A 123,138-nucleotide genomic window follows, 5' to 3' on the forward strand; every position below is an offset into this window, starting at 1 on the left:
TCTAGCTACAAGAAGGCGGAGGGGCCTTCCTCCATTATGGCAAACAAGTGCATTTGCTTTAAGGCCAGTGGAGATTTCTAACCTTTGCTTGACACACTGCAAAAGGTCAAGCCCATCTACAGCTTCCCTCCGGAGTTGAGCCGGACCATTTCCCCCCAGCACCTTTGGGCCTCTATAAAATCCTCGGATGAAGGTATCCCAGTCAGGGAGAACGCAGGACACTCCGGCAATGTCCACACAAATATGATGCTTTTTGGCTTGTCACACTTAAAGGCCTACTGAAACCCACTACTACCGACCACGCAGTCTGATAGTTTATATATCAATGATGAAATCTTAACATTGCAACACATGCCAATACGGCCGGGTTAACTTCCATCCATCCATTTTCTACCGCTTATTCCCTTCGGGGTCGCGGGGGGCGCTGGAGCCTATCTCAGCTACAATCGGGCGGAAGGCGGGGTACACCCTGGACAAGTCGCCACCTCATCACAGGGCCAACACAGATAGACAGACAACATTCACACTCACATTCACAAACTAGGGCCAATTTTGTGTTGCCAATCAACCTATCCCCAGGTGCATGTCTTTGGAGGTGGGAGGAAGCCGGAGTACCCGGAGGGAACCCACGCAGTCACGGGGAGAACATGCAAACTCCACACAGAAAGATCTCGAGCCCGGGATTGAACCCAAGACTACTCAGACCTTCGTCTTGTGAGGCAGACGCACTAACCCCTCTGCCACCGTGATGCCCCCGGGTTAACTTATAAAGTGCAATTTTAAATTTCCCGGGAAACTTCCGGTTGAAAACGTCTAGGTATGATGACATTTGCGCGTGACGTCAATGGTTGAAGCGGAAGTATTCGGACACATTGTATCCCAATACAAACAGCTCTGTTTTCTTCACAAAATTCCACAGTATTCTGGACATCTATGTTGGTGAATCTTTTGCAATTTGTTTAATGAACAATGGAGACTGCAAAAAAAAAAGCTGTAGGTGGGATCGGTGTATTAGCGGCTGGCTGCAGCAACACAACCAGGAGGACTTTGAGTTGGATAGCAGACGCGCTATCCGACGCTAGCCGCCGACCGCATCGATGATCGGGTGAAGTCCTTTGTCGCGCCGTCGATCGCTGGAACGCAGGTGAGCACGGGTGTTGATGAGCAGATGAGGGCTGGCGTAGGTGGATAGCTAATGTTTTTAGCATAGGTCTGTCGAGGTCCTGTAGCTAAGTTACCTTCAATGGCGTCGTTAGCAACAGCATTGCTAGGCTTCGTCCGGCGGTACAGCATTAATCGTGTGGTTACAGGTCCAGGGTTTGGTAGTATTGTTGATCTTCTGTCTATCCTTCCAGTCAGGGGCTTATTTCTTTTGTTTCTATCTGCATTTAAGCACGATGCTATCACGTTAGCTCCGTAGCTAACAAGCTTCACCGATGTATTGTCGTGGAGATAAAAGTCACTGTGAATGTCCATTTCGCGTTCTCGACTCTCATTTTCAAGAGGATATAGTATCCGAGGTGGTTTAAAACACAAATCCGTGATCCACAATAGAAAAAGGAGAAAGTGTGGAATCCAATGAGCCCTTGTACCTAAGTTACAGTCAGAGCGAAAAAAGATACGTCCTGCACTGCACTCTAGTCCTTCACTCTCACGTTCCTCATTCACAAATCTTTCATCCTCGCTCAAATTAATGGGGTAATCGTCGCTTTCTCGGTCTAAATCGCTCTCGCTGCTGGTGTAAACAATGGGAAAATGTGAGGAGCCGTTCAACCTGTGACATCACGCTACTTCCGGTACAGGCAAGGCTTTTTTTATCAGCGACCAAAAGTTGCGAACTTTATCATCGATGTTCTCTACTAAATCCTTTCAGCAAAAATATGGCAATATCGCGAAATGATCAAGTATGACACATAGAATGGATCTGCTATCCCCGTTTAAATAAAAACATTTCATTTTAGTAGGCCTTTAATTTACTGTCGATCACCAAAAATAACAATGAACAATACAAATACTGTCTCTTTTAAGGCTACTATTATATTTTGGTACAATATTTTAAGTGCAGCTCAGTATTTCCCATGTATTAATTTACTCGTGGCGGGTCACCACAAGTAAAAAAAAAAATTAAGATGGAAAAAAAAACATATACTGTATATGTATATATATAATATATATTAACGCAATAACGTGATTTCCTTCCATTGCGACGTGACCGGCTGACCGTGTCGCCTTGGAAAAGCTCGAGACGAAAGTAGCGCACTTTCCTTTGCAGAACGCAGACTTTCTTACTAGTGCCAATGAGGTTACGTTGTTGCCAGGGTTTGTTTGTTTGTTTTTTAGCAACATAACTCAGTTATGGAATAAATTTCGATTTTTCAGGAAATGTCCAAAAAAACTATTCCTCTCATCTGCTACGAACACACTTGACTTCCTGCTTACAGTGTTCTACGCCCCCCACCTTGTCAGCCTCACGCTGCGCAGAGAATTCAGACCAGGGGCCGTACTTATCAAGCTTCTTAGAGTGCCATTTTACACTTAAGTCCTGAGAATTTGCGAAATTTAGTCCTACTCTCAAACTTAAGAATAAAAGCTTTTTATCAACGTTCTTAAGTCTAAGAATCACTCCTACTCTCCACGATATTTAAGAGACCTTCAGAGGTGTCTTAAGTGGTTAGGAGTTGCCAGCAGGGGATGGCACTGAGGCGAGAGAGACGTGCGCGAACATTCAGGGAGCGGAACGATGTTCTGGATTTGTTTGATGACGAGCAGCTGATCAAACGGTATCGTTTAGACAGAGCGGGTATTATTTTTGTCACAGATTTAATACTTTTCGATTCCATGTTGATTTCTGCATGTGTCTGCAGTGGGCTAGTATATATAGAGCCACCCACACCAGTTTCAAATTAGTTGCCTAATTAATGAATTGGAAAGAAAATGTTATGACAGTAGCGTATGTGTGTGGCCGTGAGGTGAGTGACGTCAGTGAGTGTGTGGGCGACAGAAGAGAGGGAGCGGTAGCGTGAGTGCCGGCGGGGACTAGTTTGTTTTGTATTATTTTGTTGTTTATTGTCAAAATATACACTCCCATTGTCCACTTAAATATTTCCAAGATATTTCTTTATTCTTAGACAACGGATTCCCTTTCGTGATTGGTCATTTCTATGGACACAGAAATGACGTCACCTAAAATTCCATTTACGGCACATAGTAATGTCGTAATTCAGCTCTGAGTGTGACACTTAAGATTCAGTCCTACACTTCGCTGAAAGTGTGAGTAAGACGCTTGATAACTAACTTTTAAGTGCAGCTTTCAGCGAAGAATTTATTTACTCTTAAGTCAACTCTTAGCAGACTTCTTAGGAGTAATTCTGAGAAGCTTGATAAGTACGGCCCCAGATCAACAGTAAAGCGGCCCAAAAAAAATTCACAGCAAATTTTCTTTGATACCGTCACGCGTCACGGCATTATTGTTAATACTTTGAAACCGTAATACCGCTGTATGTATAAAACCTTTACACCCTTAGTAAAGTGTCTTGCACAAGAACACAGGTTGGTGACTAAGATGGCGGAAGCAGGAATCAAACCTGGAACCCTCAAATTGCTGGCACGGCCGCTCTACCCACTGAGCCACACCGCCCAATTGAAATTCATTTGTGCCATTTCTGTCATATTTAGACATCATTGTGTGTGACCCCAAGATGCAGAGAACGTGGTAATGTGCAACAACGAGTCTTTATTGTGGAACACACAAATGTAAGTACTCACAAAATAGGAGTGAGATCAAAGGTAAATAAAAGGTGACAGTTCTAAAAAGGTAACAACTAAAAAATCAAACAAGTAATAATTACAAAAGGAGATACAGCGTGTACTGTTTGTTGTTTTTTCCAAAAACAACTCTTAACCATAATTCTCTGATATTCCTGTATGTGATACTGTATTTTTGACTACACCTGCACTTGAGAAAGCAATAAAAACTGTAGACATCAAATGTCCTCAAATATCAGATAACTGCACACTCAGATGTTGCAATGGTCTTAATAGAGTTGAAAATAGTGTCTCAGTTCTCGGTAATAACACTGCAATGAGCCTGTGAGGCTTTTACTCCATTTGATGGACGTTTCCCTCCTTATCAGACTTTCTTATCTCCCTTCATTATTTCCAAAGCAGTGTTTAAATTGGAAAAGCCCATAAGAACGTGTAAATACATGGCAGAGGCAATAAAACAGTGAGAAAAGACCCCTCCTCAAAACACACACACATTGTCCATGGTTGGAGGTAGATACATTGTGGAGATAGTTAGAAATATTTCTGCTCCCTTAGTGAGCAGCACAGATAAAGATACAGCGAAGTGAATAAATCTCAAAGGATGGAGAAAAACCCTTCACGTGCACTTATAGTGTGGGTGGTATTGTTTATTAGCCAGCTAGCACACCCCTTTCAAGTGTGCACAAACACATTGTTTGGGCTAAAAGCAACCATTTCTCAACAGGCTTGAAGAGTCGTGGCAGTGTCTGCTAGGGCATTTTTTACTCAGAGGCCTTAATTGGTCTAAGATGACTTCTTGTTTGATGTTTCATTTGACGTTTTATCATCCAATCCAGATTGTCCCCTGACTTGGACTACAGGATAACATTTAAGAACTACTCAGTGTATCTCGCCATCTCACCTTTCACTGTGTCTGTGGTTGCATAAGAGTGTGGTGAAAGTTCCGGAGCAGAACGGCGGGGACAAAGGTCCGTTGATGTGCCATTAGGTTTTTCAGGACAGCTGCTCAGCCATGCATTAAGCGTAGAGGAGAGCAGCCATGTAACCTGATAAATGCACTTAAAACAGTGAAGATGGACAATGAGAGGGCGAAATCTCACACGGCCTGCAGTCGCTGTGCCTGCGAGGCACTTTGACAGCCTATCGATCTACCAAAGAGAGTCGTGCAGGGCGGGGCTAGAGGTGTGGGGTCATGTGGACCGTCTGTGGAACAGGTACGAGGGAACAATACATGAAAACAAATGCTTAAAACTTCTCTAGCAAAGCATGAGTTTCTCCAAGTTCTTTTGTCGCATGTGCAAATGGGCCTTTTGATCAGGTAGTGACAGTTAATGGCAGCACGGTGGCAGAGGGGTTAGTGCGTCTGCCTCACAATACGAAGGTCCTGAGTAGTCGTGAGTTCAATCCCGGCCTCGGGATCTTTCTGTGTGGAGTTTGCATGTTCTCCCCGTGACTGCGTGGGTTCCCTCCGGGTACTCCGGCTTCCTCCCACCTCCAAAAACATGCACCTGGGGATAGGTTGATTGGCAACACTAAATTGGCCCTAATGTGTGAATGTGAGTGTGAATGTTGTCTGTCTATCTGTGTTGGCCCTGCGATGAAGTGGCGACTTGTCCAGGGTGTACCCCGCCTTCCGCCCGATTGTAGCTGAGATAGGCTCCAGCGCCCCCCGCGACCCTGAAGGGAATAAGCGGTAGAAAATGGATGGATCTAATCTAAGTTAATCTAAGTTAATCTGAGGCTGAGTTGCCTTGAAACTGTTTAATGTTGCACTTTTTCTATGTAGAAGAAAAGTTTTGTCATTTTATTTAATCTGAGCAACAACTTGAGTAGAGCTGCAATTAACAACTAATTTGATAATCGATTAATCTGTTGTTTATTACTTCGATTAATCGATTAATAATCAGATAAAAGAGACAAACTACATTTCTATCCTTTCCAGTATTTTATTGAAAAAAAAACAGCATACTGGCACCATACTTATTGTGATTATTGTTTATCAGCTGTTTGTAAATGTTGCAGTTTATAAATAAAGGTTTATAAAAAAAATAAAGAATAAAATAAAAAAAGTAGCCTCTGCGCATGCGCATAGCATAGATCCAACGAATCGATGACTAAATTAGTCGCCAACTATTTTTATAATCTATTTTAATCGATTTAATCGATTAGTTGTTGCAGCCCTAAACTTGAGGCAGTTTAATGTTGATTAACGTGGACCCTGACTTAAACAAGTTGAAACACTTATTGGGGTGTTACCATTTAGTGGTCAATTGTACGGAATATGTACTGTACTGTGCAATCTACTAATACAAGTCTCAATCAATCAATCAAAAAAAGCACTTTATATATAGAAAGGTTTTGTTAAGAAACCATTCTGAGCCTTATCTTATTTAGTTTTTATTTTATATATGTTGACCACATTAACCCTGGCAATGGACCCTGTGTGTGTATATGTATGTTATGCCATTGTTTACAAATTTGGTAAATAAATAACCAAAACATTTATATTTTGTTGTTTTCTTACTGTACTGAAAATGAACCGAACCGTGACCTCTAAACCGAGGTACGTACCGAACCGAAATTTTTGTGTACCATTACACCCCTACTGCTTACATCAAGCGACTCAAAATGGCGGTCACAACAAACCCCCACCTTTGGGAAAATTTCCTGACGGTCACTTAAAGGGGCCGCTCCGAATTACTCACTCTTAACTGCATATATGAATGCTAAACAAGAACAACATTGTTATGTGCACAATCAAACAATGACAGTGAATAATGATGACAAAGTCAAGTAAACAGGTGTGGTGAATTATGTCCCTAAAGCAACTGCTACAATTTCGATCTATTCAGCCTATATATAAAGCCCTCTAAAAAAAAACCTCTATCAAGGTTTTATATACATACTGTAAGTATATATGTAATGTAGTAACAGGCACATTCATGATAACAGGGCTGTACGCTTAGCTTTTACACTAGTACCACCAGGTGCTACTAAATGAAGAAAATAAGTAGCACAGAACATTTTTTGTAGCATCAAAAACATTTTGTATCAATATGAAATGCCTCAAATATTACAATATCATTATTAACACTCAACATACACATTTACACTCATACTAATAAACACAATGCCATCATACGGCGTACTGTACCGCTCAATTAAACACAGACACGATCCCTAAACTGTGCTAGCACTGTCGCTAACACAAGTGTAGGGCTGGGCGATATGGATTAAAACTCATATCCCATACAGTTTGGCCCATAAACTAACCCATAAATGGAAATATCCGTTGACGCTAAATATTTGTACCATGCCTTGATTTAAATTTTCAAGACTGATTAGGATCCCAAATACACAAAAACTGGTACCAACAAGTAAGAAAAGTAGGTTTTGCATAGAAGTGCTTGAGATTTAAAAAAAAAAAAAGAGAGCCTTGGAAATAATCCATGTCAAATATAATCCCCAATCTTCTTTAAAAAACAACATTTAGCTCTTCTCAATTCTTCAGCTAACAAAAACACAAACTAACAAAATGTGAAATAAAGTTCCCTGGTTTAAGAATATATGTTTAAACGTCAGCAGCAATATGAATAGAATTGACCTTTAACAATGTTGTTTTTATAGGTAAACATTATTATAGGACATACACACAAAGATTTTAGCCAGGAACACCAACCTGCCAACTGCTTCATGATGCTGTGTGACAGGCTGTGTTCTGAAAATTACTTTTAAAAAAGTCATTAATTATAGTTACTCCTTACTTTACCAAAAAATAAACTGAATTACTAACGAAATTACTCTTTAATAAATGTAATTAATTACTTAAGAAAAGTAATTATTGCGTAAAATTCTAATGTCTTGCATAATGCAGTAAAGAGAAGTTTCAGTGTGTGTGTGTGCATCGGATTTAGCGATCGGGAGTGACAGATTGTTTGGTAAACAGATAGCATGTTCTATATGTTATAGTTATTTGAATGACTCTTGCCATGATGTGTTGCGTTAACATACCAGGCATCTTCCTCGTGATGTCTTCAGGGTACAAGTTGAATTTCAAAGTTGACCAACTTTTCAGTTTATGGACACAACCTTCTACTATACAGGTGCAAGGCATCATTTATAATGTAGCACAAACTTTTACCAACTGAGAGGCGATGCAGCAGCTCAGTAAGTCAAGAGCTGCAGTAGTTACCTGCATGATCAAGGCACCGTGTTACTAAAATAGTTCCTCTGAGTTAGCTCTTGTAATAACAATGTTGCTAATACTTGGTTAAGATGCCAATCAAGTCTTGTTGTCGTCTCTTGGATGTTTTCTTAAATGGCTTTATAGGCGGAATAGGTTAGTCCCATTAACTACATTATTAGCCACCTCTTGCCAGCGTTTTTTTCAGATTAAAAATACACAAAAAAGAGAAAGACATGTGTTCTTATCTAGCTTTTGTACCAGCCAAACACATTAAAATTATGTTTAAAGGCCTTCTGAAATGAAATTTTCTTATTTAAACGGGGATAGCAGATCCATTCTATGTGTCATACTTGATCATTTCGCGATATTGCCATATTTTTGCTGGAAGGATTTAGTAGAGAACATCGACGATAAAGTTCGCAACTTTTGGTCGCTGATAAAAAAAGCCTTGCCTGTACCGGAAGTAGCGTGACGTCGCAGGTTGAAGGGCTCCTCACATTTCCGCATTGTTTACACCAGCAGCGAGAGCGATTTGGACCGAGAAAGCGACGATTACCCCATTAATTTGAGCGAGGATGAAAGATTCGTGGATGAGGAACGTGAGAGTGAAGGACTAGAGTGCAGTGCAGGACGTATCTTTTTTCGCTCTGACCGTAACTTAGGTACAAGGGCTCATTGGATTCCACACTTTCTCCTTTTTCTATTGTGGATCACGGATTTGTATTTTAAACCACCTCGGATACTATATCCTCTTGAAAATGAGAGTCGAGAACGCAAAATGGACATTCACAGTGACTTTAGCTACGGAGCTAACGTGATAGCATCGTGCTTAAATGCAGATAGAAACAAAAGAAATACGCCCCTGACTGGAAGGATGGACAGAAGATCAACAATACTACAAACACTGGACATGTAAATACACAGTTAATGCTGTCCAACCTGGCAAAGCCTAGCAATGCTGTTGCTAACGACGCCATTGAAGCTAACTTAGCTAAGGGACCTCGACAGAGCTATGCTAAAAACATTAGCTCTCCACCTACGCCAGCCCTCATCTGCTCATCAACACCCGTGCTCACCTGCGTTCTAGCGATCGACGGTGCGACGAAGGACTTCACCCGATCATTGATGCGGTCGGCGGCTAGCGTCGGATAGCGCGTCTGCTATCCAACTCAAAGTCCTCCTGGTTGTGTTGCTGTAGCCAGCCGCTAATACACCGATCCCACCTACAGCTTTCTTCTTTGCAGTCTCCATTGTTCATTAAACAAATTGCAAAAGATTCACCAACACAGATGTCCAGAATACTGTGGAATTTTGAGATAAAAACAGAGCTGTTTGTATTGTGATACAATGTGTCGGAACGTGACGTCAACCATTGACGTCACGTGCATACGTCATCATATATAGACGTTTTCAACCGGAAGTTTCCCGGGAAATTTAAAATTGCACTTTAAAGTTAACCCGGCCGTATTGGCATGTGTTGCAATGTTAAGATTTCATCATTGATATATAAACTATCAGACTGCGTGGTCGGTAGTAGTGGGTTTCAGTAGGCCTTTAAATAGGGGACATTTGGTCATGGAAATATAGAGAAGCTGCTGATGGTGTGTTTGACAAAGAAGCAGCTCGAAGGAAATACCGTAGAAGTCCACTCTCCTAAGTATGACCGGCCCGCATTCAGAACAGCACTTCTCGTGCGAGCTCCCGCACCATGAAATAGCAGTGTGGGCACAGTGAGGGTGAACTGCTGCCATAACCACGAAAGCAAATATCCAACAACCAACGTGAAACCAACTTCAACACTGTTGCTCTCTGTTACGTCTCATCTCGATTACTGTAACGTATTATTTTCGGGTCTCCCTATGCCTAGCATTAAAAGATTACAAATGGTACAAAATGCGGCTGCTAGACTTTTGACAAGAACAAGAAAGTTTGATCATATATCACATATGTATGCCTATATACTGGCTCACCTGCACTGGCTTCGTGTGCACTTAAGATGTGACTTTAAGGTTTTACTACTTACATATAAAATACTACACGGTCTAGCTCCATCCTATCTTGCTGATTGTATTGTACCATATGTCCCTGCAAGAAATCTGCGTTCAAAGAAGTCCGGCTTATTAGTGATTCCCAGAGCCCAAAAAAAGTCTGCGGGCTATAGATCGTTTTCTATTTGGGATCCAGTACTCTGGAATGCCCTCCCGGTAACAGTTAGAGATGCTACCTCAGTAGAAGCATTTAAGTCCTATCTTAAAACTCATTTGTATACTCTAGCCTTTAAATAGACCCCCTTTTTAGACCAGTTGATCTGCCGTTTCTTTTCTGCTCTGCCCCCCTCTACCTCGTGGAGGGGGGAGAGGGGGGGGCACAGGTTAGGTGGCCACGGATGAAGCGCTGGCTGTCCAAAGTCGGGACCCGGGGTGGACCGCTCGCCTGTGCATCGGTTAGGGACGTCTCTGCGCTGCTGACCCGTCTCCGCTCGGGATGGTCTCCTGCTGGGCCCACTATGGACTGGACTCTCACTATTATGTTATGTCCACTATGGACTGGACTCTCACTATTATGTTATGTCCACTATGGACTGGACTCTCACAATATTATGCTAGATCCACTCGACGTCCGCAGGATTTCCCTAACATTAAATTGATTGCGCCGTGGCGCCACGGAAAAATAAAAGTTGACACACGGTAAAAATGAAGGTATTTCACGTGAAAATAAATTGAAGTAATATATTTTATGAATTAATAGATATAGCCTATTATTTAAGTACTATTGATTAGTGATGCATCAAACATTTGGCCAACGAAGTACTTTGACCACCGATACAGCACTGCCGAAACAGGATGTTGTGTGACATTGGCAAGACACACGCCATTGTCTGGAGTGGAGGCAGCATGTCTGGGACGTGGACGTACTTGAATATATCTCAGATAAATTAGGGCAGCGATCTACAAAATGTGCAATGTGCAAATATGAAAAGGACAGTGGCGTTCATCTTGCTCTGGGGCCTGGTGTCGGTGGTAAGACCGAGGCACTGGTGTTTTATCGATTTCGGCAACCCATCAATTTGGCCAACCCACCGCTCCTGAGCATGCGTGTGCATGTGCCCAAACGCAAATATTTCAACTATTTTCCTTAAACAAAATACCCATCAAAAACAGCAGCTCTCTCGCGTGGACTCTTCATGTAGACATACTCCACAACAGTGGCGTGCAGTCACTAGGGCAGGGGTCGGCAACCCGCGGCTCCGGAGCCGCATGCGGCTCTTTGATCACTCTGATGCGGCTCAGCTTGTCACGGCCAGGGCGCATTGGAATACGGCCAGGGCGCATTCCTCATCTTTGCGCTCTGCTAGTCAAACCTCGGGACACGCCCACGGCCGCGCACATCCAGGGACGCGCCGCCGTGTCTCAGTCCTGCAGCAGCCGCCAGCTGCAATCATTCACCGGCAATCAGCGCACCTGCCTGTAATGAGGGAGCTGCCTTCATAAGCCTGCTCAACCTGCCATCACGCGCGGGGAAATAGTCTTCTGTACCGTAAGCCGACACAAGCTTTATGCTCTCTCTCTCTACGTGTCCACCTGATCTTGAGATGGAACTGGCTGACAACCGACAAAGACATGTGGGTGTCCAAGTTAACAGCGGACCTTGAAGATGTTTCACGCCAGAAGGCTGTTCTTGCTCAGAATCACAAATGGTGTGATATTGAAAACCTCCCCAAACCAGACAAACTTGTGTTCGAAACATGGAACGCTATCCCCCACTTTTATGTGAACATGAACAAGTATGCACTTGGAGTCCTGTCGATCTTTGCACCCACATATGTATGTGAGCAGGTGTTCTCCAACATTAACTTTATTAAAAACAAACATCGCATACGCCTCACAGATGAGAGTTTACAATCCGGTGTGAAGATAAAGGTGACGTCATACAGCCCTGATGTGGAGACAATGTGCGCTGCGGTTCAGGAGCAGAAATCACTGTATAATAAATCTTTTTATTTCCTATAATTTTGCATATATTCACATTTTTTAATGGTTCAGTGAAATAGACATTTTGTTATTCAGGTTGGCAGCTGACTGCACGGCGCCAGTAAAAGGAGGACGGCACAGAGAGAGAGGACGGCATTTTTGGTCCTCTGCTAGTGGATAATTTAAGTTTGGCGTTTTGTTTTTTCATTACTACAAGGAGGACTTAAATTGACATTAAGTATTTTACTTAACCTTCAACCCACCGTCTTTTTCGGAGTTAAAAACGTTTTGTTTCATGCAGAAATTTTATTATATATTATATATCTCTCATTGATTTCATAAATGTAACCCATAATAGTTTGTTTATACATAGCACAAAGCAAAAAAAAAACGTTATATGCAGTGTTATTTCATTTTAAATTTCAAAAGAGTTTTGTGGCTCCCATTGTTTTCTTTAATTTGTGAAACGGGTCAAAATGGCTCTTTGAGTGGTAAAGGTTGCCGACCCCTCCACTAGGGGCAGGGGAGGCGGGGCCTCACCTGCCATCATGGAAAGAAAAAAAATGTAAAAAGAAAAAAATTATAATTAAATTGTTATATGTATCCAGTGATTATACTAAAGTTATTTTTCATTTAACTTCACCAGTTTTAGATTATTTTTATTTTTATTTTCACATTTGCCGTTCAAATACTGAGAAGAGACGGTGCGGTGATCAGCAGCCACTGATTTGTGCCTCAACATGGATTGTGCACAATGACTCAGCTAACTGCTGGCCTGCTGTGCAGTGAGACTGTATTGCTATATGAATTATATCAGCTAACTAAACTATGGCATAGTTTAGTTAGCTGAGGTATATAATGTACAGTGTATTTTGTCAAAAACTGTATGTGTGTAACGTATTTCTTGTGCTGAGCATTCATAAATCTGCTGCAAAAAACGTACTGGTTGAGGCTCGCAGCAATCCGGCCTCCTGGTGGTAGAGGGCGGTAGTGATCCCAGAGATCATTCCTCGGCCGCAGAAGAAAAAAAAAAAAAAAAAAAAGTTTGCAAGTCAATTAGTGCAGCGATTGTTTATTTCCTCTCGCCTGGACTTTTATTAAAAACATGGAGGATTACATATGTAAATTAAAACAGTTTTCTAAACTGGACTTTCAATCGAAGCAGGAGGTAATAATTAAAGGTAGACCAATGCCGGAGCTAAAAGGTTTGCTTCAGACTTCGGGACAGAAGACCCGTTCTTTTCAAACGGCGTGATACACACGCAAAGGCTGGCTGTGTGGATGTCCAGCAAGAAAGGTAAGACCATAATAATGTTTTTTTATTAAATGTGCTTTTTTGTGTGCTACAGTTGTGTAAAGAATGCTGGTATGAGCTTTTAAACATAACCCGTTAACTGCTGCCAATCAAATGGTGAATAAGATACTATTTAGGGTTCATATGTTTGTAAATCTGACTGTGATGATGCAGTGCCTCACCAGACATTAACCTCACCGCACGCCACTGCTCCACAAGTAAGTAGTCATTTTAAATTACAAAACCCAAAACCAGTGAAGTTGGCACGTTGTGTAATTCGTAGATAAAAACAAAATACAATGATTTGCAAATCCTTTTCAAGTTATATTCAATTAAATAGACTGCAAAGACAAGATATTTAATGTTTGTACTGAGACACTTAATTTTTTATTTTTTAATAATCATTAACTTAGAATTTAATGGCAGCAACACTTTGCAAAAAAGTTGGCACAGGGGCATTTTTACCACTGTGTTACATGGCCTTTCCTTTTAACAACACTCAGTAAACGTTTGGGAACTGAGGAGACACATTTTTGAAGCTTCTCAGGTGGAATTCTTTCCCATTCTTGCTTGATGTACAGCTTAAGTTGTTCAACAGTCCGGGGGTCTCCGTTGTGGAATTTTACGCTTCATAACACACCACACATTTTCAATGGGAGACAGGTCTGGACTACAGGCAGGCCAGACTCGTACCTGCACTCTTTTACTATGAAGCCACGTTGATGTAACACGTGACTTGGCATTGTCTTGCTGAAATAAGCAGGGGCGTCCATGGTAACGTTGCTTGGATGGCAACATATGTTGCTCCAAAACCTGTATGGACCTTTCAGCATTAATGGTGCCTTCACAGATGTGTAAGTTGCCCATGTCTTGGGCACTAATACACCACCATACCATCACAGATGCTGGCTTTTGAACTTTGCGCCTAGAACAATCCGTAAGGTTTTTTCCTCTTTGGTCCGGAGGACACAACGTCCACAGTTTCCAAAATAATTTGAATTGTGGACTCGTCAGACAACAGAACACTTTTTGGCTTTGCATCAATCCATCTTACATGAGCTTGGGGCCAGTGTTTCTGGGTGTTGTTGATAAATGGCTTTCACTTTGCATAGTAGAGTTTTAACTTGCACTTACTGATGTAGCGACCAACTGTAGTTACTGACAGTGGTTTTCTGAATTGTTCCTGAGCCCATGTGGTGATATCATTTACACACTGATTTACACCGCTTTTTGATGCTGTACCGCCTGAGGGATCGAAGGTCCGTAATATCATCACTTACGTGAAGAGATTTCTCCAGATTCTCTGAACCTTTTGATGATATTACGCACCGTAGATGGTGAAATCCCTAAATTCCTTGCAATTGCTGGTTGAGAAATGTTATTCTTAAACTGTTGGACAATTTGCTCACGCATTTGTAGACAAAGTGGTGACCCTCGCCCCATCCTTGTTTGTGAATGACTGAGCATTTCATGAAAGCTGCTTTTATACCCAATCATGGCACCCACCTGTGGGATGTTCCAAATAAGTGTGTGATGAGCATTCCTTAACTTTCTCAGTCTTTTTTGCCACTTGTGCCAGCTTTTTTGAAACATGTTACAGGCATGAAATTCTAAATGAGCTAATATTTGCAAAAAATAACAAAGTTTACCAGTTCGAACGCTAAGTATCTTGTCTTCACAGTCTATTCAATTGTATAAACTGTAGGTTGAAAAGGATTTGCAAATCATTGTATTCTGTTTTTATTTACGATCTACACAACGTGCTAACTTCACTGGTTTTGGGTTTTGTATATTGCATCTATTGTATCTTCTACATGTACATGTTTGTTTTAATCGCCATTTTAAACAGGAATATTGATATTGTAGACAATTACAGTGTGAGGTACTTCACATTGTATACTCATGGACACTAAGCATTTCGACAAAGCGTGAGGAAGTTCACATTTGACACAAACAATGGTAGATTTTTAATCACCATTTAAACACGAATATTAATTTTGTAAATAATTACAGCGTGAGGTATTTCACATTGTATATTAACAGAAAATAAGCAGGGACACAAATAGAGTGAGGAAGTTCACAAATCGACGTTTTGAAACTTATTTATGTTGCTAACTAACTGGCAAACAAGTAAACCTGGCGAAAACATAAGCTCATTGAAGAAGGTAATAATTGCACTTATAGAGTGGGAGTGTTATTTGTATACAAATCGGCATTTCGAAAGTTAAAGTAGCATTTTCTTTATGTGGCTGCATAATTCAATGGACACCACTATTGAGTTACACAACTGCTTGGTTTTTTTTCGAGAAAGCGGCTAAATTCGACAGAACACCGCTCGTGTGGCCACATCACCCGCACCGTGGCTTCGGCTGCTGGTGGGGGCAGGCAGCGGCTCCTCCAACCGTAGCACACACCTATCCCCGCTTTGCCCACCCAGCCCGACTGACCCAGTCCTTAGAGGCAATCCTTGTCCCAAAGTTAGGGATCCGACTTGCCGACTTCCCTTACCCGCCTTGTTTTGACAAACCAGAGGCTGTTAACTTACGAGCCTTGCTGGGGACAGTAGTGATTGCTCTAAGACTGCAAGAGAAGCTCAGCTTCCCTTAAACTATAAAAAGTGGTCAACTATGTATTCTCTATTGTGTTTGTCTATTACATTAACTAAATATGCGCAAGAATGCATTGAACTTTTGTTCAGAATCAGCTACTATGGCGACAGACTTTCTTCTAATTCATTGTGGTACAGTAAAAGTGCATTGACTCCAACTGTTTCACTGCAGCCAAACTAGACAATCATTGGATAAATGCTCGGCTTTGTCCTGCAGACGGACGCTGAGCGTCTCTGGACGTGAATGAGAAGTGGGCTCGGCCTCGGCTGGCCATGATGCCGCTTGATAATTGGAAGATGTGTCTAGGCTGAATCTCTTTTTGATTGACGGCAAAATGAGAGAAACAGCCATTTTGAAATATAAAACAATGCCAGAGCATTTCTCAACTTTTATTTTGTGTTGGTATGGAGAATTTTACAATGCTTTGTGTGAAGTTGTATTTGTAAAATCTAGTATCTGTATATATTTAATCTGTTATTGGAGACTATGTTCAGGTTTAGAGAGTAGCTGAAAATGAGTTTCTCCTACTTGAAAGACCAGCAGCCGCCACTGTTATACTGCCTGTGTTACATTAGACAATATTCCATCCATTTTCTACTGCTTATCCCTTCAGGGTGTACCCCGCCTTCCGCCCGAATGCAGCTGGGATAGCCTCCAGCACCCTCCGCGACATTGGACAATATTAACAAATGAAAAAAATAAAGTAAAACGATTTAAGAAATCGAAATAACAGATTTGTTTTTATATGTATGTATATTTTTAAAACCTTTTTTAAAGAAAATATCAACGATTCTGCAAATTATATATTGGCTCCGCTCTCACCGCCACCAGTATATTGGCAAGCAAGGAGAAACACTGTACTGTATGAGTAATTCCTCTGGCATCTTGTAAAAATGGCAGAATGTACTGTATTTATTATTTAATCAGCATAAGGTGTCCGTGATCCCAAAAGTTTAGGAATGCCTGATTTCTAAAGGACAAAATGCAACCAAAACATCAACTACACAATATGAAATTCCCTGCAGTCTTCTGTAGGTGACGTCAGCAGGCTGATGCAGGCCCACCCACACTTTGGAGTTCTAAACTTCTTAGAAAATAAACCTAACATACCTGATGTGTCTAATTTTTGGGGAGGTGGGGTAATTGTACCTATAGATATCATTTTTGGCCTAGAACTATGAAATGTGTGCCAACATTTTCAGCACTAAAGGGGCCCTCTAAAAGAGTTACATTATGATTTTTTTTTCTACATTTAAAACAATTCCTTGTGGTCTACATAAATTGTAATGGTGGTCAAGATTATAGGTTATGTTTTACACACCATCTTCAAACCGCTTACTGACCATCTCTTCAGGTGGGCAGCCTTACAGTATTTACGTGCCTCCACTTTGACTGCGTCTTCTCCCCGTCAACCATGTTGTATAGAGAGATATAAGTTATAGACTTAGACTTCCTTTTATTGTCATTTAAATTTGAACTCCACAGTACAAATAAGAACAACATTTTGTTGCATTAGCTCTTTGTAGTGCAAGATAAAAGAACAATAAGGTGCAGATATAAATAAATAGATTACTGTACAGATAAATATATTGCACTTTTGCATATGCATCCACGTTTATGGATGTATGTTATATTGTCTTTATATTCCAGCGAGTTAATCCGTTTTTGGGGTGAATTGAGGGGATTATTATGATGCGTTCAAGAATTATAACTATAAGCTACTTTGTATTAGAAATGGCAAAAGCGGAGGATGCATGTGCTTGTTGGAGCCAGTCTTCCCCTACAAGAGGATAGAGAAAAAGAAATAACTTATTGACTACAACGTCGGACAACAATGGCAGACTGTCACAAAGCTCTTCAGGTAAATCTCTAATATATATTGACAAACACGCTGATGTCACCAATTGGAAAAACATCACAAATTGGGCAAATTCCCAACGGCTCGTTTGGAGGAAGTACAAAGGAAGGCAAGATTGTTTTATACATATCTACGCAATATCTCTCCAGGGTTTGATTTGACATTTTCAGGACTTATGCAGATCCCCAAAACACAAAAACAAGCACCAATGGGAAAACAAAGTTGGTTTTGCATTAAAAATCCCCTTTGAGCAGGTTATAAAAATGGGACCCATCCCCTCACCTCCCAGGGGGTGAACAAGGGGATGGGTCAAATGCAGAGGACAAATTTCACCACACCTAGTGTGTGTGTGACAATCATTGGTACTTTAACTTAACTTTAACTTCTACTGTAGAAAGAAGGGTCTGTGCCTTAAAAACAAGGAGAACGAAACAATAAGGGGTCAAAAAATTCCGACAAAGAAAGGATGAGAAGTGTGAGATGGAGGAAAGGAAAGAGAGAGAGTGGGGGTGTCCCACTCTTGGTTTCTGTGCCAGCGGCTCTCCTGGGCCTCAGCGTGCTCCCTTTTCAAGCCAAGTGTAATTTGAGCGTGGTCTTGATACAAAGTGTGTGCAGCAGCTCTGTTCAAAGCCAATCAGTCAGCCTGACGTGTAATCCTTTCCTCACCATCATCATCTGTGTTGCTTTGGGAATAATGAAAGGCACGGGCCAAAGCTATAGCTCGCTAACAAGAAGCGGTTTGATTTGCCAATGCAGGTGAATGATGGACTCATGTCAGGATGATAGAAGTGGAACACATATTTGTTCCTTTTCCCCCTCAAACTATCCCCAATGTTTCCATGTTGAGGATTATAACAATTAATTGGCTAGCCAGACATTATTTCAAAAAGGGAAATTGGCTCATGTAATTAAATAGAGAAGGGAATACTTGAACTCCCTGGAAAACCATCTTCCTGCAACATTACAGCCCCTCCATGGCAGCTAACGTGTGTGTTCCCTGTGACAGATCCATTTTCAACGCTCTTGCTGCAATGATGACGGTCATCGTGTGGCGGGAATGAAAAAGACTTACTGCCATCACGTCTGCTTTTTTTTCTCTCTTCCTTTGCTTGATTAGAACACAAAGAGTGGAAACCCAGGATGAGCTCAGGGTCCTATGGTCACTCTTCTGGTTTGTGGTGAAAGTGCATAAAATGTAGCAGATATTAAATGACAGTCAATGGTATCAACTTTAAGTCAATAAAAGAACTGGCTTAACCTAATTTTGCATTTAAATCCGTCGTCATTGGCAAAATTGGCAAAAGTCGCACACAACCATTTACAAACATGGCGTAGCAATGATTAAAGGCCTACTGAAAGCCACTACTACCGACCACGCAGTCTGATAGTTTATATATCAATGATGAAATCTTAACATTGCAACACATGCCAATACGGCCGGGTTAGATTAGTAAAGTGCAATTTTAAATTTCCCGTGAAATATCCTGCTGAAAACGTCTCGGTATGATGACGTTTGCGCGTGACGTCACGGATTGTAGCGGACATTTTGGGACACCATTGTGGCCAGCTATTATGTCGTCTGTTTTCATTGCAAAATTCCACAGTATTCTGGACATCTGTGTTGGTGAATCTTTTGCAATTTGTTTAATGAACAATAAAGACAGCAAAGAAGAAAGCTGTAGGTGGGATCGGTGTATTAGCGGCCGGCTGCAGCAACACAACCAGGAGGACTTTGAGTTGGATACGCGCTACCGTAAGTACGCAGCTGCGGCTTCCAAACATTTGATCGCTTGTCCGTACGTGCCGCTATGTGCATGTCACGTACGTAACTTTGGGGAAATATATGTGCTGTATGAACTTTGCGGAGGTGAACGGTACTTTGGGCTGTGGGATTGAGTGTGTTGTGCGGGTGTTTGAGTTGTATTGGCGGGTTATATGGACGGGAGGGGGGAGGTGTTTGTTATGCGAATTACTTTGTGGCATATTAAATACAAGCCTGGTTGTGTTGTGGCTAATAGAGTATATATATGTCTTGTGTTTATTTACTGTTTTAGTCATTCCCAGCTGAATATCAGGTCCCACCCGCCTCTCACAGCATCTTCCCTATCTGAATCGCTTCCACTGCCCTCTAATCCTTCACTCTCACTTTCCTCATCCACAAATCTTTCATCCTCGCTCAAATTAATGGGGTAATCGTCGCTTTCTCGGTCCGAATCACTCTCGCTGCTGCTGGCCATGATTGTAAACAATGTGCAGATGTGAGGAGCTCCACAACCTGTGACGTCACGCTACTTCCGGTACAGGCAAGGCTTTTTTATCCACGACCAAAAGTTGCGAACTTTATCGTCGATGTTCTCTACTAAATCCTTTCAGCAAAAATATGGCAATATCGCGAAATGATCAAGTATGACACATAGAATGGACCTGCTATCCCCGTTTAAATAAGAAAATCTCATTTCAGTAGGCCTTTAAGGGGCAATGTATCCTCACGAAAAGGCTGTTTTGACAAAAGTTAAAGTTAATTTCAATTATAACATGATATATATAAATACAAGTAAATAGATAAATTACCTCCTTTAAGATCAATGCTGTCCAAAAGCGTTGCGTTTTCCCTTAACGTAGCAGTTAATGACTAAAAGGAAACCAGTATATGTTAGGTTTGGCTGTCCTACTCCACTCCTGTAGGGAGCAGTAATGTGCATTACAAAACCATTTACAACCGCCAAATAACATGAACTATGGTTCAACATGAAACGAGTTAAACGTTAATTCTGTTTTGATCATTCTAAATATTACAACAATAATTTGCTATTTGGGCAGTACAAATTGGAATTTTACAAGAAAAAAGTCAAAAATTTGAGCTTTATTTAAGACCACTTACAAGTAAAGATAGTCATTTTGTAATTTGTGATATAATGACAAAATGGATACTATATGATAACTTTATATGATAACTTTTTTTTTTCTTAATTTCCCCTCTGGGATTATTAAAGTATTTCTGATTCTGATTACTAGAAAATAATATATATATCCATCCATTCATCCATTTTCTACCGCTTTTCCCTTTTGGGGTCGCAGGCTGTGCTGGAGCCTATCTCAGCTGCATTCGGGCGGAAGGCGGGGTACACCCTGGACAAGTCACCTCCTCATCGCAGGGCCAACACAGATAGACAGACAACATTCACACTCACATTCACACACTAGGGCCAATTTAGTGTTGCCAATCAACCTATCCCCAGGTGCATGTCTTTGGAGGTGGGAGGAAGCCGGAGTACCCGGAGGGAACCCACGCAGTCACGGGGAGAACATGCAAACTCCACACAGAAAGATCCCGAGCCCGGGATTGAACTCACGGACCTTCGTATTGTGAGGCAGACGCACTAACCCCTCTGCCACCGTGCTGCCCTGGTATATATATATATATATATATATATATATATATATATATATATATATATATATATATATATATATATATATATATATATATATATATATATATATGAAAAAAGTTATAATTTTAATAGAAAATGACCAAAAAGCCATATTTTTGCCACATTAACAATGCAACAAGATAATACTAAAATATAAAGAATAAAGCATTAGTATCATGATAAGTGTGTGTTAATATGAAGACTTTTGATATTTTGGTGTATTATTAATGTTGTTACTATTTTCCCAAAAATACAAAACATATTAGCTTCTGAGTTGTATTCTTGTAATAGTACATATTTTATAAAATATATATATCACCTTGTGCTCAATATATATTCTCCATAAATTAAATACTAAGTTTTTAACTGACTTATGAACACATGCATAATCATAACCTTCTTACTGCAAAATATTTGCCAAGATTTTAAATTCTATTTCTAGAAATGTTCCTAGTTTTAAGAGCCATTTACTCTTTTTAGTCATTGACTTTACATTATAATCTTAATTTTCGCATGAATGATTATATTTTTTCTAGTCTAGTTTAAAAATGTTGAACTTCAGAAAGTAACTATTCAAATTATATATTTTGGTTTCCCCCACATAGATAATCTAGTTTATAGATTCTGCAACATCTCTAGGATAGTTAATTTAAGAATTGCAAGTTTAATGATGCTTGTTGTCAGAATAAAATAGTTATTTCTAAGTGTTGCTAATTTTTTGATGTACAAATCTTAATTTAGGATGTTTTATCAAGTAAAATTAACGAGCTGCATTGACAAATAATTTCAATAGTTGTTTGTATTTTTTTTCCTAAAATGTAGTCTTTTTATCTTCTATTTTGTCAGATCTTTTTTGCAGTATTGCTCGTGGCTACCTGCATTACGGTACTTATTACCTTTTGTACAACATGTGGCTGTCAAAGTGTACCCATTTATGCGAAACATTATGTCTTAATTATTGCATGTTTGTCTTGGAGTAAATTAAAGTTATAGTGCAAAAGAAAGACAGATTTCAGGGAATATTTAATTCATCCCTTCTCGTATTGAAAATCCAAATGGACACAGATAGTGGCAATTCAATGAGCAGAGATGACAAATGTACACCATTGCAAATTATATATTTCACACCATAAATAGTCAAAAACACAGAAGCAGGGAGTCCCTGTCTGTAGTCCTTCATTGAGAGAGCAATTGTGACACAGTGTTGAAAAGAACGAGGAAGAAAAGAAACACACATACCCGCCGAGTAACCAACATGGGAAAGGTGGCGGGGTCACACCCGGTGATGTCGGAGTGATCAAGGTGAAGCATGCGTTACCTTTACAAACAGATCAGTGAACAATGAAAGGGAGGGTCGTTACAGTTCCGGGAGCATGGGGGAGTAAGAACATGGACGGCTCAGGTTGGGTCACAGACTTGTAAAGAGGCTTGAATCAGAAAAATATTGACAATATGATCATGAGGTAGTAGTCAGCAGGGCGCTGCATACTTTATTTTCAATGGCAACCTACTGGCCTGACTGAGGCTGATTGATTATTTACACACTTTAGCCTGCATTGTAAGACATGTTCAATTCCACAGCGAAAATAAAAGACAAACTCTTCTTTTGTCCACTACAAAAAAGTACTTTTTTGTTAAAAACATTTCCTTTATAATGCAGTTGCATTTTAACAAGCACAACATTTTTTTTCTCTTGAGCAAAGTAATCTTAATCTGTTATACAGGTTACATGTGATTGGTTAGAGGAATTGAGTTATTGATGAGCATTAGAAATCCTTCCGTCAAAGCATGCTTTTAGCATGGTTTCAGTCACAAGTGGTCCCTGTAGCGAGTGGACAGTTCAAGTCGGGAGGTTTATTTGCGGGCGTTCTTCCCTCATAACGCTGTAAAACAGTATTGCAGCAACTGGATAAGTGCTAGCCATTGATACCGCGAGCATGGCGGCCGCTATAGCTTTGCTGTTTTCTACACCTTTGATCGCAGTAACATATTTTTGGTGACAGCGCCACCGTTTATCACATCACATAAAAATCCATCAAGAGTGCAAGTGTGCTGCACTGGACAAGAGCGTAATGCACACGGAGCTAAAGGGAGCTTAAGATCTCCGTCTCCCAGCAGAGATGACACCTTGTAGTGACACATTGTTGGCCCGCTGTTACCCTTTGGAGCAGGCTGACACTTTGTTTCTTGCATAGCTGTTCGCATGTGCACGCTCTCCCCGCGGAGCTCCGCCGCTGGGCGCTGGTGTTATTCAGTCAGCGGCGGCCACTGTGTCAACACGAGGGTCAAGAGGCGGGCCACGTGCACAACAACCTCCTCCAGGGTTAAAAATAAACCCGGTGTGAAGTGCTGCCGCCGCCACTCCTGCTCTGCACCTGCCGTTTACCTCGGTTCGGTCCGGGCTCTGAAAAAATGCCGACACAAGCTATTTAAAGATGGGAGGTGTCTAAGATGGCGAGAGCAGATGCTGGGCACCTCGCTCGCAGTGTGCGAGGACCCTGCCACGGGCTTAAAGGGTTCCAAAATAGAGCGCTTGACATATGCGCCTCTGATTGTTTGAACATGAAATCTTCTGGCCTGGTGCCAGTCTGCGTAAAGCCGATCATTTTCCACCTAAAGTCTCAATCGGGCGTGCCAAGAGCATTAAACGGGACAGATTTGGGCCTTGATGGGTGAGGTGTGTGCACGTGTGACGCAGTTAAGCAAGCAGGCACGGCCTTCTGGCAACAGCAGCGACATAGCACATGAAAGATAGACGTTCCCACATCGTCATTTATTGCTGAGTCACTACAGAAGAAGGCTACCGACTACTGCCTAAGCTAGTTGGGTTAAACAAGCCTTCCGTTCTGAGATGGATCCACACTGCTCTTGAGAGGTACTGTAAATATCCCAGGATGGTTCACATTTAAGTCGGTTTCCCGCCCGCTCCCCTAACTGCGAGAGCAAAGAGCGACCGCCATCAACAGACTTTAAACTGTACACTCAGTCTGGCGGTAATAAATATATACATGTCCCGGTTCAGTCCAGACAGAAATACACCACCTGCGCTGTCTTCAGAAGCAAGTGAGAGAAAGAAATAGTTTCTCTTCTTACTGATGCTGAGCGACAGAAGGGAGCATGGCCACCAACATTGAACAAAAAAAAACAAAATTATTACTGTACATAGTATTTCATATATATTTTAAATTAATCTTCATCATTCTTATATTTATACTAATAACCCAGTTTTTTCTTCTTTTTTTTTGGACGCTGTCCTGATGGAGGAGTGAGGTCAGTCCGTGTGCTGAGGGTCTCTCCCTCCTTAAAAAGTCTCACTCTGCAGCAATCAGACCTTGGCCTCCAGCATCTCCAGGAAGAGTTTGTGCATGGGCACTTTGCCCTGCACCTTGATGCTGTAAAAGTGCTGCACAGCCTTGGTGGCCGTCTGCCTCAGCAAGGGCAGGGTCATGAGCAGCTTCCCCGCCCGCCGCGGGTCCTCCTGGTGCTGGCTGCTCTCGTAGTCCTGCAGGGCCTCGTGCAGAGCGTCCTGCAGCTTCTGGACCCCCTCCATGTCCTCTATGTGCATGGAGTCTGTCAGGGCCAGAAGATACATTTTAAGGATTGTAGTTTTCATTTTAAGACAATGGTGATACATACAGTCGTGGTCAAAAGTTTACATACACATGTAAAGAACATAATGTCATGGCTGTCATGAGGTTCCAATAATTTCTACAACTCTTATTTTTTTGTGATCGAGTGATTGGAGCACATACTTGTTGGTCACAAAAAACATTCATGAAGTTTGGTTCTTTTATGAATTGATTATGGGTCTACTGAAAATGTGACCAAATCTGCTGGGTCAAAAGTATACATACAGCAATGTTAATATTTGGTTACATGTCCCTTGGCAAGTGTCACTGCAATAAGGCGCTTTTGGTAGCCATCCACAAGCTTCTGGTAAGCTGGTAGAATTTTTGACCACTCCTCTTGACAAAATTGGTGCAATTCAGCTAAATGTGTTGGTTTTCTGACATGGACTTGTTTCTTCATCATTGTCCACACGTTTAAGTCAGGACTTTGGGAAGGCCAGTCTAAAACCTTAATTTTAGCCTGATTTAGCCATTCCTTTACCACTTTTGACGTGTGTTTGGGGTCATTGTCCTGTTGGAACACCCAACTGCGCCCAAGACCCAACCTCCGGGCTGATGACTTTAGGTTGTCCTGAAGAATTTGGAGATAATCCTCCTTTTTCACTGTCCCATTTACTCTCTGTAAAGCACCAGTTCCATTGGCAGCAAAACAGGCCCAGAGCATAATACTACCACCACCATGCTTGACGGTAGGCTTGGTGTTCCTGGGATTAAAGGCCTCACCTTTTCTCCTCCAAACATATTGCTGGGTATTGTGGCCAAACAGCTCAATTGTTGTTTCATCTGACATCACATGGACAAAGATAAGACCTTCTGGAGGAAAGTTCTGTGGTCAGATGAAACAAAAATTGAGCCGTTTGGCCACAATACCCAGCAATATGTTTGGAGGAGAAAAGGTGAGGCCTTTAATCAAGAACCAAACTTCATGAATGTTTCTTGTGACCAACAAGTATGTGCTCCACTCACTCTATCACAAAAAAATAAGAGTTGTAGAAATTATTGGAAACTCAAGACAGCCATGACATTATGTTCTTTACAAGTGTATGTCAACTTTTGACCACGACTGTATATATTTTTATGATTTACTGCAGTCAGTGCAGTGGGCAAGCAAACACATATTCAGTATATCTCACACACTGACAGGACAAGAATAGATCATAAAATCAACAAAAGTGTATTTTTTTCTGTTTATGGTAAATAGTAAATGGGTTGCACTTGTATAGCGCTTTTCTACCTTTCTAAAGAACTCAAAGCGCTTTGACACTAATTTTCCACATTCACCCATTCACACACACACATTCACACACTGATGGCGGGAGCTGCCATGCACGGCGCTAACCAGGACCCATCAGTAGCAAGGGTGAAGTGTCTTGCTCAAGGACACAACGGACGTGACTAGGATGGGAGAAGGTGGGGATTGAACCAGTAACCTTCAGATTGCTGGCACGGCCACTCTCCCAACTTCGCCACGCCCCCCTCCGTCTTTATTTCCTTACTAACTCTGTGTAGCCTAAACAAATGACCTTTGACCTGCCAGACTAACACTCAGTGTTATCCCTGCTAACAATGACATGAAGGTGTGCTGATAGTGCACATTGAACAGTCTCAGCACTCAGTGATAAGTAGGAGTGGGTTTCTGAAACTGGTGCTGACGAAAACGGTAATAACCAGTTCGAGAAAAAGAAGAAGCAATCGATGCCTCATTTTGGTGCTAAATCACACCTGTAACAAGTGCTTGCTGCTGTGCAACTAACGTCTTGTAAGTAATGCAGCGTCCTGACTGAAGCACACGGTGCATTAACAAACCTTAATTGCTGTGGATATTCATTTGATATTATTGAATTCTGGGCTGCAAATATTGATTATTTTAGTAATCAATTAGTTTGTTCGAATACTCGCGTAATTGGATTAAACACACTTTATACGTATCAATGCGTATTTTAGGGAAAATGGATGAAATAAACTAAGATTTTTCTGATTGCCAAAACCCTTATTCTTTTTTATAATGAATGCACATCATTGACATCTAAATTGCACATTAAATGTGTTCATTATTTATAAAAAAAACAAAACGTTGTTTGCCGCCACCTACATCACGGCACCCACACACTTGCGCTCTCATGCGCGCTCTAATGCAGCGGAACAGAAACGATGTCCGCATATTTGAGTTCCGGGAACTCCATGTGGTCTGGATTTAATAAAGTTTTATTGTTCCCGGGCGCGGCCACCGCTGCTGCTCACTGCTCCCCTCACCTCCCCTCCCAGGGGTGGTCAAGGGTGATGGGTCTAAAGCAGAGAATAATTTCGCCACACCTAGTGTGTGTGTGACAATCATTGGTACTTTAACTTTTTTTTTTAAAACAATTAATCGAAGCAACATAACATAAATTAAAGCTTTTTTCTAATCATATTAATCGATTAATAGTTGCAGCCCTATTTTTTTCACACTTTGTTGCATGTCATGCTCGACTTTTCCTCATCTTGCAGCCCGCCCCTATCAGTGAGATTCCAGGATGGCGGTCATCTAACTACTAACCGCCGTCTAACACTCTGGAGTTGGTGAGTCAATGACCGCCTCACCCGTCGTCTCACTTTATCCGACCACATGGGGCAATTAAAAGACAAAACTGATTTTGGACCTGGGCCCGAATTCATTGACTTGAACAAGTGTATTCCCTAAACCTTGAGACATTTTTCACCCTGACAGGTTTTAAGCCCGTGGCAGTGACTATAGAATAAGTGGTTAGGAAAAGTGGAAAGAAAGGGGAGGGACATAGAGAAGAATATGTTATACAACAGAGCACGAGTGAGTGTATTTGATTCATATCATTTGGGCCACGGGTAAGCGGGAGTCCATCTAACTTGAAGCGGGGTACACCCTGGAATGGTGGCCAGCCAATTGCAGAGCAGAGTAATAATTAGGGTTTTCAAAAATAATGAGTTAACTCATGTGATTAATCACAAAAAAATATTGCAATAATCATGTACAGTTGCAGAAGAATCACACAATTGTTTTGAGTGCACATGCTCCTTTGTCTCAACCAAGATGGTCCCCTGAAAGGCAGTGTGTGTTGTTGTACGGTCCATGATCAAGTCAATGCATATGTCAATGCAAGATGAGATGAGTGAGGAAACTCCAACTTGTGTGCTCTGTGACAAATTCCGCTTCAAAATACCCCCTGGGACTTTTAGATATTTCTGTTACCAGGTTTAGAGCAAATAAATTACATTTATATAATTAAATTATTATAATTATATGAATATTTGTTATATTATTTATAAATTATTAAAACAGATTTTGTAAAACATTTTTTTAAAAAAATGACATTTTGACAAAACAATTGCATGTGTGTCTAAATATTGGGGTATTTTTTGTTAATTTATTTTTTTTCGTACATTTTCTTTTAGTTTAAATTATGCATGCCAGTAATTCACTGTTAACGATCATGATGAATCACAATTCAAAAGTGTCATTAATTTGATTAAAAAATATATATATATTTGACAGTATGAGTTAAGAACAGACCACTAATGAGCATTTTATTTGTATCATTAGGGCCAAGAGGTTAGCAGAAGTCTATCCCAGCTAACTTGGGGCGAGAGGCGGGGTACACCCTGAACTGGTTGCCAGCCAATCACAAGCCTGAGTATTTGTAATAATCAACATTGAAAATGTATGTATACTTTATTCATTCTGTTCAAATTGGCGTTCTAAAACATAACATAATGGATGGCAGGGATATCTATCATAAACAAACACAAATGGAAAAAACAGAAAAGGAAGAAAATAAGGTGTTGTGTAGTCCTTAGAGGAGGGGTGGGCTTAAAAAAACAAATTTGAAGAAACAATTTCCTTGCAATCCATCAGTGAGCCAACATCGATCTTATTGATAAACTGCTAATTACAAAATCAATGGCTATGAATTTTCACATCTGTCAGACAGGGACGGGGTTCCCTGGGGAAAGATTTCCCAGAGACCTTGTTCTAGCATTGCGGACACCCTCCTCTTCCTCTTTACCCCCCCTCACTCACCTCCTGACCAACGCTCGGCTGTCTAAAGTCAAAGCGCTTGCATCAGCATTTTCATTTTTCAGCCTGGACTGAACAATGGGTGGAGGGGGGGCGGCCCGGTGACCCGAGCATGCATTGATCAGAGGGCGGGGGACAGCTCCTGCCTTCTCAAAAGGAGGCTGTCAATAGCAGCGTGGAGTCTTCGTATTGGAACAAACGAGCTCTATCACGGCCTGATACTCGTTCCATTCCACTTAACACATTTTATTGACAGCCCCTCTGCGCCTAATGAAATGCTAAATTTATCTCCAGCGGCTGCTGTGCCCTGCAGCTACTGTTATGGAGATAGCGAAAGGAGAAATACCACAACACGGAAGGTGTTCAATTAAAAAGCTCTCTCTTCCATCCCTCTTTCTCGCGCACTGCCCTTATCTTCTCCCCATCTGTGCGGCTCACGCTCCAAACTAAAGGTTATGCGCTAAAACTCCTGGAAAAGTGAGAAATGTCATGTGGGAAACTGTTGGCCAATACTTCAACTTTATGGATGTTTCATTGTGTGGCCGGCATACTTATTGACCAAGTCAGAAAGTATTAAACTCTAGTTCTTTTAATGATGCAACTTTTCCATTTACATTAAAGTAAATATATTGTGATGCAGGAAAAAAGCTAACACCTTTGTGATGAGTTATGTGATCATTTAAAATCGAATAATTGGATTTGAAAAAAGCCTACATTTGTATTTTGCTGCTTCGATGATTTGTTTAATTATTATAATATGCGAACATTGTTTCCGCAAGACAGCTCCAATAGTGCACGCATGAGAGCGGTGCACCTATTGGTGATGTGGTGAGCAGAGTTCCAATAAAGAGACATGGATCAAAGAAAAACAACAAAAATTTGGAAAGAGAGCAAAGGGCCCAAAGAAGACAAGAGTGAAGTGAATTATAGTTATAGAGTGCTTTTCTCTAGTGACTCAAAGTGCTTTAAATAGTGAAACCCATTATCTAAGTTACATTTAAACCAGTGAGGGTGGCACTAAGAGCAGGTGGGTAAAGTGTGACTAGGATGGCGGAAGCGGGGATCAAACTTGAAACCCTCAAGTTGCTGGCACAGCTGCTCTACCAATCAGGCCACACCGCTCACAGTTGTTGCGATCATTTGAAAGTGAAAAATACAGACATTGTAGTAAAGCGTTTGCACTGGGGCGGTATAGCTCGGTTGGTAGAGTGGCCGGGCCAGCAACTTGAGGGTTCCAGGTTCGATCCCCGCTTCCGCCATCCTAGTCACTGCCGTTGTGTCCTTGGGCAAGACACTTTACCCACCTGCTCCCAGTGCCACCCACACTGGTTTAAATGTAACCTAGATATTTGGTTTCACTATGTAAAGCACTTTGAGTCACTAAAGAAAAAGCGCTATATAAATATAATTCACTTCACTTCACTTCACAGCTGACATTTCACAATAACACTAAATCAATGATGAATGAACGTTACCAGAAAGCATTTTGCATATTTAAGAGCAGCAAACAAGCAGAAACAAGGGGAACGTCTATTTTGGTAGCTAACGCAGTCTTATATGTTTTGACTTGCATATTTTTTCAAACATATGCGAGCATGTTTGTATGTTAATGTTGTTTGCCCAAAAATCAGACACCACTCCTCCAATTATCATATTTTTCAGACCATGAGTGGGTCTATTCAGGTGTATTTTCATACAAAAGGCGAACCGGATTATAAGGCGCATTAAAGGTGTCATATTATAATTATTTTCCTACATTTAAAACCCTTCCTTGGGGTCTACATAAAATGTACCGTATTTTTCGAATTATAAGTCGAAGTTTTTTTCATAGTTTGGCCGTGGGTGCGACATATACTCCGAAGCGACTTATGTGTGAAATTATTAACACATTACCATAAAATATCAAATAATATTATTTATCTCATTCACTTAAGAGACGAAGCAAATGGCAGCAATCGTCACACACACGTCAGCAATCGTCACTCACACATCAACCAATAAGAATTTGGCGGGGGAGGGTCATGGCAGAAGTGCATTGTGGGTCATGGTATGCTAACTGCTATATGTTATACGCTACTGTCATAGCTATTAAAATGGATCACATCAACATTGGTGGTAACTTATAAAAACTGAGAAGGGCTGAACTAAAATGGCACCGAAAAGGAAATCATATACTGCAGATTACAAGCTGGACGTAGTGAAATATGCAGCAGAGAACGACGATCGAGCAGAAGAAAGAAAGGACATACCAGAGGCGACACCGGGGAGGAAGATTTAATCGGATTTAGCGATTGGGAGTGACAGATTGTTTGGTAAACGTATAGCATGTTCTATATGTTGTAGTTATTTGAATGACTCTTGCCATAATGTGTTGCGTTAACTTACCAGGCCCGTTCTCAGTTGGTTATTTATGCGTCATATGGCGTACACTTATTCAGCCTGTTGTTCACTATTCTTTATTTATTTTAAATTGCCTTTCAAATGTCTATTCTTGGTGTTGGATTTTATCAAATACATTTCCCCCAAAAATGCGATTTATACTCCAGAGCGACGTATATACAGTATGTTTTTTTCCTTCTTTATTGTGCATTTTTGGCTGGTGCGACTTATAGTCCGAAAAATACGGTAATGGTGTTTTTTTAGTGACGATGTTGCATAAATGATGTTTTACAGACCATCTCCAAGTAGGTTTCTGACCGTATCTTGAGGATTAAGGTCGTTTTCTGAGCGGCCTTATTTCCGTGGCTTCACTTCGACCGCGTCTTCTCCCCGTCATCTTTGTTATACCGGCAGTTTTTAGCGCTTCTTCTGAAAGATGTAACTTAGAACACTATGCTACTTTATATCATAAATGGCAATAGCAAAGGATGAATGCCCCACAACAAGAAGATAGAGAGAAAAAAGGGGCTTATTGACCACAGCGCTGACTACAATGGTGGTCGTGCGCACATTCTTATGCAGATACCAAATACACCTCAGCAGGTACCAATAGGTAAAAAAAAGTTGATTTTGCATAATAGGTCGAAACAAAACGGCAGATAGTGTCTCCTAATGTCTCCTAATGACTACAGTAGCCGTAATGCGCCGAAAATCCGTTAAGCGGTGAGGCTTCGTAGCTTATCAAAGTCGTACTAAAACATTTTGACAGATTTTTGAGCGCCGTGTGTAATGTTCTATATTTTCAATGAAACATCAAAGTTTTGGGCTTGCTTGCTTACTACGGGTACTTGCTTACGTCATTTATTGAACAGGCCTCAACCTGCAGTCCACAAGTATCTCTTATGTGTGACTGCCATCTACTGGTCACACTTATCATTATACCATGTACCAAATAAAATTGCTTTGAGGTCGGTAAGCACAACCAAAATTAATACGTACATTATGCGCACCGGGTTGTAAAGCCCACTGTCAATTTTTGAGAAAATCAAAGGATTTTAAGTGCGCCTTATAGTCCGAAAAATACGGTAATACCTTTTCAAATGTGTATGTGTTAATTATAATGTCATTCTATGTATCATACTTTATCAGAATACTGTTATATTGTTAGGTTCTTTATTTTATATTACCTGTGTTTTGGCTACACAGGGTTTTTTTTTTACTATTCAACTTTCTTTCTTTTTTTAATATTGTAATATAAGGTGATTAAAGTGCAAGTTCAATGTTTTGTGCATAAAAAATAAAGGTCACCAGAATAATATTTGTTTATTTCAACTATTTTCTCTAATAGACACGTTGAGGCTAGAAAGTTTGTTTTATTCAATTACTCGAACAAATTAATCGATAGATTACGCGATTACTAAAATAATCAATAGCTGCAGCCCCTATATGCAAGTAAATCTAAAATAATTTATGAGATTATTACTGGTGATTTCAAATTAAAAATGCATCTGTTTGGACACCTCCATTAGCTGACAAATGTATACAATACCTTTTAAACAGAATAAGGAGTATTGTCAAATTAAAAAACAACCACCTCCAGACAACCAGCTCTGTGTGTGTCTTGACAATAGCCCACCTGAGTTGGCGAGGGCGATGGCCTTGAGTGTGACAAACTCCTCCTTCTCCACTTTGAGCTTCTTGTATTTGCGGACCAGCTGCAGGATGGAGACGTAGAGGTCGAGCAGCCCAGTCAGCCGTGAGTGCTCCTCGTCCATGATGTAGTCCTCGGCATACACCAGCTCGTCCTCGTAGGGCAGCGAACGGAACACGATACTGAGGATGAGGATTTCCATCCAGGCGCTCTGCAGCAGACTCATCTGGTCTCCTAAAGATAAAGTTGAAAATCCTGGTAGGACAGAAGAGGAAAAACCCTTCAGATTGACAGCAAATGTTACACCTTAATGTAAGAACACATACAATTAGCAATAATAAAAACAAATTCCCGATTCAGCCTTCATCAAAATAATGAGGTTTGCCTTGTCCTTTGTGATTATTGTTTTCCTCTAATAGATTATAAAACTTGCAAAAAGGAAAGTAAAGACCTGAATCTGCATCAACTTACAAATATATAATGCATTACAAATTGAGGATTGTATCAAACAATGTTACATTGACATACAGTTGTACTCAAATTATTCAAACCTATTTGTTTTCAAATTTGAAAAACTTGCAATAAATCAGCAAAACAAAAGCAATTCAACACATCTAACGTTACAAAGTATTACTTAATTTTAAATAATCATATGTAGAAAGTTGGTTTTAGGCCTGGGCTGATAAGTTTTGCTGGACGAGTTATTGTCCCGCAAATTATTGTTGATTAATTATATTATTGTCTGCATTATTTTGAGACAAAATAAACACTAATGTAATCCTAATATATGATCATAGTGATAATTAAAATGTTCCTTTTAAGTGCAATAAACTATAACGAAGCATCATTGTTTTTCTACTATTGTAATTGGAAGGACAATAACTTGTAATTATCCAAGAAAAGTAAACTAACAATAAAAATACTTGTCATGTCTTTTATTTTTAAAAAAATCAATAAATAGATATAGAGCATCTTAAAGTGCAGTTTTTCCCAAGTTGGACGAGCGGTAGAAAAATGGATGGATGGACTAACACATTCAGAAGGCCGGAACCCCATAATTTGGAACTAAAAAACAAACAAACTAATATACCTCCATAGAAAGCTATGTTTTCCAAACGGTATGCCAACATATTGTTAATAAGCCAATATCCCAGTCTTTTATGCTAACCCAGTTATCTAACAAATCCAGTAAAGAAAACAAGCAAACAGAGCCACTCATTAGAACACATTGCCTAAATTTAAATGCACACAGGAAGCCCCTCTTTGAAGCAGGTGTCAGGGTGCTTGAGTGGGCTTTACTGCGGGCAAGGACAGTAAATCGGTGCAAAGGTCTGAGATGCACAAAGCCAGGTGGTTACCCCATGTATCCTGTCATACTTGTGCTGCTGAGCGGGGGGGATTAGCGCTGGGACGAGTTCTCATTGGAGGGGTTGAGGACGTGACATTCACATGAGAAGAAGGTGACGAGGGGGCACATGCAAGCAACATTCACAAAGTTACACAAACCAGGAAAGGAGACGCATGCAAGTAACAAAAACACACCTACAGGAAGTACATAGGGTCACATGGTGGAAGCCCAGACTCAAGACTAATCACAGCAGCTGGATGGGCTCAGATGGGCTGAGGTGCATCAAAAGAGTCAGTTATTTCCTCTTCAACACCTCAGAATAGAACTTTATCTATAGAACACAAAGTTAAGCTGTGACAAATTCTTTCATATAAAAAAAAGAGAAAGCTCTTTTGGTCTATTTCCCCTGAAACCAGGCAGCAATAAACTGTCAAAGTACCTCACACACACACACACACACACACACACACACACACACACACACACACACACACACACACACACACACACACACACACACACACACACACACACACACACACACACACACACACACACACACACACACACACAATGTCCAACCCTCCACTCCGCCCCGCCATCGCCTCTTGTGCCTGCGGGCGGCCCATTCTGACAGCATATTAGGCTCTCCAGCTCCACCCATGATTAACATGATTGCTTTTACAAGTTGCTGTTGCCATGCCACCTGCCACTGCGTGATTAAGAGGCGATAGATTACAGTATTGACTGGGGCCGCTCAACACATCTACGCCCCGCGTTTTCTCTGAAATATAAATGATCGCACTTGGGGGCCGCCACCAGCCCCTGTGTTTATCTCCTCCTGCCGGGACAGCGAGGAACGCACACACACACACACGCACACACACACACACACACACACACACACACACACACACACACACACACACACACACACACACACACACACACACACACACACACACACACACACACCGAAATAAAAGCCATGATGGGCAAGCAGCAGAAAAAGAACCACAACTCGGCAGAGTGGTACCTGTGTTCAATTCCCCTTATCGTGGTGATGACCACTGCAGGGGGAGAGCTGCCGGATACATTAATTAAGAGATTGTGATCAGAAAGTGCGGGCCATCACAATTTGAAGGGGAATCAATAGTCAGTAGAATAGAGTGCTAACAGTCCAGCTGGACTGGTCGCAGGGCTGGAAAATGTCTGGTCCAATTTGGACCAGCAAGACAACTGCTGATAGCACTCAAAACACGTCACTATTATCAGTGGAGGCAATAAGCCATACGCCAATAAATGCATGTTGAAATGCTTTGTTGTGTTATTTCCTTGTCTGCATGCGTGTCCATTAAGGTAGACAGAATGTGGACCGGCCAGAGGGAAACTGTCATCCACACAGGCGCCTTCTTGATTGCCGCATCAGGTTGGCATCGCAATCACAGGCAAAGCACCGTCGAGCCTTTTAATGCCAAAGAGGGCTGAAGCGGAACTAAAGCGGCGCTCCCAATGTGACAGCCCGTGTGAAGGCTTGGTGCGGGTCTTGTTGAGGAGAGTTGCTCTGATACCGCACACACACCCCTCAGCCATATGCACACAGCCCAGCAGCCTACAATTACCTTTGACGCTAAAAGTCCTTAAATTTAATCTGCTGTTGTGAGATGGAGAGGTGGTGTTTTCCTGCTGGTCTGTCCGTTCTCTTCACGGCCTAAATTATCGCTCCAAATGGGATCTTGTGTCGTTGCCTCGCCTTTTTCCACTCAATTTAATCGAGTAATGAAGTGACTTCCCGACTCCGCAGGTCACAAAGCGCTCCGGCCGCCGCACTCTGAAGGTGGCCCGGTTAAGTGCCGCCAGAGTGGGTGATTTCCTCTAATGAAATATCAATATTTACATCTTCATTTCCAGCCCAGTGCCTATTGTGGGGTTCCACTAAACATGACACAATATTGACCAAATCAGAGAAGCCTGTCTGCACACTTGAAGGGGCTTTCCACTCCACTGCTGAGTGCACTGGCACATTTCACACACAGCGATTAGGGTTGCGCGATATAGACAATATACGCTCTAAAAGATATAAATTTAGATATAGTAACTTTTAATACTATTGTTATATCGTGACGATGCATGTTAATGACACATTGTAGCTGTGTCCTGCAAATTTGCCGCCAAAAAAACCCCCCAAACGGATCCTTAATTCACTGTAGCGTTCTCGCTAGTGGGCTAATGTCCCTCATAGGGTTGTATGGTATACCGGTATTAGTATAGTACCGCGATACTAATTAATCATTTTCGGTATTACACCGCCTCTGAAGCGTACCGGTCCCGCACCCCACCGCGCCCGTGTGGAAGTCATGTCGTGACATTGCTGGTTTACGAGCCGACGAGCATGTTCGGTAGCACACAATCACGCAGTACTTACAAACAGACACAGTGTGTAGACAGAAAACATTTTGGCTTAAAAACTAACGATAAAGATGACGTTATAACACTGAAACACCCTCAGGAAGAGATGCTTTAAGACATGGCTAGCTAGCTGGCGTCTAACGTCCATCCGCCGTCGACAGTGTTTTAGCGACCTCTAAATCACTAATCCTGGTCTCCATGGTGACACATAAAGTGAGTTTCTTACAAGTATCATCCCTGCAGGACGAGGAAAACATGCTTCACTACACACCATAGCTCACCGGCATCAAAATGTAAACAAATGCCGTTGGTGGATCTACACCTAACATCCACTGTAATGATATCAAGTACAGGCACGTATCGAGTCGATACTACTATGATATGACTACGATAGTTTTTGGCATCACAACATCTTCCTTTGTTTTTTTAAATGTATATTATGTTTATAAACTCAGGAAATATGTCCCTGGACACATGAGGACTTTGAATATGACCAATATCTGATCCTGTAACTACTTGGTATCGAATTGATACCCAAATTTGTGGTATCATCCAAAACTAATGTAAAGTATCAAACAACAGAAGAATAAGTGATTATTACATTTTAACAGAAGTGTAGATAGAACATGTTAAAAGAGAAAGTAAGCAGATATTAACAGTAAATGAACAAGTAGATTAATAATTCCTTTTCTATCACTTGTCCTTAATAATGTTGCCAAAATAATAGAATGATAAATGACACAATATGTTACTGCATACGTCAGCAGACAAATTAGGAGCCTTTGTTTACTTACTACTAAAAGACAAGTTGTCTAGTATGTTCACTATTTTATTTAAGGACTTAACTGCAATAAGAAACGTATGTTTAATGTACCCTAAGATTTTTTGTTAAAATAAAGCGAATAATGCAATTTTTTTGTGGTCCCCTTTATTTAGAAAAGTACTGAAAAGTAATGAAATCATTTTAGTACTGGTACCAAAATATTGGTATCATTACAACACTAGTCCCTCAACAGTGCAGATTAGGCAATCCTGGCCTTAATGGCAGTAAATTAACTATGTTTCTTACATGCATCATTATCACTGGAGAACGAAGAATAGCTAAACATGATAGGTTGATTGGCAACACTAAATTGGCCCTAGTGTGTGAATGTGAGTGTGAATGTTGTCTGTCTATCTGTGTTGGGCCTGCGATGAGGTGGCGACTTGTCCAGGGTGTACCCCGCCTTCCGCCCAAATGCAGCTGAGAAAGGCTCCAGCAACCCCGAATGGGACAAGCGGTTGAAAATGGATGGATGGATGGATACACAACACACCGTAGGAGGATATGCTAGCCACTAAGCGCAAGCAAGAGTTCTTGAATATATGTGGGTAGATTAATACAAATTTCACCAGTAACAATACCAAGTGGAATATCATTATATGGTCAATACTACAGGATATTTTTTTACTATCCAACAAATATTTTGTTCTTTTTGTTATTGTTTACAAACTCAACAAATATGTCCCTGACCAAAACAGGGCTTTAAAAGTAAAAAAAACAAAAAAAAACTGAAACATTTAAATCAGACCCAGAAGCAGGAAATCATTTTTATATTTAATTGATACTGTTACATCGCCATCCTGTGTCATTTATTGATCTTGAAAATTTGAAGTGTCCGTATCAGTATTAGCATTGGTATGACCAATACTGCCCATGTAACTACTTGGTATTGGATCAATACCCACAATAGCCCAAAAACTAATGTAAAGTATCCAAACAACGGAAGAATAACAGTGAATTAGCAAGTAGCTTTGGAGAAAATAATACAACCAGAAATTATGCAATACATTAGTGCATAAACCAGCAGCCAAATTAGGAGCCTTTGTAACCTGTTTTTATGTAGTTCCATTAACATGTATATAACAAATAATATATTGTGATGTATATCGCTGCAATGTAGATCACAAAATAGATTTTGGGCCATATCGCCCATCACAACAGCCATAATTATAATGATAATAGATAGATAGATAGATAGATAGTACTTTATTGATTCCTTCAGGAGAGTTCCCTCAGGAAAAATACAATTCCAGCAGCAGTGTACAGAATTGAAATAGAATTTAAAAAGTAAAAAGTAAATAATGGGGGTATAAATGGAAATAAAATAGAAAATATTACAAGAAGAATAAAAATAAAAAGCAACAATAAGAATAAAAATATAACAGTAAAAATAAGAATATAACAAGAGAAACTAGGCAGTAGTGACCATGTTATGAAAATGTATTGCACTGTTAATTGCACTGTTTTTTTGTTGCAGTTTATTTTAGTATAGTTATTGTTTTGCATCCCCTGTCATCCTAGTATCCCCTTGCGCCTCAGAGAGGAGTTGTACAGTCTGATGGCGTGTGGGACAAAGGAGTTTTTTAGTCTATTAGTCCTGCACTTGGGATGAAGATAACAAAGCATGCATTTATTTTTGAAAGGGATCAACATTTAAAACATGTTTATGACTGCCACTGACATTCACTTGCATCAGGGTTCAAAAATCATTACAGCTGACATAATTCAACTGCATCGTTGCTCAAAAGGTATAACAGAAGCCAAAAAAAACATCATCTCTGCCTTTATCTTTCCATAGGGCTTCAACAGGAGGGGGCAGCCCAAACCCACAGACGGCCGCCTCCCACCTCCAATAGAGATTAATCAGAGCCAGAGCATGGTACAGTCCAAAATGAAATGCTGGAGATTTTCTGTTGAGCTGGAGTTCATATTCTATTAATTTATTATTGTTTCTCTCTCCCCGAGGGCCATTAGCGCGGGTAATAAAAAGAGATGTAATTACGAGGCACGGTGGCCCCCTCCAGCTGCAGCCCCCTCGTAACTCACCCTCAATCAGACAACAGAGCGGACCGGGTGAACGGGAGGGAGGGAAGGTAAAAAAAAAAAGGTAGCAGCTGAGAGAGGAAGGAAGAAAACTGGAGGATAAAAGAGAGGAGAAGATAGGTGGCGGAGAGGAAGCAGATAAGGACGAGGGAAAAGGAGCAGGAGCAAGAAGTGAAAAGGAAGCAGGAGATAGAGAGAGGATAGACTGTCATTCTGGCTGGACAGAAGACTGATCTATCATGGCCAGCTATCAGAAGGACAAGCAGACCCTGAAGACTTGTGCCCAGCGGCAATCTCACCTCAGCCAAGTCAAATGCTCTCTGGGCTCCAGTTGGAGTCAAACTGCCTCTAACTGGACCCCAGAGGCCCCCACTACTCCTCATCCTAAAACCGAGCAAAGGGCTCATGCTGCAAAACGCATTGTCTGCATCAAAGCTTTGCATTTCAGATAACACTTAGAATAAAATGAATGCATTTTATATGTATAGAACCCTCTAATCATACCAGGTGATACATTATGCTGGAATATGTATGACCAATATGAATCCTCCTGAATTAACATGTTCACATCAGGATAATAAATTGCAGCATAGTCGACAAACATGCACATGCAACACGGACACAACAAGCTTTCCCTGGACAGTAGACCCTAATGCTGTTATCATAATGAACATTTGTTGAAATAGTGGAAGAATTAATAAAATAATCTTGTTTTTTTCAGCATCACTGCACTCTTTTTAGGAGACTCAGCTTCTCTCAAGGTGATAACCACCCCATTAGCCCGGGATAAGTATTTGAAGAATGGGTGATTTGACCAGTAGCCTGTGAACATTATGGGGTGGAAGGACGTTAAATACAGTAATCCCCTTGTTTTAATCTGCACCCCATGACCTTTCTACCCCGGTATAGAAGTCTTTAGCCCTCCCCAGGGCTGGACTGCCCAATCCTGGCGTTAGATATCTGTGAAGCTCTCAAAAAATAGCCTTTAATCATTGCCATAATTATACATAATTTATCTCTGCGGCCATGAAGGAGCACAGCTTAATGAGGGATGAAGATGTGTTGACGATCCCTAAAAGGCATACCGCCATCATCAATTTGACATGCTTCAGGTTTAAACATTTTAAAGGGACAATAAAAAACTAAATTTTTAATAATGAATAACTATGGATGGATAATTTCAGATTTATGCTATTAAGTAATATTACTGAACGGAAGATAAGTAAACATGTACTTTCTCTTCATTTCTTGGGAGAATATTTAATACTTGTATTTCAAACTTTGCTACTCACAGAACACTGGGAAGGGGGGTTTATTAAAAGGCATTTTTCAAGGGGTCAGTGGCTTTATTTGTTCCAATAAAATTTCATAATGATATTAAATAACGTAGTGAATGCTTTAAAGTAATTGTACCTAAATAAAATGTTACAATATTATGTGTAATATATATAACATTAATAATATGTACTTTATTCTATTATGACCTACATTAGGTAACAAAAACGTACAATACTGTATGTCTTAGTCCCTTTCTTTCTTGTCATATTTCTGGACACTTATTGGCTGCGTTAGTCCAAGAAACAATTAATCCAATTTAAAAACGTTCTGTCCCGGCCCAAGCCTCCATGGGGCCCTAAGCAAAATTTGATTTTGGGGCCCTCTATTTCTGCCAATAATATTGATTGTTGATCATTCACACACCTACTATAAACTCATTGCGGCTCTGGCAGTGTTGTTTACATTATCCTATTGTCAGCCTGGCATGTCTTTACAAATGACATGTCATTTATAAAGATATAGGGGTGGCCCAGTTAAGAACATAAATAATACCAACGAATGAACGAATGATGTCCAGAGTGCCACATATGGTTCCTAATCTTAAAATGTAGAAAACATTCAGCTACAAGAGTGGCCTGGGGTTGAACAGTCCAAGTGATAAAGCTTTGTATTTACAGTAAAAGTGTCATCTTGTCTCATCAGTCTTGTACATATTAGTCTTTAATTACTAGTTTATATTTTTAGTTAATTGTTCATATTTAATGTTTATTTTGTACAAAGAGAGCGCAGTCTACTGAAGTTAAATTCCATGTGTGTTAAACATAACTGGACAATAAAGCTGATTCTGATTCACTTTATTATTTTTGGTAACAAAAACCTGAAACAGCAATGAGCAAAAATAATTCGTAGTGCAAGAAAAACAATAAAGTGCAACAATAAAATCACTTAAATATATATAAAAAGGAACAAATTCAATTGTACAAAAAACAACATAATTAAATTAAATATCAAGCAAATACTTAAATAATATTAATGAACAGAGTTACCAGAAACAAAGTAACATAACGGTTTATAAAATAAATATAAAGTTACTACATATTAAAACTATGTAAATGTACATAACGATGTGCACATTTTTTTGGGGGAAAAAATCAAAATAAACTACCTTAAATTAAGGTCCTTAATTCACACATTTGACCATCACATCACAGTTTTGTTCCTCTGTTCTTCACCACCCACACCACTCCACCCACTCCTTAAAACCTGTGCTTCCTGGCTTTTCTGGAGGCAAAGTCATTTATGACATCACTGTAAGAAATCTGATGGCCGACTTTGTTATTAATACTAATCACTGCCAGTCCACTCAGTCTTTCTTGAGCCATGGAAGATCTCAAGTAGTTTTTTATTAATTTGAGCTTGGAAAAGCTCCGCTCTGCAGATGCAACAGTCACAGGAAGAGTGCAGGCTATCCGCAGAGCTACCCAAAGATTTGGGTACAACTCACAGATCTCATTTTGAGAGAGGTAAGTGAGCAATTCAAAGGGGGTCATCTGTGCTCTAGGAAGTTCTGGAAGGTTCTCCATCTCTGTGGCCAGTGCACTCCCATCAATGCCAAACTGTTCTCCAAAGGTGAGTTTGTCTCTGAGAACTTTACACTGGTCCTTCCTTGCCTGTGCATCAAGTTGGCTAAAGTTGAAAAGCACTCCAAAAATGCTTCTAACCTTCCCTACGGACTGAAAGCGGTCCTCCAAAGACTGGATGGTACAGTCTACCACAACATTAAAAAAGGTTACTTCCAGTCTCTTCAAGGCATCAGATTGTGGCTCATCAGTCATCTCATAGGCAAAGTGCCTTTTTGTGGTTCGCAACCTCTTCTGTTTCAGCACTAATTCAGTGTTCATTTGTTCACATGTCTCTTTTAATAAATAATAATTTTTTGTTAATTGCTTTTGGGGGCCCCCTGGTGGCCGCGGGGCCCTAAGCAAGCGCTTAGTACGCTTATGCCTTGGGCCGGCTCTGCCCACAAGATATCTTTATTTCTCCCAGTCACTCTCGTCATGTCAGCAGAAGGGCTGCAAGAATTCGCCAATGTTGTCGACAAAAATCAATAATACAATTTGGCCGCTTCTCCCTATATACTAGTGATGGGTCCGGCAACACAGATGCATCGGCGCATGCGTCGAGCTCATAGAGTGATACCCTGTGTCGGTGCGTGTACCGCTTTTAGAAAGTCAATCGTGACCGATACGCGAACTGTATCGTACTGACGCCTCCTCTGTGCCCTGTGAGCAACGTTCCCTCTAAGGTGCGCGCCTGCGCAATTGCGCACTGCTCAAGCGTCCTCTGCGCACACTGTGCGCCGCACAGCAAATATATGCCGCGCACCAAATCAAACCCATCTGAATTCTGAACAAAATAAACACATTTATTCTGTGTAATTTTGAAATGCAACTTTGAGTGACCGTGACAACAAGCGGCCCTAACGGTGTTCGTCAACAACACGCATACCACTAAGCCACTGGTGCGTTTATGGCCACACAAAAAGTCGGACAACTCAAACCCCACACAAAGTTACACTATGACTCCTCAGTCATACGTGTGCTTATTTTTCTGTCATTTATTATTAATGTTAATTTATTGATATTAATCATGGAATCCTGTTACTAGAGAAAGTTACAGGAATGACGCCGTGGCGAAGTTGGTAGAGTGGCCGTGCCAGCATCGGAGGATTGCTGGTTACTGGGGTTCAATCCCCACCTTCTACCGTCCTAGTCACGATACATGTTCATATTATTTATTGACTGTATCTAAAAAAGATGCAAATATATTTTTATTTAAATTAAGATATGAAATAATCCTAAATGAAATACAATGACTTGGTTTATATTATTGTATATACTAGGTCATAAAATCAGTGTCAGTTGAGTCGGTCCATAGGTTGCCTGTAGGGATTTTTAATGTCAGTATTTAGTGACACAGTATCGACACAGTATCAATACAGTTTTGCAATGTGTCGAAACGCTTCATGACGCTTCATCAACCCATCACTACTATATACACTGATCAGGCGCTCTGCGTAGGGCCCCGTGGTCATGAAGAAGCATATTTAAAATTTAAATGAATGAATGATGGAGTGCTTCATGTGAAAATTTACCGAAAATATATTTCTAGCCACTTCCACATTGACGATAAGAATATCAGTGATGAAGCTGATATTAGCCTTAGCCTTACAAGACTAATACTAGTCAGGGTTTGATCACAGATCGGAGCTCCCAGGAAGGTTTGCATATTGGAACCTCGATTTACGAATACCTCTATTTGCGACCTTTTCGGTCTACAAACTTTTAGATCGAGTCAAATATACCTCTGTGTGCAAACCATGTCTTGGCGTACCAAGGCTTAATTTATTTATTTCTAGGAGGTCACATATAATGTCACATCTGTTTTTCTTCTTTGCGGATTAATTCTCAGGATGGTCAAGCAGCTTGAGCGTAGCATTAAAACAAGTGAGAGTGAGTGTAGTTTGAGCAGAAAAAGCTGTATTGCTGTTCTGTTCTTGGGTGTTCCAATTGTTCAAATAGGAAATAGCTTTCATAGAATCCTGAAAGAAGTGGCTCATAAAGGTAATAAAGTCAGGAAAAAACAAAAGTGCGCTTAAGGAAATGACTCTTAAATATATAATTTTCATCATCTTGTGGAATACAAACGGACTGCTTGTGTCTGCAGTGATCACTTTGTAAAATGTCTGTTTGAACATTTGATTTGTTTGAAAAACTTTCTATGATGCAATCGAGTTTATTCTCTACTATATTAATAGTGTTTGATAGAACTACATTTAAAGAAAGGACAATAGATCACATTAGTTTATGTTCTTGTGTGGTTGCAATGCCTAAATATAACTACGAAACCTGGTTGTGCAAATAAACTAACGTCATGTTAAGTCCTAGTAATAAATATTGTGATTGTTGGTCCAATCCACCGTATTTTTTTCATAACAGTTGTTGTTGAGCAAGAAAGCCAAGTGCTTTATTCGACACAGACAACCACATTATAGCGTCTTTGGTGATATTTGTTGGCATCAAGAAAATATCCCTAATAGTATTAATAAACTAGATTAATTAATCTCTCGTAGGCTCAACAGCATATACTAAATCTTGATATTGCTAGCAAAGATTCATGTTAAACAACAGGGACATTTAAAGCTAAATAATAAGACAAAATAATGCAGCAACCTCTTGGTGATGATCCATTATTTAAATCTTTAAAAAATATTTTTTCTTAAGAGTTAAATGGCCACCCCCATTTAAAATATTTTTTTTGTGATCACTTTTATATTTGCCTGTAAACCTTTCAAAATAATCCTAAATCTGCACAGATTCAGGTAAATTAACAATAGCCTAATGGGGCTTAGACTATCGCCTGCCTCTAGGTCACGGAATGCAACCCACTTATTCATGTGTGCTGCTGGAAGCCCTATGGGGGCTGCCATGTTGATGACATCACTTCCTGTAAACGCGGTCACGGCCAATACGTCACATCCTTTTTACATATTTGTAAATAAAATTGGTATGGTATGGTATGGTATTTGCGAGGGGTACATAGCGGCGGCGTCGCCAATGTTACACGGATTGGCTCAAAATATAAAAGAAACAAGTAAACAGTTGCAACATTACAAAAAAGGACGGTTTTATGGTTGCTGACTTTGCCAAAGGGGTAAAACATATTCGCAAGGACAGAAAAAAAGTGCAAGACCAAGTCGAAAAGCTGTTGCTCATGTGAATAAACGAAAAACAGCTAGCAGTAATAGTTTTTCCGAGACTATCATTTGTTCGCAATTTATATGGTTACTTGATGTCCAAAAGCATGGAAGAACAATTTAAGGTGAGCCGTGGGTGGTTGGAAAAGTTCAAAAAGAGGAGCCGACATTCACGGCGTGCTGAGGCTTCTGGCTCCAACAAAGTTGCCGCGGAGAGTTGATCAAAGTCTTTGAGGATTTTATCGGCAAAGGGGGTTTCTACCGCAGTAAGTTTTTAACTGTCATGAGACCGGCCTTTTTTTGGAGAAAAATATCCCTTAGTAGAAGGCACAACCAGGACACAAGCAGATGAAAATGCCACCAATATTCATTGACACGAGGACACAAGGTAAGAAGGATTTTCCTTTGTTTATATTTTATTCTAGTAACATAGTAACGTTTTGGAGAGCACCAATGGGAAGAGGGACGTTCGCGTGTCTGCATGCATTGATCGTTACGCTAGCAGTTGTTGTGTTGTTTGAATAAAAAAGAGATCATTGAACTATTAGCCCCTTGTTATGTTGGTTTGATATATATATATAAGGTATATATACATTATTATGTCTTCAAAGTGTGCATTTTATTTTATAAAACAGGGACTTTTGTCAAGGCTAGAACCAATTTTGAATGTGTACATTGCTTCTTATGGAGACATTTTTCTTCACTATAAAAACTTTTCGGTTTGCCAAACCATGTTTAAGAACCAATTAAGTTTGTAAATCGAGGTTCCACTGTAAAATGTACTATTTTGTACTAAAACAAGTAATTGTTAACACATTTCTGGGAACCCAAATAACAATTTACGAAGCGTACTTTGCTTTTCACGGCAGTACGCCTGTAACCTAATAGTATTAAAAGCGGAGGAAGATGCAGTCTCTGACTCTCCTCCGTAAGATAGTTAGCTTGTTACCTAGCTAGCTAACAACAGAGAGACAGATATGTGTAAAGATTAGCTTTAACTATCAGTTCAGCCAAAGTCAGCTAAGCTTTGTCTATGTACATGTGTGTAGCTTTCAAAAATACATTATCACAAACGTTATTTTCTTTTTGAGGAAGCCAAATAGATTTGTTGTTTTGTTGTTTATTTTTATTGCTGCTGTCCTCTGTTTGAATAAAAGAGGATTCTTTTTTTCCAGTACTTTGCCTGCCCTTGCTTTTAAATGGACTAGGCGTGTAACGAAATACAATAATAATAATAACCGCAGTAAAACTCCTGAAGGTTAGTACTACCGTTTTAAATTAAAATGATCAAAAAGGTGTAATTGTAACTGCGCTTTGATAAACTCACGGACTGACTGGCACCAGCTTGCTAGCTGAAATCCCAAAATGAAAACAAAAGAGACGTCAACTACTTTCCCCATTAAGAAACGGCCAATCTAAACTTAAATAAACACATTGCTGTCTGAGCAACTAAGATATTAAATTGTGCACGTTGAAACTACAAGCTCTACTCTCTTAGCACAGACTGATTGTTTTTTACTCTGAGGGTTACACAACGGGGAGGTGTTTTTACTGCACAATCAAGGACTGCTTAGCAGGGTAAGACATCAAAAATCTCTGTCAGAAATAATATGACTAATAATAATAAATACAGTACAGTACAATCCAATATTCAAAACAAAAAAATTATTAGCCATTAAAACAGATAAAATACTAAGACTATAACACTATCAGTGAAGCATAAGAATGCAAAAAACATGCTACATAGTGGGTTTTCTAACAGTGTGTCTATTTATTTTAGTTATTTAAAAAAAAAAACTTGGTAAAAAGATTTCAGTGCGTTTATAAGTACTTTTTGAGCACATTCAATAATACCCGATAATAATAATAACCGTGATAATTTTGGTCACAATAACCGGGATATGAAATGCTCATAAAATGGACACACGTTTGGAATAGATTTATTATTATTGTTGTAACAGCCGAATGAGCAGCCCAGTTACAGTTAGGGATGTATCATTAAAATGTTATCGATACAATACCCTTATCAATATTCCTCATCGATACTGGTATTTGTCGGTACTGTTATCGGTACTATATGTAATTTATGGAAATAAACATGTGAAAAAATGCATTTTAATTAGCTCAACAGGTTTAACACCTCCAAAATGATGTACAGTATCATCTGGATTGTGGGCATGCTACGCCCCCAGGTAAAACTGATCGAACAACATCCAGATCATTGCTGGGGGTTGTGAATCTTCGGATGATTATACATCTGGCTGGTGATGTTGAGACACATCCTGGACCTATTTTAAGCACTGTGCTACAGCAGCTACCTGGGCTAACATCTCTGCTTCCTGGGCCTCCACAGCAGCTACCTAGGCTAGCATCTCAGCTCTCTGGGCTACAGCAGCAGCAGGTACCTGGGTTACAAACTCCAAATAACGCTACACTGAAGCAGAGGCAGTTCCGATTTTTCCAAATGGTAAATCATGCTCAGGTTATCTGGAACCCCGAAACAAAACCGGAGAGAGTTGCTGGGTTGGCATGTTAATATATCAGGAGATTGTTACCCAAACTGGATCAAATACAGAATCTACTAATTGACTCAAGCCTGGATTTTTTATGTATCTCTGAAAGTTGGCTGCATTTCAACATACTTGATATAAATACCAGGATACAATTGCTACAGGAGAGACAGGAAACAAGGGGGGTGTCCTAATATACCTAATATACATTAGAGAGCAGTTCAAATGTGAAGTGGGTAATATTAATGTGAACTTGGAATGTCTTGGTCTGCAAATTCTTCTGTCTCTTAAAGGCCTACTGAAACCCACTACTACCGACCACGCAGTCTGATAGTTTATATATCAATGATGAAATCTTAACATTGCAACACATGCCAATACTGCCGGGTTAACTTATGAAGTGCAATTTTGAAAACGTCAATGTATGATGACGTATGCGCGTGACGTCACAGAGTGAACGGAAGTATTGGCACACCATTGTGTCCCAATACAAACAGCTCTGTTTTCATCGAAAAATTCCACAGTATTCTAGACATCTGTGTTGGTGAATCTTTTGCAATTTGTTTAATGAACAATGAAGACTGCAAAGAAGAAAGCTGTAGCTGGGATCGGTGTATTAGCGGCGGACTACAGCAACACAACCAGGAGGACTTTGAGATGGATAGCAGACGCGCTACCGTGAGTACAGTTTTTGGCTTCCAAACATTTGATCGCTTGCCCGTACGTGCGTGGCGCTATGTGCATGTCACGTACGTAACTTTGGGGAAATATATGTTTCTTGCCGACTCTGATGGCGGCCGGGGTGTCGTCGAAAGCTACAACGCCCGCCGCCGCACCGCTGTCCTCAAGTTGACTTCCTCCGTCTCCGGGCCGCCGACCGCATCGGTGATCGGGTGAAGTCCTTCGTCGCGCCGTCGATCGCTGGAACGCAGGTGAGCACGGGTCGTGATGAGCAGATGAGAGCTGGCGTAGGTGCAGAGCTAATGTTTTTAGCATAGCTCTGTCGAGGTCCCGTAGCTAAGTTAGCTTCAATGGCGTCGTTAGCAACAGCATTGTTAAGCTTTGCCAGGCTGGAAAGCATTAACCTTGTAGTTACATGTCCGTTGTTTAATAGTATTGTTGATTTTCTGTCTATCCTTCCAGTCACGGGTTTATTTCTTTTGTTTCTATCTGCATTTAAGCACGATGCTATCACGTTAGCTCCGTAGCTGAAGAGCTTCGCCGATGTATTGTCGTGGAGATAAAAGTCACTGTGAATGTCCATTTCGCATTCTCGACTCTCATTTTCAAGAGGATATAGTATCCGAGGTGGTTTAAAATACAAATCCGTGATCCACAATAGAAAAAGGAGAAAGTGTGGAATCCAATGAACCCTTGTACCTAAGTTACGGTCGGAGCGAAAAAAGATACGTCCTGCACTGCACTCTAATCCTTCACTCTAACGTTTGTTATCCACAAATCTTTCATCCTCGCTCAAATTAATGGGGTAATCGTCGCTTTCTCGGTCGGAATCGCTCTCGCTGCATTGTAAACAATGGGGAAATGTGAGGAGCCCTTCTGCCTGTGACGTCACGCTACTTCCGGTACAGGCGATCAGCGATCAAAAGTTGCGAACTTTATCGTTGATGGTCTCTACTAAATCCTTCCAGCAAAAATATGGCAATATCGCGAAATGATCAAGTATGACACATAGAATGGATCTGCTATCCCCGTTTAAATAAAAAAATGTCATTTCAGTAGGCCTTTAATATGACATTTAATAGTAATTTTTTATACAACCCACCTACATATGGTACATTTTTTTATGATGAATTTAAAAAATGTCTCTCAAATATTTATGATTGCACTGAATATATTATTATGGGAGATTTTAAAATAAACAAAAGTAAACTTCAATCCATTGTGAAAAATTTTGAATAACAACAACTAATAGAAAAACCCACTAGAATTTCAAGGAGTAGTGAAACTCTAATCGATCTGATTTTTACAACTATCCATCCATCCATCTTCAACCGCTTATCCGGAATCGGGTCGCGGGGACAAAGCTCCAGCAGAGACCCCCAGACTTCCCTCTCCAGAGCAACATTAGCAACTTATTCCTGGGGAATCCCGAAGAGTTCCCAGGCCAGAGAGGAGATGTAATCCCGCCATCTGGTCCTTGGCCTGCCGCGGGGTTTCCTCCCAGTGGGACGTGCAACGAGGACCTCCCTAGAGAGACGCTTGTGAGGCATCCGCACAAGATGCCTGAACCACCTAAGCTGGCTCCTTTCCAAGCGAAGAAGCAGCGGCTCTACTCCGAGTCTCTCTCGGGTGACTGAAATTCTCACCCTATCTCTAAGGGAGATGCCAGCCACCCTTCTGAGGAAACTCATTTCGGCCGCTTGTATCCGCGATCTTATTCTTTCGGTCATGACCCACACTTAATGACCATAGGTGAGAGAAGGAATGTAGATAACTCGGTAGATCGAGAGCTTTGCCTTCTGGCTCAGGTCTCGTTTCGTCACAACAGTGCGGCAGAGAGACTGCAATACTGCCCCAGCTGCTCCGATTCTACGGCTGATTTCCTTCTCCATCTTTCCCTCACTCGTGAACAAGACCCCGAGATACTTAAACTCCTCCACCTGGGGCAGAGTCTCGTCCTCTACCTGGACTGTACAAACCATCGGTTTCCTGCTGAGAACCATGGCCTCAGATTTGGAGATGCTGATCCTCATTCCAGCTGCTGAACACTCGGCTGCGAACCAATCCAGTGAGAGCTGAAGGTCATGAACCGAAGGTGCCATTAGGACCACATCATCTGCAAACAGCAGTGACGCAACCTTTAGCCCCCGAGATGTATACCCTCTCCGCCATGGTCACGACTCTCCCTAGAAATCCTGTCCATGAAAATCACAAACAGGATAGGTGACAGAGCGCAGCCCTGGCGGAGACCAACCCCCACTGGAAACAGATCCGACTTACATCCAAGCACCCGGACACAACTCTCGCTTTGGTTGTACAGAGATTCCCCTCACTCCGTACTCCCTCAGCACCTCCCACAAGATCTCCCGGGGGACCCGGTCATGGGCCTTCTCCAAATCCACAAAGCACATGTAGACTGGATAGGCATACTCCCTGGACTTCTCCAGGATTCCCGCAAGAGTAAAGAGCTGGTCAGTTGTTCCACGACCAGGACGGAATCCACATTGCTCCTCTTGAATCTGAGGTTCGACTATCGGCCGGACCCTCCTTTCCAGTACCTTGGCGTAAACTTTCCCAGGGAGGCTGAGTAGTGTGATACCCCTGTAATTAGCACACACCATCTGTAACCCCGTTTTTGAATAGGGGAACCACCACCCCAGTCTGCCATTCCCTCGGCACTGTCCCAGACTTCCAAGCAATGTTGAAAAGGCGTATCAACCAAGACAGCCCATCAACACCCAGAGCCTTCAGCATTTCTGGACGGATCTCGTCAACCCCCGGAGCTTTGCCACTGTGGAGTTGTCTAACTACCTCAGTGACTTCACTCCGAGAGATCGACATCGATCCCCCATCATCCTCAGGCTCTGCTCCTGTCAGGAAGGGTGTGTCTGATGTACAAACCCCGTTTCCATATGAGTTGGGAAATTGTGTTAGATGTAAATATAAACTGAATACAATGATTTGCAAATCATTTTCAACCCATATTCAGTTGAATATGCTACAAAGACAACATATTTGATGTTCAAACTGATAAACATTTTTTTTTTTTGCAAATAATCATTAAATTTAGAATTTGATGCCAGCAACACGTGACAAAGAAGTTGGGGAAGGTGGCAATAAATACTGATAAAGTTGAGGAATGCTCATCAAACACTTATTTGGAACATCCCACAGGTGAACAGGCAAATTGGGAACAGGTGGGTGCCATGATTGGGTATAAAAGTAGATTCCATGAAATGCTCAGTCATTTACAAACAAGGATGGGGCGAGGGTCACCACTTTGTCAACAAATGCGTGAGCAAATTGTTGAACAGTTTAAGAAAAACCTTTCTCAACCAGCTATTGCAAGGAATTTAGGGATTTCACCATCTACGGTCCGTAATATCATCAAAGGGTTCCGAAAATCTGGAGAAATCACTGCACGTAAGCAGCTAAGCCCGTGACCTTCGATCCCTCAGGCTGTACTGCATCAACAAGCGACATCAGTGTGTAAAGGATATCACCACATGGGCTCAGGAACACTTCAGAAACCCACTGTCAGTAACTACAGTTGGTCGCTACATCTGTAAGTGCAAGTTAAAACTCTCCTATGCAAGGCGAAAACCGTTTATCAACAACACCCAGAAACGCCGTCGGCTTCGCTGGGCCTGAGCTCATCTAAGATGGACTGATACAAAGTGGAAAAGTGTTCTGTGGTCTGACGAGTCCACATTTCAAATTGTTTTTGGAAACTGTGGACGTCGTGTCCTCCGGACCAAAGAGGAAAAGAACCATCTGGATTGTTATAGGCGCAAAGTTGAAAAGCCAGCATCTGTGATGGTATGGGGGTGTATTAGTGCCCAAGACATGGGTAACTTACACATCTGGGAAGGTGCCATTAATGCTGAAAGGTACATACAGGTTTTGGAGCAACATATGTTGCCATCCAAGCAACGTTACCATGGACGCCCCTGCTTATTTCAGCAAGACAATGCCAAGCCACGTGATACATCAACGTGGCTTCATAGTAAAAGAGTGCGGGTACTAGACTGGCCTGCCTGTAGTCCAGACCTGTCTCCCATTGAAAATGTGTGGCGCATTATGAAGCCTAAAATACCACAACGGAGACCCCCGGACTGTTGAACAACTTAAGCTGTACATCAAGTAAGAATGGGAAAGAATTCCACCTGAGAAGCTTACAAAATGTGTCTCCTCAGTTCCCAAACGTTTACTGAGTGTTGTTAAAAGGAAAGGCCATGTAACACAGTGGTGAAGATGCCCTTTCCCAACTACTTTGGCACGTGTTGCAGCCATGAAATTCTAAGTTAATTATTATTTGCAAAAAAAAAAAAAAAGTTTATGAGTTTGAACATCAAATATCTTGTCTTTGTAGTGCATTCAATTGAATATGGGTTGAAAATGATTTGCAAATCATTGTATTCCGTTTATATTTACATCTAACACAATTTCCCCACTCATATGGAAACGGGGTTTGTATTTGGGTTCAGGAGTTCCTCAAAGTGCTCTTTCCAACGCCCTACGACTTCCTCACTTTAGTCAGCAGAGTCCCATCCTTGCCGTACACAGCTTGGATGGTTCCCTGCTTCCCCCTCCTGAGGTGCCGTATGGTCTTCCAGAACAGCTTTGGTGCCGCCCGATAGTCCTTCTCCATGGATTCCCCGAACTGCTCCCACACCGTCTGCTTAGCCTCGTCCACAGCCACAGTCGCTGCCCTTCGGGCCTGTCGGTGCCTTGCAACTGCCTCCGGAGTCCTTTGGGATAACATATCCCGGTAGGACTCCTTCTTCAGTCGGACGACTTCCCTGACCACCACTGTCCACCAGGGTGTTCGAGGGTTACCGCCCCTTGAGGCACCTAAGACCTTCTGGCCACAGCTCGCAGGTGCAGCTTTAGCAATAGAGGTTTTGAACATTGCCCATTCCTGTTCAATGTCCCCAACCTCCACAGGGATGGCAGAGAAGTCCCGCGGAGGTGGGAGTTGAAGTCCTTCCGGACAGAGGACTCCTCCAAACGTTCCCAGTTCACCCGCACTACACGCTTGGGTTTGCCAGGTCTGTCCAGAGGTTCCCCCGCCATCTGACCCAACTCACCACCTGACGGTGATCAGTTGACAGTTCAGCCCCTCTCTTCACCCGAGTGTCCAAAACATACGGCCTCAGATCAGCTGATACGATTACAAAATCGATCATTGATCTTTGGCCTAGGGTGCTCTGGTACCAGGTACACCTATGAGCATCCTTATGCTTGAACATGATGTTTGTTATCGCAAGTCTGTGACTAGCACATAAGTCCAATAACAATCCACCACTCAAGTTCAGATTAGGGAGACCGTTCCTCCCAATCACTCCAGTCCAAGTATCACTGTCATTGCCCACGTGCGTGTTGCAGTCCCCCAGCAAGACTATGGAATCCCCTGCCGGCGCCCCATACAGGACCCATGCAAGGTATCCAAGAAGGCCGAATACTCTGAACTCTTGTTTGGTGCGTATGCACAAACAACAGTCAGAGTTTTCCCCCCTCCAACCCTAAGGCGAAGGGAGGCAACCCTCTTGTCCACTGGGGTGAACTCCAACGTACAGGCACTCAGCCGGGGACTCGTGAGTATCCCCACAACCGCCTGGGCCCTCACACCTTGAGCAACTCCAGAAGTGAACAAGGTCCATCCCTTGTCCAGGAGTGTGGTTTCAGAGCCCTTGCTATGCGTAGAGGTAAGCCCTACCAGATCCAACCGGTAGCGCTCCACCTCTCGCACCAGCTCAGGCTCCTTCCCCACCAGCGTAGAGACGTTCCACGTCCCGAAAGTCAGCCTCTGCTGCCCGGAATTGGTCCGTCTGGAGCCTCCACTTTCACTGCCATCCACTTGGCAGCGCACCTGACCCCACTGGTTCCGACCGCGGGTGGTGGGCCCACGTGGCGGAGAAGATGGTGTGTCCACGTAGCTTCTTCGGGCTGTGCCCGGCCGGGCTCTGTGGCTAGCCCGGCCACCAGGCGCTCGCTGACGAGCCCTGCCTTCGGGCCTAGCTCCGGAGGAGGGCCCCGGGCTTCCTCCGGGCCGGGTAACGCATCTTCTCTTCCGTTTTTTTCATGGGGGATATCACAACCCTGATGGGGGGGGGGGGGGGGGGGGGCATTCGGGTGCTACACCTTGCCCAAGGGTGACAAAGTACTTAGGAATAATTCTTGACAACAATCTAAAGTTCCAAAGCCAGGTAAAAAGTGTGTGTGAAAAGGTCAAGTCAAATTTGAACTGCTTTCGTTTCATTAGAAGAGAACTGTCTCATCAAGCTGCTCTGTTGTATTCACACGCAATGATAATCTCCCATTTCTCCTATTGTCTATCCTCATGGTCACAAACTTCACCCACATCCCTGAGGCCAGTCATATCCCTGTACAACCAGGCAATCAAGGTATTTGACAGAAAACCTGTGAGGTGGCATCATTGTGATGTCATTAAGAAATACAAGCTTTTTACATTTGAAAATGTTGTACATTTAAGCACACTGAGATTGTTTGTTAAATGTCTAACTAATCATGTGCCACCACTGGTCTCTAGTCTGACGCCAAGGCTCTCGCAGACCTAACACCAGATTCTCAGTCAGTGGGAACTGTGTGGTTCCGAAATTAAGAACACATTTTGGACAATCCACCTTTTCCTCTAATGGAGCCAGATTGTGGAACACACTTCCCACTGAATTAAAACTGCAAACTGATGGCTAAATAGGTATACATGCTAAGATGTGATTAGTTGAGTAATCGCAAGAATACCAGATGGTTCTATTTTTGTAATCGCTGATGATATTTGGGAAAACGCAGATATGTTTGGTATTTTCTACAACATGCTCTCCAGAGTTCAGCTTTATAGGTGCCATATTTGCTCTATGTCTACCGTGACACATGGTGATATCTCAGGGATTCCCCTACATGTAATTGATCGTGGTGTGGCGCCACTGCAAAATAAAAGCCACCACACCTTAAAAAATGAGGGTCTTTTATGTGAAAACTAATTAAAGTAATATATTGAATGAATGGATGTACATAGACTATTATTTACACGCTATTGACTAGTGATGCACCAAAAATTTGGCCACCAATAGAGTTTGATCACTGAAACAGCAACGCTGAACAGGATGTTGTGTGACCCTGGCAAGACGCACAAAATTGTCTGGATTGGAGGCAGCGTGTCTGCGATGTGGACATACTTTAATACAGCATATATGCGATATACCGTAGATAGCGATCTAGGCAAAAACTCGGACATGGGAGGAGTTCGGGGAAGCCATGGAAAACGACTCCAGACGGCTTTGAAGCGATTCTGGACCACCGTCCGCCGTCTCAGGAGGGGGAAGCACTGCACTGTCAACACTGTGTATGGTGGGGATGGTGTTCTGCTGACCTTGACGGCGGATGTTGTGGATCGGTGGAGGGAATACTTCGAAGACCTCCTCAATCCCACCAACAAGTCTTCCTATGAGGAAGCAGTGCCTGGGGAATCTGTGGTGGGCTCTCCTATTTCTGGGGCTGAAGTTGCCGAGGTAGTTAAAAAGCTTCTCTGTGGCAAGGGGGTATCGGACTGTCTGATTGTGGCGGTCCGCTTCCTGTATGATCAGTGTCAGAGCTTGGTCTGCATTGCCGGCAGTAAGTCGGACACATTTCCAGTGAGGGTTGGACTCTGCCAAGGCTGCCCTTTGTCACCGATTCTGTTCATAACTTTAATGGACATAATTTTTAGGTGCAGTCAGGGCGTTGAGGGGATCTGGTTTGGTGGCTGCAGGATTAGGTCTCTGCTTTTTGCAGATGATGTGGTCCTGATGGCTTCATCTAGCCAGGATCTTCAGCTCTCACTGGATCAGTTCGCAGCCGAGTGTAAAGCGACTGGGATGGGAATCAGCACCTCCAAGTCCAAGTCCATGGTTCTCGCCCGGAAAAGGGTGGAGTGCCATCTCTTGGTTGGGTAGGAGATCTTGCCCCAAGTGGAGGAGTTCAAGTACCTCGGAGTCTTGTTCACGATTGAGGGAAGAGTGGATTGTGAGATCGGTGCAGCGTCTTCAGTAATGCGGACGCTGTATCGATCCGTTGTGGTGAAGAAGGAGCTGAGTCGGAAGGCAAAGCTCTCAATTTACTGTTCGAGCTACATTCCCATCCTCTCCTATGGTCATGAGCTTTGGGTTATGACCGAAAGGACAAGATCACGGGAACGAGCGGCCGAAATGAGTTTCCTCCGCTGGGTGGCGGGGCTCTCCCTTAGAGAAAGGGTGAGAAGCTGTCATCCGGGAGGAGCTCAAAGTAAAGCCGCTGCTCCTCCACATTGAGAGGAGCCAGATGAGGTGGTTCGGGCATCTGGTCAGGATGCCAACCGGACGCCTCCCTAGTGTTTCGGGCACGTCCGACCGGTAGGAGGCCACGGGGAAGACCCAGGACACGTTGGGAAGACTATGTCTCCTGGCAGGCCTGGGAACCCCTCGGGATCCCCCAGGAGGAGCTGGACGAAGTGGCTGGGGAGAGAGAAGTCTGGGCTTCCCTGCTTAGGCTGCTGCCCCCGCGACCCGACCTCGGATAAGCAAAAGAAAATGGATGGATGGATAGCGATCTATAAAATGTGCAATGTACAAATGATGATCAGTCTGAGGCTGAATCTCTTTTTGAGTGACAGAAAAATGAGCGAATGAGTTTAGCTGTCATTATGGTGCATGTATCTGCTCATGTGTCACAGAAATTAAACAAAGCCCTCCTCCATCCTGCCTGGCACATGTCCCCATCCTGATTCTGTGTTCTCCTGACTACCTGCCTGTCTCCGATATGCTGTTCCCAATCTCAATCTCCCTGCAGCATTTTCACTTTTTAGCAGTCTTTGGTCCTGTTCAGGTTCATGCCTCAACATTCCCCTGATTGCTCAATCTATCTTTATCTCCTGTGTTGAAACCTACGTCAGAAGGTAAATTGAATATACTGGGAGGTGTCTGTTGATGTCTACATTTAATAAAGTGCACTGATGAGGTGCTGATTTATTGTTGGCTTGTATTCGCACTCTATTACAAGGAGATTACGCAGCTTGAGGAGGATCAGGATGGTGACACAGTAAGTAGATTTCACAATTTAATGGCAAAGAGAAAACAAGAATCACGCGAGGGAAGAGGTGTGGGATTGGGCTGGGGGTGGTTATCATGGAGGGCTTCGCTGATGCTAACAGGACAATTTAAAAGACGACATCTCTTTTCTTGCCGGCATGTTAACAACTAACATGCCAGATGCTAGGCAGTCGAATAAGGAGAAGTTGCTTCTAGGGGTAATTTAAGAATACAAATACATTAGCATGTTGTTGTTCAAACATTACACATTTTGTGAGTCAAATGCCAGAGCTAAAATACATTTTTATTGTTTCAGAGCGGCTACAGCAGAGTGTCAATGTTTGCTTTGACCTTTAGCCTTCTGAGAATTCCCATTTGAAAACAGTCCTGCCTTGGAAGCCGGGTTGGGAGTCGGCAAACTCCAAACAGCAAGCACCTCCTGTATATGTAGCATGAATGGCGGCGTTTACATACAAGCGCATGACATTCCCACTGTGGGTGGGAAGGAATTCAGGGAGGTGCAGAAGTGTCAGGGGTCAACCCGCCTCTCCTGACTCCTCAAGAAGACAGAAATGTCAAAGTAGTAAACAGCCTCAACCACACTGAAGCTGTCATTATTATACTTAAGTCCCTCACACATTAAACTTCTTGGACCAAGTGAACTGCAGCTTTAGGAGATGCATGGGGACCAGAGGGTTGGATAGTGGACTACTATGTGTGTTAAAGGTTGTTAGCACCTATAGGAACAACTAGCCATCTGTCAGCATCCCCCTAACACTGCTACTAATGACCCTGTCACCCTCAGGCAACAGCCGTGTTACACTTTACTACATAGTTCTATTTGGAGCGGTGATGAGAACTCACTGTGATAATCAGTTAATCAAAGACATTCACAATGACCAAAGGGTACTTGATTACATTAAGGGGACTCATGAACCATATAATTTGTTTGTTTATAGAAATAATACACCATTCAAATGCATATTGGCCAATCGTGGTAATTAAATAAAGAACATTGCACCCATCTAAACTCATGATAAAGTTTTGATATCCTCCATTCTGCTCCGCATTAGACGTGCTCCATTCCAGGTTATGGCACTTTTGAAACACACTTTCAAACGTTAGCTGCGAACAAATGACATAAAAACATCATTTGGGAGGATAAGTGCCAGTTTTCATGAGTTTTAAATTGTTACATTTGGACTGTAGTTATTGGCCCATCTGTCAGCGGTCTAATCAATGTGGTCTAGTTCATAATGAACTGTTAATCTTTTTAATTCCATTGCCTACGGCCTTCAAAATCTATCAGAATGCAATCACCATTCCCCACCTTTCTTTTTTTTTGTCCTGCAGCAGACTGCAGCACACGGCAAACGCATGGTACGCTACCCTGGGGTAGCTTTGGTGCATGGAGAGTTAGTGCATGGAGTCGCAAAACCATTGAACCGTCTCTGATCAGGTTCAGCCGTGTACAACTCAATTATGCTGCTATTTCATGGCCAGAGGACACCCACTGTCCTAATATAGACACCACCGCTGTGGCAGACAAAGCACTCCGCTACCAGACAACATTATTTTGCCCAAAATATGAGCTAATACTAAAAAGCTGACGATTATAAAACAGAAGCATGTGTATGTATGGGTATTTATCTAGAAGCTGTCGTAATAATCTACTTAAGTGTCTACACAACTGCAGGTACTGCACATTGTTTAGCACAACACACTCTGGCTTACTGCCTGAGGTTTTGGGTTAAATGATCATTACCGCCGCATTTGGAATGACAAGTCCTCTGCCACAAATCCCATTAACATTATGCATCTATGCATTGTGCAATATGTGTTAGTATAATCTGATTACCACAGTGTTTCAAAACTATGACACATAAATTCTAAGTTAACATGTACACACATTAGAGCAAGGATGCACCCCTGAGAACTGAGAACTAACATAAATAAGGCAGGGACTTACAGGGGAAAGATTTTATACTGCTTGTGCACCTGCACAGTTTGCAGCCAGAAACCAGCATGATGCAGGTTTTCAGCTTAGCAGCAACTCACAGGATAATTTTGGGACTGTACATCGAGGGAGAGTGTTACCAGGTCAGTTGAGGTCCAGCCCTTAGTAAGCTTCTTGGTTAAACTCTCAGTCTGCTGACCACGCACGGAGCGTGGGGAGTTATCCAAACAGTTTAGATGCATAACGGGCCGGGGCTGAGGCCAGGAGCTGGGAGCATATCCATCTCTAATCTCCTTACTATCAGATCTGTACCTGATTAATACCCTTCCTTCTGAGAAGAACTCTAATACATTTTCAGCACAAAATACACCTGCCCTAGGTTACGAGACTTTGGTGGAAATAAATGAATTATGATTGAAATGTAACTCTTTACTACTCAGTGTGTGTCAGTGCTGTGCCAGTCAATGTCATGCTGATGAGTAGAAGAGGTTATGAATATCGCACAGAGCGACACATTAATTTAGTCTTTTGTTCCTTCATGCGTACACTGAGATGGTACAGAGTTATGGGGTCAAGCTCAAGATCAAGGAGAATCTGCCTTGGTTGCAAAAATGGCAGGGCTAAACAACGTGTTCTCTGTCAAAATGAGAGAAAATCTCTGCTGACGTGAGGTGCACTGTGTCCTTAATTCAACAGGCTCTTATAACCTAACACCTCGTCTATCAGAATGTCTATGGGCCAAGGAGGAAACATGATTATGGCCATCAATAATTCAACGAGTGCCTGTGCTTGTGCTGAGCACACCTTCATGTGTGCATAAGTGCGCATCTGCGTGGGATATAATGCGTTGTTTGAATGGACAAGACCCCAACTTTACTCTATATCTCCCTGGTGATTACAGCATGCTTTGGCACCAGGTCAGTGTGTTCCCTTTTCTATTCTAGGCAGGGATTTTTAGATGCACTTTATTGATTTGTTTCTTGCGCAGCTATGTCCATTATACACCCCCACCATGCCACACGCCCTGCAGCGGTGTGGGCTTCTGCCATTAATTATCTGTGTGAGGTTGTCCGCATGTTATATTTATAAAGCGTGAAACAGAAGAGAGAAGATGACAAATCAGACATACAGGAGCGGTTAAGAATTAGTACACAAGATTATACCTGGGATGTGCTTGGCCCAGCCGATGATGACGACCAGTTCACGGTCAGCCAGGTCACACAGTGTGGTCAGAGCCTTGATGTCGCTCTCTGGCATGGTGGGGTCAGGCATGGCATAGATCTTCTCTGGCTCCGCCACCAACAGGTGAGACACTATTTTTGTGACTAAGGATGGAGGAGAACAGGCGGGGATGGACAAAGCAAAACGGATGTTAAAGGTTGCATCATAAAAAAGGCACAGATTGAAACATCACCAAGATTGCAGCATTCTTGTCTTGCAAAATAATGGACTGGATTTGGCAACCCAATCTGCACGTGCAAAAATAATCAGGTGTCCTTGATGTCCTGAATAATACTGGGCCCAAATTTCTGAACAACTAACTCTGACTTATCCAAACATTAGATAGTGACAGGGATGTTAGTTTGCCCTCTAATTCTTTTTAGCTTTGACCTGATTTTTGACCTGGCAGAGGCGGGGCGATGAAGAAGTGAGACATTGGTAATTACTCACGAGGCTTTTTGGTTGGAGGGGGAAGCGCCAAGCCCAGGTATGGGTTGTTTTCAGTGTCTAACCTCCTCTTGTACTTCTGTCTGCCCCCTCGTACTCGATCCAGGCGAACCCCTGTGAAGAATACAATTAGAAACACATTAAAATAAGGACAATTATTCTTATTCGTAAATCCTACCAATTTACTAATTCTATGAAAAATACAAAAATGTAGCATCTCCAGTACTACAGTGTACACTAGCTACTGTATGTGTAACTAAGAAAGTATCCATCAGTTCCCGTAAAACCACTACTGTCAGGGGCTGACCTGGCTCTGGTTTCTGGGTAAACACTATAAAATGACTGAATGCGCTCAAAAAAGTGTGTGTGTGTGCATGTGTGTAAGCATGCATGTCCGGTTGGGTGTGTGTTCGTGTTGATGTGTCAGAGGCAAGTGCTGTCTTCCCATATGTGGTCCACGCCTGGCTGGTCTACTGTGACACAGCTGAGCCCAGAGCAGGTCTAAACATATGAATATTTAACGTGGGGTCAATGATCTCACAGACTGGTCCTCTAATTATTTAGCTTTTGGGTGAGGCAGACTGCATACTAATTGGCTCTTTACTTGTTTGTGAATGCGGGCACAAGTGAGAGCCTGGGTGTGTGTGGCCGTGAAGACCGAGTAAAAGAAACATGATCAGCCGACGAGCAAAAACACAGTCCCCCACCCCACACACAGCGAACAAAACATCCACTGTCATACTCCACAAAGATAACTAGGTATTGCTTCCTCATAAAAGACCCTTATTTCACCCCTCTTTCAGTGGAGCAGCAAAAGAGCCTTATCACCCCCAGCCACACCTAGGGGTACAGGTTCCACACTGATACTGTAAATGTCAAGCCGGCCTCATCATAACATAAGTTATTTATTATCTCATTATTTGATAAGAATGTTTCTATTTGGTTGTCTTTGCTATTCTATTAATTTCAACCAGTTAAAATATTTAATCTACGCTGTTCTATTTATTTGATACAACCAAGCAGGTATTCACTTATTCAATGCAAATGTATGCAAACCTTTATCCTGCATCCCCTTATTTGGACCAGCGTGTCACTGTCTCCATCCCGCCTAAATATCCTTGATATCTTAATCCTGTCAAGAGGGAGAATCCCTTCAATTTACCTTGTATGCATAACGCAGCCCTAAACAAATTTAATACCAAAGGGTGGATGAGAAGGCTCAATGAAATGCTTGCGGTGGGGGGAAGAGTTAATTTGTCAGGCCTCCTGCGTCCTCTGAGCGAACAACACCAGAAGCAAGAGCACTTCCTTGATGATTTCATCACTTTATAAGAGGGAGGACAGTGTCAAACCTGGACATTGTGTGGCCACTGCAAATGAGCCTAATACAATTTGCCCATCAGCAAATGCTCTTGGCGAGGATGGGTTTGGACGAGTTGCATGGCCGTGATTGGCGGTCACTCTGTGACTGGACAAAAGGAAAATCCGATGATGTATACCAGAAGTGTCATTTACCAAAAAGGAATTCGATGATGGATTTATGCAAAATATATCCTTGATTTTCTGCACTTATCTTATATCGCCATGGCCCGGCAGCTACCCCACATGGATGGGGTTGTAAAGTGTATTATCATCTAACTGTAAAATAGAGATTTTTTCCACTTATAAAAATTATTTGATTCCCTAGGAACACAAATCTGATTAGGATTGTCTTTCAATTTCCTGACACTGACAACCCACTAACCTAATTACGCTCAATTCCCAACAGAGCCTCATTCTCTGCAGCGAGACAGAGAATCTTCTGATGGCAACTATATACCTGCTTCCTACATGCACACTCACTGTGACAGTTTTCACTTAACGTCTGTCAAGTCAAGAAATACTGCTGGATTTTAAAGCATTTGATCTCTGAGGATGTCCTTGGGATAGTTTTTTAAAACCCTCCACTCGCCACTGTTTGTTACAGCTACTGCCACAGCCATGGAAAATTCCTCTCATGGTCGAATGTGATGTCACCACTTTCTACAGTTTCTTGCGGCTCACCCGATGAACCCTGCCGCTGCCAGGTGGCTGCACTACCGCTTGCTATGATCCTCTCGACCAGTTGAGTCATGCGGCTGTCAGCCAGTGTACCACCAGTGTTTGAAGCTAGGTGGGTGCCTCTTTTAATTAGAACAGTCCTGGTCATAATTAACAGATGCTGACAGGAATTAAAACTTGGCACGATGAGGCCTCATTTTACCGTCCGACAGGACCAGCGACAGGCCCGGGAGAGGAGAAGGGCCATCAGGAGCAACTAGAACAGACTCATTGACTCACTCTGCCAGGCACTATAGATGGGACCATTTTAGGGGCCTTTGTGAGGTTCATATGTCCCCTTGGTGGCCCTCAACTGTAAGTGGTCTGGCTCGCTCCAAACAGTAGGTGTGTTATAAATGTGCGAAGAGATTTAACTGCCACCTCATCTACAGTCATCTCACTCTTTTATGGGCCGCCACACAGTGCAGCGAGACTAGCAGAGGTTGAGCGTGGGTATCATCTCTTCAAAGCAGGGTGCTGGGGGAGAGGGCTTTTGGCCAAGGCGGCTGGCATTTGTGCACGGATTAGCACAGGCCTCCGGGTGGGGGCTGGGGCCAGCTGACCTGCGGCTCCTCTTTCTCTCCAAAAACAATAATAATCCCCTTCCAAGCACACTCCTACAAAAGAGCCTGTCTTCACTCACTTTGTGCGGCCGGCCATGATAGGGCCTTTATTTTGAGTCTCTCACCTGTTCTGTGTCTCTCTCCCTTGGGAAAGTGTCAGGATGTCTGGGATGGTTGGCAATGCCAAGGGGGGCTTAGGCGGAGCCTATTTTAGCTGGGAAAATCAGAAGGCCACATGGCAAGTCATGGTGAACCTCGCCTTTCAAGGAAGCCGCCCTATTAAACTGCCGTCAGCACTGTTTCCAGGGGTTGCTGTGGCCAGTGCTGCATGCTTGACAGTGTGTTGCAGCATTTTTAATCACAAGTGGCGATTACACATCTTCGGACTCAATGGGCTGTCACACTGACACCCTTCTCAACTAGTCCATTTACAGGTCAGCTGGAAATTCCCGGGTGAGATGACATCACTGCCTTTACTACTGACTGAAATCACTAAATGGTGCTTAAATGACACATTAAGTCACTTTTCTACTGGTACAATTAACACAACTCTATATTATTTACAAAGTAGGGCTACGTATGATGTCCAATTTCCCAAATCGATTCAATTTCGTTTCTTAAATTCAAAATTGATTACTCATGATTCCATTCGATTTGAATTGGTCTACACTTAATTATTGAAAATGTTTCAAATCTGTAACAAAATCAAAACAAATTCTCTTGACCATAAAAACTCTAGACTCAAAGTCTCAAAAGTGCAATTTTGAAATAAAGGAATTGCAAGTGAAAATGTAATTATATTGCAACATTCTCTCACTGCAAATAGCAATAAAGTATGGTTTCTTCAAGTGCAAAATAATAATAGTAAATATGTAAGCTATTCTTATGGGAGTCTTATTTTGTTATCGCAGTCAGACAGATTATAATGCACAGCAATTTTATTAGGAAGTGTGCGCTTGGTTTTTCTAGCGCCCTTGACATTGCTCCGTGTGGGAGATGACTATGTGTACAAAAGTACCTCTCAAGTATGGCTGCCCTCCGTTTTGTTAGCAGTGATCTTAGCATCGTGTATCTTCTCTTACTGTTAGTATCTTTATGGTGCGTGGAGAATTGGGTGATAATATAAGTTAGTAAATCCCTAACTTTCTTTTGTTTTTCCCTGGACAGCTTGTTGTTGGCAGCGACCGTTAGCATAGTCAGTGCTTACGTTCCATGCAGAAGAAAGACTGATAAATTGCAGCGCTGATGCACTATGCATCTATGCTAAATAGAGATTTAACGATAAACAGTATTAATGATAACCGCGATTATTATTACAGTTTTAAATTAAAATGCTTCAGAAACCGAACTTTGATGAACTCACGGATTGACTAGCGCCAGCTCCCCAGCTTAAATCCTAACATGAATACAACAGACATGAACATATTTCCCCTTTCAGAAACAATGTACCCCAATCTAAACTTATATGGTAAATGGGTTATACTTGTATAGCGCTTTTCTACCTTCAAGGTACTCAAAGCGCTTTGATACTATTTCCACATTCACCCATTCACACACACATTCACACACTGATGGCAGGAGCAGCCATGCAAGGCCCTAACCACGACCCATCAGGAGCAAGGGTGAAGTGTCTTGCTCAATGCTTACAACGGATATATGTCATTATATAAACTAATAACTGTTAGGGCCATTCGATTGTGCACATTGAACCTACAGTTTGTGCTCTCTTAGACAGACTGATCGTTCTATACTCAGAGGAATACGAGACAGAGGTGTTTTTACAGGGCGTTCAAAGGCCACTAAACAGAATAGCACCCGCTAGATATAATAAATAATTAAATTAAATTTTATTTGGTAAGTGGTAGAGTAAAAACAATATTTAAAACAATGAAAGCTTCGCCATTAAAACAGATGAAAAACTAAGACTAAATCACTATCAGTGAAGCATAAGAAACACAAAACATGCAAAATAGTGGCTTTTCTTACAGTGTGGTTATTTATTTTAAAACCAGAATACCTTGGTCATAGGATTTCAGTGTATACTTTTTGAGCATAACAATATCGCAACAATAATGATAACCGTGGTCATTTTGGACACAATAATTTTGATATGATATTTTCATATTGTTACATCCCTAATGCTAAACTTTATTGAGAGCATTAAACAATTGAGCAAATATGTCCTGTGTAGTCCATTGGCCACTTATTATGTTCAATAATTGAAAACTATGACTAAGATTCACAAATGCTTTGAATTTTGCTGTCTAGAATTAATAAAGTGGTAATTCTTTGCAAATAAATCTACACTTCTAAGTTTCAATTGCATTAGGAATTGTTATTTTTCTCAAAAAAAGTGAAATACCACAAGCACAGACACTCTTCACTGGCTCTCTACACTAATGTGCGTGTCCAAGTGCGTATCGGCATTTGTGTATGTGAGCAAGAGCGAGGGAGAGGAAGTCCGACCAAAGAGAAACTGCCACTGAGCGATGTCAATGTAATCTCTCAATAGTATCTTGTCTTCTCCCTTGCTCTAAGCTCTGACCCGTTTCCATTGATCAGAGGAAAAACCTGTTGCCTCTGACATTTGATTCTTGTATTGATCACTTCCTCCTTTATACAGTGGAGGGAAAGTACAGCGACTCAACACACGCTCTGGGCAGGTAATCAAACTGCTGAAGACCATTTTTCTTTGTGCAATCTGAACTACCGCACTGACACGACATGACCGTGGCCATTAAGGACAGTCTCAATCTGATCAGAACACGGCATGCATTTTTATTGTTTTGGTTGTCTTTCCCTAGACGGCTGTGGGTCAGTGTTGCACCTTGTTGGAGTTATAATTAGGTGGTTTTCCATTGGCACACAATGTGACCTTTCTGCCGTAAGGAAAGTAAGTGGTAACCGTAGTCACATGAGTGGTAGCCGTTTCCACGCTCGGGCCTGAGCATGGCGTTGAGCTAAAGGCTTCATAGGGCTTACAGTGACCACATGTCTCTATTTCCATTTCGCCTAGGTGACACTTTTAAATGCTTAAGTAAAAATATATGTGCCATCTCTTTGCTAATGATGACAAATGAGGTAATGATTTTCTTTAACAATACTCCTCATGATATGATGACCACTTTAAAATGTGGAACTCATATTCTAAGATTGTGCTGATAGTAGAGAAGTTAATAAAAAAAGAATCAGCGTATTTTGAGTTTTACACTGTTTTTACTCCGACCTGACACTGGTCATTCATCCATAGCCACGACTACAAATTTCTGTAGTTTCCTACTCTCCAAGATGATATATTGGCATGCATTTTTCATCAGATAGTAATGCGATTACTCTGTCTTTCTGACACTAAGTCTTTATCTTGCTGCATGCAGTCCAGGGGATTCGGTTTCTGTGCAGAGTTCCATATAGGTTACGACTTTGGCTTCAGGTGGCAGCTGGATATACTGTATATGCATCTATAAATCCCTCTCTTTGGTGAATAAGGGGAGGAATAATGTCAGAATATATACAGTGCGTGTTTGCCAGACAACCTAAAAGGGGACAATTTTATACACAATTGTATCTATTTAGGTCCTCTACCGGTATTTAAGCTACTGAATAATCATGAGGACCACACAGTGTCTCTTGAACTGCATTTATAGCATTTTAGGAAAAAAAAAAATTAATACAACAAAACAGCTAATGACATTTTTACCTGTTTCTTCTGCAGTAGACGTGAATATATAAAACTGGTCCTTCACTCCTAAGCCACATCGATCATTATTCATTTGGCTTTTTAGGAGCAGCCAAGTACGAAAAAGAGAGAGAGAGGCAAAACAAGAGCATGTCCTTCTCCGCCAGAGTGACCACGATTTTGGGTCTCACAGGGCTCAGGTCGGTCAGGGAGAGGGGAAAACCCAGCAGGACGATTCCATTCAAAACATGTTTAATTGTCACTGAATTCTCAAGTGACATGACTTAAAAAAAAAAAAAAAACATCTACAAGAGGAGACCTGAGATGTTCAGAAAGCATTTAGGGGATCAATACGCCAGGGAGAGCGGAGAGTGTGCCCAGTGAGTGCCTTTTGCAGACGGAATACTGTTACATTGCTGTTACTCAGAGGGTGGAATGAAGCTATTCAGCATATTTCTGGTCCCCAGCTAGACTGTATATTATTTACTGATGTGTGAGTGGAGGCAGGAAGCCACTATTGGCCACTCAGTGGTTTGCATTTGTGGACAGAAAAATGAGGTAGTCTTAAAAAAGTATCTTTTCAAAGACTATAATAACTCCACAAATCCCTCTAATCAAGGATGGATAAAAAACAACAAATTACATCATTATTTTTTTATCTAAGGATGTGATAGGAAATAAAAAATGCTCTTACTCTTCTTACCTTCTTTCAGCATCCCCACTTTGAGGCATTTCATGAAGCGACAAGCCTGACATGATTTGCGTCTCCGTTTTGTGATCTCACACTCATTTGTGGCTGGACAGCTGTATTCAATGTTGCCTAGGAAAAGGAATGAACAAACTGAATTAGATATAATTCAATAATGCCAGAACATTGAACATTTTGTAACAACGCTGAAAAGTAATAATGAATCAATCATTGCAACACACATTTCAAATCATGTTTTGTTTTGAAAACACATTTGTACAATTGTGCAGGTGTCCTTCCAGTGCTGGAACCCAAAATAGGTGTGTGGTAAAGAGTTGGGATGGGGAAGGGGTTGAGATAAAACTACAATGGTCCTCAAGGGTGAATACCACACTGGTCCAACACTAAATTGGCCTCATTAATTCTGTGCATGGCCCCTCTGGGCCCCGGGTGCAGGCCACGTCCCCCTGTGCTCAACTGCCTCAATAGCAGGCTAGAAAGCCAGCCATGATGCCCCTGAGCACTTTACATAATAGTCTTGTGGACCTCAACCTGTTCTTACCACTGTTGACTATTTACATACGGCACAGGCAAGAGACCTTATGCATTATTCAGTTGCAACCTAAAGTCTGATTCCAGTATGACGCTGTGAAAAAGAGTGGCATTGCTCCACAAGAAAGAGGTTGTTTAAGCTCAGCTCTAACGTTAGGAATGGAAAGGACAAGACTTGCGTTGCCTCTTTCCAGTTCCCTAGAGTTTAATGCATATAGGGGTTTTCAATAAAAAAATTTACAATATTGTAGCTCTTTTGAATTTGAACTAGCATTTTCAACTTCAAAGCTTTCGATTAGGTGTGTGAAATTACTGTGTCATATTTAGCGCACAATGGGCCTGATTTATAAAGGTTTGCGTGTACTAAAACATATGCAAACTTGATAGCACACGCAAAGCTGATCTACAAAACATGTGCAAAGTGGATTGCGTCTGTTAAGTGAGCAGAATAAGGCGTGTCTCTGTCTTCATTAATATGCAAAATATATGCTGATCATAAAAATGCCCACAATACTGGGAGGAGACGATGCAAATGTAATTATTTAACATGCTCAATGTGATTTATCAACATTCATCACCGTTTTGCGAGCAGTATTTAACGTTTTATTGAGCACGTGTCAAAAGGACGTGCAAACAGACAGTTCAACACACGGCTGCAGGATCAGTGCTCGCACTGTATAGACAGACGATGGACAGATGAGAATCCTTCGTCCTACGTGTGTGTGTCAACATTTTGGACAGTCAGAAATAAAGTATATTAGATAAATCCTCTATTCAGCAACATAATTTTATAATTTCATAGTTGCTAGAGGACTTAAGGGGCTGATTAAAACAAATTCATATTGATGCGTTTTGGAGCTCTTTACTATTTTTTTTTAATGACGTTAATTTTTTTCACATTGAATATATCCATCCATCCATCCATTTTCTACTGCTTGTCCCTATCGGGGTAGCAGGGGGTGCTGGAGCCTATCTCAGCTGCATTCGAGTGGTAGGCAGGGTACACCCTAGACTAAGGCTGAAACGACGCGTCGACGTAGTCGACGTCATCGGTTACGTAAATACGTCGACGCCGTTTTTGTGCGTCGACGCGTCGCATAATGACGTCACACTACCGTCATGGCGAAGCGCAAAGCAGACGATCAAAGAAGACGATGCGAGCGGTGCGAGCGAGGGGGGAAAAGCATGCCAAAAGTGGTCAAAAGTGTGGGAGTATTTCAATAAACGGCCTAATAATGTTGTTGTATGCACACTGTGTCGAGCGGAAATGGCCTATCATAGCAGCACAACGGCTGTGAACGAACATTTGAAAGAAAACCATCAACTAGTCAATCGTCCGCGCGAGCATACGTTGTCATCATTACACAAAAACATGAATGTGTCATTTGTATCTGCTAGGGGTGTAACGGTACGTGTTTTGTATTGAACCGTTTCGGTACGGGGCTTTCGGTTCGGTACGGGGGTGTACCGAACGAGTTTCTAAGCTAAAGTCTTAGCAAGCTGCTTTGCTCCGTCTGCCTCTGTCTCAGCACGCAGCATTGTCCCACCCACACAACCATCTGATTGGTACACACGCAGCATTGTCCCACCCACACAACCATCTGATTGGTACACACGAAGCATTATCAGCCAATCAGCAGTGCGTATTCAGAGCGCATGTAGTCAGCGCTTCAGGGTGGAGCAGATAGGTGTTTAGCAGGTGAGCATAAGGCTGCGGACTCTCCCCAAATGATAATAAACACCTCCCAGTCAACTACTAGTAACATCACTATGAGCCCGTTGACCTTCTAGAAACTTAAACTGCAGCTCAGCTCACTCGCAATCCTGGCTTGAGGTGAAGGCTAATTAGCTCTCAGTTCCAGCCACATCGACCCCTTCTGAGCGCCTATTTTCAGCTGCTGGGAATATTGTAAATAAGAAAAGAACCAAAGCATGTAGACATGCTAACCTTTCTTCATTACAACTGTTAGTCACTCACTGGAATGAGTAGAATTGGTTATTGTGTACTGTGTTGGACTGGATGTTTATTTTGCACATTTTAAAAGCAATACTTAATGTTTACAGTGCTCCAGAATATTTAGATTGGCACTTTTTTGTATTGGATGTTTATCTTTATTTTTGCACATTTTAGCAAATAAGCAATACTTTCACTTTTGTTGAAATGTTTACACTGTTGTTACAGAATATTTCGTTTTGCACTTTTTTGTATTGGATGTTTATCTTTATTTTTGCACATTTTAAAGCAAAATAAGCAATACTTTTACTTTTGAAATGCTTATACTATTGCATAATATTAAGATTTGCACTGGATGTTGACTCTTATATTTGCACATTAAAAAGCAAATAAGCTACTTTTAATTTTGTTAAATTTTAAAAGTTTTAAATGTTTACATTGTTACAGAATATTTAGTCATGTTGTTGTCAATGTTGACTGGGTGGCCATACTTCTTTTTTTTTGTAAATAAAAGCCATGCCTTTTGAAAAAACGGGCCTACATTTATTTTTTCATCTTCATTTTGAATAAAAAAATAATCGGTAAAAGGAAAAATAATCTATAGATTAATCGAAAAAAATAATCTATAGATTAACCGATTAATCGAAAAAATAATCTATAGATTAATCGATAGAAAAATAATCGTTAGCTGCAGCCTTACCCTAGACCAGTGGTCCCCAACCTTTTTGTAGCTGCGGACCGGTCAACGCTTGAAAATTTGTCCCACGGGCCGGTGGGGGGGTGGGGGGGGGGTGTATTTAAAAAAAATATATATATATATATTTTTTTTACATAAATAAATACAATCATGTGTGCTTACGGACTGTATCCATGTAGGCTGTATTGATCTATATTGCTATAGAATGTAGAATGTATATATTGTGTTTTTTATGTTGATTTCATAAAAAAAAAAAAAATAAATAATAATAATTCTTGTGCGGCCCGGTACCAATCGGTCCGCGGACCGGTACCGGGCCGTGGCCCGGTGGTTGGGGACCACTGCCCTAGACAAGTCGCAACCTCATCACAGGGCCAACATAGATAGACAACATTCACACTCACATTCACACACTAGGGCCAATTTAGTGTATATTAATGAAATATTTATTATATGACAAAAAACTTCTTTAAGTATGCGTTTTTTTGCGTCTTGAGCGGAATAAGTGCAGCCTCTCTCCAATCAGCGCCCTTTCGGCGGTAAAAAGAAAGAAAAAGAAGTGGTTTCAATGTAGATGCACTCCACAACTGCTTCTAAAATGCCCATAAAAAGTAATACATGTCTGCTGCTTGAAAACATAGTAAAAAGCCACAGAAGCATGATAACAAGAATGTGCAGTACCTAAGATTGTCTCCGTGGTGATGCCTCGTATAGTACATGAAAAATCCTAATTGAAATTAGGTGGTTTGCACCACTTTACAATTGCACACGCAGTCTTAGTAAATCACACGCAACACGGCCACTAAGAGTACACGCTGTTTTATGAATTGCACACGCTGTTTAGCATGTGGTATTTGGATCTTAGTAAATTAGGCCCTATGTTTTTAGTTACATTAATCCATTTTTTTTTTCTTTCAGGTTACGGTCTCCATATGCCTGCGCGTTGTCTTGCCCTTTTCTTGTACTTGGCTGAGAGCAACAACAGTACTGCCATGCGGCACAAAAATAATATGTACCAACGGCAAAAAGTCGGTCTCACTCTGTCACAAGACTGACGTTAGCGGCTTTAAATAGTGGGGATATGATAAAAATACATCTAAACAATAGTGTAAAATAGGGATCTTCAACATTTTCCAGGCCAAGGACCACCAAAATTATGACGAGATGGAGTTTATACATCCTGATATATCCTGTAGTAAAATAGTGTTTTAAATTAAATTGGTCCTTAAGGTACATTATTTTTGCAATACTAAGATATTCAAATAATATAGTGTAGAACCGTTAAAAGTTACCTGGCAACTAGCCCCCTAATCGCTAGCTGACAACTGGTATGTTATATGCTAGCTGACACTTAACATGCTTATAGCTAGCTGAAAAACTAGCGAGCTAATCACTGGCTGACAACTGGTGCACTAACCACTAGCTGACCGCTCTAATTGCTAGATATCTGAAATGCTCACGTAAATACAACGATACAATTATTTATTTAAGTTTTTATTTTTTAACTGCAAGGTTCAGTGAGTAGGGTTTCCATGCCTTATAAATGCACAGATTCATTGCTATTACAATGAATCTGTGCATCACTAGTGATATATAATGTGGACAATGAAACATACTGTATGTGATTGACAGTCAGGAAAGCATATCAAAGCCAACATTTCCGCTGATCCGTTTTTCAAAGTTTACCATGTAATTGTGACAAATATACACATGTATTTGTTAAATCTGATCTCTTAAACCACTACTGGTATCATTCTAGCCCTGTGATTGGTGGGTCTGTTTTGTTTATATTATATTATCTGAAGCAGAGGAAAAGCAACAAATTTCTCATTCAATACAGAAAAGTGCTCCCACTATTTTTTGATGTACTGTGTTAACTTCACCACTTTATATGGACCTGATGTTTGATTTTAATAAATAAAACACACTGCATTTGTTCAAGTCTGTTAAAAACAATAAATGACTTGATAAAGCTACCTTTTTTTAATATATCTTTCTTTATAACAACATAATGAATTTAAATCAAAATACCCCAAGTTGAGGGCTAATCTTCGCACGCTCAGGTGACATTAAAAAAGAGATTAATCATATTAATTAATGACAAATCCGAATGAACTAATCACTCTAAGCTTGACAGCACTACTTTTGACATTGGTCACTAAATGTTTCACTGAAAGTAAGGCTTATTTTTTAGTATTCACACAAATGGACCAATTTAATGACTATACTATGGTGCATTAATTCACACATCTTCCATTACCTAGTCAAATATATGTAACACATCAAATAATTAGTAATTTAGGTGTATACAGTATAAAAACAGCATAGTTCACTCCTTTTTTCACTATGAGGGATAAACACACACACACACACACACACGCACACACACACACACACAGCATCTCTTGCAGCGCTGAGACTCACGTTCCATCCAGAGAAGCAGGAAACTGTCTAATATTCCACTGGCGTTCCTCCACTGGCCCTCCAGCACCCTTTGACAAGTTATGCAATTATGTTAACATTATTGGACAGATCAAGTCGAGGGTCCCAAGATGTTATAAATAATTAGAAATTCCTTCTTATATCTGGGTTAGAAATCATTATGCTAATTCTTCTCATCTCTTTGGAATTGGGGGTAAATAAAGGTGTGAGGCAAACGACTGATGAGCTCTGATTGTCTTTCCTCACTCTGTTTTCTCTGTTGTCATAGCAGAACTAGACCATAATAATCCTTTCATTTTCACACATACTAGGAGGAGGCAATCAGTGCTGCCCAGTGAAGGAATTAATTCATTGACAATGATTTTTTTCTGTCCACAGTTAACAATCATTGATCAATTCTCATGAACTATAATGTTCATTACTAGAGTACAAAAAGCATTAAACGCATTGGTTGTTTTGTTCAACATGTATTGGTAAGCTCCATTTTGTAAGTTGAGAGGAATATTGTGTTAAATCGGGATGTAGTCAGATAATGTGGCCAAGGCAATGTCTATTTTTATATTAATTTTATGTTATCATCGTGAAGACCCAATTGACCTGACGTCACGTCATCATGCTTTTAAGCAGTCCTTCTCAAATAGTAGGGCGAATATGACGAAGCATATGTATCACTAAGTTTCACTGTAACCACGGTGGGAGACGAGGAAAGGCTGATAAGTTGTTTACTTTTTTGTTAATAAACTTACAATGTTATGCAGAGGTATAGTTATAAAAATTGTATAGGCAAATTATACTATTTATTTGGAGAGTTGGGTGGGGGGGCATAAAGTATTTTCTTCTTCTTAGGTTGGGCATAGTTAAAAAATAATTGAGACGCACTGCTTTAAGGGAACACATGCGCAGACTGCACCTGGTAGTTTACTAAAAGAGCTGCACAGCTTTGATATTACACACTCCACACACACACAAGCAAACACCCTCACACATAGTCAGGCAACAGCGTATACTATATCCTCATAGATCAATGATGTGCATTCACACTTGTAGTTTGATACTCTGGTTTGGACCAACATTTTTTAAAAGATACTTCATGGTCAATTGGTTGCGGTCTGGTTGGTGTTCAACATAGGCATAAAGTCACGTTTCGATAGCATCACATACGTAAGGTGTACATTGTTCGTAGGACTTCCCTTCAATGGCATTTATGTTAACCAGCTGAGACGTGACGAAGAAGTGTAATAAATTACTGAATTTTCCGGATTATAGAGCGCACTGATACAAGACGCACCCACTAAATTTTAGAAGAAAAAAAAAAGTTTCCATATATTAGCCTCACTGGATATATACGTTGTGAAATGAGTTATTTACACAGAAAGATTTTGTAAATGTTTATTTACATACCTTAATTGTTTCCAAACTGTGTCTGTAACACGGCAGTAAAAGGGCTGATTAAACAAAACAGAAATCATAGTCATGCACCCACTAGCTGCGGAAGCTAGCTCTCCAATCAGCTAAACAGACTCAATAATTCCACAGTGACGTTTTGGTGAATTTACGAAACTCGAGCAATACAAACAGAATGCCATTGTAAGTTAATAATGCTAACATAGACACTCGTAAACATGTCAACTCAGCATATTAGCTAATGCAAACGATGCTAGCTTCATTATATTCCAATTGTACTTACAAATATGTTTGTAAGTATCATTGGAATGTAAATATTTAGTAAATAAGAAGTGTTTTAGTTATATTGTAAAACTGACAAAACGTTGCTTGGATCACAGTGATGAATGAAATTCCAGATGAGTAGAAACGCTATAGACAACTAGAAGACAAAGCAGTACTTTTACTTCCGGTTGAAAGCACTAAACAGAAGGAAATACTGCAGACGTTCACACCACAGCATCTGCAGTGAGCAAACTGGGCCAAAAGATGGCGTCGTAACACCAACAATAACACACCTTTTTAGTGTGTGTTGAAAACTCGTTAAATTAAAAACATTATGGCCATTAGTAAATAAAAATCCATAAATTACCCACTCCATTTTATAAGCCGCAGGGTTCAAAGCTTAGGAAAAAAAGGTAGCTGCTTATAGTCCGGAATTTACAATATTCAAAAAGGTTCTCGGAGATTAGCCGAAAAGTGAAGTTTTTTCAACTTCACTGATCACTGATGACCCCTCTGTTGAAAATAGTCAGGTGTATACCTACTGTATTTACGCTTCTGGGCTTATATTTAAAAGGACTGTTTGCAACCTAAGAGAGTGGTGTTCCGGTTTTATTGTTTTTGTTTGAAAATTGTAACTTTGAGCACTAGAAAAACAGCCACATTCATTTTTATTTTTTGATCATTTTTTACACATCTTACTGTTGGATGTTGCAATGCATCACTTGGTTCCGTTCACATTTGGTGACATCATATCTGGTGTATTTGTCCGTTCGTAAAATTGTCTTTTTACCCTCACTTTACAGTAAAGTGAGGGTAAAAAGACTCTTAGTGTAAAAAGACTCTTAGTGTAACGAAGGCTGTGTAAGTGTACTTTGGTAAACCTCACTAGGGGTGCATCAAACGATTATTTCTTGAATTGATTAATCGATCGAGTATTTTTTTTAACGAATAATCGATTAATCTGTCAATTTAAAAAAAAAATTGTAACAAATTGTTCTTGAGTGTAGTGGTGCAACATTTTTTTTTCAAAATAATTCTCCAAACACACACCGACAATTTTCCTATATGTAGAAACTTTAAAAGCATGTTTTTTGGTTCTAGGATCCAAGAGAAAGTGAGATCAGCTTATACCATCTTATGTATGTAACTGTAAATTGTATTATGTATTTATGCTGAAAGCTATTGACCATATGAGTTTTTTGGGAAGTAAACTAAACTGACAGCAATACATTGTACTTTATATGTTTAAGATAGTTCATATTAATCAGCTGAAAAAACCTATGGTGGTATTGTAAGGATAGCAACAAAATGTCATTATTGTCTTTTGTTTCATACAATTGTTTAACCAAAATAAAGTCCTCTTGTGTCCAGGGACTTATTCACTGATTTTTAAACAAAAACTCCAAAAACAGATTTTATGAAAAAAACAATATCGGTCTAATCACTAGTATCACTAATATACTGTACTACCTTTGGTATCAACAGCATCGACTTATGGATTGTTCTGCCCTTCTCCATGATTGCTAGCAGTCTGGCACGCTGTACGCGACACACACAGCAACAGAGCACACACACATGCACATTTTGCTGTAGAATTATCCTCTCTTATTATTTACATTCTTGTTAATCTACCTGTTAATTTATTGGTAATATCTGCTAACTTTATGCTGTAATGCGGTTCAATACATGTCTATTAAAGTGAATTAAACACTTACTGTTCTGTTGTTTCAAGCGAGTTTGTTTGCCACAATTGTTGTGATATTAACTTAGACGGGCCACTCTGCATTGAGTATGGACATAAACAAACAGTTAGCTTGTATTGGAGCTGCTAGCAGTCTTAGTAGATCATCGATGACGTCGACTAAGTCAGAGAATCGCTACAATCCTAAACCTCACTCCCTGATGGTCATATTATGATTTTTGTGTCTACATTTAAATGTAATGTTGGTTCTTTGGTCAACATTTTGCATAAATTATGTTTTATAGACCATCTTCAAACCGCTTTCTGACCGTGTCTTCAGAATGCACCACATTGTGGGCGGTCCTATTTATGTGCCTCCACTACGACATATGGAAACGCTAAAAACCTTTAGGACGCCGTGGCGCAGTTGGGAGAGTGGCCTTGCCAGCAACCTGAGGGTTCCTGGTTCGATCCCCAGCTTCTACCAACCTAGTCACGTCCGTTGTGTCCTTGAGCAAGACACTTCACCCTTGCTCCTGATGGGTCGTGGTTAGGGCCTTGCATGGCAGCTCCCGCCATCAGTGTGTGATTGTGTGTGTGAATGGGTGAATGTGAAAATAGTGTCAAAGCGCTTTGAGTACCTTGAAGGTAGAAAAGCGCTATACAAGTATAACCCATTTACCATTTAGCGTTTCCATATGGTGTCTAATGACAGATATGATTTCGAATTAGAATTAGAAATGGCAACAGTGGAGGATACATGTGCATGTATGAGCCAGTCTGCCCCACAACAAGAGGATTAAGAGAAAGAAAGAAGGAGCTTATTGACTGCAACGCCGGACTACAATGGCAGACCCTCGCAAAGCTGTCCGGGAACCTCTACCATATGTATATGGACATATCCGCTGATGTCACAAATTGTGCAAATTCCAAACGGCTCGTCTAGAGGAAGTATGAAGGAAGGCAATAATTTTTTATAAATGTCTACGCCATGCCTTCATGGTTTCATTTCTAATTTTCAAGACTTATGCAGATCCCAAATACACAAAAGTGGGTACAAATAAGTAAAAACCTTTGGTTTTGCATAATAGGTCCTCTTTAAGAGTTCACGCTGGACATGTAGTTGACAGTGTGGGCTTTTAGCTCTCATTTGGCAGATCCAGGTTCGCAAGCTTTTGTTACCATTAGAGGTTTAGCAACATATTTTTTAAATGTCTATATTTTTCACAATTACTAATTATATTGTATAAAAATTGCTTGTCGGTCTAAGGAATTTGTCTGGCGTTCAGGCATGTCACACACCTCTTTCATCCATACTCACAGGTAGGGAGCGGGTGCAGATACTCAAACACAGTCCCAGAGAAGCGACTACCAATAGACTATACATTCAATCATAGCTAACATTAGGTATCCAAACCGCTATCATTAGTTAACCGCACACAAAGCAAAAGTGCGTGCGCTTGTTACACACGCGCATATTCACGTCCTTATGTGCTAAAAGACCTAAGAGGGCGGTATATAATGCTTAAAACACATTGGGAACTTAGCACCTTATAAGGTTGCAAATAGCCCCTTTAAGTCGACAAAAGTTATATTTTAAAGCTGAAACATGGATGCTGTGAATCAATTATTGCATGACCAATGCAGCAGCAAGTCTTATTAGTTGCAAAATGTCAACAAAGCAAACAAAATATAATTCATATATAATTTAATTTAATAGTCAAGGGGCCCTTTAGGCAAGCGCTTTACAAAGGACTGCATCATTATATTGCATGACACTAGCTCTGTTGGCCCTGCAAAGAGGTGGTGGCTTGTCCGGGGTTTACCCTGTCTTCTGCCCGAGTGCAGCTGGGATAGGCTCCAGCCCTCCGCGACCCCGAAAGAGACGAGGGTTAGTTAAAAAGTAAAGTTAAAGTAAAGTTAGGAAATGGATGGATGGGTGGATGGATGGATGGACTTACACTCACTGACCACTTGAGGTGGTACATTTACTGTACTCAAACTAATGAGATCCAATTGAAGATCTGAATCTAGAAAATGTTATTTAATTTAGGTTGATACTAAAATGTTTTCCTTTTTTTTTTTTGAATACATTTTGTATAAACAATGAGTCATCTCACATACCTCTAATTTCCCAATACATACATGTTATGAGGTCGTTTGCAATTAAAAGCATTTCCACTCCATAACCATTACTAAGGGAGAAGGCTAGCAAAATAATTTGTTTAAAAGGAAGAAATATAAGGATTTGGCACCGACCAAATACTACTGGTCCTAACAGGCAATTTTCAATGCCAACAAAGAAAGTGATAAAAAAAACAAAAAAACGCTCCAGCGCCAACACAAGTAAAGTAAAATGCGCTAGCTTGATGCTAATATACATTGGGTTTGCTAATGACATGCTAATGATTAGCATTAGCGATTTTACATGGTGATTGTAACACCTCCAAATTTGTTATTGAAAACTACAACTAGGATGCACGTAGGGCTGGGCGATATATCGATATACTCGATATATCGCGGGTTTGTCTCTGTGCGATATAGAAAATGACTATATAGTGATATTCGAGTATACGTTCTCACGCAGTTGCTTTTAGCTGCGGGCATTACATTACAGGCTTTTTTCACTCTTTCTTGTCTCTGCTTCTCACAGAGACTTAAATCAAGCGCACCTTCTTACATACGTCACATACTGTCGCGCGTGCAACGTCATACGCCCTCGCTGAGCAGAGAGGTAGCGGCATGGGTAACATTAGCTGTGATGCTAGCAGAGTGGTGCGAGTGGTAATACAATAGAAAGAAGGTGCGAATCTGGTAACAAATGAAGGAAGAATTCATTCCTAAGAAAAACAGCACAGGGTCCATCGTCTGGCGGTGGTTTGGCTTAAAGTGGGACGATGTCGAACAAGTAAGTGGCAAAAGCATTGTTACAAAAAGTAGCACCTACTGCTAATTTGTAGCATCATTTGAAAAGTCACCCGCTAGAGAATGAAGAGTGCTTGAAACTCTACATGTCAACATCTCCGTTCGGTGCAACACCAACAAAATGCCCAAGCAACCATTTCCACATCAACACCGTATGAAGAAAATAGTCAACAAAAGACATACACTATTTGATTTCCTATTATGCAGCTAATTTTTATTTGACAGTTATCTAAATATCTTGTGTGACATCATGCACAAAAGTGAACTTTATTTGTTTTAAACTATTGTAGTGGCGTTCTGTACAAAAAGTGCACTTTAATTTAGTGTTGTTTTGATATGTCATCTTAGTGACATCATGCACAAAAGTGCACTAATAGCTTGTTTTAAAATGTCTCTGAAAATCTTGCACTTTCTGTTTTGAAAATTACATGAATGTTTGTGCCACTGCTTAATAACTGTTTAAAAAATACAGTTTTGTATTTTCATTGTGGTTTCTCTCTCTGCATGAAAGTTTAAAATTAGCATATATTAATGCAGTATGAACAAGAATGTTTTAATGTAGACACATATAATCATCATACTGCTGTGATTATATGCATCAAGTGTTCATTCAAGGCTAAGGCAAAATATCGAGATATATATCGTGTATCGTGACATGGCTTAAAAATATCGAGATATTAATAAAAGGCCATATCGCCCAGCCCTAGATGCACGTTACAATCCCTCAGCCGGTGTCTAATAAGTACAATACGTACAACATTAACACTTTTTAGGGCGCAACAACAACACCGTAACTTATACACTACTGCCATCTAACGTCTTGGACTTGCAACTGTAATTGCAACTTAATGTCATACTTGCAAATGAGACTTAGTGTGAAATGTTATGTCATTAAATGTTATAATAAAACAATGTACAACAACTAGACAGCAGGTATCTAAATTAGCTCATGTTGGAATAAAAATTGGATTGTATTATCAAAACCAATATTTATTAACACATACAAAAGTACCAGAAATTGTTACCGCTGCGTACCAGTATCAATTCCCATGTACCGTATGTTCAAACGTGAACGGTACCCATCCCTACAAACATGCAATGATATATTAGATATTGGAAGAGTCTCACTTCCAGAATTGAAGTGTTTTGGCTTATCTTTGATTAAAAATCATGCACAGATTTTATTCATTTTCAGAGAGGTTATGGTTTGGTTACCAACAACATTTCAGAGTTAAGGGAGAAGAAAAAGATTTGCCTCCTTTTTCTCTTGATAAGTATCTGTCTCAATCTATTTTATAGCTTTTCAGGACCCGTGCCAGGACACAGAGGGGAAAGTCAGGTCTTGTAAGTAAATTTCAGTAAAATGGCAGGTACTTCTCATGAAAATCTAAAGTGACTTTTACAGGCTTACTGTCAAGGTCTATTACTTCATATAAAGGAAGGTCACCTAGTTCAGTTGGTTTTTCAACCAATTTTACACCTGGGTTCAAAATGAGAAGAAAACATGGTTCAATAGGTGATATATGTTTTTGATGAGGTGCAGGGGAGGGGTGTGATTAGGAGGGCAGGAGAACAAGGAGGCTTCTGGGATGGATGGAAATTCAGGTTGACATTCATTTGGGCTTGGCCAAGACTAATGTAACTATCTCCGTGGAAGATTCCGAGGGGCTTTTTTGGTGGATGAAACTGTGACAGGGGACACATTTGTAATGATTTTTCCTAAAGAAATGCATGGGTACTTCAATAAGTATAGTCTAACAAGATTTAACAGAAAAAGGGTGTCAAATATGCAGTTTTTAAGAAGTAAATACATCTTAGGCTTGATTGACTATGTTACAGATATATCAGTTAAATAATATGATTACCCAGATTTCCTATCTCAATGTAGTGCACTCATAGTGGTTATGGCTTTATGTTGTTGGGTTGGGGCGTTTGAATTTGTTTTGGCTTTTGTGATCGTGCTATACAGCAGCTGAAAATCGTTGTGTTGTGACGTTTACAATTGTTGTGACTTTCTTGGCCAACGTATTACAATGTAACAGGTCAAAGCACTGCTCATTTAACCTGGTTGCACTTAATTTTCCTATGTTAATATTGTATTATTTTGATGTTGAAAATCAATAGCAATCTATTGTTAAAATGTTGGATTGTGTACTTTTATTGAAAATGTCTTGAATATTGAAAATGCCTTGTTGATTCAACCTAAAGTGTTTATCCGAGTAAGCTTTAATGCATTGGCCATTAATTGTTGTTTACTTGCTTGTTTGTATCCATAATTAATGTATACCTAATTCCCTTACAATAAATAACAGTAATATTGGAGACTTCACCTGCAGTGTCAAGTATTCAGCAATCAACAAACAATAATAATACTAATGTGTTGTGTAAGTATTGACTCTCTGACAGTGTTACTTAAAACCAAAGATAATTATCTTTGTAAAGGCAGAACCTTTGACATATTATTCTATAGGATGCTGTTAGAATGTATAGGTGTACCTCCTGAAGTGATTTTTTTTTCTATTCACTTCAAATATGTCCCCTACCACTTCTTCATCCACCAAAAAAATCCTGTGACCAGCAAGTGTACAGTATATGCAATCAAAATGTAATCGATGAAAAATGTATGCATCTATCTTATAAAGAAATTCCAAGCAAGGTGAGTTCAAGGTGATTAAAAACGCTGTCAGGATGGTAGTTAAGATTAACTTAGCATGCTATTTGCTCTAAGTGCTATAGAACAATGTGATAAAGGGCTAGAATAGACAGGTCCTCTGTTTTCTTCTCATTAGCGAAGGCCGTTTCACACTCCACCCTTGACTGCCTCGTTATTCCTTTAATTAATCAGTTCTCATCAACCCTGCCCTCTCATTCTTCTAAAGGCTTTACATCATGCTATTTACTGCTTCAATTTTCTTCTAGCTACATTGCATGTGTTTCTTTTATAATTTTGGTGGGCTTTCACCACCCCCCCAAAAAGTCCTTGCATTCTCTGCTTGGGACCCATGTCTGATTATTATGCCATTAAGCCTCCACTCCTCTCATCTGAAAGAGCAGCAGAGTCCCTCTTCAATCTAAACAAGTCCAGGGTTTTCTTCCCCTCCTTTCCCTGAAATTACCCGGCGACGCGTGCCTGAGTTTCTAATTGGCATGCCCGTCCCTGGAGACGGCCCCCTCCCTTCTTCCTAATGAAAAGCCTCGGCCTTAATTACACTTTCCAAACGCTGATTGTTATTGACAAAACTCCTGTGGCTCGGACAAACGACGGCAGATTAGCTCCATTACAGGCAGCCCTCCAAGAAGGGAAAGAGAGGGATTTCAAATCGACAATGCAAAGTGAGGGGGTCTGGGGGTGGTGGGTAGGAGCTTTCAATTTCTTCCTCCATGTACCTTCCTCTTAATTGTTTAGGCCCATGCTTCACTTAAGACGTCTTTCTTCTCTCGATGCCTCTTTTCTGTTCCATTGTGTTAGCGGCGGTGTACTTTGAGTGAGGGGACAAAAGCCCAGTTATGTTACTTGGGAGAAAATTTTCATCTTTTGTCAATAGACAGGATTGCTGATGGCAGCAATGGTAAACATGAGGATTTGGCCTAATGCTTTTGTTTGCCTGCAAAAGGTACATAGACTGTCTAAAGCTGATAGGGATGCAAGGTCCAAAATCAACACCGCCCATCAAGACAGGCAGCCTGCTCATAATGGACGCCTCTCTATGCGAGTGCACATTTGCTAGTAGCAATATGTCACACTCATTTACCGATAACATCACAATTTTTCAATGGTCCACTGTATTTAATTTTATTTCACCTACTTTTTCCAAGACATGCAGTCCACTCTAAAGCTAGCTAGGTTTAGACCTGTACCGCTGATTTTTTATTTCCAGACTCTACTATATCTCCATCTTCATGATTAATCTGGAACAGAGCGCATGGTTTCACAGCGGGGTTTTTTTTCATTGCCTCTCTAATGAGAAGCTGTGATACATCATGCCTTGCAGATAGCCAGTTGGTCGCGCCCTGGTCCCCAGACACACACACACGCACAGGCTAAGAATAATAAAACATGTTTTGAGAAGCATCTGGGCAAAGAGTCCGTATGCTCCACCAAATCTGACTTCTGAGTGAGGCTGTCATTCCCACAATACGCCACCAACCATGGAACTCTCACTATGCCCCATGCAAAAACGATTTCTTTCCCGTAACTGGTTTTGTAAAAAACAGATGGAAAACAGGCATTGAAATATTCTGACATGATCCAAATGAAGGCAATTAAGGTTATTTGGTCGTTAGTGGCGTTTTCAGTACTTCTGTTTTAGTGTTTAAGGGTAAGATAGCAAGCAAAGTGTCTATCAGGGGTGTCAAACTCATTTTCATCGTGGGCCACATCGCAGTTGCGACTGCCCTCAATGGGCCACTTGTAACTACGGAACCATATAAATGTACAATCGCCACATAATACTATTACACAGCTTCCCCTTTCATTTGATTATGAACACCAACAAACTGATAGAAAAATTGCAATCAGAAGTCAAGGTGACAAGCAGGTACATTTCTTGTTCTGTTTTTTTAGCATAAAATGATGTGGCGGGCCTTGTGGGCCTTGCGTTTGACACATGAGGTGTACATACTCAAATATGAACTGCAGCATGTAGACAGCACTATAGACATGGACTAATGTATTGTATTATATAACATGAAAATGCTACAATATTCAGGTAATTGCTGCCAGTGTGTCAATCTCATCTCTTGATGGGGTTGATATTTTTACACAATGACTCTTTAAAAGTGGATATGTTTCAATGTCGTAATATTGGTTTGGAGAGCTGTGTCTTGTGTGGCAAAACATGGGTGAAATCACTAATGTGTTCAAGGGTTTGTTGGGGGAAGGAGAGAGGAGGAAAATACCTTGTATTGTCCTTTTAAAAAAGGCTTTGCAGGCCTCACAAGAGGCCACACCATAGTGATACCCCGAGGCTATATCTCCACAGACCAGGCACAGCCTCTTGGGGAGGGAGTTCAACATGTATTCGCACTTTATGGATGAGTCCTCCATGATGGTGCTGGAGCAGTCATCATAGCGCTTGCGGCAGGTGCCGGCTCCAAGCCCACCGGGGGTGAACATAGGGGGAGAGTCCAGGCCGTTGGAGTGGCTGTTCATGGTGCTCACATAGCCGCCACTAGCATCTGAGTTGCCGCTGGGACTGTGGTGGCTGACCGTGTCGATGACCGAAGATGGACTGGATGGCTCCGTTTTGATGTAGGACCCACAGCTGGAGGGTAGGTGCCGGTCATCAGCAGCCATTCTATTCAGAAGCCTATGGTAGGTAAGGAGAGAAATAAAGGGAGGAACAGAAAAGAGAACAGATACATAATTAGCCAGTGTTTTATGTAAACATCTGGATTATGTTGCAGTTTACTGCCATTACAATACGTATTTATTCTAAATGATATGCTATTTATTGTAGAGCTACTGAAAAAAATACCTGACTTCTTCTCAAAGACAAGATTTTTACAATAACAAAAAAAACAGTGACAGTGAAGAATACATTCACACACACACACACACACACACACACACACACACACACACACACACACACACACACACACACACACACACACACACACACACACACACACACACACACACACACACACACACACACACACACACACACCAACTGAAAAAGGGGGGATATTCATTGAGCAGAAAGTGGCGTGCACCTTGGATTGTCTCCTTCAGTCGGCACTGCAGTGAACCAAAAGGAAACATGACGGCAAGATATCGACTTTTCCTCCGTCTATTTAATAACAGTATTTTGGAGCACATGCAGCCCCATGCTGTACCGTGTGTCGGATAAAGTGCAGCATTTTGGCTGTGGACGTAGAATGTTCTGTAAAACCTGCCTTGCCCACAACAATCTATTCATGCCCTGTTCTGTGACCTTTAGCTGTGAACTAAAAGAACAACACAAAACAACTTAGCTCAAATCTTTTTTTCTTTTCTACCAGCAAACTGAATAAACTGCACCATGGTAGATGTGGATAACTCAATGGCTAACTGGAAGACTTAGTGCCCTCTTAAGGTGAAGGCAAAGTCACACAGTTGAGAACAGACCCACCCCCTTACGTTAGGTACTGTACCACGGAAGGGGTGAAAGGTCACATGCACTTGCCTGCATAAACAAAATTAAGCGTTGCATGCATTATGAAACATTTGAATGCACATGCTCCAAAATGTTAGCAATGCAGCCAAAGTTGACCATTAGCATATTGCCAACTAATGCTAATGTTTACATATTTGACATGTAAGACTACCAGATTCTAGCTGCCTGTTTGGGTGATATCTGTCAGTCTGTGAGTGTTCTTGTTCAGCCCAGGCTCCTTTCAGTTGGCCAAACTGCTTCTCCCTCTCTGAGGATGATTTAATTGTGAGGGTGGGTGACACAGGGGTTCAAGCCCAGGGGTCAGTGGGTCAACCTGATGTTCTCACCCTGGCTTCCTGGGCCCGTGGAGATGGGGGTCAGTGTGTCAAATTAAATCTCATTCCCGGGGTTTCTCTCCCTACTGTCATGTATATTCATTGGAGCTCCAGGTGCCTACCACTTCTGGAAATTCAAAAAAAGGTTAACTGCTAAAATAAATAATATAAAATGCCCCCTGTTAAAGCCATTGACCTTGTGGAATAAGCCCTTCAGCTAAGCACAACTCATTGTTCTTGTAATATAAAGTCTAAACTACCAACTTTAAAATGTTAGATATTTTAGCTTGGACTGAAAATAGACAAAACATTTTTTTTATTAGTGAATACCATTAAGGGAGGTTATTCAGATTTGCTGTATAAAACAGTCCATTTGTGCTCTTAAAAGTCCCTGCAGACAGAGATGGAAAAAGGGAATCAATTTCATGCCTTTCTAAAATAGAGCTTGCCGCTCTTGATAATAAATGCAGATTACATTCGTGTAAATTAATGCACGGCTCTGTGTTCATCTGCTTTATGTTCTCTGTTTCAGATGGATATGTGCACCTGTGAGATAGGGCACCTGCACTTGGCTTATTAAAGGCTATATATTAAAACGCAGGCGCACAAGATGGCTCCATTTAGCTTTTATTTCACAAATTCAGAGCAAGCCTAACCCTGGTTCAAAGGCCACCTTCAGGGTGACACTTAGCATAATTGCATAAGTGTCTTAACTGTTTCCCCTCCAGCTCAATGTGGCCATTTATTATAAATGTGCTGCTGAGAATCTCCTTAACTCATTCTGCTATGACACGTTATACCACTGCTATGCCTATGTTTTTAACAAGTCTGCCTATATTGATTAATGATACTGAAGCAATACTAACCACTTCAACCTGCAGTAATAATCAAACATTCTACACCAACAATGTCTATAAATATCTGCAAATGAGACCTTTCAAATGTAGTTGTATGAATACCAATGTATGGCAAAAAGTATTACTAACCATTAAATACTTTGACAGATGACACAATAGTCGCAATAAATATTTCAATATGTTGGACAGGTGAAGGAACAATCGGTAGAAAATGGATGGGTGGATGGAGGTGTTAATTAGTGGGTCTTTTACAATGTGGTGTCAAACCTACCATTCTATTTTATTTTATTACTCAAGGTAAGAGTATTCAATATTAAGTTCAGTTTCTGCCCAAAGGAGCAAAGCCTTTCCTAAATACATGTTTGCCTTTTCTCATTGTCCTTTTTCTGTTGCTCCTTCTTTTGTTCCCTTTGTGCAGATCAAAATTCATGCTGAGTAGAAGGAGAAAATTCTAACTGCACGGTCTGGTTTTATTGTGATTCTGCCTGCTCTTTCCAAGAACATTTTTAGATCCTTAATATAATTCACTTGGTGCTTCTGTGACCAGGATTAGTTGGCCTAATGATCTAACAGCTTATCTCACATACTCGCTTCTCAACATCTGAGGCTAACTAAAGAGCATCATTGCCCCTACATCTCAACACTCTCTTTGCCTGCTAGCAAAACTTGGACAACGACGTCTTCAGATTGCAGAACATCCAGGATGTAATTGAGCCAATTTGGAAGTGTTCGTGTGAAGAGCTTCTTCTTCACTTCAAGAGGATTGTGACATTTCCACTATAGCCAAAAATTCATGTGTAGAGCAAGCATTGCTAGCAAAAATGTGCTGGCGGCTTAGCTCACACAGTGAATACAATTATTGATGTCCTTTTCACACCAAAAACACGATTTTGACTATTTACTAACCTCATCCCAAGGTCCCCTGCTACCTCAGACTTAGTAAGGATAGGCAGTGGTGGTGGGGGTTGACACCTGCAGGCAGGGTGATGGTGGTATCAGATGCCCTAGTAGGGGCAGATCTGTCTAGAAGGCCCCAGGCATTGTGGCCTGATAAGCCACTGGACCTGGAGTCAGCGCGGGTAGGACAAACTCAATTAGCTCCTGAAAGACCGCCTCTCAGCCCAGCTCAGCCTCTCCAGCACAACCTGAGCCCACTGGCAGCCGCCAAGCTGACCTCTCCTCCAGGGGCCACTGCCACCTTTTGCCGCTTCAACACACAGCCAGGGACTCAACTGAAAAAAAGCAATGACTGGAGGAGGGTGCTGAAAAACTTTCTGACCGGAGAAGGCAATGATACACATGTAAAGAAGGTTGCAGAGTGTGTTCTCATGGGGGTAAACAAACAAGGAAAAGTACTTAGTACAGTCCTTGTAAAAAATTAATCTATGGATTATAACATACTCTGTAATCAACTTATGACTGGAAACCTCATTCTATGTTAATGACCATTAAGGTAATATGTGGTAAATGTACTCTTGGAGCAGGTGCTTTTTGCCATTGTTTGTTCTTATTGATCTAAATGTGTGTGTTTGCTGTGGACAAAATATGAACGCTGGAAACATTGTGGGGGGCATGGTGTGGGGTTTTCTTTGGTTTGGTTGGAGGCAAAGCTTTAGCACTCCCTGCGGACACATTTGAATTTATAATATTGAGGTTGCTAATTTTGGAGATTCTCAATCATTATACCTGCCGAGGCATTAAAGAGAGAGGTAAACAGTTGGACAATAAGGCGTGGGATGGGTTTCCTTGTTCATAGAATAATGACGGACAAATTGACAGCTATTTTTTGATGTGCAATCTGTACTGAAAAAGGAAGTCGAGGAGATGGAAAACAGGAAAAGACAGAAAACCAACGTAAGTGATATGTGACTAGAGTGTTTGTGGTGCCAAAATAGATTGAGTGGTCCTAATCAATAGTCTATAGGCTGAGGTCTCGTGCCTGGTTCCCATTGAGGGACTATGCCTGTACAATTAAGTCTCTCATTCTCCAGCATTGGATTATATTTAGCTGCTGCACAGCAGCGCTGATATCGTCTTTAAAAAGCAATGAGCTCACCCCCATATGACAACATGAGCCCCAAGCTCAGGCGGCACCATATGATAGCCCAGACCAAGAAGTACTGTAGATCACATCTATTGATTCTCCACCTCCCCCCACCTCTTGCTCCTTCCTGTTTGGGAGATGCTACTTGCAGGAAGGAGAAGGCCTCTTGTGATATAGGCACTACTGTTTGTCTGACGTAAACCGTCTGGGTCGCACAGGGCAGATCTAGTTCTTATAAGGGGCTGAGTTCAGGATGTTGATTGAAGAAAATGGCATGTTACAGAGATATCACCAGTGGGGGATGTGAGAGGGGTCATTAAGACTGACTAAACTGACTGACTTATTTTGCAAAGCAAAATGTACAATATATATGATTAGGACACACACGCGTGTTTGATTCTGGAAGTATGAACAAACACTTGTTGCCAGAAGTCAGACGGGCGGTTCTTTGGAAACGGAAATCAATGCGCAGAAGAAGTCAGCCCCAGAAATGATTAAAATGATCAAAATACGGTAAATATTGAACATATTACATATCGTTATGAACGTGTCTGTTACCACATGATATGTAGACTTGCAGTGTGGATATAAAATGCTGATGGAGGCTTTTGAGGTAGTCTTAGATGGCTTTAAAGGCTACAACGGTGACTCCCATTAGCCACATCTTCCAAGCATTTTTTTTCATCTTTAAAATTCGAATGATAAAAGAAAGATATATGTGTTCAAGGCTCTCATTATTGTGAACGATAGGCAAAATAAATAAAAAACCTGCAGTTCCCCTTTAAGTTTAGCCCTGCTTTAGGTACATTAGAGACTGGATGTACCCCGTATTTTGCGGACTATAAGCCGCATCCACAAAATATTACAGGAGGAAACTTTTTTTTTTCATTACACCACACCGGACTATAAACTGCAGCTTTACTGGTATGTTGTGAAATGAGATATTTACATAGAAAGTTATTGTAAATGTTTATTTACATACCTTAATTGTTTTCAAATACTGCCTGTAAAAAAGCGGTAACATTGCTGATAAAAAAACAAACAAACAGGAAAGTAATTGATATCTTTATTAATCCTTTATGAGAAAAATAAGATTGTCTCCTTTTTAATAAGGTTCAAGATGTTTTTCAGGATTCTTCTTCCTTGTACTTTGGAAACATTTAGCCGTTAGCAAAGAAAAACACATGGATTAGCCGCACCTTTGTATACGCCGCAGGGTTCAAAGCCTGGGAAAAAAGTAGCGACTTATAGCCTGGAAAATACGGTAATATTGTCATTTGATAGAAAGTTCCCATTATATGTGCTCTGTCACAATTTATTGACACAAACAACTACTGTAATTCATTATATATATATATATATATATATATATATATATATATATATATATATATATATATATATATATATATATATATATATATATATATATATATATACACACTACCGTTCAAAAGTTTGGGGTCACATTGAAATGTCCTTATTTTTGAAGGAAAAGCACTGTACTTTTTAATGAAGACAACTTTAAACTAGTCTTAACTTTAAAGAAATACACTCTATACATTGCTAATGTGGTAAATGACTATTCTAGCTGCAAATGTCTGGTTTTTGGTGCAATATCTACATAGGTGTATAGAGGCCCACTTCCAGCAACTATCACTCCAGTGTTCTAATGGTACAATGTGTTTGCTCATTGGCTCAGAAGGCTAATTGATGATTAGAAAACCCTTGTGCAATCATGTTCACACATCTGAAAACAGTTTAGCTCGTTACAGAAGCTACAAAACTGACCTTCCTTTGAGCAGATTGAGTTTCTGGAGCATCACATTTGTGGGGTCAATTAAACGCTCAAAATGGCCAGAAAAAGAGAACTTTCATCTGAAACTCGACAGTCTATTCTTGTTCTTAGAAATGAAGGCTATTAAACTTTTGAACGGTAGTATATATATATATATATATATATATATATATATATATATATATATATATATATATATATATATATATTTAATATATATATATATATATATATATATATATATATATATATATATATATATATATATATATATATATATATATATATATATATATATAAGGATTTATCTGCTTTCTGACAACTGGCACTGCATACTGCAGCAAAGTTTTTGACTGTTAATATTGTATATGTAGTTAAAATCGTTTTAAAAGCTTACCACACAGTTTGTAAACTAGCAAGGATGGTGATATATTTGATTACTAACTGGATAATTATTGTAGTAATGTATATTCTCTAACACAAGAATGTGTGAGTGTGTTCCTTTATTTGCACAACAGTTTTAATAACATATAAAGGAAATTTTATATAATTTAGCAAGTAAATCGGTCCAAATTAAACCTAAGATTATCATAGAAAAATAAATCCTTTGGTCAAACAATACAGAGAAAACAAACTTGTATGAATGCATGTCTTGTATATAAACTCTGATGTTGGGATGAACTGCCAATAATTATTACTTCAAATTAAAATTTGCGTAAAACCACGATTGATAACCGCACTTTGATAAACTCACAGACCAGTGATATAGCTAATTTCCTGGAAAAGCAAGCGCTAAATAGCTCAAATGCTAACATGAATACAAGACACATTAACGTCTTACCCCATTATAAATGTCATACGCCATTCTAAACTTGAATAATCACCATAATGTTTACGCTATTCAAATGTGTACATTGAACACGGACATATGGAGTAGACTAATCATCAGACAAACACAGGTGGGCCCCAAAATTTCTAGTAGCCCTCAATTTAATAAAAAAACGATTAATAATGTTGCTCTTCTGCACTTTAAAATACACCAAAATGCTTAATCAATCATGATCGTTTTGACTTCTCCCCCCTGGGAGCAGGTGGGTAAAGTATCTTGCCCAAGGGCACAACGAAAGAGACTAGGATGGCGGAAGCAATGATCGAACCTGGAACCCTCAAGTTGCTGGCATGACTGCTCTACCAACTGAGCCACGCCGCCCAATATGACTTCATACAATTTGCATAATCGGTGATGATAGATATATATTTTTTTAAAAGGCTAAAAAAACGTTGTACATACATTTAAAAACAAATGTGTGTTATTACTAATTAGTATTGGCATTATTTTAAACCTTTTTACTTTATTTTTTAATTATTGCTGCTTATTACTTATTACTTGCTCAGTGGCCTTGTGGTTAGAGTGTCCGCCCTGAGATCGGTAGGTCGTGAGTTCAAACCCCGGCCGAGTCATACCAAAGACTATAAAACTGGGACCAGTTACCTCCCTACTTGGCACTGAGCATCAATGGTTGGAATTGGGGGTTAAATCACCAAAATGATTCCCAGCGCGGCCACCGCTAGAACAAGGAGATGGGTCAAATTTCACCACACCTCGTGTGAGCGTGACTATCAGTGGTACTTTAACTTTAACCTTTTATTGTACTATGTACTTTGTTGAACATTTTTCAAGTTTTTAGAGACTTCTTTTATTCTTTTATTAACGTTTTCTTTATTGAAAACGACTTGCAACAAATCTAGCAATTGTTTCTGGTGTTATTGGAGTCCTGTGGCGGCTGCTGGTCTTTCAATTAGGTGAAGCTCATTTTCAGCTACTCTCTAAACACAAATACAGTCTCCAATTACAGATTAAAGGTATAAAGATGCCAGATTCGACAAAGAAAACGTCACCGACAGATTGTAAAATTCTTCATATTAACACAGAACAACAGAAAGAAAGTTGAAAAATGCTCTTGCAGTGGTTTATATTTCAAGATTGCTGATTCGCTCATTTTTTCTGTCAATCAAAATGGGATTCAGCCTCCGACAGATCATTCAATCATCATGCGGGAGCCCGTTGTCTAAGCCAGCCAAGGATGAACCCAATTCTCATTCACTTCCAGAGATGCTCAGGCGTCCATGGGCGGGACAAAGTCGAGCATTTATCCAATGACTGTCTAGACTATCTAATTTAAAAATAAATGATATTAAGATAGAAAGAGTGAATGAAATATAATTTATTGGAGTACTTTTAAAAAATTAACTCAGTTGGAAGCCCCATATAAACTTTATCAAGGAAAAGCTATGTAATACTCTTGCAATAATATATATGGTCAAATAACTGTTGAATAAAAAAAAACGTATAGATTTTATACTGTTCCCTGGTTCTCCCTTACATGACCTATGGCCTAGAAGTGTGGGGAAACCCCAATTTGTATAATTCAAGAATGAGTGATCCGCATTGTGAATGAAGTGGCTTACATAACACATAAATTAACCTTTCAATATGTTAAAAGCACTAAAATCGAAGGATTTGGTTGACAGCACAATGTATGTATAACATAAACAATAACAATTTACCAGTGTATTTTCAGGGATTGTTCCAATAACAAGACCGTGTTTCTAATTTTCGAAAGAAAGAAATGTTTAAAAAAACGTACGTTAAACAGCATTGTTGGGATTCATGTATGGAATAAGTTGGACTAATGTTCAGAATTGATGCCCAGGATGCAAAGTTATTATGATGGAGGTTTTTCCTAAACTTTTTTGTAACGAATGGAAAACAAAATATAAAATGTAAAACTGCATGCATAAGACATTGGTAGTTTTTTTTCTGTTTTTGTTTTGTAAATGCACTGTAAGTAAGCTTTTGCTTCTGCCTGTTCCATTTCAGACTACATGTTTAAAAAAATGTCCTCTCTTTATCTGTCAAATGCTGAATAAATTAAACCTGAAACCTAGTTTGGCTGCAGTAGAACAACCCACTATATTCTACCCCATTTATGTCAATAGACGCTCGGTTTCAACACTGTTTAATACATTGTGACGCTACCACAACGAATGAGAAGAAAGTTGCGTCAGCTGTCGCGAAAGCAGCTGATTCTTAGCAACATCCATCCATTCATCCATTTTCTATCGCTTGTCCCGTTTGCGGTCACGGGGGCTGCTGGAGCCTATCTCAGCTGCAACATTTGAAGTTGAATTTCTAGCACATTGTTAGTCAATGAAATTTAAACATAAAAGCACATATTTGACTCCTTTTTTTAATATTTTAGTTTAGTCCCCACTGTAGAGACTATACCCGTGTTTAAAGACTCTATACTTTTGTCGTTTCTTCACAGTAACCGTGATATGAAATGTTTATATCGATATATCCCTACTCATAAGAAGACAAGACATGGAACATATAGGTTGTTGTGTCAGAATTGAAGCGGTATTCCTGAATGTGTTTGTGTGCACGTGCGTGCAAACAGAAATAAATATTATTATCAAGGGTTGAGGCTATTTAACACAGTCCAATGTAAATCACAGGTTTCGACACAGAGACTGTGCTTACAGGGGGACAGAGGCATAGCGCCATGCATGAAATTACTTCATTAATCTTCTTCTGATAGGCTGTTCTTGTTTAGGAGGGAACTCTGCCTGCTCCAAACAAAGAGCCTGTCCTGTCTCCCCCATAAATTATCATTCCCATCAATAGAGGAGCCAAATACAAACAGACAAAACATTCAAAACTTGTACAAAATAAGCAACTTTATCAGAATTCCAGGAAAGTTTACACAATATGTGCAGTATACAGGTATTTGTGTGTGTTCGTAGTCAGTGTGGCCATTAGGCAGCATACTGGAGCATATTTATTATGTCAAAAAAGGACACTCGTATCAAGTCACACAAGGCAAATTACCGCTAAATAAATTGAGGATGCTTAAAAAGACCATTGCTATGATGATGTTGGCGGCTATGGCGGACACCGTCATAGCAATGGCCTCTGGCTTTTTACAAGCTCATCTTCACCAGCTGCCACATATTTCCCATAAATAGTGCCGGTAATAAAAAGGCGGGTAGACCTTACTGATTTATACGGAGGGGTCCGCCACCGCACCATTCAGGAATAATTAAACTTTGGGGATATTTCATGAATTAATGTGTCTCCTTCAGGGGGCAATCTAAACATACATTTCAGCGTGCGCCACGTCTGGTGTCTGTGGACGAGCAGTGAGGGGGTGAGGGCTGTGCCTCAGAGGGGCAGGTTCAACAACCAGCCACTCAATGTAACTATTTGATTGCACTTAGCGCTGTCACTGCCTTCTCCTAAGGAGGGATTTGAACGTGAGCGTGTTTTGTGAGTTGCATCCAAAAAGGTTGGGAGGTTAGAAGGCGAGATGACTGCAAAAACAAAGTTGTAAAAAGAGATCTGAAAAAGGTAAGTAAGTAAGCGGAACCGACATTAGACACTGATTATTTGACTGGTTTTATATCACAGGTGCTCAATGCATCAGTCTATTGTATTTTATTTAACAATTATTTTTAACCCTTAGTGTGTTTATGTACACACCGTCAAGTCACTTACTCACAGCTTTCTCAGTAGCCAAGTGAAACAGCACTTTGTGTAAAAGTTGTAACGGGTGCGAGGCTCACCCGGCCTGCACAGGAGACTTGGTGAAGCTGTCAGTGGGAATGGGAGCTTCTGCTGTGACGGGCGGTTTCAATATTGATTTCATAAATAAACAAAGCTCACCATCGATCCTAATGCTATTTTGCATTTCAATTACTGCTCAGAAACATAACCTTCAAACAACAGGTTGCTCAATACCAATAGCCTTCACCGATAAACACCCATATAGTTATATCGTGTTACATCACACTTGTCATCCAAGTGAGACAGAAATGATTGGAGATTTCGATGGGTGTAATATTTCAAACAATTTTTTTACATTCTGTGACAATTTTTTCTTCCAATTTCTGTCTTTTTTACAACTCTTCCTTGAGTTATTTTGGGAACTTATATAAGCCATGCGTGTGTGTTTGTGTGTAAATTAAGAGGAACCCTCCAATGTTGGAGCAACAGGAAGAAGTGCTGACGCGCTGCGTCAGTGATAGCACTCGGGTGCCACAAGGGCATAAGAGCCCACGTAGGCTAGCATTATCCTTCCAGACTAATGGACCTGGTTATTTTTAAACAGATTCTCATACTGCGGCGGAGTGTGCAAGGTTACCATGGATGAGAAATCAGGTGGGGCACGTGTGAAGACACTACGTGGTTTTGGTAACTATAGTAAGATGGTAGCAGGGTACCTAACTACTGAAATGTCTAACGGCCAACCATGGCACAAGGGCAACATGAAATAAAGATGTCCGCTAACATTAGCCAACCCATAGTATTGGCCAACATCAGTCTAAAAATAAGATATCGATTGTTTTTTCTGCCAATAATAATATTGAATCATTTATTGCCTCGATTTCGGCAGGCAAGTGATGACCTCATCAAATTGCGCTGTGCTCCGCAGAGCAATAAACTTGCTAGCTGAAGCGTAGAATGTCTGCAGTGTGGAATTTATTTCCAAGTTTTGACATTGGATTGTGAATATACAATTTGTAATGACTGTAAAGCGCTGGTTATGTGAGGGTTGAGTACTGTAATTCGTCTTCGTTCAATACTTCTAATCTATTATCACACCTTTGGAAGAATCACTCGGAGTCCCGCACAGCGTTTATTCAGCAAAATAATGACAAGCGACCAGCGGTATACTAAAAGAAAATAGACCCCGCTATACCCACTTTGTTTTTATACAAATGTTTTAGTCACATAGAATTGTGAAACCTGCTAAACTGTTTATTGTCAGCCTTATTTAATTAGATTCTTATGTGTGAATTTATTCAAAATCATTTGTTCATAATAGGAGAATATGTATTTTAGGCAACTATTGGTCATGATTTTTCTAATGACAATTCTAATGCTAAAATTAAATAATATTTTCATTTGTCTTATTTTGCACAAACAGTGTTTATTTATGAAATGCATCCAGTGACATCACAGTAAAAGAAGCATTCATGACACAAGATGTGACCTGACATTAATTTGAGGGAAGAGCTGCTGCAGATATTGATATTAGTTGATATCGGTAACGGAAATGAAGTGCTAGACGGTATCTGCATATCAGATGCCGGTAAGAAAGCCAATACCAGCATCTTTAGTTAAAATCTTCACATATTGGCTATGAATGGAAACATAAGATTTCTGAAGCGATCCCATTAACACTCTGTTTGCAAAAAATCCCTTTAAACATTTGTACACATCTTTAGTGTTCCAATGAGTTGTCTAAACACATAAAAGTATGTTTTAAATATACTTCTCCAGAAAGGGGTTGTATAAACAAAAGGATCAAGCCTGCACACTTGGCATGTCGAAGGGCAAAATCTCTAGAGCTAAAGAATATGGAGCATCTAAGAAGTGTTAATATACTCTACATCCCCATTTGGCCTGGGGACTTTCTCCCCTCTCCCCTCATCCAGTTCAAACTGAGTGACACATTTACAGTGAAAGTAATGATACTAGATACCAGAAATGAGAAGGCTCCAGCGTGGCCAGTGGACTCAGGAATCTCTCTAATGAATTGGACAACAAAGCCCTGTTGGTACAAGGAAGAAGTATTTAGAATGGGGTGACAGACTGAATTTATAGACATCACAGACGCCACAACGCCCCCTGAATGCAGGCGGCATGGGAAAAACGGGCCGTTTAGCTGGAGCGGCAACTTAAGAGGCCACGGACGCTCGCGGCTCCTAGCGGGGTGGCCATTCTCAACCGGTAGCCTCTTCTGGTAATGTATTCTGAAACCAAATTATCGTAAACTGATCCCATCTGGATAGTGTCTGTGCACGGCTGCTTTGGTTACCCACCAATGCCTCTACTCTGCGATAGCATCTCCATGAAGACAGCAAAAATCTGATTAGGCCAACAACAATGAAACACTTGGTCAAAGAGGAAAGAGCTTTTAACTTAAGATACACTAATGCAATTCCTTTGACTTGTTTTCTGAAACCTAATAGAAATCAAGTGGATGGACTCTTGCATGGGTGTTTGCAGATTCTAACACAGCAAGCTGGGAATAATGTCAAATAAATTAGAATCTAATCCATCATTGTGTGCTAACTTCTTACTGTGTCTCTAAAGAAATACATGAAAAGGGTCTGAATTCATGAGGGAGAATTGGATACCCGAATTAACTGTTTAAAGCAGTGGCAACGCTGAGATACAGGAACGCCAGACTGTTAAAGGAACATTTTAGAAGCAGAGAAAAGCCACATGCGGACTGGCACTCAGCTGCATGTGTTGAGCAGCACTATTTAGAAACAGTTCAACCATTCGCAAGCAGAATCCCCCAAAAAATGTCCGGCAAATTAAAGCAAAATATAGAAATACATAATTGCAACTTCCATGTTGTTCTTAATAATTTCAATGTGCAAACATTTGTTCTACCCTGAAGGCAGTTTAGGCAGTGACGAGGTCCTCATCATTAATCTATAAAGTGATACAAAAGTGATTTTACAATGTTACTAATTTCATTACATGGGGACCATATATCCCCTCATTCCTCACATCCACCTTTCAGCCTAATGTGTGTGTTTGTAAGATTGTTTTAAAGTTTCATAAAAAGGGGTCTGCTTCTGAACTTAAATTAATCACCTCAATCCAAATAAAAAATACTAGACGCAAATTAGTGTCTAGTTTTATGGGGTACAAATGACATGTGATAAAAGCTATTTTTTGCCTGTACACCTGTTTAGAATTTGACTTACACATGTACATTTAATTAATCACCTAACTAGTTAAAACAACTGCAGGCTTACATATTAAATTGAAATTGTAATGATAAAAAAAAAAAATCAATGTGAGCACAAACATCACTAGATATGTTGAAATACAGTCATTTAAAAAAAAAACATGCTAACACTAACATTGTGAATAAAAATCTGTTTTAATTCACATCACATCTGTATTGAAATTGTGTCAGTAAAAAGTTGAGCTAAAAAAAGGTTTACCAATGCTTTACTTAAATAGCCATACTGATATTGAATTTAAAGTAGGCCTATATACAAAAATGTGAACTGTAATGTTTCTGCTGATGTGTTTTATGTTATATTTGTCTTTAAAAAATACATGAACCATTTGGACGTAACCACACACTGTATCTGCTCTAAAGCAGAAAGTACTTTTGACTTGTGTTATGTGTGATTTTATTACACCTGACAAAAACAATTTCTTAAAGGAAAGATTATTGCACATACATTATTTATAATATAGTCGTATGATTGCAATGACAACTTTAAATGTTCTGTGATTAACAAAAAAACATGAGTTTAAAAAGGAAACAGCTGTTCCATTTTGCTTTTATTTTTGTAACCATAATGTCAATATTTGATTCTTTCAAAATGTGTAATTCATGAAAACAAATAATGCAATTAATTATGGTAACAATAAATAATACAACATGAAAACATATTTTATTAGAATTGTGAATAGCTAAGTTTAGAAAAGTGCAGTTCAAATTAGAACCAAACATAAATAATTTAATTTCATTAACTGAGTAAGGTGTCAAGCAAATGTAATTTTCTTTTTTACAGTAAGCAAGTCTAACGTTCGGACATTTCAAACATCTGTGTGAAACAAAACCACTTGTTGAATTTATTATACAACATTTAAATTGTGCTTTTACATGTGATTCAATTACATTTCTAAAAATAAATAATTGTTGCATATAATATAAAATGATAAAAAAAAAAAAAAAAAAGGGATATACACGTGTATCTCCCTTTTTTTTTTTTTTTTTGACTGTTGTCAAATCAGGTACTGAGCTGAGGTGGCCAGCTTGTTTGGTGTGCCGCTGCTGGGACAGAGCAGTCAGCCTCTGGGTCTTTTCATTCATCCTTTCCTGGCATCACATATTTATCTTCTACATAGAATTACATTTATTCCCGCACTAAAGTATTTTTCTCACACGTCCCGGGCGACCGTGCATATAAACTCATCAGCAATCGACTCTTGAAGTAACTGGACAGGTGCGACAGTGTAATTCCAGGGAGACAATATAAGTTGAACTGGAGCAAACTGATTGATCGTCCGCATTCTGAATGGATTGTAAAAGATGTGCTTGCTCAATGAATATACACCCATACATATAGTTTCTCCTGCTTTGTTGCTTTAAACAATGACAAGTCAATCCTACATCACTGAAATATGAGCAAACTTGGAACAGTAATTCACTCCTAAACAGGAAAAGTTCATAAGAATTGACGGAAAAGAAAAAGAACACAGACAACACAATGCCAAACAAAAAGTAAATGAGTAATGAAAGACACCAACAAGATTACACAGAGTTAAAATGAAAAGTGAAAGAAAGGAAAGGAAGAAAGAGAAAGCACCTACTGGTTATGATAGCTGAGAGGGTCTGGAAGACAAAGTTCTGAAATGTCCATCAGTCCAGTTTTAGCATTCCAGGAATGAGAGGAAGAGGAAAGAGGAAACAATTGAGACCGGCTTCTTCTCCCAACTGACAGCGGAGTACCCTCAGAGACGTTGCTGTTGAAAACCCCTTCCAGCAGTGCTTCCGCCAGCCTGCACAGGTATGTTGGACTCTGATGGACTGAGTGGCTGCGCGCGTGTGTGAGGGAACATGTGCGTTGTGTATGTGTTTATGTAGAGATGTGTGGAAAGAAGAGTGTGTCGTTGAGTGTATGAGAGTGCATCTGAGTGTATGACAGAGAGGGAGGGGGGGCAAATAAGGGGAGGGACAGACAGAGATGCAAAAGGGGGGGTGAGCGAGAGAGAAAAAGAGAGAGAGAGAGAGAGAGAGGAGGGAAACACAGGCAGTGGCGGGATGAGCGCTGGGATGGAGAGCGTGAGCGAGCGAGAGGAATGACTCTTTCCACAGGCGGGATAGGGCTCTTTAAGACTCAAGGGCTTGATGAATATGGAACAGCTGCTGTTGGCTGGCTCCGAAGGGGAGGACTTAAAGCAACAGAGGGGCCGGCAGAGCGCCGGTGAAGAAGGTTCCAAAATGCTGGCCCTCACTCACCCTCCAACCGATGCATGCACACGACAAGCTTTCAGCTCACACCTAGAACACATCACATGTCGAGCTCTTAAAACTTTTACAACAAAGTCTAGCAAGATGATAACTGAAACTACGAGTAAACTAAAAAGCTACTTGATAAATCTTCAATCCATCCATCCATCCATTTTCTACCACTTGTCTCTCTTGATGTTGCGGGGGTGCTGCAGCCTATCCCAGCTCCACGGAAAGCAGGGTACACCCTGGACATGCGCGGGGAGGGTCTGGCGAGCGTCTGAAGATGCTACCGCACATTGCAGACACCAACCCCCCGCCACATTCGCCTTCAAGCACAGCCGACGTGTCCTAGCCGCGGAAGGGGGCAGGTGGAGGTATATAGGCCTCCTTATTAACCACAGCCAACAAACTGCCGCTGCTAACCGCTAAGGCTAACAAATACAGTTCAGCTTAAACTCTTGCTGGCAACAGACACCGTCTTTTAAAGGCACATACACACACACTGCTTTAACAAACTTCTTTCAACTGCTTATGACATATATTTCATACATTTTTCAAAATAACGCATTAATTACTTTCCCTAGTAATTACATTTATTAAAGAGTAATTCCATTAGTAATCAAACTACCTTTTTGGTTATGTAACAAATAACAATAATGAATTACTTTTTAAAAGTAATTTTCAGAACACTGGTAGTAACAGTAATGTGGTAAGTTTGAACTAAACACGTTGCAGGTTTTGTTTAAAATACCGATATACAAACCCCGTTTCCATATGAGTTGGGAAATTGTGTTAGATGTAAATATAAACGGAATACAATAATTTGAAAATCATTTTCAACCCATATTCAGTTGAATATGCTACAAAGACCACATATTTGATGTTCAAACTGATAAACTTTTTTTTTTGCAAATAATCATTAACTTTAGAATTTTATGCCAGCAAAACATGACAAAGAAGTTGGGAAAGGTGGCAATAAATACTGATAAAGTTGAGGAATGCTCATCAAACACTTATTTGGAACATCCCACAGGTGAACAGGCAAATTGGGAACAGGTGGGTGCCATGATTGGGTATAAAAGTACATTCCATGAAATGCTCAGTCACTCACAAACAAGGATGGGGCGAGGGTCACCACTTTGTCAACAAATGTGTGAGCAAATTGTTGAACAGTTTAAGAAAAACCTTCCACAACCAGCTATTGCAAGGAATTTAGGGATTTCACCATCTACGGTCCGTAATACCATCAAAGGGTTCAGAGAATCTGGAGAAATCACTGTATGTAAGCAGCTAAGCCCGTGACCTTCGATCCCTCAGGCTGTACTGCATCAACAAGCGACATCAGTGTGTAAAGGATATCACCACATGGGCTCAGGAACACTTCAGAAACCCACTGTCAGTAACTACAGTTGGTCGCTACATCTGTAAGTGCAAGTTAAAACTCTCCTATGCAAGACGAAAACCGTTTATCAACAACACCCAGAAACGTTGTCGGCTTCGCTGGGCCTGAGCTCATCTAAGATGGACTGATACAAAGTGGATAAGTGTTCTGTGGTCTGACGAGTCCACATTTCAAATTGTTTTTGGAAACTGTGGACATCGTGTCCTCCGGACCAAAACGGAAAAAAAAACATCCTGATTGTTACAGGCGCAAAGTTGAAAAGCCAGCATCTGTGATGGTATGGGGGTGTATTAGTGCCCAAGACATGGATAACTTACACATCTGTGAAGGCGCCATTAATGCTGAAAGGTAGATACAGGTTTTGGAGCAACATATGTTGCCATCCAAGCAACGTTACCATGGACGGCCCTGCTTATTTCAGCAAGACAATGCCAAGCCACGTGTTGTATCAACGTGGCTTCATAGTAAAAGAGTGCGGGTACTAGACTGGCCTGCATGTAGTCCAGACCTGTCTCCCATTGAAAATCTGTGGCGCATTATGAAGCCTAAAATACCACAACGGCGACCCCCGGACTGTTGAACAACTTAAGCTGTACATCAAGCAAGAATGGGAAAGAATTCCACCTGAGAAGCTTAAAAAATGTGTCTCCTCAGTTCCCAAACGTTTACTGAGTGTTGTTAAAAGGAAATGCCATGTAACACAGTGGTGAACATGCCCTTTCCCAACTACTTTGGCATGTGTTGCAGCCATGAAATTCTAAGTTAATTATTATTTGCAAAAAAAAAAAAAACTTTATGAGTTTGAACATCAAATATCTTGTCTTTGTAGTGCATTCAATTGAATATGGCTTGAAAAGGATATGCAAATCATTGTATTCCGTTTATATTTACATCTAACACAATTTCCCAACTCATATGGAAACAGGGTTTGTATATCGTACACCGCGATTTGGCCTAAAAATAGTGGGACATCAGTTTTGGTCCATATGGACCAGCCCTACTCCTGCAGTTGTTTGAATTTTGTCATTATCCACTGAGACATTAAGGACAATGTCAATGAATCGTCTTTACCACATTGTTACCAGAATTAGGAAATAATCTTGTATTTGCACTTGTCAGATAGCAGATCCTTAAGAAAATTGAGGTTCACTAACAATCTTGTTTTCTTTCAGACTTACTCCAAACGAGCCGTTTGGAATTTGAAACTTAAGTGACATATTTTGCCTTACTTACGTCAGCGGATATCTCCATGTATGGTAGAAATTTACCCGAAGGGCTTTGCGTGAGTCCGCCATTTTTATTTAGTTGTAGTTTAAAGTTGTAGTCAATGATTTTGTTATTTTTCTCTATCCTCTTGTTGTGGGGCAGACGGCTATAACATTCGCATGCATGCTAAAATCCTCCGCTGTTGCCATTTTTTATTTAAAAAAAGTAGCGTTTAGTTCTTTGTTATTTCAGTAGACTCGATATGGAAGTGCTAAACACTACAACATGGCTGACGGGGTGAAGACACAGTTGAAGGGGGTTTGGTCTGAAGGAGGGCTTTGGCACGAAAAATAAGGCGCATTAGGAAAGAGACATTCAGAAAGCAGTTTGAAGAAAGATCTGTAAAACTAAATCTACGAACCACCAGTACATGTTATGTAGACACAAGGAAGTGTTTTAAACATAGAAAAAAAATTATATTACCCCTGAAATGAAAATTAAAGCAGTGTAACTTGAAACAACAGCTCAGAACTTTACAGAGCAATCCAGCTCCTACAAACCTGATAATTACAGTTAAAAAGCTGCAATATGCATCTCTAAAAGTGTCACCAAATGCGGGTGTATAGCACATTAAAAAGCCTCGACACGCAGCCTCAGCCACAGTATGGATGCTACACCAAGCAGTCGAGTGCATTTGCGGCACTTCACTTTCAAAATGCAATAGCTTTCAAACCACTAAGGACAGTTAATGTATTTATTGAGCTGTGTTGCTGGCTCCATGTGCTGGTGTTACATGTGAGAGAGCATTGTGAACCTTTCACCACCTGCGAGAGATGATCTCGAGCTATAACTCATATTCTGCAGGGCCCATCATCTTCTAAAGCAGCAGAAAATCCAGCTCTGCTACTCTAACCCCAGCTTTAGAAGCGCCTGTGTTTCAGTGTTGATCAAGCTCAGTAAGAATGCAGAGAATGCAGATAGCATTTCACAGTCAGCCAGGGTCGTTGTGTTATTGTATCCCAACATTATAGGAGCATAACTTATGGCACTTTTTAGGTAGAGAAAAAAATGAATAACTCGAACTGATTCCAATTCATTGTGGATGAGTAGTCCCAGCACAGATGACTGCACAGTAGCTTGGAAGTGGAAATAAGACTAGAGGATTCATGCAGCGGTTGTGCTGGATGCAAAGCAGGAACAGAATAACCCCCGGAGAGGAATCCTGTTCCATTCATCGGCTCACGTTTCTATAATCAATGCAAAAACTTCACGCAATCCCTATTGATCACCACAGGCCTATCGATGTGCAACAATAGTGTCCCCACTGTGGCACAGATTACAAAAGCATCTGTTCTACTTTTTTGGGAGAAAAACAAGTGAAATCCAATTAAGACTGGTGCCAAATCCAGCACCTGTCAGCCTAATACCTAGGATTGGAATACAAACATTGTCAAACATGGTTGTAAGAATCCAATAAGACACTACTCTTCATTCAGGGATGAAAATAAAACAGAGGGTGCAAAGCCTATGATGCAATGCTTTCCAGTGAGATGTGTTGTTTTAAATTGGGCTTGAAGTCCAACAACCATGCAGGACCCTCGGAGGAAGTGGTGCCACTGTCATGACACACAATAGCATCAGTCTACCTGACCCGCCTATTCCCGATCACCTTGGTAAGTGCCTCCGTGTGACAAACGTCATATCTTGCATGTTTTTATTTGGCTTGCCAAAGCTTTTAAGTGACATCCTGACTTGAGCATCGGGCCGTGTGAGCTATGAAAGCCCCCGCCGAAAGCTGCTATCGCTCCTCCTTATCAGCTCTGTTATGAAAAATCAGAGGATGTGACACTTGATTTGACAGAGAAGGATCTGATAGAAATAAAGAATAGAGCTGCGTGAGGCCGGCACTCCATCACACGGCATGAAAAGTTAAAGCAGTAATAGGAGTAGGACAGCGGCTGATTATGTAATCTGTTAGATTTGTTGCATACCTACATAAAAATACATTTGCCAGAGGGGAAATTAAACTAATGTTTATTAATATTCATATAACAATGGAAAATCATGGATATACACACACACACACATATATATATATATATATATATATATATATATATATATATATATATATATATATATATATATATATATATATATATATATATATATAATTTAAACTAGTACAACAAAACTTCATGTGTGTACAGTATATACTGTATGTATATGGAAGTAAATAACAAAAATGTTTTCCATAAGTTTCGATTAGCTAACTAAGGTGTGTGCACTAGCTAGTGTAATTTAGACACAGGTGCGTCATTTTAGTTCGGAAAAGGTATGGGGAATAGTTTAAAGGGTGAACAATAATTCAATAACTTGCCTCAAAGCAATAAAAGAGTTGAAAAAGGTAAGCTTAGTAACAATTAAAGTACCTCTCTTCATGGCAATGTCCGAGTGACAACCGTACTGCCGCGTCGCTGTGGTACAGTAGTAGTGGATGTCCAGGTTGTTGTGATGGCTCTGTGTTTCCGGTACACGCCGTATAACTGTCACCCGCCACAGCCTCACTGGCAACTCCGCCTCCGGCGCGCGCCTACCGTCCAAACAAACACACCCACCAGCAACCGAGTGACGCGAGGCAGGTCAAACAGAAATGTGTCACAGGTTAATGATGTAAAACATTTAATTACTCTCACAAAAATACACATCATTATTTAGCAATGTGTGGACTCCATGACTTTTTTGTTTAAGTTAAAGTTATTATTTATTTCGTTTGAAAAAATATATATAATTTGTTGGTCGGTGATGATACAAAAAAAAACAGTTGTGTATCACACTAGAAAATGAAGTGATAATAATTAACAAAATATGTATTTTTTATTTGTTTCCACATTCAGAAAAACATAATGATACAACGGCAAATTATCTATTTTTGTATGCATTTTTTTAATTTTGCAAAAAGGCTCAATGTATGACATAATATATTAGTTAGTTCTTAGTATCAGCATTTCTGTTTCTCTTTTTATTGTGCCTTTTTCTATATTATTTCCATTGTTTTATTTTATTTTTTAAATTTAAACAGTGTGCCCCAAAAAAATCAAGCTGCAGGAAGGAAGTAGACCCCAGGCCACGCATTGCACACCCCTGCCTTAACAAGTATTGGATTCCCAATGTGAATAAATCTAATATCCGGTGCATAAAAGCAGTCTGTTAAAAGAGGATGCAATACATGACCTCTTGAGCGCCTTCAACAATAATAAGACAAAACCACACATTTGAGAAATTTCAGAGGGCAGGCAAATAAATATACACCATTGCCTCAATTAAATAAAGAAATTCAGTCTGCTCTCTGCAATATATAATAAACCAATTTCTCCAGTTTGTAACAGCAGTAAGCAATCTCCACTAGAGGGAGGGCTCTCTCACAACAAGGCCATCAAAGAGCTTCAGCAGAGATGCTTTCCTTCATTCATTTATTTATTTCCCTCACAAAGATATTCATAAAGCAGATGAATGACAGCCAGAAGAGTGCCAACAAGCAGGCGCACAATGGACACTCAAGTGCTCTGACTTGCTCAGCAAAAAAGCCTCTCCATTACAAACATGTAATTATTGTCCCTAACAATTTAATTCATGCTGAAAGATAGAAATGGGCTGCAGATTATTGACGGAGGGAATTAAGTGATATTAAAAGAAAGATATCGTCACGGTGAAAGTATCATTGATTATTTTCTAACGCAATTAACTGAATTCGAAAATGGGACCTGAACATTGAGCCGTTCACTACAGGAGCACTGAATCACTTCATTTGAGAGAGATATAAAGACCAAATTATCCCATCAAAGAGAAAATCTATAAATGTAATGGCGCAGCACTTTAGCACTAAGGAGTGACAACAGCGGTCCTGTTCAGTTCCCTTCTGTCAGGCACATTAACAACCAGCCAGTACGTAGATCACAAAAAAGCACAGAAATAAAGTAATTTTAATAATTTTGAGTTCAAAACAAACTCAAACCTAAAAAAAGTTCAAGTTTAATAGTCACATTGAAATATAAGTTTAAAGCCGCAAGGATACAATTAATATATATGGCAGGACACACAAAGCAGCCAATGGCGTGTTGATAGCAATTGCTCCCTATAAGTGTAACTTAATGGTATGTGTGTGTCTGTGAGGGTGTATGTGTGTGTGCGCGTGTGTGCGTGTGTGTGTGTGCATTGTCTGAAAGTCATCCTCAATCAAACTGCGATTATCTCTCTGCTTTGATGGCCCGACGCTTAACAAGTGAAGTGCACTAAAAATATTTTTTTGACACAAGTCAAGCTAAAGCACTTTCAAATTAAAATGCTGAAGCTACACACACACACACGCACACGCACACGCACACACAAACACGCACGGACACACGCACACAAACACGCACGCACACACACACACACACACACACACACACACATTTGTACGCATGCATGCACAAGCACACACGCAAACCCGCACACACACACACACATTTGTACGCACGCATGCACAAGCACACACGCAAACCCGCACACACACACACACACACACACACATACACACACTCACACACACACACACACCCACACACACAGACTTAAGCGTAGTCTCTTTCTTGAGTACCCATGACTTAAGAAGTAGACGTGTTGCACACTTATTCTGCAATCTGTCCTAAAATGTGTTTTTTAGCGTACCGTCAAATCTACTGTGTGGATTTGTGTGGTCAGTTTGAAGACAGAATCTCACTTTTAAATTAGACGATTGACATTGTCATGGTGATTTTTTATTGTACAGTGGACAAAAGAATGCGGAGTGATCAGCAATGCCGGACTAGTTGTACGATGATCAGACGCAAAGTCGTAATTTTCCGGGGTGACAGGAGGAACATGTCCCCTGCACTTGTTAAAAATTCAGTTTTCGTCTCCAGTACTTTTTAACGTCCGAAAATAATGGTACGTTGTTGAATGGAGACAAGTCAAACACAAGCGCCAGGCGGAAAACGGCCGCTCAGGCCGAAGCTTGTCCCTTTTGACCTTTCATAAGCTCATCGATTGGACTCGTGGGCCTGCCGTTTTGCCAAGTGACAATGATTGACAGCACGCAGCAGCTGACCGACCAATCAGCAGTCAGATGCGAGACATGAGCGAGTAGGCCCTTCACGAGGAAATATGAATCACAAACAAATAAGACAAATAAAAAATCCAAACCGCACAAGTCTGGTGCTCCACTCATGGTAGTTATGTTGTTGATTAAGGCTTTAAAAAAAGGAATGCAAACTGCAAGAGATTCTTAGTAGTGCAATGGCTTTATTATTACTCTTATTACTGGGTTTGATTCCCAGTCAGGGCATATAAGGTGAACATTAAACCAAATCCTAATGCGAACTTTAAAAAACCAAAGTAAAGTTATTTAATTTTGTTAATTGTGTTTATTCTATACAAAAAAATAACAATTTGATTCTTATTCATGTTACTTCAAAACATGCAGCCAGCCGCATCTAACCACATCCCCTTCAAGCCACACCCTCTTTCTCAAGCCACTTACGAAATCCAAATTTCAGACAAATTATGTTGTATCAAAAAAGGGGTCGGACTGCCTATTTAAATGAGGTTTTTGCATGTACTCTGGGCCTGGCCATGGAACTAATATTTCTCCACATTCCTGTTATCGTGCTCTCCAACCTGTGTGCAATGTTCTTGATCTAGCAGCACTCCTCTACAAGATGTAACACCTTTTCTGCAATATAGAATCACAATGAGGTGGTGACTAGTCCAGGTTGTACCCCCGCCTTTGTATTTTTGAAAAATATGGACAATTGTAAAACACATATTATCTGTCAAACCACTAAGGGTAACATAAGATGTGTTCTTGTTATATTTTTTGCTTTGAACAATGTTACTGTGAGGAAGTTGCAAACAACATCTTTAGGAGACGTAATCCTCTGTGCACAAGTTTAGTAAATCAGCTTTGCGTGTACTATCAAGTTTGCACGTGTTTTAATACAAGCAAACCTTTAGTAAATCAGGCTCTTAATGTATTAAAACTGTTTTAATCCCATACTGTCAATTAGGATTATTAAACTGCATGCCAGTAATTACAAAAAGGAATAAAGGTGTAAACACGAACATTACTCTCATAATCAAAACATTAGCATCCTGCTTTAACAGCTATTATTTACCACAAAGAGTAGAAGCGTAAACATTAGCATATGTTATTATATCCCAAATTAGTGGGCAATACTCCAAAATTGGCTATATAGAGGGCAGTATTGCTGACATCATTGCAGCATAATGATACCTGTTGCTTTAAAATAGTCGAGATCATTTAATGATTTTGAATTACAAATGTTGTATTATATTTACAATTATGAGGTGAAAACAGGATAGCAGTCTAACAATGTCAATTCAATATTGTTTTCCCTTATTTTAGTTTAATTGTACTGTATGTAATTGTTTGAGTGCACTGTCAGTTTGTCAAATCAGAAACAAGTTGTGGTGATGTCATTAACACAGGCCGTGACCACTTACAAAGTGAGCTAACCGGTAAAGACTCGAGTTGAAAAATGTCTGTTCTGGAGCCAAAAAACGATTTTTCATGTAAAAAAGTAACCCTTTTCACTACAAATATATTTTTGCCTAGTGTCCATTGTGTTGTAGACACAATTGTTTCACGTACATAATCTCAAAAAGTAGTTTCTCTAGTTTAATTCCAACCCAGCAGGCACAAGACATTGAAACAACATTGACAACTTGTTAAATTAGGTCCTGACGTTGAGCAACTCAAACTTAACGTTGACACAACGTGCTTTTTGACAACCATTGGCATTGTTAGGCCTATTTTAGGGGGGCTCAAGCCCCCCTAAAATATTCTTAAGCCCCCCTAAATAATTTGGTGTTAAAAAAAAATAAAAATAATATATATATATATATATATATATATATATATATATATATATATATATATATATATATATATATATATATATATATATATATATATATATATATATATATATATATATATATATATATTATATATAAGCCAAATTATCCCGATCCAGATATTACTTTAATTCAAGTAATTAAGTAATATTTCCAGGGCTTGAATTTACAACCATTTTAGTCACATATGTGCCCAAAATGTAATCTGTGCAACTTCAAAATATTTGGGAACAAACAATTATTGTATTGTGAGCTTAAGTGGTGGCATTAGCCTCTATGTTGTGAATGAATAACATAGAGACTAATGCCATGACTTTCATTGTGTTTCAGTGTATCTTGAAGGATCATGCAAGTAATTGTTTCTTGTTGAAGCTGTAAACAAAATGTCACTGTGCTAACCCATGTTTGTTGTTGTACTGAACACAGATTGAAAATAAACCGACAGAAATAATAATAACAATGAATAATTTCTAAGTCTTTGTTAGCCGTTTGTGAAGTTTTGTGCTCGTGCGCTACGTTCGCTCGCATCCTGTGCATCTCCTGGGGGCTAAGCCCCCCCTGTCCTTAAAAGCTAGTAACGCCCCTGTTGACAACGTTTATTCAATGTCAAGTTGTGACGTTGACTTGACCATTGAAATTTTGGTCATTTCCCAACCAACAACATTAGGCTGACCATATTCTGAAATCCCAAAAAGAGGACACATATATGCGTTTCAAGGCGGGCAGCACGCCAAGGCCGGGACTAGGTGAAAATTTGCCAATGATACTCGAACTTGCTTTATAAATAATATATTTATTTAAATAAAGCATTTTTTTCTCCTCTGTTGACGGCAGTGTTGGCGCTAGGAATTTTCAAAATGGGGTCCCAGGGACCCATCAAGTCATAAAAATGGGGTCCCACAGTAAATTTTTGGGGCCCAACTTTTTTGTAAGCGTTTTGAAAAAAATTATAAACGTATGCATTATCCTGTTATATCTCACATTCTATATTGTGTTTTGGAAAAAGGTTGTCATAAACATTACTTAATTCATAAAAAAAAAAAAAAAAAAAAAAATGTATACATATGTAAATGTATTCAGTTATAAACATTCATTCACTTTCTTCTTTCCTTCATGGATCTAAACTTTACTGCTCCTGGTAGTTTTTTCTGTGTTTTTATTTAATAAGTTGTAGGTGTATTTATTTCAGTATAAAAGTGTAAAAAGTGTTTTGCTTGGGTCATGAAATGATGATAATGGTATGCCAGGGCATACATACATTTTATATTTAACGCTTAAATCTCTGGAGTCTACATCAACTTCAGATCTATCCCTCATTTCAAAGTGTTTTAGTTTTTTTATGTTGTTTTTTGTTTGTTTGTTTCCCGCCCTTTTTTGTCAAACAAAACTATGTTTTTAATGGCAAACACACAAAATATGCAAAATCTTACACCAAAAATATTTTTCAAAGTAGAATATTTGATGTGAAGTAATGGGAACCTTGGATAGGTCAATAATTCATAATAACATTGATTTTGATTCAATGTTATGTTTTGAGTAATGACAGTTTGAAAAAAAAAAAAAAACAGCTTGGTTTTCTTCGTCAACATTGCAACTTTTTCTAAATTACATTTCACCTTTAAGCTTTTTTATTTCACTTTTGTTATGTTTTTGTTTATTTTAATAGTATTTTTAGAATGTGCCGTGGGCTTTTAAAACATTAGCTGTGGGCCGCAAATGGCCTCCGGGGCACACTTTTGACACCCCTGCTATAGATAATAAAAAATGTAATCTGATATATCTATAGATAAAAAGCAGAATCTGGCGACGCATGCGCGTTTATCCAAAATCTCTAGCTGTCTCTGTCTCCGCCGCTCCCTCACGAATGCTGCTGCGTGCACAATTATTATTTTTTTTTTTAAACCCTTCTTAACCCTGAACGTACATTGAAAATACACGCAACCCTAACTCAAAATGCCGGACATTTGAGGCATTTAAGAAACTCCGCCCGGACAGTCTGGACAGGCCCGCAAAAGAGGACATGTCCGGGGAAAAGAGGACATATGATCAGTCTAAACAACATGGATCCATCAACGTTGTCTGAATTTACAAATACAACTATTTTGCAACGTTGTTTAGAAGTCAGTTTTAAAGGACATGTATGTATAATCAATGTTGTTTCAATGTATGGTTCCTGCTTATTGTGTAAGTGCTAGCTTTGAAACTAAAGGCTATAAATGTTTAGCTTTTTAATGGATGCCGGGCATGGAGAGAGCTGTAACTGTTCTTAAAAAGTTATTGTTCTTCTCACATTTTCACCACACCAAAGTAGGTATAAGCTATATCCCCTGTATCTTAAGTTCGTAACCTCTGTCTGGTCAAGACTGCATTTGCACTTGCTGCGACTTCAAACCATTTACAAACTAGATTTAGTTGTACAGACATTTAACTCTAACCCCAGATATGTATAACTACATTTGCCGTTGTAATTAAACACATGTATTATCATAATGCATATGTTGAATTGGATATGCCTCAGGCAGTTTGCTTAGTGCTTCCATATTTATAAGTGTATAATAATTAAATCCTTCCACCCATCCTCAAAGTAGTGTTACAACTTACCCATGTACTGGGGTAGGTTGTAACAATGGGCCTCTTTGTATTTGACATGAATTTAAATAATCTGTGACAGAAATTTAAGTGTATAGCAGATAAATATAGGTACCACTTTTCCAAATTTAAGATCTCTATAGAACAAAGCAGCACTTGCTACATTTGCTCAGACAAATCGTGTTCCTATCATCCCTGGTCTCCTCGATAGATTAAGCCAACTAACATCATGTTATGAAAGGCGCTTGTTTGTGTTGTGTGTCTTTTTCTTGGAGTTGTTGGTACTGATTAAGGCTCACACACACTGTAATATGTGACCCTAAAATCTGTTAATGACCAAATTAACTTCCTTGTTTGTTTGCATCACTTTTTTAGAAAAGAAGCACTCAAACATTTGAAATGTAATGATGCCTCAAATTATTGCTCATAAGCCCACTCTGTTTTTACACCTACAACTTAGCTTACATACCTTGGTAAAAAAAAGAGAAAAAGAAGAGGTTTCGCTACACTTCTAAAAAAGAGACCTGCAGTTCTGCCATCCATCCGTCGGTCAGCTACAGATGTGAGAGCTTTAAGTTCGATTATTTCGTTTTTCTTCAGTACATAGACTAACCTGACATGATGTTGTTGTCAAAATGTGTGACTATAATATTGGCCTTGTAGCTCATAAAGCTATACTATAATGTCTATTACGTAGTGTAGTCTGTATTTTTGTTAGCTGTTTGTTAGCTGTCCCTCACTTGTTTGCCCCACTTTTTAGAAAAGAGACACTCCAACAGTTGGTTGTAAGTACAGGGATTTAATGACGCCATGAACGAAAAGCCTCCTTGCTTATGGGCCCGCTCTGTATAGACCACTTAAAATCTTTGAAGTTTTTGAAAAAAAAAAAAAAAAAAAAAAATTAAAAATTAAAAAATAAATATATATATATATATATATATATATATATATATATATATATATATATATATATATATATATATATATATATATATATATATATATATATTGAAAATAAAAGGTTTCACTACACATTTTAAAAAAGGCCTTGAGCTCTGCCATCTGTCCGCCAGTCAGCTACAGATGTGGGAGCTGTAAATTTTATTATTTAGTTTTTCTTCCGCAAATAGGCTATCCTAGAATGATTTTGCTGTTAAATCAGAATCAGAATCAAAATCAGAATATTTTTTTATTGCCATTGTGCCCGTTTCGGTACCCCGTCAGACATATCATCCGACCGGGGCTCCCAGTTCACTTCTGAGCTCTGGGCTGCTGTGGCGAAGAGCTTAGGAGTGAAACTCCACCACACGATGGCGTATCACCCACAGGCCAATGGTATGTGTGAGCGGTTTCACCGATCCATGAAGACAGCGCTCAGGGCGTCCTTAAAAGACAGCGCTTGGGTAGACAAACTCCCTTGGGTGATGCTGGGGCTTCGGACTGCCCCCAAGGAAGACCTGCAGTCTTCCTCGGCAGAGTTGGTGTATGGCCAGCCTTTGCGAGTGCCAGGTGAATTGGGACGTGTTAGTGTAATATTAGCACTGTAGCTCACATCTATTATGTAGTGTTGTGTGTTGTTTTGTTAGCTGTTGGATAGTTATAGTGTACTGTATAGTTATATGCCTGTAAATATGGTTAGCAGACTTTTCAAAAGGTTCCTACAGATAGTGCAGCAGTTGCACTCTGCACTTTAACTTGGTTACACTGTTGTTAATCCAGTGAAAGATGAGGCTCAGCAGCAGCGAGACAGAGGAAAAACATGAAACATGTAAGGCACAACCTCTGATATCATGTGCAAGCTTGGGTGGAGCCAGGCATCCATCTCCAATTCGGTTGAAAAAGACTGCATAATTCAAACCCAAACATTTTTATTTTGGAGATTCAAACTGAATCAGAGAGTCCGAACCGCCTCTCGCTCTCCACCTGCTGTCAGCCAGCCCTCCCCTAAATTTCATTTAGAAGACATCTTGATCTCTTTTTCTCCTGTTTTTTGATGCTCCATGCGTCGCTGTCCCTCTGTGCGCCACAGCCCATAGATTTACTTGCTTAACAAATATGGACAGGGGGCTTAAGTGGTTTTTGAAATCTTCAAATGGACTTTAGACTGCGCTGGGTGGTGAGTCTTTCTGTTCAATCACATGCTGCATGTATGCTATTGTGTGCATGTGTTTGTGTGTGTTTGTGTGTGCGCGGCCTCACTGGGAGGAGCGGCAGTCTGGAAATGAGATAAGGATGTCTGATTCATTGGATCTGACAGGAAATCTATACCCTGCAATGTTTATAATCCAGCCATTACTACACAGCCAAATGAAAGAACAATAATCCAATCATTTACCCCCATATTTACCTGAGGCACATTCTCAGCTTTAAAGGCAAAGTGCGGCCATGGAGGCGGTAAATCAGACAAAATGGGCGTGGGTGGCAAGGGGTGGGGCAGATCATGGACAGCGTTCTAAGTCCTCTGAGGATATGTGTGTCTATAGCAGTGGTTCACAATTATTTTCTGTCATGCACTCTCTTTAGGGGACAGAATTTTTTTTAAATACTGTTGATAACTTGACATTTATATTAGTACTTTTAACTTTCAAGAACATTACATTCTCGTAACTCAAAATACTCGTAGCCCAAATCTGCCCAGCCCATTGAAATGAATTCAATCCATCCTAGGCCCTCCCAAAATACCACAATTATATTTGTAACATGCCATATTAAAAAGAAGAATTTACTTTTAGATAAGGAATATTGTTTGAAAAACAATACAATAGCATGTACTATAAACAACTACAGTAGTTTTATGAAGTAATATAATAATATGTTTTAGCATTTACCCCGGGGAGCTTTTGTAGGTGTCTCCGATGGGCTGCTGTTGCATTCGGGTCGCATTGATGCGATGGTCGTGTTCTCAGGGATGCAGACGAACAAGCAGGAGGTGAGAGGAGCAGCGTGCAGGTAAGATGAATATTTATTCCAATGACGAATGCAAAAAAGTACAAAAGATAACTGTGCCGAGGACACAGGAAGCTATGGGAAAGTTTCACAAAGATCTAAGCCCGAGAGTAACTATCAAAAATGAACTTACACGTACAGGAATCAGAGGGTGGCAAAACAAACACAACTGTTACGTGTGGCGAGGATTGACCCAGGAGCTTTAGGCTGGGAGACACCAAAATATAAAGGGGAGGGGTTAGAGGCAGAAACAGGTGAGGAGACTAATTACTAAACAGAAAACATGTGTGTTTATATACTGTCCAAAACAAAAAGAAACGTTTATAAAAGGAGGGCACGCTGGAACACAAATAGACTCAAACATAGGAAGCAGCGCTGAGGACTGTGAAAAATAACAAAAACATAAAACAAGACATAGCCCAGGACATCGGGTCATGACAGTAACCCCACCCCCTTAAGGGACAGATTCCAGACGTCTTAAGAACAAAAACAAGTCTAAAGACATGGGAAGGTAAAGGGCAGAGATGGTGTCGAGTCGCCAGGCCAAGTGTCCCCAAAGCTACCAGGGACGAGTCATGTGGTGGCGGTGAGTCGAACACCACTGCAGCTGGCGAGGTGAGCGTCCACACACTGGCCACATCTTTGGCTGACGAGAGGGTGGACGAACCTCAGCAGTCAAAAAGTTGTACGCCCATGTCCTGGGCATTGCTGCTGATGGCGTGGAGGGCATCCATGAACTGACCACGTATGTGGTCGACGAGGAAACGGATGTGGGCGATAATTAATCCTCAGCAGCCATTTTGGTCCACGCTCAAGTCATAGGAATTACTGTCGATGGTGCAGGGGGCGTTCATGGATTGACCCTATACGTGGCTGACAAGGAAGTGTGCGGGCACCAGGTGGGCGTTTCTGCAGTAGGCGTGCTGATTGCAGGGCTGGAGGCGCCATCATCGGGAGACCCGCTGGATTTCGAGCTGGAGAAGCAGGCTGCTGGGCTGGAGGCTGGGCTGGAGGCTGGGCTGGAGGCCAGGCTGGAGCACCAGGCTGCTGGGCTGGTGGCAGGGCTGAAAGGGCAGGCTGCTGGGCTGGAGGTCGGGGTGGAGGAGCAGTCTGCTGGGCTGGAGGAGCAGGCTGTGGGCAGGAGGCCTGGCTGGAACAGCAGGCTGCTGGAACAACCACTAAAATGTGAAAAATAACAAAAACACAAAACAAGACATGACCCAAGACATCGGGTCATGACAACTACTTCTTCATCGTGTAACCATAGGAACTAGGACATCATATTTTATGTTGCACACAGACATATTTGAGGGACGGACCAGAGACAGGCGAAAGTTAATGCTCAACCTTCCAGTTTGTTGAGTCAGGACTAGACAGAATAAACTGAAACATTTAAAAACAGTATCTGCGGCTTCTCAATAGTTTCATGGATAAATGTTCGTCGTTTGTATGTTTGAGGCTTCAGCTTGTGTGATGCGGACTGACTCGCCGATGTAGTAGAAAGTCCAAATCTTAAACAGAAACAAAAGTGAATTTATCACAAGAGTTGTATTTACTCATAATCAAATGGTTCAAGGTTGGATTAAATTGCCATGCACACAGACAGTTTCTCCGGAGAAACTACGGTAAAGGAGTAAAAAAAGAAAAAGCCCCAGACTTGGTCTAACTTGGTTATTTATATGTTTCCCTGCTTGGTCAGGGGCCAGCTGTTTTTGGATCCGCTTACTCTGAAACATTCTTGGATCCCTTAGCCATAACAAACAATCAAGATATCTTGTACAATGTCAGGGCGGCCATATGCTCAACTCTATGCTTGGCAATCTTCTCCTTCTAGCTTATGCATCAATCAAACAACAAAATAGAAAAGGTGAAAAGGGCAGAAATTCCACTACACCGAGTAGGTTTCTAATGATAAGACATGTTTTGAATGGTTTCTGTCTATGATTCTGTAGTCCACTTCTCCTCCTTCACACTAACTTTCTCAGTTTCTATGGTTGGAGGGCAGGATTGTGTTGTTTTCTAAGCGGCGCTCAAACACACAGGGCAACTGATTAATCAAAAATAATGTTTGTTTCTTGTGTAATAGAGCAGGAACAGCCACATGTAAGAATATATCAACTTTGCTCAAACGGCTCAGCTAAGCGATATTGCTGCCCATAACTTAAATTATGCAATTTGAAGCGTAACAAAAAACAGAGAGACAGTTTTTATCTCAAATTACTTGTGAGTTGAGGTACCACTGTATTCATGTATCTGTACAAACCGCTGTATGAGTTGCTGCCTCCATCACTCGACATACAGTACAATCACCTGATTATCATAATACGTTCACAGCAAACCAAAAGGCAATTTGTGCATTTTACTACAACTATCGTCAATTGTTTTCCTTCCCCATCTCTCCTGCTCCATCAGCTCTATACACTGGTGTTTCCCTTTACTTCTTCTACTGGATTGAACAGGCAGCCTGTTGATTGAGCACTGCTGCCACTTAGCAGGAAGCTGGCGTATCGTTCAAATATGAATTAAGACACTTCAACCGTAAACTAACAAACTTCCTTTCACATCCTACCTCCCTGGATTGTAAATAATCAAATGTAAATAATCAAATGTGGTTACTTATTCTTATTCTTATACTCTCTGATCTCTATCTCTATGTCCACTACTTGCTGTACATATCCTACTAAGTCAGTCCTACACTGTTCCAATGTCCATTTCTCTGATGATGCAATTGTTGATGACTGAAGTGTTGACCCCCCCTCCACACCCCGGATTGTAAATAATGTAAATAATTAAATGTATGTACTCTGATGTTTATCTTGTGTAATGACTGTATTATGATGATAGTATATATCTGTATCATGAATCAAACCGACTTAAAGAAGTTGAAAAACGTATTTGGGTGTTACCATTTAGTGGTCAATTGTACGGAATATGTTCTGCACTGTTCAATCTACTAATACAAGTTTCAATCAATCAATCAATCAATCAATACTAAAAGTTTCCCTGCCTCTCGCACACAACCAAGAATTTTTGTACATTCTTGGGTAGCAGGTTATAGTTTGTTTTGTGCATAATTTTAGTTGTTTGAAAATGCACTAAATAATTTAATTTCAATATTTTGGGTTCAATAAATGAAGGGTTTGAATGTTTTCTACATCCAATATTACTTATTATTCCAACTGACCTTATTTGTAACACGGCTAGTGAATTAAGGATATATTTGTATTTATTTCCCTACATTTCTACACAATAACTCAAATATGGTAGTACTAGCGAGAAGTAGAGAATATGGAGTAATTTTTGGTCCAGAACGTATTTTGCTTTATTCATTATTGAAATATTTTTTTCCACCTTATGTTGTATATTTTCTATATGAGATTTTCAGTTTATTGTATCATCTATCACATGTAGAAAACATATTTTTTCCCCTGTCAATGTTTACTCTGTCTGTTTGTATTTGTATTTGACTTTGCTATCAAATAGCATTATTTTTGTTAAGATAATCTGTATTTCTTTATTTAGTTAATTTCTTCTGTTATTATTTGTATTAGCTTCTATGTGTTCTCTCCTGAACAAAACGCAGTTATGTCGACTGCAAATATGACTAACTTTATATCGTTTGTAACTTTACAAATGTCGTTAATACAGAGATTGAACAATATTGGTCCTAGTATTGATCCCTGGGGCACGCCGCAAGACATATTTAGTGCTGTAGACCAGGGGTCCTCAACCTTTTTTCCACCAGGGACCGGTTTAACGTATGCATTATTTTCACAGACCGGCTTTCCACGTGTGGCAGAAAAAAACAGCAAAACAATGAGCATGAAAAATCTACTCACCATAACGCTTAAGTCGTGGGAGCCCTGGGCATGTTTCTCTGCAAAGAGATGGTGCCCGGCACGTTAATGGCATATACTATATACCAGTGTTTCTTAACCAAAGAGCCAGGGCCCATTGTTGGGCTGCGAGTGCCTCTTAGAATGTAATATATCTGTTTTTCAGCTGTTGTCCGTTGGGCACCGAGGTTAAAAAAGTTAAGAACCCCTGCTATATACAATGACCCTGCTGGGAATCGATCGATCCATTTTATACCGCTGGTGCTGGAGCCTATCTCAGCTGCATTCGGGCGGAAGGCGGGGTACACCCTGGACAATTTGCCACCTCATCACAGGGCCAACACAGATAGACAGACAACATTCACACACTAGGGCCAATTTAGTGTTGTCAATCAACCTATCCTCAGCTACATGGGTTTTGGAGGTGGGAGGAAGCCGGAGTACCCGGAGGGAACCCACGCAGTCACGGGGAGAACATGCAAACTCCACACAGAAAGACCCCGTGCCCGAGGATCAAACCCGGGACCTTCGTATTGTGATGCAAATGCATTAACCCCTGATTCACCGTGCTGCCCCCTGCTGGGAACTGCAGATGGAAATTTGCCTTTGGCTACAATTTGGCACATTAACATTTTATACGTTCATTAATGTGCATTGTCCCCTGTACTATAACAAATGGTGACTTCCTATCAGGAATTGTAATATACATGTATAAACAAGCTATTGGTGTGTTCAGTGGGACAGGCAAAAGTTAAGTCAGAGAAAATGCGGTAGTTTATAAATTACTTAATGTTTCTGTGTGGCCCAGTAGCAAATGTGTCACGGACCGGTACCGGTCCCTGGACCGGTTGTCGGGGACCACTGTTGTAGACGTATGTATGTCTCGCTTCACCTTTTACTTCCTGTTAGTTAAGAAGCTTCTTACGCAGTTCAAAACCAACCCCTGATGCCATACGGTTCTAATTTGATTAGGTTAAAGGTCACTCATTACTCATCATTAATACCTCCTTGACTCATGAGTAAAGGAGTTAACATGATAATATTTCATTTTCACATGTTCCGCATGGAAAGACGGAGGAGAGGTGTAATACTGCTCTTTTGGACTGATCCCGTGTTATCCGTCAGAGAGAAATCCTCAGAGGTAGCGTCTCCCCATACAAGCGTAGAGGAATTCTGTGGCGCTGGTTTACTTATCATAGAGTCTTTCATGACAGTATGAGCTGCTCTTCATTGTATACGAGGTGGGGTTATCTTATTTAGAAAAGTGAGGGGGGCCCTGCCCTTATCTGTCAATAAACAGTAATTAGATTTTGTGGCCGATAGCGTCGATTGGTTTCTAATCTAGCTGTCGCTCCAGACGTGTGTAATTAAAATCCCGATTGATAAAGGGGGTAAAAGTCCGCCCAAGCCACCACTTTAGCAGGCCCTACCCCCGACCCCTTGAAAGCACAAACAAGGGAGAGATATGAAAGAATGCCTGAGGATAAAACTGCACTTCTTATTGATCCGTTCTATCTGCCTTCCTATCAATGCCCTTTTTGCACAATGGATGGGCTAGTACAAAGGTTGCCAACGCAAAACTTCATGGCTACAGATATTATCCCTCTTAAAAGTTGCATTTTTTACCTTTAAGGCAGTTGTTACAGATATTTTGCTAATAACATTGTATCAAATGTCAAAGGGGATGCTCTTGGTATTTAACCTGCACAGATTTATCTTTGCCCTATGGAGCTGCCATCGACTTTATAAAGCTTGAAAGTGATGTTCTGACAGTTCCATACACTCGATTTCCAAAAATCATGCAAATAAAATTCAGATGTGGTAAATCATTAGTAATCCTAAAATTCTACAAGCTGTAAGTGCTGTAAAAAATATTTTTTTAATTCCTTACCTGATGGTCAAAGTGATTCCACACTGGAATACTATTTACAGGCAAGGTTATATATCTGTAATGTTTAGCATATTTTAAGAAGTCTTTGTATTAGTTTTTTAGTTCTTGATTTGCTTTAGATAACATAAAGAAAACTATATTGTGTTAGTCCAATTGTGTATTTGTGAGTTTGATTCAGATATTTAATTTAATTTAGATTTCCCTTTTTGATGATTTTGATGGTGAGAATAACAAGCTTGGAATGAGCCTTTTCAATAATTTTGATTGCACTAATGCAGAGGTGTCCAACCTTTGTCCGCTGAGAGACACTAACTGAAAAATTAAAAATGACTTCTACATTTTGTACACTAATGGTACATACTAAAATGTGCATCAATATATGCTAGACTTTTTGAAAATATTGTTATATTGGCTTTTGTGATACCATATAGGTAACAAAGCAAATAGTGTATATCAATAATCAATGGATATAATTTTCGGAACAGGTTGGAGGCCGATAAAAAAAAAAACTGCGGTAGAATGAACATAGCCTTTGGGAGGCACTTTGGACACCCTTCTGTAATTTAAAAGTTACATGTCAATATTTAGATCAAGTGTAGTTTTAGCTTACATGATTTGCATAACGATCAAGGATGGAACAAAACAACACAAAATATTGAGTAAAGCTGGGTTCGCCAACCCGTCAATTGCGATCTACCAGTCGATCTTTGGGACCCTACCAGTCAATCGCGAAAATATTAGGAAAATAATATATATTAATATGATATTAGACCAACAAACCCGTCAACAGGCACACCTATAAATCCTTGA

At 40.4% G+C, this 123,138-nt stretch overlaps 1 protein-coding gene across 5 annotated transcripts; it reads right to left on the reverse strand.

Moving 5' to 3' along the window:
• Nucleotides 1-22,216: 22,216 nt before the first annotated feature.
• esrrb (estrogen-related receptor beta) lies at nucleotides 22,217-106,659 on the reverse strand. Of its 5 annotated transcripts, none has more exons than XM_062042033.1 (8): nucleotides 106,542-106,623; nucleotides 97,992-98,060; nucleotides 85,169-85,578; nucleotides 68,357-68,482; nucleotides 61,348-61,458; nucleotides 60,840-61,001; nucleotides 32,792-33,061; nucleotides 22,217-24,687 (listed from the first exon to the last, which is right to left on the reverse strand). In XM_062042033.1, exons 3-8 carry the CDS (start codon nucleotides 85,563-85,565, stop codon nucleotides 24,443-24,445), a joined length of 1,311 nt encoding a protein of 436 aa, XP_061898017.1. In that variant the 5' UTR covers nucleotides 85,566-85,578; nucleotides 97,992-98,060; nucleotides 106,542-106,623; the 3' UTR covers nucleotides 22,217-24,442. The 5 variants fall into 5 exon arrangements, with proteins under 5 accessions (XP_061898017.1, XP_061898013.1, XP_061898014.1 ...); XM_062042029.1 differs by lacking the exon at nucleotides 106,542-106,623 and adding an exon at nucleotides 100,859-101,243; XM_062042030.1 differs by lacking the exon at nucleotides 106,542-106,623 and adding an exon at nucleotides 100,859-101,230 and having other exon boundaries at nucleotides 68,366-68,482.
• Nucleotides 106,660-123,138: the final 16,479 nt, after the last annotated feature.

This window comes from Entelurus aequoreus, linkage group LG03 (genome assembly GCF_033978785.1).
Source record: "Entelurus aequoreus isolate RoL-2023_Sb linkage group LG03, RoL_Eaeq_v1.1, whole genome shotgun sequence".
NCBI classification, from domain to species: domain Eukaryota; kingdom Metazoa; phylum Chordata; class Actinopteri; order Syngnathiformes; family Syngnathidae; genus Entelurus; species Entelurus aequoreus.

What these genes read in the sequence shown, in the direction of transcription:
- esrrb (XM_062042029.1), bottom strand. Translation starts at nt 100,908, where the DNA reads ATGGACATTTCAGAACTTTGTCTTCCAGACCCTCTCAGCTATCATAAC. An exon ending in CTGGAGCCTTCTCATTTCTG is followed by an intron (nt 85,579 to 97,991) that starts GTATCTAGTATC and finishes TACCTACCATAG; the next exon opens with GCTTCTGAATAGAATGGCTG. An exon ending in CCCTCCAACCAAAAAGCCTC is followed by an intron (nt 61,002 to 61,347) that starts GTGAGTAATTAC and finishes CTCCATCCTTAG; the next exon opens with TCACAAAAATAGTGTCTCAC.